The 144,179-nt window shown below is 38.4% G+C and overlaps 2 protein-coding genes across 4 annotated transcripts; both read right to left on the reverse strand.

Moving 5' to 3' along the window:
- Positions 1–6,933: 6,933 nt before the first annotated feature.
- LOC117293656 (cyclin-dependent kinase-like 5) lies at positions 6,934–44,768 on the reverse strand. 2 transcript variants are annotated; one of them, XM_033776045.1, is made up of 20 exons: positions 44,697–44,768; positions 41,318–41,469; positions 39,886–39,920; positions 37,105–37,150; positions 32,816–32,897; positions 31,371–31,425; positions 28,399–28,454; positions 26,129–26,193; positions 25,309–25,368; positions 24,332–24,422; positions 22,162–22,351; positions 19,274–19,354; positions 17,921–18,069; positions 16,016–17,357; positions 13,916–14,050; positions 12,941–13,121; positions 11,821–11,962; positions 10,416–10,497; positions 8,579–8,698; positions 6,934–8,001 (listed from the first exon to the last, which is right to left on the reverse strand). In XM_033776045.1, exons 2-20 carry the CDS (start codon positions 41,352–41,354, stop codon positions 7,618–7,620), a joined length of 3,333 nt encoding a protein of 1,110 aa, XP_033631936.1. In that variant the 5' UTR covers positions 41,355–41,469; positions 44,697–44,768; the 3' UTR covers positions 6,934–7,617. The 2 variants fall into 2 exon arrangements, with proteins under 2 accessions (XP_033631936.1, XP_033631935.1); XM_033776044.1 differs by lacking the exon at positions 44,697–44,768 and adding an exon at positions 43,612–43,718.
- A 4,365-nt stretch (positions 44,769–49,133) lies between these two features.
- Positions 49,134–106,805, reverse strand: LOC117293455 (rho GTPase-activating protein 7-like). 2 transcript variants are annotated; one of them, XM_033775794.1, is made up of 16 exons: positions 106,588–106,805; positions 101,539–101,610; positions 86,954–87,035; positions 83,623–83,683; positions 76,617–78,279; positions 72,650–72,944; positions 64,178–64,243; positions 61,658–61,777; positions 61,145–61,377; positions 58,885–59,010; positions 56,037–56,170; positions 55,221–55,427; positions 53,455–53,601; positions 52,851–53,014; positions 51,984–52,109; positions 49,134–50,533 (listed from the first exon to the last, which is right to left on the reverse strand). In XM_033775794.1, exons 1-16 carry the CDS (start codon positions 106,670–106,672, stop codon positions 50,242–50,244), a joined length of 3,873 nt encoding a protein of 1,290 aa, XP_033631685.1. In that variant the 5' UTR covers positions 106,673–106,805; the 3' UTR covers positions 49,134–50,241. The 2 variants fall into 2 exon arrangements, with proteins under 2 accessions (XP_033631685.1, XP_033631686.1); XM_033775795.1 differs by lacking the exons at positions 83,623–83,683; positions 101,539–101,610; positions 106,588–106,805 and having other exon boundaries at positions 86,954–87,005.
- Between the last annotated feature and the right edge of the window lie 37,374 nt (positions 106,806–144,179).

Below are 144,179 nucleotides of genomic sequence, written 5' to 3' on the forward strand. Positions count from 1 at the left end.
CAAAATACGTATCGCATTCGCAGGAAGTATGAACCAGGCTTTAACCACCAGAACTTGAATTCGATGCTCTAAACCACCATGAGACCGTAGTTTGTGTATCAGCTAAAGATGAAACACAAAGTAATGACCGAAACATCCTGTAGAGAAGGTAGGAGGTAAGAGACGGTAAACAACATTTAAGATTGATGACTGAATACGAGCAGAAAATAAGATTTCCGGAAAAGGGGGGGGGGGTGTTACAGGATGGTAGGGGTTTTATCTATCAACAAGCCACTAGGAGTGAGTCCATGATGGTACATCACAAGATTTGTTGAACATAACAATTACTTAAACTGCTTAAGTCAAGCTACTTAACGAGTGATGTTTGGGCAAGTCAACATGCTAGACAATTCTATCACTGTCGTGATCATGATCCAGCATGGATCATGATATTGTGAACATAGAAACTAGAAATGAGGCGTGGCCACTAAGGTATTTAACCCAATCAAAAACTCTTACTTATTACTGATGGGTGGCGGAACCAAAGGTTAGTATGGGCAGAGGCGAGAGACAGCATTGAAAGTAAAACCACAAATAATGATTCAATACATTAAATAGCCACACCCTCACTAAGTGATGTCTTTTCTTCCTCTTCCCCTAAATGAAAATGTCCGGTTATCCCATTGTTGTTTATACATCACAGTCAAATAAAATTGTAAGTACCTATGCCTGTGATAATAGATATTTAGTATTAATGGTGTTTTGAAATGGGTCTATTACTGAACTAATAGACGATTCTACGTCATTAAACAAATCAGGAAAACGCTACTGTGCTACTAATTTTGTTTTTGCGAAGATGAAAACAAAATTGCTTTCAGTTTACAATGTGTGCAATGATAACGCTTTGATAGAAGTAAATACAATAGTTTCCTCTCTAAACCTGTAACACATTCGTTACAGCTTCTTGGGAGGTAAGAACTTGTAACTTTTTAATCGGTTGATTCTTGGTAAACTAACTTTTAATAAATGTGGTCAACCCTTGTTATATAGAACACTGTTCTAAAGATGTGCTGCTTATAAAAAGTACATTTCATTTGTGCTTTGTGTTTCTTTGTCCTCTTACAACAGTGTTCTTGTTTGCCAGTCCCAGCGATCTCGTTAAGGAGAGCCAACTGCATATAGTTTATATAGTGACATTTTTTGCTCCTTGGTCATCATAGGGCCATGTGGCACGAGGCAATTTACAGGAAACCAGGGGTGGATTTCACAAAGAGTTAAGACTAGTCCTATCTTGAGTTAAGACGAGTACCTCGTCCTAACTTAGGACTGGCCATACATTTTTGATATCTCCTAAGACTAGTCCTAAGTTAGGACTTGTCCCAACTCTTTCTGAAATCGACCCCAGTTCCAAACAATCTCCAAGAAGAAAAGCATTCACATTGGAGTGTTAAATATTTTTTCGTTGGGATGTAAGACACTGTCTTATTAAAAAAATTACCTATGTGCTAACAGAGTGGCCCTGACTCATGCACTGCAGCAGTTGGTTAACATAACATAACAATCATTTAAAGGCACTATTCCATCAAGATCTTAATGCATATAAAAGCAATTAACGTGAATCTTTAAATTTGTACGAAAATGTAGATAAAGTAACAGATTCCCTAATGTCAGTTTCGTTTCCTCCAAGTTGCCTCGAGTGACCCTAACACAAAGGTTGCCCTTACACATTATACATCATCAAATTTTCCATGAACACTTGCTTGGAAATACAAAGTCGAACCATAAATAGCTCTTGTGATTTGCATTGCCCAAAAGTGCTAAACTTAGCAGCTAATAATCAGAAAAGGCACGACCAAGAGGCACATGACCATTACCTGAGGTTATATTCATTAGGGCTGTAACCATGTACTAGGTTTGGAAGGTATGTAACAGGTTTGCTAAGAAATGGCAAACTTTAAACTTTGCTTGGAGTTTAAACAAGCAAATGGATCTTTGATGAAACTTTATTGTTTGTAACTTTGTGCTCATTTTCCCAAGGGCACTCGCCATCATTTCTTTTAGTAGAGAGAATGCTCGTGGTAACTGTTTCGCAGTTCAGCGCAGAGAAACAGCTCTTAAATCTTTTTTTTATATTCCTTCTATGCGTTGGAATGTTTAAACCTAACCTTAGTGTCAATCTTCCAGGAAAGAAATAACACATTTTACTTTTTTCACTTCCAAAAAGTGAATAAGCTGTTTCCTAAATCTGTTTTTGCATAGTCTTTGAAAAGGAAACACCCAAACAGCTGGTGGAATCCCAGCTTATAAAATGTACGTAACTGCCAACTGTCACAAAGGGCACCATATGCAGTCAACATTTAGTGCCCCCCCCCTTCACCCCCACAAAAACAAAAAAGGTAAACAGTTATGTTCAAACATCTTACTTGCAATGAAATGAGGGCATGAACAGTTTAGTCCAATTACGATCGTTGTACTGAGAACACTTTGCAGGACACAACTGAAGTATTAATTAACTAGAAATTGACATTGTGGTTGAGATAGAACAAAATATAGTTTGCAAAAGAGGCACGTACCCCCTGCTTAAATAAGTAACATCGGTCCACTATTTCAACCCGCCCTTCCGGCCTCTAAAACCTTTCTATAAGCCATTGTTGAAAACCAGGAGTCAACATTGGCCCCAAGCCAAGTTAGACAGGGCCCAATCATAAAGCTGTTAAGCAAAAATATACTGCTTGGTAAATTTCTTTACTACAAAAGAAATTATTGGGGCACCAGTCAATGGTAACTGTATGGTATTCTATCTGGTTAGTTTGTTCTGCTAAGCAAAATTATCTTATGCATAGCAAGTTTTTGTGCTTTATTAAATTGGGCTCTGGACAGAAAGCTATAGTCAGTTACATTTGCACTCACTGTGGCTTATCAAAGTGAAAGAGGAAATAAATTATGCCTGAAAAGTTATACAATTTTAAACTTATTTCCACATACAATATCAACTTGTTCACAAATCAAAAATAGTGTAGTCCTTTGTACATAATAATTTGATTTCCAATTTGCTTCAAAGCAATTTGGGTTTCAAGTGAAGTTCTATTAAGGGTTCTTCTAATAATTTCAAACAAATATTTACAACATGGTGAAATAACATATCTACAATATACAAGAAATATTCCTGAGGTAGGATCATGTCAAGGTGAAAACTAATAAATTTAAAAATATCAAGAAAGTTTCAAGGGCAGATAAAAACATGGAATACACAATTGTTGTATTAGCGCATTGCTATTTAAAGGCACTGGACACATTGGTAGTTTGTCAAAGACCAGTATTCTCACTTGGTGTATCCCAACAAGATGCATAAAATAACAACCCTGTGAAAATTTGGGCTCAATTGGTTATCAAAGTTGCAAGAGAAAAATAACAGAAAAAACAACCTTGTAGCACAAATTTGTGTGCTTTCAGATGCTTGAAGTTTTAAATATTTGAGTGAGAAATTAACTCTTTTTATAAAAAACTACGTTACTTCAGAGGGAGCCATTTCTCACAATGTTTTAGACTTTCAACAGCTCTCCATTGCATGTTACTTGGTAAATGTTTAAGCTTACAATTATTTTGAATAATTACCAATAGTGTCTATGTCTTCAATTAACTGAAGTTTGGACAGCATAATGTAGATGTTCTTGCGTTATATACTGCAAATGGAGTGTAAAGTTGGAATGGTGATATAAATATGCTGGATTTCTGATAAATATAAATAAACTACAAGCATAACTTGGAAACCACAATCCAACAAACGTGAAAAAAGAAGAGCAACTAAAGAGAGAAATTGTCTTATATAAATATTGTATGCGTATGAGTGAAAGAAAAGCCATACTTCATTGAGTGATTACGTTCTGCTGACCCAAGGCACAAACAAAATGCATTCAATAGTTGTTTGATATAACCCACACACATAGATCTTTGTCATTGGTGAAAATGTTTTCAAAATAAGCACAACACAGACACGGAAACTCAGCTACCCTCCTCTACAACTTGGAAAAACCCCTTCTAAACAATGCTGAGGACGCCATGTAGACACAAACCTTGTTGGTTTGGGCAAACGGGCAGGGAATTATTAAGCTTGGTTTATACTTCCTGCAAATGCGATTGCGATACAAATTTTGACGTCACAAATTCGCAATGAATAATTCGCATCAGTTGCTTTTTGCTGAACTTCTGAGAAACAGTCGCTGCCAAAACAGCCCGGTGGGGTCATCAAAATTTGTATCACATTCTTGCAGAAAGAATGAACCGGGCTTTACTTTGAAGGTAAAAAAAAAATGCTGCAGAGCGCCCTAAAATTATCTCATACTGTTAAAATTGGGTGTGCCATGTTAGTATATGGCAAAATAAAGCATGCCATGTGATGCGTGTTCCACCAATCAAATGACAAGGATCTGTTTGTGCAGTATAAAAAACTACATCTATCCCTTATATCTGTACATATATATATAAACTATGAATGTGTTTGAGAATACGATGTACTTGTAAAAAATCCTGAGTTCTATATAAAAAGCACATTTAGTTGATATAAACGATCAACTTGAGGGAATGTTGAACGCCGCACTACATGAGGAAAACGACAGAAGTAGGTTAGTTAGTGACTGTCTTACTGTGTGACATCACATAATCCCTGATTAAGTAGGGATTTTCAGAGAAGACGACTGATTTTTATCTGATCAAAGCACATCTATATAAGTCACTAGAATAGATTACATGCTGTCATCATGAATCTTTCTCCAATCCAGGTTAAAAAGTTCACAAACACGCTTAACTTCTTCCAAAATGCTTAGCAACAATTTTCCACACATATAGCATTAATAAATATATTTATATGTGAAACTATGTTACATTGGACGGTTTGGGTTGATAATTCATGTCTTTTTGATAAACATGGCATAAAGCCCTGTTCATACTTCCTGCGAATGCAGAGAAAATGTTGACGTCACATGGCTGTTACCGCAGCGAATGTTTTGCACGAGTTGTACACAATTCAACTGTTGCAAATTATTCTTGCAAATTTTAGACTTAAACATTTGTATCGCAACCAAAGTTATGCAAAACAAATTAAGTGACAAAAGTAGCAGTTTCACTGCTTGCATTTGATTAAGGCACCATATGTTCAAGGCACCATATATTCACTGCAGCAAGATTGACATAAATGACAACATGAAACATGGCAGGAAGTGTCCTTACCAACATTCAACAAAACCAAAAGCTAAATTTCTTAAAGTCTTAACCTTCAAACAAAATTGCTTAAAGTGCTGGCAAGTATGCTAACATTTTGAAAGAGCCAGGGCACCAAGGCGTTTTCTCTTTGCTAAAAATTGTAAATTTCAACCATTTCATTTCAAGGGCACCAAGGCAATGGTCATGGGGCAAGGATGCAAACGCCTTTGTTCCCTTCGTGAAGTATCTGGCCTGAAAGTGTGTACCTTTAAACAAAAATTGATTGAAGTGTACACCTTCTAACAAAAGTTGCTTAAAGTCCGAACCTTCAAACACAGGGACGTATTTCATATAAAAAAAAAATCAAACCGCTGATGAATGTTTCCGTGTTTTCTAAAAACTCTTAATTCTTCTTGGTACCCCATGCAGACTGTCTAATTCATCACAGTGTCTGGCCTGTCGACAAAACCAATTATCGGGACATTATTGTAATCAAACATGCTCTCGGTAACTGTAGACAGTCACCGTAGTCACCACAGCCAAATATTCCGACTGTTTCATGTTGTCATTCATGTCAATCCTACTGCAGTAAATATAGAAAGTTGAGCATGGCAGGTACTTTTTGCAAAGTAGAAGGCACGCAAGCTTCTTCATAGACGACTTTGTAATCCCTTTGTACGGCAACACATGGATGTGTTGAATGTGTTTCAGCCAGGCAAAATGTCATTCAGATTAATGACAACCTCAACCTAATAATAGGAAGTATATAGGCCCACATTTAGATCTAACCATGTAACACTTATCAAAGGATAAACGTAGCTTTAAAGGAACATGTTGCCTTGGATCGGTCGAGTTGGTCTTTGAAAAGCGTTTGTAACCGTTTGTTATAAAATGCATATGGGTAGAAAGATGTTGTAAAAGTAGAATACAATGATCCACACAAACATGCCTCTAAATTGCACGGTTTTCCTTTTACCTCGTCGACTAACACAGTCGGCCATTTATGGGAGTCAAATTTTTGACTCCCATAAATGGCCGACCATGTTAGTTCGCACAGTAAAAGGAAAACATCGCAACTTAGCAATTTCGAGGCAAATTTGTGTGGTTAATTGTATCCTACTTTTAAAACATCTTTCCAACTATATGCATTTTATAAAAAACGGATACAAACGCTTTTTATAGACCAACTCGTTCGATCCAAGGCAACATGTTCCTTTAACTACGAGAGCAACAGCAGGGCCCAATCTCATAGAGCTGCTTCAGCAGAAAATATTGCTTGACAACTCTCTGCTCAGCAGAAATGAGCAGGATGCCGATCAGAAATGGTACATGTGACATGGTAGTTTGGCCGGTCACCCTATAATTTTGTTGTGCTTAAAGACACTGGACACTATTGGTAATTGTCGAAGACCAGTCTTCTCACTTGGTGTATCTGAACATATGCATAAAATAACAAACCTGTGAAAATTTGAGCTCAATTGGCCGTCGAAGTTGCGAGATATTAATGAAAGAAAAAAACACGCTTGTCAAACGAAGGTGTGTGCGTTTAGATGGTTGATTTCGAGACCTGAAATTCTAAATGTGAGGTCTCGAAATCAAATTCGTGGAAAATTACTTCTTTCTCGAAAACTATGTCACTTCAGAGGGAGCCGTTTTTCACAATGTTTTATATTATCAACCTCTCCCCATTACTCGTCACCAAGTAAGGTTTTATGCTAATAATTACTTTGAGTAATTACCAATAGTGTCCACTGCCTTTAAGCATCTTTTTGTGCTAAAGCAGCTCTATGAAATTTGGCCCAGTTTATAAGGACATTTGTTTAGAGTTCATAAAAATGACCTCATCTTAGAAATGCCCCCACTGGTAATTAAACAGCTCCAAATACAAAACAGATTCCTGTTTAACATCGCTGTCAGTACAAGAAAACAAATGTTTTCCTGAGCAATTTCCCTGCTTAGCAGGTCAATTGAATTGATCGAACAGCTAAAAAGATTTTACGTAGACTGGATGTCTGTTCTGAAATTGTTTTGAGTGATCCAAATGGTTGCTTAAGAGTTTTGTCAATGGCCAGTTACACTTCAACGACAACTCACAGAGTGACCAATTTTCCTGCTTAGCAGGTCAATGGAATTGAGTGAACAGCTTAAAGCTACTACATAGACTGTGTGTCTGTTCTGAAATTGTTTTCAGCAATCCAACTGGTTGCTTAGTAGTTTTGTCAATGGCCATGGGCAAATTTCATAACGCTGTTTAGCACGAAATACCGCCTAAAAAATTTCTTTGCTATACAAAAACTGAGTGTGGCACCAGTTACAATGTAAACTTATCTTAATTTTGGCTGGCTACCTGTTCTTATTGAGCAACACTTTCCAGTGCTTAGTGAGTTTTTGTACTTACAGGCTTTATGAAATTGGGCCCAGCTACACATCAATGGCAACTCACAGAGTTGCTTCCCTGAAATCAGGAAGGCTCGGAAGCCGACCACCCCTGGCACTTTTGACCGGCTGCAGGATGCTGTGTGCCATCCCGCTACTATTCCCATCCGAGGAATTACCCCCTTCTATTGCCGAGTGCATACCGTGAGACCAGCTAGAGTGATGAGTGGTGTCAACCAAGTTATCGGGATCGGACTTGGAATGCTTGTGGTGAGTGTGGTGATGGTGGAGGTGAGTCAGGCGTCGATCACCGAGGTCCGCCTCGTGGGAGGTTTTACGCATAAGGGAGGCGTTCGACGAGACGGATGTCTGGAGGGAGGGGAGTTGTTTCTGGAGAGGTTGAAGGCGCGGCTCTCTGGAGTGGTGTAAAGCTCCACTGAGAAGATTCTAGACAAGAAATATAAAAGTCATTAAAGGGAATGTTTACATACATTTGGTAATCCCTCTTAAAATTAATGGTTATACAAACTTTTGGTTAGAAGCCTACAGCATAATAGATAGTGTATTTTGGGAAAGATTTCACCTCAAAGTAATGTAGGTATATTAAAAGATATCAGTTTTTATTCCTGAAAATTTGAATATGTGACAGTAACACTTCTAAGATTGTGTTGTCCTACTAGGGATTATTTTTAGGCAATATCTCAAAAGCGATTGGTCATCGAAGTTGTGAGAAAATGATGAGAAAAAAAAACACCCTTGTTGGATGAATTTGTGTGCTTTCAGATAAGAATAAAAGATTTCTAGCTAGAAGCCTTTTATTATGGTAGTAAGAAATTACCTCTTTCTCAAAAACTTTGTTACTTCAGAGGGAGTCGTTTCACACAGTTTTTTATACTATCAACAGCTCTCCATTGCTCATTACAAAGTCAGCTTTTAAGTTAATATTTGTTTTGAGTAATTACCAAACTTGTACCTTCCCTTTAAGGTCATGCTTCGAGTGAAATGACAAATGATTCTGGCTAACCTTTTCAGCTGTTGGCGTTTGGTTGATCTTCCTGATTGGCTTAGACTGCTCTCGACTGCCATAGACATTCCGCTGCATTGCAAGACGCTCAGTATTGGAAACTTCCCCATGGATGAATAACTGTAAGGGGGGGACAAAAACAGATGTTTAAAGACAGTGTACACTATTGGTTATTACTCAAAATAACTATTAGCATAAAACCTTACTTGGTAACGAGTAATGGGGAGAGGTTGATAGTATAAAACATTGTGAGAAACGGCTCCCTCTGAAGTGGAGTAGTTTTTGAGAAAGAAGTGATTTTCCACGAATTTGATTTAGAGACCTCATTTTTAGAATTTGAGGTATCAAAATCAAGCATCTGAAAGCATACAACTTCGTGTGACCATGGTGCGAAAAGGGTGTTTTTTCTTCTTTCATTATTATCTTGCAACTTCGGCGACCGATTGAGCTCAAATTTTCAACGGTTTGTTATTTTATGCATATGTTGAGATAAACCAACTGTGAAGACTAGTCTTTGACAGTTACCAATAGTGTCCAGTGTCTTTAAAAAACACACGTATCCTTATAGTACGGGGGAGGGGGAAAGACATAATACCAATAACAGAGTAACAATAAATCACCCTTTAAAGTGATTGCAAACGCCATACTAAAAATCAACCACAGTGACACAACCAAGGGTGTCATCCATGCATCTTACTGCCATAATTTTCGCGACAAATTTCAACTCCAGAAAGGATTACCGATTTGCCTGTTTTTATTTACAACTACAGCAGCCCAGCAGGCAGTAATTACTTGTACACATCACTGTTGTACTGTTTCTGCTAGAGAGCACTCACATTTAAAGGAACGTTACAGAATTGGTAAGAAACAAAAATCGTGAAGGTCACAGATTTACATACACGGTCTAATGATGATAGTTGAAAACATCCCTTGAAATATTTCTGTCTGAAAAGTCATATTTGATGAGAAATAAATAATCTAACTTCGCGTATGGAGTTTATCGCTCAGTGAATGGTTTATTAATTTTTATTTTGGCATCGATGCAATGCCAATATTTTAATCGGTTTTTCACTATTCTCTCTTGACCCAGATGGCCGACCTATCTCAAACGTATAACCGTGTGGTGGATTACATAAAGTGCTTACACTGCCAGCAACTGTTTTGTTAGCAAAAACCAATTCTGTAATGTTCCTTTAAACTAGAATAAATTTATTCAACAAAAAAAGACAACAAAACAAGCACACACAGCTCTGGTAACCTTATTCTGTTCAGCATAATTTTGTTGTGATTAGTTACTTTTGTGTTTAAGCAGCTCTATTGAAATGGGTCCATGTGTGATACTGCTCATATTAATACCTACAGCTCAGCTATGGTCAGGATCAATAGCGCCCTCTTGTGTTTTTCTAAAAACTGAGGTAATCCCATTTTAAAGGCAGTGGACACTATTGGTAATTACTCAAAATAATTATATAGCATAAATCCTCACTTGGTAATGAGTAATGGGGAGAGGTTGACAGTATAAAACATCATGAGAAACAGCTCCCTCCGAAGTAACGTAATTTTCAAGAAAGAAGTAATTTTTGAGACCTCAGATTTAGAACTTGAGGTCTCGAAATCAAGCATCTGAAAGCACACAACTTTGTGTCACAAGGGTGTTTTTTATTTCATTATCTCGCAACTTCGACGATCGATTAAGCTCAAACTTTCACAGGTTTGTTATTTTATGCATATGCTGAGAACACACCAAGTGAGAAGACTGGTCCTTGACAATTACCAATAGTGTCCAGTGTCTTTAATAAGTTTCCTGATGTTTCTACAAACTACTGACTGCTCTTACCGATTGACTTTTCTTCTTCTTCTTTCTTTTGCTGGACTGTACCTCTCTCCATTGACTGTCGCTAATTTCTTTAGATGATTTCCTACAATGAGAATTGCATGTGTTTATGTACAGGAATCAAATGAATTCTGAAAGATTTTCAGATATTGACAATTGAGTAAAGACCAAATTTTGATAGATATTACATTTAGTCTATGAGAAAGACTCAAGTGGTGTTAAAACTGCATGCCACTAAATAAGGGAATAAAAGGGTAGCAACAAGTTCTTTAAAAGCCGTTTAAAACAGGCAGGGTCACTGCCGTGTGATGAGGGCCTTTATCGCACGGCAACGACCCTGCATGGTTTGTAACGGCCGTTTAACAAACGAGTCACTACTCTTTTATTCCCATTCATAAACACCCCAACGCACTTTCCACCAATAGGTATAGCGAAACTGTCTGAGGTATTTATGAATTTATTATTTTGCAGAGGTTACATTTTGAAGGAGATAAAGAACCGTGTTTTTGTTCACTGATGCATCTATGCATTTTGAGCACTGTATACTTTGGTAGGATTTGAATCCATAACCTTCACCAAGGACCAAATGTTGGTCAAATGATTACAACTCAACTTCAGTGGTTATTTTTAATGTCACCTTAAAAAACAAAGTCTTCTGTGTTTTATGGAGGTTTTAATTGGAGATATGGGAGAAGAATTACTTTCAGCTAATTTATATAAAAGAGCTCTGTCTTAAGCCGTATTCCTATAGACCAATATCACGGTGCAGCCATCTTGAATTCTCCCATTGATATCAATGTTACCAATTCGAGGCTGGAAGAACAAAAAAGTCTGGTTCCTAATTGCAAAATCATTATTAACATTCATTATTGTTATTGGATACGAGGAACATGACCAGAATGAAGGCAGCATGATAGAGGTCTATTGGACCCCTTTTCGCTGCCACACAGAAAGTTACTGTGATTGGCTTTAGAAATATTCTACTGTGCAGTCCCACCTGGACTTATATTCTGCGACATTTAAATAGCGTTTTACAGCATGGTTGCGGTAGGTTTACAGCAAGCTGTTCCCATTGGACTTGTTAGCTGCCCTGCTATTAGTTACTGTGGCTGCGCAGAAGTCTTCCACGACCTCCTTCAGCCCGTTAGTTGTACATCATGGTCACAGTAAGTTGACAGGGAGGTCAGTTTACCATACATCCCCATAAGCCTTTTTGAGGTATGGCGGGCGTGATAGGAGTGTACTGTTTGGTTTTGGTGTATACACACAAATTTACCCAAACCTTATAGTTTTGTAGCATTGTGTCCGCCATTTCTCAAAATGGCTTATTTGATTTTGTCATACTACAGAAAAGTCGCAGTACTCGAACAACAAATAAAGTCCATTGGGAACCTGGCTTGATTCTTACCATGAGTTATTGCTGTCCGCAGTGTTATTGTTGTGTTTATTCTCAATGTAGGAATCTCTGGATGGCTTGGTACTCTGCCTATCTGAGAGGCCACTGGAACTATTGGTTGACAGATATGATGTTTCAATGAAGGGATTTTGATCTGTAGATAGAGAAGAACACAGGCAATCAATGTCAGGAGACACTTTATGTAAAAGTACTTTTAGTAAGACACAAAACACAAATGTTCACAGATTTACATTAAAGGGAAGGTACACGTTTGGTAATTACTCAAAACAAATATTAACTTAAAAACTGACTTGAGCATTGGAGAGCTGTTGATAGTATAAAACATTGTGAGAAACTGCTCCCTCTGAATCACATAGTTTTTGAGAAAGAGGTAATTTCTCGTCCAACAAGGGTGTTTTTTCTTTCATCATTTTCTCGCACCTTCGACGACCAATTGAGCCGAAATTTTCAAAGGCTTGTTATTTCATGCTTATGTTGGGATACACCAAGTGAAAACACTGGTCTTTGACAATTACCAAACGTGTACAGTGTCTTTAAACTTACGGTTAGATAATGATTTTATAGATGGAAATTTGCAATGGGGATATGACGATTAATTTTGGTTTTACTCATAGGCTCGGTAGTCTAGTTGGTAAGACACAGCTCTAGAATTACAAAAGTTGGGCGTTCATATCCCATCCAGAGTAATGTCAGTGATTTTGTTTCACAGAGCTCAGAAAAGTACTGAGTATACAGTGCTTACACAGATCGGAGTATATAGACAAGGTTGGTAGAAAGCTTCTCTTGGAATATCACTTGCTGAGGTGCTGTAGTTTTTTAGAAATGAGTAAAACAATTTCCCAAAAATAAATTTGGTCTCAGTGAGAAGAAAATTATTTTAGCATTTACAACGAATATGCGCGACTCGCCTGAAAATATTGCTCAGTGATTTGCACTTTTTCTCGCAAAAACTTGACGACTAATGAAGCTGAAACTTCTACAGGTAAATTATATTACATACATCTTCATTCACAGTGAGTAGGGATTCATGTCATGGCCAAACAATTTATTAACAAAAGGTATCATGAAAACCCTTTAGGTCCCAATCAAGAAAACTAAAGCTTTGGCCTACCACCAAACTGATGGCTTCTGCTTTTACTACGTGGCCATGTGGAAACCCCTCCTTGATGCCCTATGCTGAGGCTTGCTTTCTCTGCGTATGTTGCCTGCTGTAGTTGTCTGTCTTGCTGCTGCTGCTGCTGTTCTTGTTTTTGTTGATGGTCTCTCAATTTGAATGACTGGTTTTCTCTGATCTGAAATAGGGAGACGTATAACGGCACATCAGTCATTGTACACCACCATAAAGTGCGAGTTGCGTTACATTGAAGTAAAAATGTATATTCCTTCCTCCATGATTGAAGTACATGAAATTGTTAATTAGGATGGTCTGCAGTTAAGTGGGCTTATTTTCTTTGTTAAGCAGGCACCCCTTGGACAATTGGATGGCGCATCACTCCCTGTATTTGTTTATTTGATCATGCATCACACAAGCATGTTTTGCAGATTTTTGTCTCCGCTTGAAAACAACAATGTTTTTATGTAGAATATTTTATAAATGATCTTTCTCAAAAAAATGTCGCTGGTTTTTGTTCTTCAATGTTTACAAGTCAGCGTATAGACCATGTGAACCTTGTTTACAATAAGTGTGACTTTGTACATTCTTTCAATATTCTGGCAAGCAATATACTACACTGGTCCTAAGGGAAAGTTGACATTTTGTGTCATAATTTACACATAAAACCAAGAGTTATGAAAGTAAAAGCTGGTCAAGTTTTGAGATGTGCGGCCTTTCATCATATCAAAAGTTGATAAGAATTAGAGCTGTGTACACATCATGCCTGCAGGAAGTCCAGGCTCTGTGGTTCTTTTGTAAACATGTGATGTCAGGGTCACATCGTCTATAAGCCGCCCAACGAATGAACCCCAGCAGTATTTTGACATTTTTTTGAAAGGCCAAAATCAATGTACATATAAGTTGTGGCCCATCTATGTCAAAGAATATAATTTAAAAAAACTAGTTCCCAATCACTTTTTTGAATGGTCTTACCTCCTGCTCGTCAGGTTTCGGTGTCTGTATAATGCGTCCCTTGTAAGCAACTGAGCCCTCATACTTCTTCTTGCCAGACTTTGGCTTCCGTTGGACGTCTGGCTCAGTTGAAGTATTCTGGCTGCTTGAAACACCCTGTGTCAATAGAAACGGAGGAGGTTAAAACCTGTGCACAATTTCATAGAACTGCTTACGCAGAAAATACTGCTGAAAGCCATTGACACTTTCGAAACAGAAAAAAGAAAGAAAAAAAGTTTACAGATTTACAAATAACTTACAGGGTTTACAGAAGGTAATAGTGAAATACTTCTCTTGAAATAATATTCCATGAAATGCTTTACTTATTGGAAAACATTAAAACAATTATAAGCTCTCGATATCGAGAATTACGGATTTATTTGAAACACATATCATGCAGCCCTGATACTTCACGACGGCAACGACGGCAATTGCCGTCGTTGCCCCTACCGATTGCCGCAATGCCCTTCAAAAACCCAATTTTTCACGGCAATGATTGCCGTGCCCTTTTCTCATCATTGCCGCCGTGCCCTTCCTCCCGAAAACAAATTATATTCAACGTTGTCAAAGTTCGAAAATAAGCCAAAAAGTCCCGATGTCTGTGTAAATTTCACGCAACGAAATAGACCCCAATTTCACGCACGTAAGGCACAACACCAGATTTCAGGCCTGTTCGTTTTTCTTGGCGTGCGACAAAAAAATACTAGAAACATCGAACGCTAGAGGGCGTTTCGAAACAAAGCGATATCGTGAGATTAAACGCCCTTTAGTGGTAAAATTACGCGAACCAACGCTAAACGCCTTGAGACAAAGACTCGACGTGTCTTTGCATGCTGGGATAGTGGTTTTCCCCATGCTTGGTACATGTGATGTACCATCATGTACAGCATAGGCGTCGCGCACCGCATGCATTATCTGTCAACATCGTGTCAAAATGGAGCAGTTACGTGGGAATTTTAACGTCTCTACGAAAAACTACACAACGTGCATGACCAATAGTAGGATTACGTATGAACAAAAATTATTTATTGTGTATTGTAAGTAGTTGTTTTTTATTTTGTTGAATTAGATGAATGCTTTCTTTTTTCATTGGGTAACAGTTAGAAAATGGAAAAATTGGAAGAACTATTTTTTACAGGCAACTCAGAGTTTTTTTTTCAAACTGCCGTCGTGCCCTTCGCAACTTTTTATGATTGCCGTGATGCCCTTCCAAATTTTTGAAAATTGCCTTGGTGCCCTAAATTTTTACAAAAAGTCAAGGCAAAACTGCCGTGCCCCTTAAAAGCCGAAGTATCAGGGCTGATCATGACACGGCAAAGTGTGCGGAAACAAGGGTGGGTTTTCCCGTTATTTTCTCCCAACTCCGATGACCGATTGAGCCTAAATTTTCACAGGTTTGTTATGTTATATACAAGTTATGATACACGAAGTGTGGGCCTTTGGATAACACTGTTAACCGAAAGTGTCCAATGGCTATAAACAGTTCCTGCTTAGAAAAATTAACCAGGATATAACATAGTACGTGTGAGATGATATTTTGGCTAGCAACCTTATTCTGAAGGTACAACTTTGTTGTGCTTACATGTAGCTACTTTTGGTGCTAAAGCAGCTCTATGAAATTGGGCCCTGGCTGGTGACCTTATACCAAGTTTAACATTAAAAAAAAAGTGTTTTTCAGCTGCAGTTCGAGAGACTGAAACACGACCAAGGCCTGTGATTTTAGCGCCGGGCCAGTAAACTGTCCAGGGTCCTGTTATTTTTTAATAATAACACCTCATTGCATTACAAAATTAAACTGACAAACTCAAACATCCTTCAATTCCCTTGAGTATTGAAGTCTGATCGGTACTCATAACAAAAATGTGATAAATCTTCTCTTATTGCTTGTGAAAAAAACATCTGAAAAGTGAACTTGTGTAGATAGTCTTTTTGTGAGATTCCGCTCTTGTAACAACTTCTCTGGTCCAGCAATCTTGTGGAATTTTCCCCCAAGTTTGAACCCTTCTGTACTTGTATCCATCACACCATCTCATCCATTCGGTTTAAGGATCAATTTCATTTTAAATTTCATAGCTGTCCTACCTTAAGAATGCTTTTCTTTTCAGTGGGCTGTGGGTTTGGTCTCGTCACAGACTCACTGGCTTCCTGACTGCCAGTGTCTTTATGATCCACAGACTTGTTGGTACCCAGACTCCCCTCAAGCTGTTCCCTTGGGGAAACCTTAGGGGAGATGTTGGGTGAGCCATTCAAGGATCCTTCCTTAGACCGGTTCCCTCCATGGATGCTGTCCTGGCAAGAATCCGTGTTTGGAGCAAGATACCTTGGAGTTTCTGACGTATTTGACAAAGGATGTCTATTCCCGTCAAAAGAAAGCTTCAGTTTACTTGCAACGGGAATAAGAGGAAGTTCTCGCTCGACGAGATTAGAGCTTTGATCCAGGTTGTTGGTCTGACTTGGATTCGAACCACTACCCTCAAGCCCCCTTATCTTGCCATCAAGGAAGTTTGTAGAGGATTGCTTAGGCTCAACAGCCGGTTGACGCGGGTCACTAAATAACACAAAGCTGTTGCTGTCCGATTGAGTGGGTTCACTTTCAAAATACCGCTGAATGTTTTCACTGACTGTGCCGGGTAGGGAGTCTTTGGATGCGGACTTTGCCGCTGCGGTGTTATTTTTCTTGTCGTGGTTTTTGAAGTACTTCGACGGAGGTATGTTGGATCCCATGGGGTTCGGTATGGCGTTTTCTTTATCGGTAGCATCTTCTCTCAGTCTGTTGTTTTTAAGATCCTCAGATGCTACCTTGCGGACTTCATCATCCCTCGGGGAGAGGGCGCCCTCGTGTGATCTGCTATCCACATTGTTTGTATCCGTATAACCATGGTACTTTGAGGTCACCTTCGTGTTTGCGTATTTCCCGAGGTGCTTTGCGAATGATTCCGATGGTCCCTTGCTGTGTGCAGATTTGGCGAGGCTGTAGGATGTCCGCTCATGGGGTTTCTCGTTCCGAGTCTCATGAGTTCTCTCTCCTCTGGCTATCCTCTCCATTTGAGTTTCAACGTGAGGCTCTGCGTGAGGCTCCTCCGTGGAGTACCTCGTGGGCTCCGTGGGGTGGCTGGCCTCCCCTGGTTTGTCCCAGTGGATGGGAGGGGACTTGGATTGCACAACCTTCTGTTGGCTTCTCCAAGTCTCCACGTTGCTGTTCGTCTCAGCCTGGAGTTGCTGTTGTTTTTTCTTGCTGGATTTGAGGAACTTCAGATGGGCGGCTGGGATCTGAATGCTGTTGCTTGCTGTTGCGTCTTCTTGGGATGGCTTCTGGTTGTAGGAATAATCATCCTGAGATGTTCCGACAGTATTTTTATTTGGATTTACTCCTGATAGAACTTCCTCTTTAGGCTCCTTGACAAATCCAAGCTTGGGACCATTTCTGTATTGCACAAATAAACATATGAATGAAAGGGTTCGGTTCATTTTGCACAACATAAAACACAAATAGATTTTCATTAAACTTACACGGTTTCAAGGTAACGATGGTAGAAAGCTTCTATTCCCTTTAAGTATTACGGCTGAGGTGCTGTAGTTTTTGAGTGTTTGAGCAGGTATAAGGGATTTCCACGACTTTCCTGAAAACATTGCTCTGTAATTTTCACTATTTAAAAAAAAAAACCACGACTTAGACTCACGTTATGGCCGAAAACTTGATCTACAAGAGGTACCAAAACGCCGAAAAAGGCAAAAAATACCTCACTCAAATAATAAAGACTTCAGGCCTGAAGCCTTTTTCAGGCATCCGAAAGCACATAAATTTATGCAACAAGAGTGTTTTTTTTTTCTTACATTATTCTCTTGCAAATTCGATTACCAATTGAATCCAAATTTTCACAGAGTGAGTAATTTGATGCAGATGTTGGGATACGCCTAATGAGAATACTGGTCTTTGACAATTACCAAGCATGTCCAGTGCCTTTAATCGCACTGCAAATAACTTACTTGGATGGAATCTTCTCAAATTGTCTGGATGAATAGGCAGACTTGGGTCTTGGGAGATCTCGATGGAGTAACCTTTCAGTATGGAATGCTCTATGCTCCAAACACTGCTCAATAGTGAATCGATCTGATGGCTCTAAGCGAAGCACATTCTAGTGGAAAGTTTAACAAGTTGGTTATAAAACATGTCAAAGATGGCTCAGAGCAAAACAACATGCTACTGGAGACTACCTTACTTCCAGAGGTGCGCCGAACCAGATAGATCAGGAGCGATTTTAGTCGTTCCGAATGATTGCAACAGTCGATCTTTCAACTCCTAGTGTGCCAGACACTCCTATCTGTTCAAGTACTAAATTCATAATTTAGTGCGTCTGTCTGAAATGGGTGTTAAACACCAAGGTCACACGTTATCAAAGCTATCGCAGTGTTCACATTTAAGCAAGATGACACAATGCAACCTTCTTACACCAGATATGAGCAGAACTCTGTGGCATACCAATATTCCATAAATTATGTATCAAAATGGTAGGCACAGAATGGTAAGCACAGAACCACACAAAGTGTTATAAAGCCATCGTTTATAAGTATCGTGTCACCTGATCTAGACCATCTGCTATGCAAAATGTTTAGGTTTGTATGCGTTTTGCTGACCGGCTGGCTTAAACCAACTGGCCACTCAAATACTGTCCATCTAATCTATGGACAAATGGAATTTGTTTTATAATGGACAAGCGGTTATTAATTTGTTATACAGATGGCAACATTTCACTTTGAGTTAGGTTAAGTATGTGAAGTAGTATAGGTGACGTATTATGGAGCATGTATAAAGCCTCTTTCACAAAAGAATCAAACTGTCTGTTCCATATATTGCACACCACATGACGCAAATTTGTGAATTTATTATACCGATGCCATTTTGGTGCAACAGATCTCGCGCGAAACAAGCTTTGGACCATTCTGCAAAATGCACATCCACTGTATTATATGTATATGACTACTGTACTAGTACAACCATTTCACAGAGCTGCTTAACGGCTGCTTTTGTGCTTACTACGTAAGTTTCCATTTTTTAGCGCTACTAACCTTCTGGTGCTTACTGTGTCAAAATAAATGACGTTACAATGCAAATCCGAGGTAAATGCCACCTAATTTTCTTGCTAACTTGTAATTCGCTTATGCTAAAGCAAACTTTTCTTGCCAGTATTAGCACAACAATTTTGACCTTAAAGCAGCGCTATGAAATTGGCCAATGTTGAAATTGGCTATGAAATTGGCCAATGTTGAAATTGGCTATGAAATTGGCCAAAGAATTAAATGAACACCATTGCAGATATTGAAGACTAGTACTATTCTTACCTTCATAAAATCTATGCTGACACTGTTAACAACTCCTGAATACTTTCTCTCCAATGTCTGAGGTTCAGAAACTGATGGAAACTAAGAATAAACACACAACAAACAAATCTTACGCATTACAATTTAGGAAAAACATCTAAATTGTTCAATTGTTGGGTTACAGCAGTTCAATATCAAAACAAAATTAAAGCAAATTGATACGTCATTGAAAAATGCGATTTTAAAGAGCTGATCATTCATTCATGATGTTGCTGATACCCTTTAATAGATGGAAAATTTGCATCGGATATAAAGAATATTAATTTTGGTTTCACCCATATACACTGATATCTGTACGCACTGTATGATCAGTAGTTTTCTGAGCTCTGTGGAAAAAAGATCACAGGCATAGTAGGGGTCTACTCTGGTGGGATTCAAACCCACAACCTTTGCAATTCTAGAGAAGTGTCTTACCAACTACACTACAACTACACATATTTTTTTGGTATAGTTTAATGCACTTTAGATTTGTTAAACTTCTATGTACTGTTTAATTCTCACAATTGTTTTTTTTTTTTCTACAAGAGTATGGAATAAACGTTTTATTAAATTGAATTGAATTGAATTGAATTGAATTGAATTGAATTGAATTGAATTGAATGGAATTGAATTGAATTGAATAGCTAGAGGCAGATTGAATCTTGAATTTTTGTAAAACCAAAACTATAGCAGATACCCATTCAATGTGTTCATGGCGTCCTCCAAGTGCAATAAGAGATTAACTAATAGTAACAGATGCTCGTCCACAATATCATGGTATGAAACGCCCACAATCCTTACTTCTAAGTACAGACTTTTCGAACAGTTCCCTCATGAAGCCCAACAGTGACACCAGCTTTGATTAATGAGGAATTAATGATTAATCCTAATTAAGGGAGCCGGCAATCCTAGGCACCAGACGGACCAGCCACTTTAGCACTAGACTAGTGCGTGCAATGAGCCTCTGTCACCATCAAGTACATCGTTAGAGTGGAGTGAGTCCACTCAAGTTTTTAAAGCACAGTGTTTATTGATTCCGTTTCAATTAAAGAGCTTTCCACACTCAAACGTTGACATAGCTGTGATTTATTTCTAGTTTATGCGGGCCTTTTACTTCACAGAGGCATGCCTCTGCTCATTGCCTTGGTGCCTTTGAAATGTTCCAGTAGAAATTTACCATTTCCTCATAGGGCTCCCTAAACCATGGAGAAAATGCCTTGGTGCTCTTACCCTTTAAAAAAAACCCAGGCTCAATAACTAAACATCAAGCAACTCATCCTTACTGAGCCCAGAGAACCCAGGCTCTATACCTAAACAACAAGCAACTTATCCTTACTTAGCCCAGAGTACCCCGGCTCAATACCTAAACATCAAGCAACTCATCCTTACTGAGCCCAGAGAACCCAGGCTCAATACCTAAACATCAAGCAACTCATCCTTACTGAGCCCAGAGAACCCAGGCTCAATAACTAAACATCAAGCAACTCATCCTTACTGAGCCCAGATAACCCAGGCTCAATACCTAAACATCAAGCAACTCATCCTTACTGAGCCCAGAGAACCCAGGCTCAATAACTAAACATCAAGCAACTCATCCTTACTGAGCCCAGAGAACCCAGGCTCAATAACTAAACATCAAGCAACTCATCCTTACTGAGCCCAGAGAACCCAGGCTCAATACCTAAACAACAAGCAACTCATCCTTACTGAGCCCAGATAACCCAGGCTCAATACCTAAACATCAAGCAACTCATCCTTACTGAGCCCAGAGAACCCAGGCTCAATAACTAAACATCAAGCAACTCATCCTTACTGAGCCCAGATAACCCAGGCTCTATACCTAAACAACAAGCAACTTATCCTTACTGAGCCCAGATAACCCAGGCTCAATACCTAAACATCAAGCAACTCATCCTTACTGAGCCCAGAGAACCCAGGCTCAATAACTAAACATCAAGCAACTCATCCTTACTGAGCCCAGAGAACCCAGGCTCAATAACTAAACATCAAGCAACTCATCCTTACTGAGCCCAGAGAACCCAGGCTCAATACCTAAACAACAAGCAACTCATCCTTACTGAGCCCAGATAACCCAGGCTCAATACCTAAACATCAAGCAACTCATCCTTACTGAGCCCAGAGAACCCAGGCTCAATACCTAAACAACGAGCAACTCATCCTTAATGAGCCCAGAGAACCCAGGCTCAATAACTAAACAACAAGAAACTCATCCTTACTGAGCCCAGAGAACCCAGGCTCTATACCTAAACAACAAGCAACTCATCCTTACTGAGCCCAGATAACCCAGGCTCAATACCTAAACATCAAGCAACTCATCCTTACTGAGCCCAGAGAACCCAGGCTCTATACCTAAACAACAAGCAACTCATCCTTACTGAGCCCAGAGAACCCAGGCTCAATACCTAAACAACAAGAAACTCATCCTTACTGAGCCCAGATAACCCAGGCTCTATACCTAAACATCAAGCAACTCATCCTTACTGAGCCCAGAGAACCCAGGCTCAATACCTAAACATCAAGCAACTCATCCTTACTGAGCCCAGAGAACCCAGGCTCAATACCTAAACAACAAGCAACTCATCCTTACTGAGCTCAGAGAACCCAGGCTCAATACCTAAACAACAAGCAACTCATCCTTACTGAGCCCAGAGAACCCAGGCTCAATACCTAAACAACAAGCAACTCATCCTTACTGAGCCCAGAGAACCCAGGCTCAATACCTAAACATCAAGCAACTCATCCTTACTGAGCCCAGAGAACCCAGGCTCTATACCTAAACAACAAGCAACTTATCCTTACTTAGCCCAGAGTACCCAAACTCGACTAAACATCAAGCAACTCATGCTTACTCTTAGGCCGGAGAATCTTGGGTTCTTTTCAAACAGTACCATCTGGTAGTTGGGTAGAGCTCCTATAACCTTCTGTATAATGTAGAGTTGATCTATTTCACTCTCACCGGGGAATAGTGGTTGTCCATCACTCAGCTCCCCTAAGATACATCCTATAGACCAGATGTCTACTGCCTTGCCATATGGAGCACTTCAGAAAACAAAAAATCAAATCAAAATATCAAACTTATTAATATGATACCAAGTAGGTAATTATGATTTTTAAGGCCACTTCAAGGTGTCCAGGGGACGTTGCCACCTACTCCGGGGGCTGAAACAGGGTTACCCCTCCATCAGAAGCCTGGCTGGTAGAGCGGAAAGCACTGCCTCCCCAATTTTTGATGATAATCAGGTATTTAGATAGTGCCTTTACAAAAAGATCAAAGCGCTGAACAGAATAATCTCAGTATCCGTTGAGTTAAAATGGGAATGTAATTGGGGCTCAAAATAAACACTGGACCGCAGGCCCGAGGCCGGTGTTTTTAGCATCTGGCCAGTAAACCAGGCATGATATTTGGCCCTTGAAAAAAAAGTAGGAATGTTTCTTTGAGTATAAGGACTACATGTACATATGGTTTAAGCTTCAAAATATGTTTAAGGCTATTTATTAATAACAATTTTTCAGATTTTCCAAGGTAAAAAACAATTAGGAAAACAGACTCAAGTAAGAAAAATATGATGCCTGGTAAACTTATGACCGACAAGTCTGGCAGTCTAGTGTCTATAAATAATAACACTGCCTCATCTTTAATAAGGGAACCAATGTGTGGTGAAAAGGTTTTCAACTAGTGGTTTAATCCCAACGAGGCCTGGTTCTTGATAATTTTACCGAGACGAAAATAATAATTGTTAAATGATTTCTTTCAACATAACACCCCTCCAGCTATGAAATGGTAAAGCCCTTGGCCGCCCTCGCGTAAACAACTCCTATAATAGATGTTAAATTTGCATCGGGGATAAAGAATATTAATTTTGGTTTTACCCATACACGGATGTGTGTTAGCACTGTATACTCCTTATAAGGGAATGCTGTGCGCGTCGCACGTATCGCGTGATGTGGCACAACTGTTTCAGCCGTTGCTCTCGACCAATAGGAATGAAGAAACTGTCTTATAAGAACAGGTGCAAGGTCGCGTGTCACGCCCATGAATTCACACTTTTTACCGGTCATAAACAAAGGTTTATACACACAAACGTGACGCTCTCTCCACCAATAGGAATAGCGAAACTGTCTGAGGTATTTATGAATTTTCAGTTATGTTTAAATATTAACTTTAAGTCAAATCTTTCAAAGCTTAAAGGCTGTGGACACTTTTGGTAATTCTCCAAGTCTAGCCTTCACAGTTGGTGTATCTCAACATATACATAAAATAACAAACCTGTAAAAATTTGAGTTCAATTGGTCGTCAAACTTGCGAGATAATAATGAAAGAAAAAAACACCATTGTCACACGAAATTGTGTGTGTTTAGATGGTTGATTTCAAGACCTCAAGTTCTAAACTTGAGGTCTCAAAATCAAATTCGTGGAAAATTACTTCTTTCTCGAAAACTATGGCACTTCAGAGGGAGCCGTTTCTCACAATGTTTTATACCATCAACCTCTCCCCATTACTCGTCACCAAGAAAGGTTTTATGCCAATAATTATTTTGAGTAATTACCAATAGTGTCCACTGCCTTTAATAATATTTAATCTTATAACACTCCTCTTGCATTTTCTGTATTCTGGTTTGCTGAAACACGGTCACGTGGGGTGAACTAACATAGTCTAGTAATCGCACGCGCATATTTTGAGGGAATATGAACAGTGCCCGCCGGGCACTAGTCTTTTAAAATAGTGCCTGGTTACAGTGCCCTCTCTTGACGTGAACCTTGAACTGCAACTAAAAAACTTCCTTTCTTTTCCAAGTTTCTTTTCATATTTCACATTTAAGACAGAGGTGTTTTAAAACACATATTGACTGGCATAACTCGGGCCTGTGAGTGACCAGAAAAAGGGGACCCGCCTTCGGCCTCCGGAAATAGGTCCCTCTTCTGGTCACTCAAAGTCCCTCGGGGGAATAGACGTACACTAGTTACCTCATTGCCAGTCAATATGTGTATGATATTCAAGGAAGTAATGAATAGCTTACCCAAGGAGTAGCTCTGGTGAGCGATACCAGCGTGTAGCTACATAGTCTGTGTAGTTCCCCGTACCATTACCACCCAAGTTACGAGCAAAACCTACAAGTGAGGAAACAATTTAAAGGTAAAGCTTGCTGTTAACATGTGCAGATACCAGCCAGCAGGGTCAGAGCCCAATTCCACAAAGCTGTTCTGTGCCTTTAAAGCAATCGCACAACATCGGTAAACAGTTTTGTCCAAAGGCCCACACTTCGTGTATCACAACTTATATATAAAATAACAAACCTGTGAAAATTTAGGCTCAATCAGTCATTGGAGTTGGGAGAAAATAACGGGGAAACCCACCCTTAGCTTCCGCACTTTTTGCCGTGTCAAGACAGGAGTTTTAAATAAATCCGTTATTCTCGATATCGAGAATTGATAATTGTTTGAACGTTTTCTCAAAAAGTAAAGCATTTCATGGAATAATATTTCAAGGGAAGTCTTTCACCATTACCTTCTGTAAACCCTGTAAGTTATTTGTAAATCTGTGAACTTTTATTTTTGTTCTGTTTAGAAAGTGTGAAATGGCTTTAAAAGGACACAGAACACAATGATTAATTACTCAGAATAGTTGTTAGCATAAAAACTTACTTGGTAACAAACAATGGAGAGCTGTTGATAGAATAAAATATTGTGTGAAAAATTGCTCCCTCTGAAGTAATGTAGTTTTTGAGAAAGAGGTAAATTCTCACTCAAGTATTAAAAGACTTCATGCCTGAAGCCTTTTATCAGGCATCTGAAGGCACACAAATTTGTGCAACAAGGATGTTTTATCTTTCATGATTCTCCTGCATCTTCGAAGACCATCGAGTCCAAATTTTCACAGGTTTGTTTTGGGGATATACAAAGTGAGAACACTTGTTTTTAGCAATTACCACAGGTTGAGAGAAACGATTCATCCAACATTTTAAATCTCTTATTAATACGATAAAAGACAACTAACCAAAATCACAGAGCTTCAAAATGTCATTTTCACTGATCAGCAAATTTTCCGGCTTGATATCTGAAATGAAAATAAATACCCAATCAAAATGTTAAATGAAGAAATTTGAGCTGTACTTCTTCTTACACAACAGCTGTTGATCATGGCTCAAAGTTGTCACTGCACCGCAGGCCTAGGGCCAGTTTTTGTTTTCTTTAGGCCAGTAAATTTATTAATAGACAAGTCCAGCAGTATTGTGGTTCTTTATTTAAACAAAATTATGTTCAAATGTTGACTTCAGTTGTCTTGCAATTTTGTTGAGTATTCATGAAAGGTGTTTGCATACAAAAATCAATTTTTTTTTTAAATTGTGGCACTGTGTACAAAGTGTTTTTTTTTCGCAATTTGATTTTTGGTCTTTTGAAAAAAAAATCTGGTCCAGCAACTTTTGAGCTTCAAGCCATGCAGTCTTGTGGATTCCCCCCCCCCCCAAAAAAAAACCCCAACAATTAATAACATAAAAAATCAAGCCCTTTTACATACTTAAAAAAACATAATACAAAATGTTCATAAAATAAGTTCCTAATATTTCATAACATTAGTTTTTACTGGACATTTTATTTCATTATTTTACTGCCAGTTTTCTTTCTTGATCGGTCGACCTGATTTGCCCCGACATCATCACAATATTCTTGGTTGCACTATTTTCGAAGTCAATGTCCTTCCCTATGTGTTATAAAGTGCAGTTGGGTAATTTTAGGCGACGCTCTGTTTACATGCTTACGACGATCATAACCGCTTGGCAACAACACACAAGATGACTGTTACCATAGTAACCTACCTCTATGGATGATGTCATTCTGATGACACCAATGGATTGCCTTCAGCAACTGATAAACATAACTCCTGGAACCAAGAAGAGAAAGAAGAATTTTCAGATTATAGAACATTTGTTGGTGGGATTTTATATTGCAGAAGAGCGAAATTCTTTCCCATTTTTATACTTCTGAAAATATAGTAAAACCCCTTTTCACCATGCGCTATGCGAGACTTTTGAACGCTAGATGGCAGCATCCTAATCAGGTAAATTTCCATTGTTTACGTAGTTCTGAGCACGCGCACATTACCGAGAACCATGGACTTTACCTGGTAAGTCTGCTGCCACCTTGGGACATGTACAATTTGTGACTGGTATGCTGCTTATTTCAGCCAAACAGAAGATTGTAAAGCAGTATTTTTTTGCTTAAGGGCCCTGGGATACATTTACTCTGATTTAGGAAACCCTCTGAGCTTATAAACGGTTCCCTGCTGGGACTCTCGCTGTGAGAAAGTGCACTTGGGTTACCAAGCTGCCTTTTGTGCCACTGCGCTCATGGTCACAGTCACGTAGTTGGCTTTGACAAACTTCACAATTGACGTTTACAAATGTTCCCGCCCTCACTGAAAAGACTGTTACTTGACATGACAAATTGCACCACACAGTCATAAGGAGATTGAATGAATGGACTGTAATATCAATCACTGTGCTGGAACTCTCATGAATTGATCACCGAGGCATGGCTACAATAATCACTCCCTCATTAAAGGCACTGGATACTACTGGTAATTACTCAAAATAATTGTAAAACTTACTTGTTAACAAGCAATGGACAGCTGTTGATAGTATTAGACTTTGTGAAAAATGGCTCTAGAGCTCTGAAGCAAGAGGTAATTTCTCACTCAAATAATAGTAACAGACTTCAGACCTGAAGCCTTCCATTAGGCATTTGAAGCCTTTTACTAAACATCTGAAAGCACACAAACTTGTGCAGCAAGGGCGTTTTTTCTTTCATTATTATCTCGCAACTTTGATGACCAATGGAGTCCAAACTTTCACAGGTTTTATATGTTATGCTATGTTTAGATACACCAAGTGAGAATACTGGTCTTTTAGCAATTACTAAAGGTGTCTTGTGCCTTTAACAACATTTAGTAGAATTTGAAAAGGTATATTCAATGGGTCAGTCCAAATGTACATGAAAAGCCTCGGCATTAAATCGACTCACATGAAAGGAATAGCGTAACAATACCTTCCAAAGTTGTCTGACAAAAGGGGAAGGGTTTCGAGGCATTCTTAAGTATTGGAATGCACTGGGGGGATTGCATTGTGGTGCATACTAGGAGTTGTTTATTTAGCGGAGAATTAACGGCTAACTCTTGTGAATTTGATACTTGATATGTTGATTTAAACCTGATGTATCAGTTAGCAGATATGAGGTTAGTAAAGTTCATCAAACTGTAGTTGCTAACACGACCGCCAAAACGTTGTACTCAAAGCATAATAATGAGGACATGTGAGATGGTATTCTGGGTGGTAAACTTACACTGGTAAACATAACTTTGTTGTGCTTAGCTACTTTTGTTCTTAAGCAGCTCATTGAGCCAAAAACATGCATATCTTTCTCAGCACCCTGGGGAGTTTACAGCCCTGAGCTGTCATGGCGCTCCAAAGGCCTTTTTTAATCAACCTCTAGCAAGGTACCCATTTATACCCCTGGATGAAGACAAGCAATTATAGTAAAGCATCTTTCTCAAAGACACAAGTGACATGACTGAGACTCAAACTCACTACCGGATGACTGAACCACCAGGCCTCAATTTCATAGAGCTGCTAAGGCAACAAAAATCATGCTTACTAGAGGAAGATTACCAGCCAAAATAAAATTTAATATACAATATGTCACTGGTATCCTGCTTTTTCCGTGTAAAGCCCAAGAAGTAAATTCTGTTTAAGCAGCTCTATGAAATTGGGGTCTGAACTTAAATTTGCCCCAGCAAAGGAAAGTTTTATGTCAAAACAACTTATTTCAGTACTTGCATTTTTTAAAATGTAATTTTTCAGTAAAGCCCGGTTTACAATTCCTGTGAATGCAATACAAATGTTGAGGTCACAAACAGTTGAAATGAGCTCAACTACTGCGAAACATACGCTGTGAAAACAGCCATGTGACATCAAAATTTGTATCACATTTGCAGGAAGTATGAACCGGGCTTTAAAGGCCGTTTTGCCATGGAAGGGAGGTGCAGTATATTTTGTTCAAGGAATAATGAATTTCTCTTGGGGCATCTTACCTGACTTTCTCTGGTGGTACTCCATTGGGTAGCTCCTCCAGCAGCTCAAGCATATTCTGAAATAACAATAAATGATACCAATAACTAAATAAAACAATTTAATAAAATAAAACTAGGGCACAAAGTTTGGGGGGGGGGAAATCTGCAACACTACAGGCTTTGTAGCTAAAAATATTTTCTGGACCAGAATTTTTTTACAAGACCAGTCATGAAGAAAATGCTTTTTAAACTGTTTAAAGGCACTTGGCACTAATGGTAATTGTACAAACAAATTGTAGGCATAAATTTTACTTGGGAAAAAGCAATGGAGAACTGTTGGTACTATATAACATTGTGAGAAACAGCTCCCTCTGAAGTAACGTTGTTTTTGAGAAAGAGGTAATTTCTCACTCAAATATTTAAAGACTTAAGACCTGAAGCCTTTTTAAGGCATCTAAAATGTACACCAATTTGTGCAACAAGGGTGGTTTTTTTCTTCATTATTCTCTTGCAACTTGGATAACCAAATGAGTCAAAATTGGTTATTTTATGCATATGTTGGGATATACCAAGTGAGAATACTTGTCTTTGACAATTAGCAAAAGCCAGAATCAATTTTTTTTCTATCACACTAAAAGTACAAAAAAACACAAGAAACAACAAAAAACAAGACGGCCATTTTTTGTCAGATAATGAGCTTACTGGCTCGATGCTGAAATCACTGGCTTCGGGTCTGTCATCCAGTGTAAATTTCTAGCCTTGAAAATGATATTTCAAATCAATAAAACCATTAACAAGTAAAATGAAGATGCCTGACTCCTCTCCACTCCTCGTTATTGTTGTCTGTAACCCCACGTCTACCATGACAATAATTACATTAACCTTCCGATGAAGCCCCAAAATAGTCGCATCTCACAAATCATTCTTCCTTGCACGTTGAAACTAGAGAGCAAAAATCAATAGACAAACTGTTCCTCAATGCCCACTTTACATTCAAAAGACTACATTCACACAAGCGTCATGTCTATGTGTAATTCTGAGGAGAAGGTCACACACATAAGTGTAGCATTGTGATTGCCTTGCAGGGCGAATGTACATAATGCAAGATGCACATCATGTTTTGATTGTGGTGTGCTGAAAAACAGAGCATTAAGATAACTGCGTCACTCAATTTAATTTGCCTACATTTAATTTCTTGACTGTAGTTTCTCACTGATTGTTTTCGTTAAAACGGTGCAGAAATTACCTAAACATTTCACAACATTATTCCCGTAAAAAAGTTTATCATGACTCATTAAAAGCGGCTAAGCAAAACAAAATTATGCTTACCAGCCAATTTGATTTGCTAACACATCTCGACTGCATTTCATGATTTCTCAGTGATTGTTCCATTAAACGTAGCAGAAATGACTAGAGTCACGGCACATTATTCCCTAAAAATTACTCAGGGCTTGGTTTTATAAAGCTGCTCAAGCATGAAAAGCAGCCAAGCACAAATAAAATAATGCTTCCAGTCAAAGTGTTCAAGCAATGTTATCAGCTTCAGCAGCTCTATGAAAAACTGGCCAGGGGCCAATTCTCTAACAATTGACAGGGGCTAATTCCATAGAGCTATTTAAGTTTGTAGTAATAATAGTGGTTGTTTACCCAAACACTGATGTGTGTTACCACTTTATACTCAGTACTTTCCTGAGTCATGTAAAAAAATATCACAGGCATGTTACTCGGGTGGGATTCGAACCCACGACCCTTGCCATTCTAGAGCAGTGTCTTACCAACTAGACTACCGAGGTTGCCCAGTAGCTAGAGGCAGTTCGAATCCTATGTTCTGGCAGCGGGTACTGCAACGATATAAGAGATGTTTAAGTTTGGAGGAAAAATTTGGAGGAAATCAGTTGTAAAATGGTGTGGCATTGCATTTTGGATGATAATCATACTCCATTAAGCAAAATTGGTTGTGCGTTTAGTAAACTTGTTGTGCTGATGCAGCTCAATGAGCACAAGTAGCTAACCACAGCAAAAAAAATGCTAACCAGAATAAGGTTACCGCCCAAAATACCATGTTACAAGTACCATTCATGACTGGTATCCTGCTCAGTTCTGCTCAGCAGAAAATGTAAAGCAATAGTTTTTCCTTAAACAGTTCTTTGAAGTAGGATTTGAAACTTTGCATGGTGGAAATAAGATAAAGAAGAGTTTGCGGTAACACCATGTAATAACAATCTCTAAATGAGTTGGGGTGGTTCTGAAAAGAACCGTTGGATTAACTCGACGTTTCGATCAGTATGCTCTGATCGTCTTCTGGAGAATGCTGGACTCTGATGATTGTTATTACAAACTCTTCTATATCAGTTCTTTGAAATTGGGCCGTGATTTAATAATAGAGAACTGTGTTTTCAGCGCTTTGAAATTTGGCGGAGATTTAAGGATAGAGAACTGTGCTGGGAAATTATCTGTTGTCTTTTGGAGAGAACATGCCAGAATTTAGGTTACAATTATTTTAGTATTTTTCAATAAAAAATAAGATTTTATTCTTCCTTATTGATTAAGAGTTAAAAAAAAAATGACAAAATCGACAGCGAAATGATAAATCTTTAAGGGTCCCAGTGGACACTATTGGTAGACTCAAAATAATTATTGGCATAAAACCTTACTTGGTAACGAGCAATGGGGAGCTGTTGATCGTATAAAACGTTGTGAGATACCTAGTTTAAGACAAAGAAGTATTTTTCCACGAATTTGATTGTGAGACCTCAGATTTAGAATTTGAGGTCTTGAAATCAGGCATCTGAAAGCACACAACTTTGTGAGACAAGTGTGTTTTTTCTTTCAGTATTATCTCGCAACTTCGATGACCAATTGAGCTCAAATTTATACAGGTTTGTCTTTTTATGCATATGTTGAGAACCAGTCAGTAAGGAGACGGGTCTTTGACAATTACCAAAAGTGTCCAGTGTCTTAAATGAAGTTAAGAGATTTTAAAATTATCTTACCCTCTCAACATATTCAAAGACGAGATACAACTTCCCTCTCCTTCTGAAGGCTTCCCTGGGAAACAAATAATAAAAACATCATGAATTATGTCTGAAAATCTCACTGAACTGAATAGAGAAACTTGCATGAAGAGAAAGTAACCAGATAAGTAACTTTGAATGAAACTGAACAGAGAAGTTATTCTTCATTTTGTCTGAATCTTATTTATATAGACCGTATTGAATAACCCTTTTTGCGCCATCTTGTAGGGCAAACCGTATGCGCGTTCAATCACGTACATCATCGAAGCACGCAGCACGCAACATTCCATGTGCGATTTCTACGGCACATGCACGCACATGCGCACAGACGCCATCTTGTAGGTCAGATATTTGAACGATGACGTCATATTCAATACGGTCTATACAAAGCAAACATAATTTTGAACATGTTTAAAAAACATAATTGTGGAATTTGAGTCCGAAATGAAATTTACGGATTATGAATACTAGTAAAAAAATCTGTGAAATATTTCCCTCTGGAATGAAGTCATATTCAAGGTTTATAACAGAAATACGACAACATGTCTACAGGTTAGTTATTTCATGTATTTACACCAATCCTGGTGCGCTATTGTTGGGTACGGCGCACCACAGCTGCGGTGTACGTGTGCCTAGTTTTGTGCACAAAGACACAAGAAAATCATGTAACTCTCACTCCCTATGGAAATTAGATGTTTTCCTCAACAGACAGGACATCATGATATACCAATGTAGACCACAGACCACAAATATTTGCAACTAAAAAGAAACCGAATCATCTTGAGAACATTGCTTGTCTTAGGTAAGTTGGGGGTCAAATACGCGGAAACTGCATAATAGTCGCTAGAATGTGTTACATCGGCAAGGTATTTTCATCAGAATTTCAGTATTTGACTTTTCGCTTAATTAAAAAAAAAAATTATCAAGAATGCAGTTTCTGGTTATATCATGCAGCCATATCAGGGAATTGCATAGATTGTCCTGAAAAACATTCAACTCCCATAAAAAGTGAAAAGGAAAATGATTTTCTTGTGTCTTTGTGCACAAAATTAGGCACAAGTACACCACAGCAGTGGCGCGCCGCGCCCAGCACTTGCGCGCCCAGATTGGTGTATATGGTTGGTTGATCTCACTCAACAATAAACAGTAATACAACTATTTTCTCAGCTCTACCAATCGTGTGATTCCTTAAGAAAATTATAGATAAATATGTTTTGGCAAAAAAATAGTAAGTGGCGTGACATTTCAACCCTTGCAGAGTCTTTCTCAAGGCCAAAAAAAAAAAAACTTTGAGAAAGACTCTGCTAGGGTCAAAACGTCAGGCCACCAACTAATAGTTTGAAACAAGATTAAATACATATTTATGATTCATTTCTGTGATTACTACACAGACAATTTAAAAATGACAATTATTATTTTCTTACTTGAGTTCTACAATGTTTTCCTGTTTGAGCTGCCGGAGAACTTTGAGTTCTCGCAATGTGGTTCTTCTCACATCTTCATTGTCTGTCATCAGATTTAAAGCAAAAAAACATCAAATCATTAATAATTGGTCTAGGCAGGTTTGATTAAAACTGGAATTGAAGTTTATGGATCGGTCGAATTGGTCTTTGAAAAGCGTTTGTAACCGTTTGTTATAAAATGCATATGGTTAGAAAGATGTTTTAAAAGTAGAATACAATGATCTACACACATTTGCCACGAAATTGCGTGGTTTTCTTTTTACACTGCGAACTAACATGGTCGGCCATTTATGGGAGTCAAAAATTTGACTCCCATAAATGGCCGACAGTGTTAGTCGACGAGGTAAAAGGAATACCATGCAATTTTGAGTTATGTGTGGATCATTATATTCTACTTTTAAAATATCTTTCTAATCATATGCATTTTATAACAGTTGCAAACGCCTTTCAAAGGCCAACTCGACCAATCCAAGGCAACATGTTCCTTTAAAGGAACATTACAGAATTTGTAAAAAAAAAGCTTGTCTAAGAACACAGATTTACCTAAAACTTACACTGTGTTATGAATCATCCCTTAAAAACTTTCTTTCTGAAATGTCATATTTAATGAGACAAAAAAAACTAACTGCCCGTGTTGAGTTTTTGGCTCAGTGAGCATTTAAAACAAAAAAACTGTCATCCTGCAAAATATGTAATCGGTTTTTTTACTATTTTCTTGTGACCCTGATGGCCGATCGATCTCAAACTTCTACAGGTTTGTCAGTTTAGGTATGGTGGATAACATAACGTATTTACACTGCCAGTAACTTTTTTGTTAGCATAAACCCATTCTCTAATGTTCCTTTTACCAATTTGATATGATTGCATACTTCCTTATTCAATGTGGCTACACCTACACATAAATGGACGTACAAGTAAGGTCAGTTGATTTATAAGAACATCATTTTAGTAGATGTTAAATTTGCATCAGGGATGAATAATTTTATTTGGTTTTAGCCATACACCAATGCATGTAAAGCACTGTATCAGTACTTTCCCGAGTACTGTGAAAAAAATCCCACAGGCTTTTAGTGTGGGTGGGATTCAAACCCACGATCTTTGCCATTATAGAGAAGATGTCTCACCAACCATATAGACCATCGAGGTTGTCGGGTTGCAAGAGAATGATGAAAGAAGAAAAACACCCTTGTTGCACAAATTTGTGAGTTTCAGAAGGATAATAAAATGCTTCAGATCTGAAGTCTTTCAATATTTGAGTGAGAAATTACCTCTTTCGCAAAAACTACATTTCATAGGGAGCCGTTTCTCACAATGTTTTGTACTATCAACAGCTCTCCATTGCTCGTCACCAAGTAAGTCTTTATCCTAACAATGATTTTTAGTAATTACAAATAGCGTCAAGTGCCTTTTAATAAATCAAGCTAACGCCTATGACCTTCTTCAAGATTGACTCAATCGATCCACACAAAACACATGAAGGTGTTTTTCCCCCATCACAACTGAAACTTTAAATTGGCCCAAGTATGTGTCAATATTTAATACTAGTGAAACTGTTGATTAGATTTATCTGAGACCTATGGCTTTGGTGACCATCTTAATCCTGTTTGAGTTCCACCAGGACTTACAGTCAGAAAGATGGTTGCGTCAATCAATCGATAAATCTCTTCTTTTGTTACATTGTCAGATCGCCGAATCCCTTTCAATTGTCTGGAACCTAGGATCCATGGGTGTTATTTAAGCATTGTTTGGGCGCCTAGTCTGTGCGCCTGCAACCACACTAAGTGCCCCAGGGTGTAATATAGGGCTTTGTGGACCAATAGCCTTAATCCCTGTTTTTGCTACCATGCCAGTAGTCAATGAACCATGGGGGAATGGAGCTAAAGAATGGGGCTGAAATGGGGTATGGGATTCACCATGGTACCCCCTCTATCCCACAGGTTTCATGTGTTCAGCCTGCTGCAAACTAAACACTAAGTATTGTTTAATCATTTCACACACGGGGGAACTTGAATGCAGCCTTTACTGATGATTCGCAGGAGTAGGCTTTACAAGTTGTTAGAACCATAGACACAATCACTAGGTGTCACAACCAAAACATCCCCCATAAATATTATTACACCAACATAAAGCTCCACATTACATTTTATCCACATCACATTTTATCTATGTCACGTTTGCTGGAAGATTAATACGTTATCACACGCGCACTCGTGGAAATACGGAAAATAAGCGCCTTCCGTATTCCACTCGCGCTTGTGTGATAACTTATAATGTATTATACTTCTGGTAATGAAATCAAGGATGACTTGTAAGGGAATTTAATCACTGTAGCTAGCAAACCTCAGGAAACCTGACCTTTGCCAACCAGCTGTGTGAACCAGAAACCAGGGATAACCTCATCTTTTATAACAATTGTTCTGAGTTATTTTATCTTGTGTGTACTAAAAATCCTGTAGGCTAGAAGTGGCACGACAGGGACTTGATCCAAAAACACAAGAGCTGGAGTCCAGTGCCCTCAATCCCTCGGCCATCAAGGGTGCCTCATATTAAAGACACTGGACACTATTGGTAATTACTCAAAATAATTGTTAGCATTAAAATTACTTGGCAACGAGCAATGGAAAGCCGTTGATAGAATTAAACATTGTGAGAAATTGCTCCCTTTGAAGTACCGTAGTTTTTGAGAAAGAGGTAATCTCTCACTCAAATAACAAAAGACTTAAGGCCTGAAGCCTTTTTAGCCTATATGAAACCTGTAAAGGGTGCTTGCTACATGTACGTGAACCCCAGAAACAGTGGTCAACTCCTACTCTTCAGCAGTAAATGTTATGGGAACTACAAGCAATACTAATCTTAGTACAAGTACCATGACTGGGACTCAAACCCACACTCTGCTAAACAGAAAAACCATAGCTTGAGTACGGTGCTCTTAATCACTTGACCACAACACGACACATGTACAATGTTGGAGAATATGGTTCCAATTGTACTTTGTGCACTGTCCTAAAAGTTTGTGTATGATGGTAAACAAGAGACTACTCTCAAATAAAAAAGGGAACATTGGGAAAATAATTTGAAAACATGCTTGCTATTATTTTCCACAGCATCTATCAATTGTATTGTTCTTATCAATTTTTGGTTAAACCCATATACACCGATTTGTGTTAGCACAAACTCAGTACTTTCCCCGAGCTCTGTAAACAAAATCACAGGCATACTACATGGTGGGATTTGAACCCATCACCTTTGCAATTCTAGATCAGTGTCTTACCAACTAGACCACCAAGATTTCCAGGTGGCTAGTTCAAATGCTATATTAAGCAGCGGATGACGCATTACCTTGCACAAAAAGCAAAGGCGGACCCTACCCTAAATGCATAATGTACAATCCTCAAACACCTCCGCCCCAAAGGAAAGGCCTGATACCTAATTTTGTTTGACAACATTGCAAAGTAAACAAATTCAACCGATAGATCATTTTTATGTCCATAATCATTGCAGGTGAATATTGATTTATTTTCACATAGAGAGAGACAGAGAGCAGACCTCATGCAGTAGGAACATACCAGTTGAGCTCTTACAACAACCAAAAGGGCAGCTTAAAGGCAGTGGACACTATTGGTAATTACTCAAAATATTTATTAGCATAAAACCTTGCTTGGTAACGAGTAATGGGGAGAGGTTGGTACGGTAGTATAAAACAGTGTGAGAAACGGCTCCCTCTAAAGTGGAGTAGTTTTCAAGAAAGAAGTAATTTTCCCACGAATTAATTTCAAGACCTCAGATTTAGGATTTGAAGCATCTGAACGCACACAACTTCGTGTGACAAGGGTATTTTTTTTTCATTATTATCTCGCAACTTCGACGACCAATTGAGCTCAAATTTTCACAGGTTTGTTATTTGATGCATATTTTGAGATACACCAAGTGAGAAGACTGGTCTTTGACAATTACCAATAGTGTCCAGTGTCTTTAAAAGACATTTTCAGGTTCGTAAAAAATTTGATTGCAAGCACCAGGACTGTCAAATTACGTGAACATTCTTTTATTTTCATAAGTTAAAAATAGCTGGATGTTGGTAATTACAAATGAATCATAGTTATCATAAAAAGGATAATAACAGTCAATCACACATACAAAAATGTTTCTATTGAGTAAAGATAAACATTTCTTTCAATAAATTGTTTTTCATTATGGAGTGCGTTTCTTTCTAATAGCAAGAACATGATCAATTAGAATTATTGTCTTACCTTCACTGTCTTTGAACTTCTTAATAGCAACAATTTCATTGTTTTCCTGTCAACAAATAAAAAACAATTGTTATGAAAGTCTGGTCAGAAACTATATAAGAGTATCTTGGTTTTTTCTCTTGTACTTTAACCAGTGTCATTTAACGATGGCCAGAGTACAATAGATCATAAGATATCGTTTGGAAATGTCAAAATATGGTTTTATACACTGTCAAATATCATGATCCTTAATATGTTATAGCAGTAGTTAAAATTTGTTTGATATTAACCAATGTTTATACATCATGTGATGTGATCAAGCAAAATGAGTCATTTGTCGACCCATGTAGTTTTTGTTATTTCTTTATACATTTGAAAAGAGCACAATAAATATCACCTTTGGTTCACAAGTTTTAATAGCAGAAACAGCAAGAAATGTGAGAGAAAAAGAAAGGGGTTTAAAGTTGAGTTGTTTATTGAAATATATCGGCACATTTTATTTCAATGCTAATTCATAAATACCCCAGACAGATTCTCTACTCCTATTGGTGGAGAGCGTGTCACGTGGGGGTGTTTAAATGGTTGATAATGACCAGTGTTTATAACCAGCTGGCTTCCGTGTGTCAGGCGCGCAAGATTATCATGCGGAACGCAATTCATACCTATTAGTAACAGCACGTAATCTACTTCTAAGCGCCCGCATGAATCTATTTCTAAAGGCGCGCGCATACACACAACGCAACAGACTCTTCACAAAGTTTTTGAAAGAAAATATTTCAAACCTCGAATTTTCAACTGTTAAAGTGTCTGTAATTGTATTTTTTTAACAAAAGGGCATTTATGAATGGGAATAAAAGAGTAGTGACTCGTTCTTAAACGTCCGTTTAAAACCATGCGCTAAAGGCACTAGCCATCGACCCTGCCGGCTTTAAACGTGTAAGAACTTGTCGCTACCCTTTTATTCCCTTATTTTAACCCCTTTTTGATGTTATTTATCAGTCAGAAAGTTGGCAATCAAAAATAAAAAGTTTGCAATAAAAAATAAAAATCTTTTGGACATTTTAATTCACAATTTTTGCTTATTTTTTATTTCACCCCTGTTGACCTGTTTTGGCTTGTTCCTCCATTCAGATACTTCCGATAAAACTCATTCAGCTCAATTGCATCACAAACATATATTATCACTTGCTCTATGATGTTATTGAGCAACCATCCCAACACTCATTGGCTTGTTGTCCGTTGAAATTCCATAAGAATGCAGCACTTTGAGTTGACCTCTCTGACCTTATTTCAGGTCAGTAGATATCTGGTACCATTTGACCTTTGATGGCATGAGGGGAAGTATGGGTACTTAACATGTAAAAATTGTTTGCCTCCAACCATACATGCAATAACAAACCAACCAATACATATTTTCGTCAGGTCAATTACCAAACAGAAAAAAGATCATTGCCCCCCAAAACACTTTGCAAACATACTATAATAACATAATTAACATTAGTCTCAAACTCTAATAATGTGGACACTTCCACTGGCCCAGGCCTTAAGTTTGTTCAAACTTGAAATTACCATTTAAGGAGACACAACGTTGTCACTGTGACATGACGATATGTTATCTTCATCAAAATGCTGCATTTAGTGATCTTCACAATGCTCATGACCTTAAAGGCACTGGACACTTTTGGTTATTGTTAAAGACTAGTCTTCTCACTTGTAGTATCCCAACATATAATGCATAAATTAACAAACCTATGAACATTTAAGCTCAATTGGTCATAAAAGTTGCAAGAAACTAATGAAAGGAAAAATACCCTTGAAGCACAAATTTGTGAGCTTTCAGATGCATATAATTATAAGGCTTCAGGCCTGAAATCTTTTAATATTTGAACGACAAAAGTTACCTTTCTCAAAAACTATGTTACCTTTTCTCATAATGTTTTAGGCCTATACTATCAACAGCTCTGCGTTGTTCGATACCAAGTTAGTTTTTATGCTTGCAACTATTTTGAGTAATTACCAATAGTGTCCAGTGCCTTTAACCAACATACCTGATGGGACCTGAAGGGTGTCACCCATAACAACTAGGTCACAACAGGCAAATACTCCATCTCAACTTGACTGTTTGCACAACCCTACACTGTTTCCCAGGTAACTATAGTGGTACAGTGATGAGCACTTCACTGTAAAAGTTCTTGTTTACTTAATTCCTGTAGTTTTTCTTTGAGGCCGGTTTACAACTTATACCAGGCATTTGGGAATGGGTTAATCATTGACATGGTGTATGCAGTGATATATGGGAAAATAGTGGGCCTCATAAATACCTATTCGGTCAAAAAACATCAACACTTTTGGTCAAAAAGTAAAATAAATGCAAAAATTATAATTGTTCAATGATTTCTTTCAACACAACACCCCTCCAGCTATGAAATGGTAAAGCCCTCCGCCGCCCTCGGGTAAACAACTCCTTTTAAGGGAATGCTGCGCGCGTCGCGCATATCGCGTGATGTGGCTTAACTGTCCAGCCGTTGCTCTCGACCAATAGGAATGAAGAAACTGTCTTATAAGCATAGGTGCAAGCTGGCGTGTCTTGCCCATGTTCCAACACTTTTTACTGGTCATAAACAAAGGTTTATACACACCCACGTTACGCGCTCTCCACCAATAGGAATAGCGAAACTGTCTGAGGTATTTATGAATAAATGGTTCACATAATAGATGTTAAACGGTTCACAGTTGATAAGGGCTATCATTAAAAAATGGGCCTCTAAGATTTATAGGCATATTGGAATAATTTAAGCTTACCTTGTGCCTGCATTTGAGCACGACTCCGTAGGCACCTGTGGCAAGAAGTACAAAATGATAACATTTAGTGAAATTCTTACACATTCAATAATTACTTCTAGGTTAGCATGTGAGCGAATACAAAAAGATGAATTAACCAAATGCATAAAAGTTGCTTTTCAAAGAAATTTAATTGCATGACTAAATTAGGTAGAAATAGATTGTAGAGAATCCATTGTAAAAATAAAACCAGAAATATGTCAAAGCTTTAAAGCAAATATGTTTTAACATGTATCGCAACCATGTGATTTGTTTATAGTATCTTGCTTTAGGATGTGTTTCGGGTTTTCAAAATTGAGAGGGCATTCTGAAGCCCAATTCTTTGCTAAAAAATGGCTGAAGCAAGCTGACGTGAAATGAGATCTTGAGACTATTCTCTACTTTGAGCTTTTCTTCTGGTGCATTAAAAATCATTTTCTCTTGGTGTTTTGTGTGAAATTAGTGATTCAAAAAAATAAAAAAATAAAAAAAATACATATAATGCATATTGCAGTAGCTTGTGCATGGGGACAATCCTGTGTTTGAATTATCAAGATTCACTAGGTTTAAATATAACTTTGGTTTACAACAAGGTAATATTATTACTATTTCCTACATAGGAGTCATATGAATCAAGTGTTTTTAGAGAAAAATTAAACCAACAAAAATAAAAAATATCAGTTATCAATGTTAAAGCCCCTTCATTGAAAATATTTGTAAAATTGTTTTTTATTGGTTAGCATTTACATTTTATCACAATTGCTTGTACAGTGTACCCACTATCAAAATCTTTAAATAAGGTATGTACAGTGACCATGGTAGTAAATTCCGCCTAAATATGCAACAAATCTGGAACTCTCTAGCACTCTTAGATCTTATCTTGCACCACAAAATTATAAAATCTCTTCGCAAAAATGATCTTTTGTCGCAGGTTTGTTTGTTTGTTTGGATGATCTTCCCATCCATGGGAACTCGGCAAACTCCCACAAGGGGAGATAAACACCAAGCTGGCAACAACCAATGTCTCTCAACCCACATTGATATAATGTCTATGATAATGAATTGCACAAATCAAGAAACTGTGATTCAGTGATTAGATCACAATATTTATTCTAGTCATTGTGAAATCAGAGGTTAGCGGGGGATTCAAACCCACAACCTTGTGATTGCAAGTCCTGCAGCCTGACCACTTGACCACTTGACACTTTGATGATGCATAGCAATGATATTGCCGCCATGTCTGCCAATGAACCAATGAATAAAATTGTAGGTTTTCAATTGACTAATTTAGTTGTCTCCGTTTTCTTTTGTTTGTTTTGGTTTGAATACTGCGCCTTGAACACCCAGCAGGGTGGATATGTGCGCATTGCAAGAAGTCTTTATTATAATTAGTAATTATAAAATAATCACATACCTTCGCCTACGATTCCAAGCACCTCGTATTTATTCATCAGTGCAAGGTTTCCCTTGGCAACTCTTCAGATGCATAAATCATCGTCTATGCATCTAAGCATAATCAGGTTTATCCACATTGATGATGCTGTAGTAACGATGCTGCTGCCATGTCTGCCAATGAATCAATAAATACAATTTTAGTACAATGAACTCTGACTTTAATACACCAGGGAAATTAAAACAACAAAATGAACCGTGCTTGAATAGTTCTTCTGTTTTGATCATTCAAAGTAATTGTTGTCGTCAACTTGAAATGAATTCATTGGTGAGTTCTTGATTGATTATGCGCATTTATCTCGTTGTATCGTCCACTCAATGGGAATGCATATAAATGCAACAGACAAAATAATTTATACCCAATTGCTGTTAGTAGAACGCATGAGTTCATTCTTTCTAAAAACAAAAATGAAAGCTCTCTACAATTTTAATGAGGAATTCAAATAATCGTATAGTTATACTCCAACCAACTCATACTCGACCAAACTTAGCAGGTAATTGGTCTTCTACATATAGATGACCATACTTGAGAATATATTTTTATAAATTGAAGTACAATGAGCGTAATTCCATCCAGGTTCTAAAATGATAATCCCTTTGGTTTGGATTGTCAAATCCCCCTGTTGTACAATGTAAGTATCGTGAAAAATGTGGTTCCACAAATTACATATTATTCCTGTTACTTGCAAGAACACTTGGTGAGATACTTAATTTCCATTTATTATTATGTTAGGCATATTATATATGTAGAATTCCAGTCTTGGTTGAAAATGAAACTCACACTTAATTGAAAAATTGTGTAATTTGTTTACATTCCCCTCCCTGCATGAGTTTACTTTTAATCATGAAGGCTACACTTGAAGAAGAAGAAATACCTTAAAGGCAGTGGACACTATTGGTAATTACTCAAAATAGTTATTATCATAAAACCTTACTTGGTGACGAGTAATGGGGAGAGGTTGATGACCAGTATACAACATTGTGAGAAACGGCTCCCTCTGAAGAGACATAGTTTTCGAGAAAGAAGTAATTTTCCATGAATTTGATTTTGAGACCTCAGATTTCTGTGAAGGCTAGTCTTTGACAATTACAAATAGTGTCCACGGCCTTTAAAGGATTTGGGTACTTTTTCAAAATGTCCACAGATTTACATTAAACTTACAGGGTTTGAAGATAATGATAGCGGAAAGCTTCCCTTCAAATATAACTGACTGAGATTGTGGAGTTTTTGAGAAATGAGTAAAACAAGTAACAAAATTGTTTTTGTCTCGGGAAGACGAGAATTTATTTAGCATGTTCCACTTCTTTGTTTCTAAGGTGAAAGAAACCTAAATTTAATGTTCACTTTGCTTGAAAATGAAATATAGGAAAAAGTTTGACTTCATCAACTATCAACTAGCGGTCGCACTAAATACCGACAACTCACGACCCCTCATGACAACTCACGACAACAATTTTTAAATGCACTTTAACAGGACATTTGATATGAGTCAACCAATATGTGCATTTAACGGTTGACATTTAGTGCGACCCTCAACTGGCTGTTCCTGTGTGGGCAAGCATTTGCTAACTAAGTAATATTGCCAAATCTGACCAACACTTTTTTTATATAATTTGCACAAAAATGAGATGTCCCTGTTGTGTTTTGGTTTTAACAAAAATGCGTTCACAAATTATGGCAGGGTACAAAAATCTTTCCTAGTTCCATATACATTAGGTTAGGAAGAATGTTTCAGAACTTGACTTTCTTAATTCTTAAATATTCAACATTACACAAACAAATTGGTCACAGTAAGATTTGGTCAGAGTTCATACTAGTCAGCAGTCAGAGGGCGAGTTGGTTGGATAACGAAGAGTTAGTAAAAAAACATACTCAAATGTTCAATTTAAAGAGTTGACAGGTTTCCAGTCAAAACAACCTGGCTGGTTATCGCAGCCAAACTTGGTTGTGAAGTCAGAATGGAAAGTTATATATTACAAATGATTTGGAATTCTTGAACAGAACCAAGCAATTGACCGAAAAACCTGACCGTACCACAACAAAACGAAGGGTATTTTGAGCGACGGGCACACGAACGATAGGACGAACGACATAATTCATGAATTCAATGTGCCGAGACTGTCGTGTTTCGCCTGCATGGTACGCGAGCAGACGAGAGGATGAACTCAACAAAAACGGAAAATGAAAATATTTTCAAAGACAGCGGTCAACTGACAACTTTTATTCAACAAAGTGCTTCCAAAATGTGTACTTACCTACATTTCCAACTTGGTGAAGAACTTGGGGGACATTACGAGGTAAAATTGTAAATAACAACAATTCAGTCGCAGTCGTCTGCCAGAGCCTGTCAACACTTGCGGAGTCCTTGCCAACATACCCATAAGCCATTGCGGCACAATTAATTACACACGGTGCCCTGTACTAATGAACGTAAAACGACTGATATTTATCAACCACCAAGCACCAGACTATTTTCCAACTTTACGGTCGACTAGTAGGGCGCCCTCTCTGGTCTAATAACGAAAACATTTATTTGCTTTTAGGGGGCGCGGTTAAGAGGATGGAATTGGGTGAATTTATGTCAATCTTGAGCAAAATAGAGAAGAGTTCAAGTAAAACCAAGGAAATTAATTTAAAAATTTTTTTTTTGTAAAGTAACTCGAGTATCTTCTGCCAGATAATGCTTAGGCTACGCTTGTTGTAGCCTGGCACATTTTAATCAAGCAAGAGGCCTACAGAATAACGATAGCCTGAAAATCTGACGGCATCAGGTCAATCCCCGTCCATAATCACCTTTCATTTTTGACATTCATATACAGACGACAGAATGAAAGTGCAGCTGCCAAATATCATCTCGGACCAATCAAAGCACAGATATAGAAAGCTTACCGTCCCCAGAATGGTTTATCCTAATTATTGTTCTTAGGATGAAGGGAACGCCTCAACCTCAGATGGGTAGACAACAGAGGGCGTCCTTTCAGTACCAGAAGGGGGGAACGCTCTATTACTCAGCCAACAGGCAACAGCATACCAGCACTGACTCAACAAGACCCCAGTGTGACCACCAAGCTTTACAGTTGGACTATAACAACTACTTTATTGGACCAGTACAGATATTGCCACGACTGGCAATGAACCTGCTGTGATCATCAAAGAGCGCCTCAAGGAACCCTTATCGCCGCACTACCCAATTAGACACTCAAAAGGAACCTATTTGAATCCAACATAGTCCCTTAACTACACTACAAAGTCCCCTCACCTAGCTCATGCAAGAATCATTACAGCCGACTAACAAGTTGACCGATCCCCACACACACAACAGCCCCTCAGTCCAACTTACATAAGAATGATGAGTCGCGGTACAACACTCTCAAACCGTGCAGTCAGAATTGACGAGAATAATACAGATCCAATCATTCCGCCCCCTCATCACTCTGCACATTGCTGCTTTAATAGCATTCACTATGTGCACACATGACAGGTCTGGAATTTCAAGGGCAAGGCCATTTTCATTTCGCATTGGAAAATCTTAAAGTCAATGGGAATCTTTTGAAGGGGCACCAGGGAATATTCCACTCCTCATGCAGGGGTGATCTACACACAATCTTTGAGAATTTGTATTAGCTAAGGGCCAGACATTCACTTTAATAATTTGGTTTTATTATCTGAAAATAAAGATGAGTGTCAAGACCAGGGCTACTTGAGCACAAAATTTTGCCTAGTAAAATCAGATTACTGGCCAAGACTCCACTCAAATGTTATGCTAAGTAAACAGCCAAATACCAGTCACAAGCAATGTATAAAATGGCATGAAATTTTGGCCAGTAACATGTGTAAAAGAAGTGAGCCATTTTCGTGCTTAAGCAATTTGTTTTTGCTTCAGCAGTAACATCAGAGCTTAAGTCTAGTGCTCTTATCCACTTCTCCCAAGTTGTTGGAAGATCTGGGCCCAATTTCATTGCTCTGCTTACCATAAACAAAGTAATGGCACTCAAGGATCAAGCGTATTTCACGGGTTAGGGCACAAATTTGCGCTTGCACATAAGCAGAGAATGGTGATCATAAGCGCAGAATTCGGCGGTAAGCAGAACCATGACATTGGGCCCAGACAGTGTCCTTGAAAGCCGGAAGGACGACGCGATAAAAATGGACTAGAAAGTTAAATCCGGGTCTACAAAACATCTACAGACTAAATCAATTAAAACAAACATGATTAATTTTCTTTTCCATTATAATAATAGCACATTTTATCTTTGTCTGTTAATACAATCTTGACAGTAGACACTGATGATTCCATTATATTGCATGTAATCAGAAGCGACAAGAAATAATTAACATAATTGTGATCGGCTACATATACATCCACCGTAAACACATCTGTCGAATAAATAAAAACATCACATAAAATACATATTATTAAACTATTGTACCTAAAACTATTTATAAACACTACACCAGTTTTTTTGTTTAGCCCAAGTCCAGACTACAACATATTATCTCATTGGCTTTTGAACTGAACTGGTCTGGAGTTGAGAAAATTAACACAGAGGTAGTAACTTTTTGTCATGTCTAGGGAATCAAAGAAAAGAAAGAAAGGAACAAAGAAAGAGGAGGAAAGACAAATTTGAAAGACAGAATTTCAATCGGCCCCCTTTTTTTCACAAGTATTGATAAATATTATGATCTAATTGTGAAATTAACATTTTTAAAGGCACTGTACATGTTTGGTAATTGTCAAAGACCAGTGTTCTCCCTTGGTGTATCCCATCATCAGCATAAAACAACAAGCCTGTGAAAATTTTGGCTCAATTGGTCATCGAAGTTGCGAGAAAAAGATGAAAGAAAAAACACCCTTGTTGGATGGATATGTGTGCTTTCAGAAAGGAATAAAAGACTTCTAGCTAGCTAGAAGTCTTTTAATATTAGAAATTACCTCTAACTCAAAAACTACGTTACTTCAGAGGGAGCTGTTTCTACCAATGTTTTATACTATCAACAGCTCTACAATGCTCGTTACCAAGTCAGTTTTTAAGTTAATACTTGTTTTGAGTAATTACCAAACGTGTACCTTCACTTTAAGGATCCACAAATTAATTTGAACTTGAAGTGATGGTAAACGGCAAAACAATCGAGTACCTTGATAAACAATAACCACATTGTTTACAAACAAGCACCAAAAATAAATATACTTCCAAACCTTTGTATAAAGTGAGATTATTTGCACTGTGAACAACTAGCAAAACTTCCTAGGGCAAATTCAGTGATCTGGGATAACGATTTCATATCCCCGATACAAATAATATTTAAAGAAAAAAAATCATAATTTAAGATAATTATTGTTTAAATATTACTTGACTGCACCAGTTACAGTAAAAGCACATATAATCCATTGATTTAACCTACATGTAAGTATAGACAATGAATACATACTTATTTAAAATACTGATTGATTTCAAACATCAAGCCATAATTCAACCACCTTTTATAACAAAAAATTATTTAAAAAATAGCTATTAAATGAAAACTAATGGGTTTTGTTTAGTTCTAGAAAGGTTTATAGTTTCTAGAAGTAGGTTTTGTTAACCAGGTGTGTGGTTCTTGCTCACTTCAGTTTCAGACACAGAAAGCTTTGAGGTTTTGGATACAAAAATCGAAATGTTACACATTCAAAAATATTATCAGCTGCGAATCCTTATTTGTTTTTCTCTAAACATTTCAAGCTTACTTTCAGGTATGTGGTCAGCATTTTTGTTTACTTGTTCATAATTTTTCTTTATGTTTTCCCCTTATTTCTTTAAAAATTATCCCATTATTTGCAACTATGTTATGAAGTGTTAACTCTTTCCTAGGAAGTGCTAACTCTGACATAAACAAATTGAAAAAGGTTTATAAAATAAAAATTGGGAAAAAAATGAAAAGAAAACAAATACATTTTCCATTTGTAAAATTTATAATAAAAAAATAAAAACTTTAAAAAGGAAAACAAGTACGCTATGAAAACTTTGAATACGTTAGTCACTGCCACACAAACCTTTCCATGACTACTTTTACATATCCAACTATTTAAAGACAAGGTGAAATAGTGATTAACATGTGTTCAAAATCCATCAAGGCTTGCACACTGAACAGTCAATATTCCAATAAATATTGTACGCCAAACATCTCAAGAATTTAACACCAACATTAACATTATATTAAGATTACTTATGAAATAATGTCAGCAATTGTACAGGCTTGTTTTTTTTACTTCTTCTCTTTCAATGTCACAAACTTGTAGCACACAGCTGAGATATCACAAGGCAGTGTTATGAAGACTAAAGGAACACGTTGTCTTGGATCGGACAGGTTGGTCTATAAAAAGCGTTTGTAACCGTTTGTTATAAAATGCATATGGGTAGAAAGATGTTGTAAAAGTAGAATACAATGATCCACACAAACATGCCTCAAAATTGCACGGTTTTCCTTTCATCTTATCGACTAACACGGTTGGCCATTTATGGGAGTCAATTTTATTAATCCCATAAATGGCCGACCGTGTTAGATCGCAGAGTAAAAGGAAAAACCACGCAATTTCAAGGCAAATTTGTGTGGATCATAGAATTCTACTTTTAAAACATCTTTCTACCCATATGCATTTGATAACAAACGGTTACAAACGCTTTTTATAGACCAACTCGTCTGATCCAAGGCAACGTGTTCCTTTACCCGTTATAGAAGAATAGACCTCGAGACTAGAAGCCTGTCTGAAAAAAATCTATGCTCCCATTTCCTAGAACAATAGGAATTAATTTGGAAACATCTGCGCTGAATGTCATTTTGTCTATTTAGTCTAAAACGGCCAAGCTGAAAAGGTTCAGCCACAATTCAAAAACGCAATTATAAATTGACATTAAACTTGATTGATGTTGAAATATACAGCATTTAGTTTATATTTACCAGTAAGATCCATGACTCATTGCCTCTGAAATTGTTCATCTATTTAAAGAAAGACATCTAACGAAAAAGAGCAACTGAAGTCAGATTCAGAAAAAGGCTAAAGGCCAACACAAGAGGGCGCTGTCAGGTTTCTCATTCAACACCAAGAGCAAATGTGTTTCAACACCGAATGTACACCATTGTCTGTAATGTTCATAAACCCAGTCATACGTCATGCAAATGTGAAGCAAACTTGATGTCAAAAATTTGCAAACAAAGAAGTTGCAAGATTTGAGCTGCTCCACTCTTGCAAAACATTCGCAGTGAAAAATAGAAATGTAAAGTCAAATGGGCATTCCAATTCGCAGGAAGTATGAACCAAGCTTTTAGTCGAGTGTTGAATGGGCGTCATTTAATTTCCATACCTAAAACGTCATCACAGCCCCCTCTTGTGTCCACAGTTAAAGTTTTTTGCAGAAGCTCAGTCAAAAATTGTTTTTGCAGAAACCTCCAAAACCCTGTTTCAAATTTAGTCCCAACAGGTCCTTGAAAGCTTTCCTATCGATCCCAAGGCCGAGTCTGAATTAGCAGCTACAGCTCTGGCTATCGCTAGATTTCTGCATCATCCTGCATTAAAGTAAAGAAAGTCCTTAGCAACACACTTAGCAATAGTCAAAGCCGTAGCCGCAATTCAGATACTACAGCCAGACAGTGACAAAACTTTGTGCACCAATCTACAAAGCTGGGGAAAATTTCATAGAGATGCTTAAGCCCAAAAAACTGCTTAAGCATGAAAATAGCTTGCATATTTCATACGTGTTACTGGCCAAAATGTCATGTCGTATACATTGCTTGTGACTGGTTTTTAGCTGTTTTTTACTTAGCATAACAATTGAGTGGAGTCTTGGCCAGTAATCTGATTTTACTAAGCAAGGATATGTTTGCGTAAGCAAAACTTAGTGCTTAAGCAGCTCTATGAAATTGGGCCTCGAAGGCTCTAAATAAGCCATTGCTATTGCTTTCTGGCAGACTCAACATATTAAAAAAAATGTTTCCATCTTAAGAAACTTTACCGATAAATTATTACATTGTGTCAAGCACCAAGTAAAGTTCGTAAGTCAGAACTTTTTTTTTAAATGCGTACAAGTAAAAAAAAACTCATACCAAAGTCCATGTTACGGACTGTTTTTCTTTCTGCTCAAAATTATGTTGTATTTCCCACCTTATCTGACATTTGAAAATTAGAGAAAAGAAAAAGAAATTTGAACTGAGTTGATAAGAGGATATTTATTTTCAAAATGAAAAAATAATTGAATTCTAATCGCATTACGTTAATGTTGTTAACTTCCTAAATGGGTTATAAGTAACTCTGTTTTTATGTACAATATTCTTAATAATTTGTACATGGTTATATAATATAAATACTATACATATATTTAAGGGTTCACTGTTGTTAAACAGTGCATACAATAAAATATACCTGAGTACATGTACATATAGATACATCAATGTTTGTTTATACATACATTTATACTGTTGTTGTTATGTACATAAACAGATTTCAATTTGAACACTGTCAGACGACGGTCCGACATTCTTTGTGTAGTACGCCTGTTCTTGAAAGCAGAATAGCTGTGAGATTTGAACCACACTAAAACATTTGATGTTGAATTCATCTAACAGTTAATTCTTTGATTAGCATACAGCTTTTTCCTAATCATTACTCATGAACATTTCCCCGTTTGTAGCTCAGACGAAAACCACTCCTCTCGAATCAGCGTTAATTGTCTTGATATCGTTTGATATCAAAATCAACGTCAGAAGAAATCACTTGGTGATTCAGCATTGTCCGTGTCAATTGTATAAAGCTCACTTATCCATGTAATCTTGACAGTATATAGTCCTCTCTCCAACTCTTGCCTTAGGCACTAAAGTAGCTTCGTCACACAATCCTGGTACTTTCCAAGTCTTCAGACTTTGGTCTCGGGTCCCTCTGCTTCGTGGATGTACAAATCCCGAATCTTCCCCACCAGTCTAGCCATGACGTGACCATAGGCCTTGTTGTACCAATCCACTGTCCGCCCCTTGGTGTCTACTCGGCAAATGTGTGTCAGACGAGATTTTCCAGACCCGCAAGGCTCGATGAGGAAGCGAGAAGCGAGGACTGTACCTCTTACCCCGCCCATCAGAGGGCCGTCTGGGTGCTCTATGGAGGTGGAGACCAGGGCGCAGGTTCCTCTTGGCAAATCATTTCTCCATGACCTGAAGGTGGGAGATAAAGTAATATTTTAATCACAATTTGGAAACAAAAGAAATTCCTTTCCATGAGCCATCCAGACAATAGAAATTTTCAAAAGACTCATCTTTTTCATAAACATTTCAGTAACATTCCATAGACATTGTTTTTATTTTTGATTTTCTTGATCTTTGCACCGCTGGAGGACAACCAAGAGGGAACTTCTTTTTTTTATTGTAGCAAGCGCCATTAGCACTTTTTGTGAATACTGGCACTACAGACGACGTCATTATTATTATGATAGTATTGTTTGACATTCTGTGTTTTTATTTTCCATCCTCCCATGGTTCATCTAAAAGTCAGCTTTTAGTCTTAAGCCAGGTGCTGGACAACCCTAACAGTTGCCAGGTAGCAGGCTATCCCCTTATCTCATCTAATGGGGGAGTCTGGTGCCAGACGGCTGTCTGTGACAATTTGATTAGCTACATTATCTACCAAGATGGTTTGCAGGTTCCATAGATTAGCATCGCACAATGATTAAAAATAAATCTATTGACGTCAAACATTCATGAAGGCTAACATTTTCCTTGACGAAAACAACATGGTGTTATCACAAACCTTTATTCTTTATAATAATCCTGTACCTATATTGCCAGTTTCTAAATTTTCATTTGGGTTTGTTTGCGGAAAGAATTATAAAAACCTTCACCTTGTGCTTGCACTGTGACGACAATGACAATCAACAACAGTACACAATGCAAAACAATCGTAGGTTACACCTAACAACAACCCACCACATAAGCTGTGAAACAATCAGCCGACCAACAACACCAGTGTGTTTATAATATAGATAAACACCAGTGTGTTTAGTAAACCAACTCTGGTGGCAACACTGCCGACCTAAATATGATTCTCAGTGAACAATTTTCCATGTATAACAGAGCAAAATGCTACACAGAATGTTTCTACCCCTAAAACGCCATTTGCTATTCAATATAAGCACTCATTGTGCACAAAAATTGTTCAGTCAAAATATGTTGCTACGTAAAATTTATGGGCAAAATTTTCCCCTGATTCTACTCAAAGAGCAGAATGCCATTACTCTTATCAATTCGTATTAGTACAGGTCCTTATGTCAGGTTTTTGGGTCCAGCAGGATTTATATATTGAATATCAAGCAATATTCTTCAATAGCTGGTCCCAATATTATTCTGAGAAAGTCAGAGTGTAATACTCATTCCAGACAAGGCACAATTTCACAAAGCCTGTAAGCAAAAAAATCTTGCTAAGCACAGAAAATATGCTTTACAGAATTAGATTACCAGCCAACATTCCACAAAGTTCGACTGTAGTTGCCTCCAGTGCCCTGCTTATTTCTTGCTTAGCAAAGAAAACTTGCTGAGCAGCTTAATGAATTGGGCCCAGATGACTTTGATGGCAGATGGCAAATGTCACCATGTCTGGTGTCCTACTCACCTAAGCACACAGTAGTCTCTTGAGGGATGGGGCGCCATGGAGTTGACTACATACTGGAATACCTCGGTAGTCTTCTCCAGAGTCTCCACTGATCGCCACTTAACAAGATCCTCATCCCAGAGATGTCTGCAAAACAAACAAAATCAAATCAGTAATGAACACTTAATGGACTGTAATTAAGTTCTATCGTTCAATGCAATTTAATAAAAAACCTGAGTGACGGTTATTATCATCAAAGTGGCGTCAATGCGCGTACAAGCGCACAGGCATTGCTAGTGGCTTCATTTTGTTTGTTTTGTTAATTGTTCGTTTTCATTGTTTGACATGTTGAGTGGCTCAGTGAAGCTGGTTTAATCCAATACCAACCATCCTCAGAGAGTTGCTGTTGGTAGGTTTGCATAAATGCTCCATCTTTACGATGGGGTTCTGTAGGTTGGGTCTTCTTGAGTCATGGAGTATAGACCATGGGATTTACAATACGTATGACCTTGTGCATTCTTTGGGTATTCTGGCAGGTAGTATACTGCACTGGTCCTATGGGACAGTTGACATTTTGTGTCATAACTTCCACATAAATCCAAGAGTTATAAAAGTAAAAGCTGGACAAGTTTTGAGATGTGCCCCCTTTCATCATATCAAAAGTTGATAGGAATTAGACAGTGCAATCTCCATAAAATATAAGATTTTATGTTTTCTTCCATTAGGCTGTGTACAAATCATGGCTGCACGGAAGTCCAGGCTTGGTGGCTCTTTTGTAAACATGCGATGTCACAGGTCACATCATCTATAGATAGGGGAATAATATTTAATTTTTTTGGGAAGAGAAACATGGGATATTTTTTTTTTTAGACTGAGAAAGATACACACCTTTCTTTGAGTACCCGCTGTAGAATATCAGCTGGTGGCGCACCGATGTCGATGGTACATTTCCATAACCTCAATGGGTGACCATCGCCGACCTTCTTGAAGGCGACTTCCACGCCGTCTACAGTTGGACATATCACCCATCCCTTGAACTTGTCTCTTGATTCCTGAAAAGTGTGCAATCATTTTTTGACAGTTAGTACAGGGAAAAGACATTTCTATGACATCTCTTTGTGTTCACCCAAACTTTTGAATAGAATATGAAATCACAAACTGTTTTTAAATTAGAATAAACTCCAAAATGATGTGCTCAACTTATGACAAATAAACACTTCTATGTGTTCATTTTTAGTATATGAAATCAGAACACTTCACAATACACTTAAGAGTTTTAACAGTTATAATTTTAAACAATTATACTCCAAAAGGATGTGCTCAACTCATATTGAATAGAGTCTGGTTTGAACATTTGAACGCTGTTTTATTGCAGAGGATAAGCTGGCAATCTTGTATAGTAGGCTCAGGCCTGGTGCTTCATTTTAAAAGGGAAATGGCACCAAGGCGTTTTCTCCCTAATAAAGGGAACCTGTATGGGGATATAGCTCACCTTAAGCAGTCCTTGTAGACAGCTTTCAAGATAGCTACCGTAGTTTCCTGATTCATCGCTTCTCTTTCTGCCTAGCTCCTCCAGCTCAACCGGCTCACCAAGATCCATGTAGGAGAAGTGACATTTAGTCATCAAGTCTTCAGGAACCTAAACATTAACAAAACCAAAAATGAAGACTCGTGAACATTGGTTTCCTCATCAAGTCTGAAAAAAACATAGTGAGCGATTCCCCCCCCCCCCCAAAAAAAAAACCAAATAAATAAATAAAATCCAAAAAGAACCCAAAACAAAACAAACTGAAAACAACAACCCCAAAACTATAGTAAAACAACAAAACACAACAAAGTATTTCCCCTTAAATAGCATAAGGTCTCATAGTTCAAACATAGTCTCACATACCTTGCAGGAAAATACTGTATGTTAAAGCGGCTGGAGCGTCACTGAGTGACGTATAAGCGCACTATTATTGTTATTATTCAATCTTTGCAAACTGTCTGAAGTCTTTATTTTAGTGTGCAGAAGATCTGTCATCTTTTTTGGTGGGAAAACTGTTATGGTTCCCTCCACAATGACAACAACAAAGTGAACTCTCTGTAAACTCAATCAGTTCTTTCAGACCTTAGATAAACATTGTGAACTTCTCAAGGATTTGAGCTTAAGTCCAAATATACTGTGATTTGTGGAAAAAAAAAACTGGTTAGAAAAGACGATCCGTGAAGCCGAGACTTATGGCGGCTGCTCCTACAACCCTCAAACAAGCCCCAAAATATCCCTTCAATGTTGACGCACATTTCCCAGACCAATCCACATTTCGAAACCAATTTGAAATGACAACATGGATTTGATTAGAGCGACAGAGCCACTTAAGCCGCTAGGATAAATAACACCGACAAAAATAGGGCGGCGCTTAATGAAAAATACAAACCCTCTAAGAGCCCTGGCCTAGTGCTGGTTTGATTTCCCGAGCAGCTAAATGTCAGCGAGGTTGGGCGATGCTAGAGACATTATAGATCATCCTTAGATGTTGACAGATCAGTAGATTGAGGGTCTAAAAATAAGCATCATTAGGGTGTTCTCCGCCAAACAAACTACCCACAGCCTTGTTATATTACAAAAGTGTGTCAGCAATCAAACCCTTTTAAGCTGAGCCACGCCGAAGATGAACATTGCGCGCCCACGATTGTCAATAACTAATTGATGTAAGTGCGGCCTGGCTAAACATTGCGATGTTTGGTACGGGGATGCATTTTGTTCAGGTCGCATACATTAAGCATGTTGTTTTTCCTTTTAGTGAGGGAGTCAAGATTAATGTTACACTGTCCTTTTTTTAACAAACATGTTGGTGGATTGTTTCTAGCAAAGAGAGATTCATAATGATATTCCTTAGTTTTCAAGGCACTGGAAACTCTTAGTAATTACAACAAAATAAATGCTAGCATAAAACTTACTTGGTAACGTGCAATGGAGAGCTGTTGATAGTATAAAACATTGTGAGAAACTGCTTCCTCTGAAGTAACGTAGTTTTTGAGAAAGAGGTGATTTTTCACTCAAACAAATTTGTGCAACAAGTGTTTCTTTTCTTTCATTATTCTATTGCAACTTCGATGACCAATTGAGTCTAAATTTTCACAGATTTGTATTGTAATGCAAATGTTGGGATATACCAAGTGAGATAACTGGTCTTTGAAAATTACCAAACAGGTCCAGTGCCTTTAAATGATTCTTTTTTATTTTCAAAAGGGGGAGGGCAGTTCTTTCTTGCTTACCATGAATAGTTTCTTGACCTCTCTGATCATCAGGGCAAGGCACTCATTCGCAGCCACATTCTCGATCAGTTCTTTTTGGTCGGGTCTCGATGTGGCCATCTTGCGTGCGCGTCGTGGACTGCTGATCTGGCGATTGTTTGGGATTGGACTCTTCCCTAGTTGAAATAAGGACGGTGCAAAGCAGACGGCCAAATTGTAGGCAGTCATCTGAAAAGAGAGAACACAATTTTATATAACCTCATGAAAAATGAAATGGTGTTCTGTTTAAGGTAATGGCAACTGAACGAACAATCATAAATGGATGAATAGGACAATCAGGGCCAAATTTCATACAGCTGTTTAACCACAAAAAGTAGCTAAGCACAACAAAACTATGCTCACAGATATCATCTGCAACTGGTATCCTGCTCATTTTTGCTTAGCAGAAAATTGTTAAGCACCAACTGATGCTATTATCAGCTGTATGAAATTGGGCCGTCTGTTCTATAGACATGCAACTTTCCAATTGCAAAAAAAAAGAGGAAATGGCCGATAACACTTAACTTTTGTACAATGTTTTTCAGTTTTCTATGGCACTGTTTTGAAAAGAGGAAATCAGCTGAAAAGTAGCATGCTTGGTTCCAACAGAGGACCCCAGATTGCTTTAATTAGGCATGTAAAAAAAAAAGAGGAAGCTACAAAATTTAAATGGTTTTGTATAGCATTTTTCAATTTTGAATGGTAAAACTGAGAAGAGGAAATCAGAAGAGTCGAGGCAAAGTTGCATGCCTGTTTAAATCCTTAAGTATCCTAACCATCATTTGAGCGTGCTTTTACCTGATTCTCATTGGAGTGTTCTGCAATGTCGCTGAGGAATAGCAGCAGCGACTGAAGGACCTCGCGGTTCTCATCAGGCATCAGCATGACGGCAGCCTGAATCGCAGACAGACGGAGATCCTTGGGCATGCCAGCTGTAACCACAGACAAAATACACAATTGATCAATCAGATTAACGAAGAAGAATTCATCATCAGGACAGATATAACGGAATTCGAGAGCGGTCATCAGCGAGCAAGCCCTGGGAATTTAAACAAACTGGCCACTTTAGCAAGGGTTTATAGAGTGTAGAGTTTTGCATGCTTTAGATGGTAGACAGTGAGGTTGGCCACATTATAGAGGTTTCTACATTTCATGTTTTGACAAAGCAAGACTCGCGTCATTGTATACAAATTGCGTCTATTAATAATCTGTTTTGTTTCACGCCAAACAAACTTGTTAAGAAAGGGACAAAAGAGTTTCTAAAAATGGATTCTTCACTTTTCCTTGCAACTGACTTGTTTTGAAGTTGAATCCCAATCACTCCGTAGGTTATTTTCTTAAGGATATAAACTAATATTTGCCTTCCTCGGTTACCATCCGATATTTCCATGGAAACGACAGGGTGTGATGCCATTTAGTCAAAAGGGAATTTGTTCTGACAGGCGATTTTTAGCTCAGCATAAACCAAGCAAACACTTTCCCAGTATAGAGATCAGTGTGTTTAGCGTTGTTGGGTAGATACGGGGGCGTTATAAACAACACATACAGTGGCATGGCTGATGTTGACTGTCTACGGTTCAATATTACTAGTGTCTCACGTAATATCCCTCGCTTTATAAGGAAGGATAAAACACTTTTAAAAAAACAAATGCTACCTACGCTTTTATTCAAAATTGCATTTAAATGATCTCCGTACTCAAATAGAGAATCATATCATTTTACCTTTTCTCTCTGAATTCGGTTTGCAAAACTTTCGATTTACATAACTGTGGAGATCAAGAGTGCGTGGGTTGTATTCCAGCATAATATTGATTGCTTTTGGCAAGTAAAGCTTAGCTCACATCAGAAATCGCTATATATATAATAAAAGAAGCTCGGCCTCACCCCTAGTTACCTGGCACAGTGCCAACGCTCATGGGGCCTTATGTATATTTATTTCCGATATGATAAAACCCTTTTGGGCTGGCTATTCACCGAATCTACTTCTATTTTCAACTGTCTCCCTCGTATGGTAATACCTAATACTTCACAAAGGTAATTTCGCAGGCAGAAGTACAGACCCGTCACTTTGCAAAGCAAGAAAAATCACACAAAAAAGCGGCGATGCACAATCCAAATCACTGGCACTCTAAATAGCATGGGATTATCAACTGCCCTTGTAGGAATAATAATCTTTCTAATTTGTTCCTATTTATAGCATTATATATAATTTGTACTAAGCAAGGCACAACTGTAATGCTTAAAGGCAATGGATACTATTGGTAATTACTCAAAGTAATTATTAGCATAAAACCTTTCGTGGTAACGAGTAATGGGGAGAGGTTGATAGTACAAAACATTGTGAGAAACAGCTCCCTCTGAAGAACTTGAGGTCTCGATATCAAGCATCTGAAAGCACACAAGTTCGTGTGACAAGGTTGTTTCCCTTTCATTATTATCTCACACTTTCGACGATCAATTGAGCTTGCAGATTGGAATAAAAGACTTCTGGCTAGAAGTCTTCTATTTTTCATTCATGAGAAATTACCTCTTTCTCTTTAAAAAAAACTACGCTACTTCAGAGGGAGCCATTTCTCACAATGTTTTATACTATCAACAGCTCTCAAATGCTCATTACCAAGTCAGTTTTAAAGTTAATATTGGTTTTGAGTAATTACCCAACGTGTACCTTCCCTTTAAACAAATGTTGAGTTGTTATTCTGACCAGAATCAAGTTAAGTGGGGAAAATGCTATCAGATTCGATACCAATGCCGGGATTCCATCATTACAGTACAGTTAGACAAACACTGCGGCTATGTAAGTGTGTTAGTATCGATCAAATTCTATGCACATGGTTTAGACTTCCAGGGGGTTACTTATTGAGGAAATGTTAAAGGTTACACTATGTTCTTCCCTTCCTCTCTCTCTCCCACGCCAACGGGTAATTAAACACTTTCCCTGTCCTAGTTATAAATATCTCGCATATTTTATACATAGTCGAATATTTTAAAGAGAATTGTCATTAAATAAACAAAATGTACAAAAAAATATCAGATTTACCCAGTTTCAGGCCCTAGTGACTTAATCTAAAGCAAATTTATATATCCTTAATTGAAAATACAATTGTTTCTCCTTAGAACTAATTAGGTCAATCCAAGGTGCCCGTTGAAACATGAGGAGGGACATTACGGTGAAATACATCTAGGCCCCATTTCACACAGCTGGCTTTGAGCAGAAAAATATTCCTGGATAGTTTACTGCTTAGCAGAAATTAGCAGGATACCAGTCACAAATGCTACATGGGACATGGTATTTTGGTTGGTAAACTTATTATGGTAAGCTCAACTCGGCTGTGCTATTTCTGTGCTTGAGCAGCTCTATGATATTGTGCCCACCTGTAAGCACAAAAACCTGCACAGGAAAATATTGCTTAGCAAAGACAAGGTACCAGCTATCATTTCAAAAAAATTACATTGCTGCGACTAGTGTCCTACTAATTTTTGCTTAGTAAATAAATTTGACAAGCAGTATTTTCTGCTTAACAGCTGGGTCCTGGTCATCCCTTTCACCCTTATCCAACGCTAGCCCCAATTTGATTGATGCAAGTTTGATAGCAATACATGCAGTTCTATTTCTGCATCTGTGTTTCGATGAAAATATACTCACATGTGAAAACACTGATGAAAGTATCTGAAAGCTTGGTGGTAACTACTGGTTCGGGGAGATCCCGGAAATACTGCTTCAGCATATCGGCAACATCGTAGGACATCATGCCTTCGTAGCTCATGTTATCTAATAATAATTAGAAGAATTTATTAGAACTTACATAGCGCTTTATATATATAAAACATACACCCCAAAGGGTTTGCACAAGAAGAGAATGTAGGCCAACAGAATTGGATCGACGCCAACGAATAAGATGACATAACGGAAAACCATGGGCCTCCACTAAGTCTGCAACCCTTTTTGTTGTCAAAGGCTACTACAAATTTGGGAATTTTAATGTGGAATAAGACTTCTTAAACCTCAATCTGACAAGATGATCTCAAGTTCGGAGGGACAAGGTCCGGGGCAACATTCTGCTTGGTATTTTGTCGGATTTTGTTCTTATATGTTTCTCTCTTGGAATCTTGCCATAAGAGAATTTCCCAGGGATATAAAACATAATCCAGACAGGGAAGATCGAGAGGAATGAAAACGAGAATACCATAAGTGAATCGCATTAGCGAGGCAAGACATGACTGGAAATTATAACGCAGATCTGGCAGTTATCGACACTGGTTAACATTTGACATTTGTGGGGGTGTGGAGGGAAAAAAAAAAAGAGTTTGCTGAAGAAAGTACATTATTTTTTCAGTGTCCCATCCTCGGGAAAGAGGTGTTGGGCTGTCGAAGGGGAGAACATGGGAATCTTGTGGACTAGATTACCTAAATCCCATCAAGTGATCTGCACTGGTTAACATTGTTGTGTGGGTGAGGGGAAAAAGAAAGTCTGAGAAAGGCAAACTTACTGAAGTATGTTATTTTTTTAATTGTCCCATCTTCGGGAAAGAGGTTGGGCTGCAGAGGGGGGAAAACCTGGGAATCTAGTGGACTGAATTTCCTAATCCCCGTCTAGCAATCTGGTTAAAATTTTATATTTTGTTGGGGCGGGGGAAAACAGTGTTAAGAAAGGCAAGTTTACTGAAGTTATTTTTCCTTTGTCCCATCCTCGGGAAAGAGGTTGGGCTGTCCAAAGGGGGAAACAAACTTGGGAATCTGGATTTTCTAAATCCCGTCTGACAAGAAAATCTCGTCAGCCAAAGCGACACTAGCAGCAATCCTTCTTTCTGACAACTCTGGCTACCCCAATCTATTCATCATCATCATGTCTTCATCAAGTTGAAAATCTGTCAGTACTCTGTATAGATGCGCCTTAATGTTCTATGGAACTGGGTCGGAGCAGGCCCTGAGGGGAGTTGCATTTCATTTGACATTTTGTCATGATCAGGTGTATCTTGCAGGCGACAGATCACCTGCCTTTTTTTGTTTAAGGGGGGAAACTGGGCCCGAAGGAACGTGTGAAATGAAATGAATAATGTACTGTGATATAATCCTTTCACAGTTGAGTTAAACATGACTGACTGTTAAGGACAAATACATGTAATTGACAGTTACGTTTCCCTTCATCAAGTGTATTAACCCTTTCGAGACCATTCATTTCTGTATAGTTATCACAAAACGGTTATCACAAAAGTTTTGTGTTTAGAAATTGTGAGCATACTGTACATTGATAATTTCATATCCGGACATGACCTTTAATTTGACCCAATTTAGGTCAAACCTTCAAGATATTTGTGGGCTGCTATGGTCATTTTGGTACAAGCTGTTTGTCGTTGCTATGGCCTTCCAAGGATAAATATAGTAACAGCTTCCTGCACTTTTCTAGTTAATTGCTCAATGGGGGTACAACCCTAGCCTTGACTCTAATATAACCAAAATTTAACTTATTAAATTTTGAAATTTTAAAGGCGCTTAACACTACTGGCAATTACTCAAAATAGTTGTTAGCATAAAAACTTACTTGGTAACGTGCAATGGAGAGCTGTTGATAGTATAATTTAGCAGACAGGGCTCCTCTTAGACAAAAAGTACCAAAGCCCTTTATTAAGAGAGCCAGGCACCACACGGACCAGCCACTTTAGCACCAGACCAATGGATGCGCTGAGCCTCTGTCACCATCAAGTACATCGTTAGAGTGGAGTGGGTCTACTTAGTTATTTAATGCATTTGTTGGGTTACACCAAGTGAGAATACTGGTCTTTGACAATTACCAATAGTGTTCAGTGCCTTTAAAGGAACTATCAGAAAGCAGGATTTCTACCATACATTGTGAAAGGATTGAGAACATGAGAAACAGAGAAAGAATATATCAATAAATTTGTACCTGGATTGCTCTCGTTCAGCCTCTTGAGTTGCTGGATGCGAGATCGTACCCCTGGCTTACGGAAGATGCCCACCGCATCGTTGGATGTACGACGGAGGTACCTCATAGCGTAAAGGATTGTCTGGGGGAGCGGTAGACCCGTCTGTTGTAACACCTGGAGGAGGGGCACGCCAAAGACGTTACGGTCCTTGTAGTCCGGGCTCTTAATGCGCTTCATGAAACGGGGCATCATCCTACATGGAAAGAAGGAAAATATAATGTTAAAACAAACAGAAAAGCGTGCAATTATCAAGAACTATTTTTAACAGTTTGTAATTCTCATTTTTACTTACAAAACTCGTGATAAGATTTGAAACATTGCATGGTGTAGGTATAACTAAGAGAGGTTTGCAATAACACCATGTGAATATCTCTTTTGAGTAGTGTTGGTTCTGAAAAGAACCGGTGGTTAACAACTCAATGCTTCGATCAATATGCTATGGCTTGGATTTTGTTTTTACAAATTATTCTTACCAGCTCCACCCACTGCGGTGTGTGATAGAATGCCTCTCCATCAGTGAGGTGAGCTTAAGCAGAGAGAGTTTCCGCAGGATCATCAACTGGCTGACGGACAGACTGGAGATCTGAAACGGCCTGAAATGACAAAGAGAAAAAAACTTGCTTGATCAATTGGCTGGAAATAGCTATATATCATTTTTTTTGAATAGCTATAAAAATGCACAGCTAAAACCTCATAGCAATAACCTCAGAGCTTAAACCTCAACGTCATAGTCCAAACCTCATATTCATAGTCAAAACCTCATATTCATAGTCAAAACCTCACAGCCGAAACCTCAAAGCTGAAACATCAAAGCTAAAACCCCATAGCCGCCACCTCATAAAACCTTGTTGCTAAAACTTCATTGCTAAAACCTCGTAGCTAATCAACCAGGGCCGTATTTCATAAAGCCTGTAAGCACAAAATTTTGCTTAGCATGAAATTTTTATCGTGAAAAAAAAAACAGGATTACCAACCAAGTTTCCATTTGTTGCATATTGCTTGTTTCTAGTATTCAGCTGTTGCTTGCTTATCTTGAAAATCACGTGAAAATTTGGTTGGTAATCCTGGTTTAATCAAGGAAGAAATTTCATGCTGAGCCAAATTTTGTGCTTACAGGCTTTATGAAATTGGGCTAAAACCTCATTGATAAAACAGCACCTGCATAGTTTGAAGAGCTGAACTGGTTTAGTTATAAATTTAGTAAGGTCCCACAAGTGCACAGAGTATCGTGTTCTGAATGTATGGCTTCAATACTACGGTTTAATAACCTTGTACTGATCCTGATCAGTACACTAGGCTCTGAAGTCAACAACAGTGTGCCAACAAAGGTCTGAATAGGACATATATGCATGGGAAATATTATGAACTTGTTCTGGTTATCATGGGACCAGCCCAAGAAAACACCAACCAATAGATGATTACACTAAACTCTATGTACACTACGGATTTGTGTCAGTCCCACGACATGAGTTCAATAGCCGAAAAAAGGTTATACATAATAAAAAAATACACGAAGGCCCTTGGAGTACCTAGGCTGGATATGTCAAAATGTGGGGTTTATTTGCTTGACATACAAACTGAAAGAAAAGATGTGGGTATGGGGAATAGCTGCTAAGTGGCAAACCATAACAAGAAACGACTGTCCGAAACATTCTCAGGTGTGCCTCTGTTATCTTTGAGAAGCTTAAGAAGAATTTTTATAGTTTAAAAGTTCATATTTTACAGCTCGGAGTGCAGTGCAGCGCTAGCTTTCAGCAGAAATAAAAGGCATTATTAACCGTTGAAATCTTGCTTGTATATTTGAGTCCCTGGAGCCGTGAGTCAGGCCAAAAATACTTGAAAGTTTTACAACCACACCATAAACAAATCCCTGCTGGACCCATCTTTAGAGGCAAAGTATATTGTTGGTTTTTGTAACGGTATATAAAAAAAAACGCTTGCAAAAAAAATTCATTTCAAAAGGAAGTCGTGCTTTTTGGCCATCGCAGAAAATCTGGAGGAGTTGTGTCCACGCAGGATATAAGAGGAAATGGAATACACAATCTGAGAATGTTTTAAGAAGATAGGTTTCTCAGATTATAGTGATTTTTATAAAACCCTCTCTCTAAGACATTGAAACCCTCTCTCTAAAACAACATTCCTTTGCAGGGAATTTTGTCTCATAACGCTATACATTTTCAACAGCTGCAGTGCTTCTTCCCAAGTTAAATTGTTATGGTCGTTAATTTTTGAGTAATTACCAAAAGGTTCACCCCTCCCTTTAAAGTCAGGATGCTTGATTACATGAACCTTTGAACTCATCCGGAACTGTTAATAGATCCAGAGGGAACTGTAAGTAGTAACCGGGAGCTAAACATAGCATATATCATCTATTTTCAATCTATCTCAAGGCATCCCTAGTACTGTTCTAATACTCATTTTGCTCTATATAGAAATGAACCTTTAGAATGTCAAAACACTAGAAATAAATCAATTTATATCTAAACAGAAAACAGTCCTCCTCTGTATTTTGAAAGGAAATGACCGTCACAAATATTTGTTCAGTGTCTTTAAAGACAGTGGACACTATTGGTAATTGTCAGAGACCAGTCTTCTCACTTGGTGTAATGTATCTAAAGATATGCTTAAAATAACAAAACTGTGAAAATTTGAGCTCAATTGTTCATCGAAGTTGCGAGATATGAATGAAATAAAAAACACTCTTGTCACACGAAGTTGTGTGCATTCAGATGCTTGATTTCAAATTCTTAACTTGAGATCTCGAAATCAAATTCGTGGAAAATTACTTCTTTCACGAAAACTACTTCACTTCAGAGGAAGCCATTTCCCACAATGTTTTATAATATCAACCTCTCCCCATTACTTGTTACCAAGTATAGTTTTATGCTGATAATTATTTTGAGTAATTACCAATAGTGTCCACTGCCTCTAAGTAGGAAGAATACCATTCCTGCTTAGGGAAACAATATTTGCTTAGCTTAAGTAAATCTCACCTTGAATTGAGGCTTGGCCTGTGGGACTTCTGAAAGCTGTGCCATCTGATCCTAGGTCTCTTTCCACTGTGATGGAAAAAAAATGAAATTAGAATTTGAGATGTGAGAAATATCAAAAACGAGAAGGCGAAGTGAGGGAGAATGGAACAATGAATTCTTTAAGAGCTGCAACACAAAAGAGATCACTTTGATTTTCAATCACTACAATTAATATTGCGCCTAAGAATAGAAAATTAATTTGTGTATCAATGTGGACAATGTTAGAATGGAAACAAGTCCTTATCCATAAAGTGAAAACTTGATTCTTTCGAAAGAAAAACCCAACATATAAATTAATTTTGTTTTAACCAGAAATGAGTTCAGGTATAGTTTAGATGGTTTTTGATTAAGTTCTTGACAATCTAAACATGGGTAAACTTAAGTAGGATTTGAAACTTTGCATGGTGGAAATACGATATGGAAAGGTTTGCTGTAACACCATGTCATGACTATCTCTAATGAGTTGGGGTGGTTCTGAAAAGAACCGTTGGTTTCAACTCGACGTTTCGATCAGTATGCTCTTATCGTCTTCCCGAGAAAGCTGTAAATGGGTAAATTTGTACGATGCATCCCTCAGAAGAATGTTCTCTGTATAAAAAACAACATCTGTACTTAATATCATCATGATTGGCCACATTCCCAGTAAACATTACACAAATGCCCATCAGTATGGATGAGTCATATATTTAATGTCACTAAACAAAACCTGAGCCATTTATTAGCTATCTGACATTATAGCTCAGTCCTAAATTGATGTCTCCAGCATGTGTCGGGTCCGACGGGTCCAAATGCCAGGGTGTGTTTTATAAATTACAATGACTGAAATAGAGAGTGATATTAAACGGAATAGCGTCAGAGCCATCATCGAGCCCTCTCTGCTCTCGGTGCATGGTGAACCGAGCCAGTACTGGATTAGATATGTTACCATCAAATGTGGGGAAAGAGAGCAAATCAATGAGTGATATTTAGCGTCTGCCCATGCAGGAATTTTGATGGCCCAAGCTGACAAATTTTTGGGCAAGTTCATGTAGGCTGGGTTCATTCAGATGAATGACCATTCACTTCAATTAGATGAATGACCATTCACTTCAATTAGATGAATGACCATTCACTTCAATTAGATGAATGACCATTCACTTCAATTAGATTAGACAACAATAAAAAAGTGGAGAGCTTGATATATTTGTATAATTTAATTATCAGAATTTTTTTAAGTAAGCGTTAATTTTGCGCGGGAGATAATATAAAGAATAAAGGATATAATCCCCCCCCCCCACAAAAAAAACCCAAAACAAAACAAAAAACCCAAAAACAAACAAACATATAAACAGGCAGATAACTGTTGTCCAGTAAGCTTTGGTTTCTTCATGATTTTTTTTTCAGAATGGGAGAACCAAAGGACGACTCCATGGTGCGAATGACAAACTAGGACAGTTTGATGACACAAAGAAAAAATAAAAGTTGTTGATCTAATATGTTATCACTCCATTTCAACGAAAACAAAGAATGACGCAAAGTTCTGGAACGACTGAAGCCCGCTGATTTTCATTTCTCCAGACAAAGAGAAACGTGCGTAGGGAAGAGAGCTATTGTCATATTATTTTATTTGTGGCCGAGTAATAAAGAGTCACTGTCACGATCAAGGCCAGTACATGATGAGTCAGTGAGCAGCTGATTGATTTTCCAGAAGTCAATTTACATGAATTTACATACAGGAGGGAGCTACTTTGACACACTTAAGAAATCAGTATGCAAATTCAATTAAAATGTGCATTTCAGGGAATATGTTAACACTTTGATCACAGTAAGTAAATTTACATACAGGAGAGAGCTATCTTGACACATTAAGAAATCGGTGTGCAAATTCAATTAAATGTGCATTTCATGGAATATGTTGAAGTTTTGAATACATCTACGAAGGCTTAAGAGACAACCATGATCAATTCTTCTTGAGGGGTTTAAATCCTAGATAAATTACAGTTTAATTTTATCAACTTTAGCTTAATCTATTTCCTGTCCAGGGCCACATACATAAAAAGTACAACTCAATCTTTCCTTTCATAACTACAAAAACCATGGACCTGCATACCGATTCAAAAAATTCTACACATACTAATTTTAACCCCATGGCCACAAAAAAAGCAACCCCTCTTTAGACAAATTCCATCAAAGGGTTTCAGTTCTTGCATGAGCAAATTGCATAAATAGAAGTGCACGAAAAGAAATCGACAATCCGCTCTAGCTGCCCATCTGAAAAGGACAAAAAAACTGACCCTAAACCGCACAAAAAAATCTCATTACAATCTCATTTCATGGTTGCATAAAGATAGGATTAATAGCCCGTGATGTATGTACCTGCTCCACCCCTCGGGCCATAGTTTCACCTGTCTACATGTAAACAGGATTTCAAAAACAAGATGAACTCAATAAAGTTGATCGACGATTCTCAGAAAAAAAAATTTCACAGAGACTTCATCCGCATTCGGGGAGGCCTAACATTTGCGTTTTAATTGAGGGGAAATGCTATTTCTGTGATTATTGTCATTTGGATGTAATTTCCACACTAGATCCAGTGGCTTTGTATACAGATGGTCAACATCCTGTACTGTACTGCGAAATTTCACAGCCGACTCTACTAAGAAGTTACCTGGACTATTGCCAGGTGCATAATTGAAGGATTAAGAAAGCTATGAGCTACCTCCATCCATAAGCTGATTATTCATGGTCTCTCATCAATAATTTACATTTTGACTCGGATAAACATCAAAGGAATACAATATTTTGCGAAAGGAATTATTGCTATTGGTGAGCCATGGAGGTAGAATAACAGTATTGTCAAGATACCACAAGATTATTTCCACTAAAAAAAAACGTTTGTTGTTGTACATTCACAGTGACTGGAGTAAACGTTTCGGAGAAAATCCAGACCCTAGGAAATCTGTTTGTTTACCTCTTCCTTCACAGTTCAAGAAAAACCTCACACATCCCAGTGATGCTATTGCAGTTCAAACGAGCCTTTCGGCATTAGATCTTTCACAGAACTGTACACATCCGACACTTTTCTGACTTTATTTGTGTAGATTTTCTTGTCCATTATCGGGGATTTTCCAGACCACTTTCGGAGCAGTCAATGACCAACGTTGTATTGTTGGAAGGAAAAGGGGATTCACTGACCCCTCATGATATGACTCACTATATGATAAGGGGACACCCACATTGATGTAACATTGTAGCCCTATGTGGTAATAATGACCACCACACTGACCAGTGACCACTAATTATGGACAGTCACTGGGCTACCCCCAACAATATCCTCAAGTATCAAGAGTGACACATCAAACTGACTAATACAACCATCATGAAGAGTACTCAGAAATGAACAAAGAAGAACAGTAACGATAACAATCAGACAGCATAGAGGAACACTGACTGGTATTCATGTAACAAAAGACAACAAGTTGCATTATTCTCCTGTGACTTCCGTTTGGGGTCTTTCTTAAAACAATATTATACCAAAGGTTATTGATAAAAGAAGTCACAAATGTCTGTCTGACTCAACCACCATACCCCTGGCAAGCGCCAAAGCTGTGTTTTAATATATATTTAAAAAGGAGTCACAAATGCTCTACTCTGTCCGAATCACACTCACTCACACTAACCCCTGGCAAGCACGAGCGCGTGTATGTGGAATAAACAAAAGGAATAATGCAATTAAGACGAAGCTTGAAGTGACAGGTCATCAAGGGATTTGATTGATGAGGCTCAGTATTCCAAGCTACAATCGAGTTAATAAATTAGTTCCATTCAACATCGCAATGTCTCTCTTTAAGTAATATAGACGTATGAGTCACTGATCATGCAATTTATATATATAAACAGATCATGTACAATTCTCAAATCGAATAGATTTAATTAAACTAGATTGGGTTTTTTTAATGTCAGATTCAGGAAAAACTTAAAGACAGTGGACACTGTTGGTAATTTTCAAAGACTACTCTTCACAGTTGGTGTTTCTCAACATATGCATAAAATAACAAAGCTGTGAATTTTGTTTAGCTCAATCGGTCGCCAAAGTTGCAAGATAATAATAAAAGAAAAAAACACCCTTGTCACACGAAGTTGTGTGCTTTCAGATGCTTGATTTCAAGACCGGAAATTCTAAATCTGAGGTCTCTATACCAAATTCATGGAAAATTACTTCTTTCTCAGAAACTAAATTGTACGTTACTTCAGAGGGAGCCGTTTCTCACAATGTTTTATTCTATCAACTTCTCCCCATTACTCGTAATCAAGAAAGGTTTTATGCTAATAATTATTTTGAGTAAATACCAATAGTGTCCACTGCCTTTAAGATATAATGAGGTTTTTCTGCTAATAAGTCAAATGAACAACACAAGACCACCGAACTTGGTCATCGTGATTTAATGACCCACCACTAACAAAAGTACAGGTCCAGTATTTATTTCAAGCCCTCATACACGAGTAAACTTTGTTGTAAATGCTACATTACAAATGAACCAGCAGGCCTGATACTTCACAAAGGCAATGAAGGCGATTGCCTCTGTGTCCCCTGGCCTCGGTGCCCTTGAAATGCTCCAGTACAAATTTGCAATTTCATCATAGGGTGCCCTTTACCAAGAAGAACATGCCTTGGTGCCCTTGCCCTTTCAAAAACGAAGCACACAGCCCTGGAACCAGCCTTGTTTTCAGCATAATTTTATAATGCTACCAGAGAAGAGGGTCTGTGTGTATACAACAGTCTAGTCCCTATACTTTTTTAAGAGAGAACAAAAACCCACTTGATTATCCACCCCCCCCCCCCCTTCCTGTTGATTGGTTTCCCTCCTTTGCTATTCACAGAAAAGTCACATAATACTAGCTGCATATAAACAACCACAAGGGTATTTCCTGTGGTTTGGTTCCTCTCTGCTTTGGAACACACAGAAATCAACTGAGAAAGCACAGCATGTAAAGCACATGGTCCAGCATGACTGTGCTGTGGAATTATGTAACTATGACTGGTGACTAATAAAGGCTGTTGGTAAACAAAGTGATTGTTCCACCTTCGCACAGGAGTGGTGGGGGTGGAGGCGTCTATTTCTGGAAGTCACTAACCCTGTCATGGCCTGTGATTTTTCTTTCTGTTTCACCCGCACAAATGCATCACAGGAAGCAGATACTGAATAGTCTATTTTCTGTACCGATTTTGCTTTTATCAACCATTTGGTTTTGGTCGCGAAATCGTCTAAATAGTCAAAGCTATTTTAACAGGTCAAAAGTGACCAAAAAGTGATGATGTTTTGACCGAAAAGGTATTTATGAATGGAAATCAAAGTGTGTTGAATCGGTTTAAAACTAGTGGTTTAAACCCGCCGAGGCCTGGTTCTTTATAATTTACCTCTACTTCGTCCCGGTAAAATTATCCAGAACCAGGCCTCGTTGGGATTAAACCACTAGTTGAAAACCTCTTCACCACACATTGATTCCCTTATTTAACCAACAAACCAACCAGTCTTTACAGACTGATGAAAATTCTTTCTTCTTGGAACTAAATAAAATATGAGAAGAAGATAACTCTTTCGAAGTTGAAAGTGCATTCTACAGTCAATATTATGAACAAGCGTGAACGTTAAGCTCTGAGATCACATTTCACACCACAAATACATAGCCAGTATTTATATTCTAGTATGACTGACTGATTACTTGGTTATCAATCCTTACAAACAGAAACAGTGCCGTCAATTTCAAGACCAATAATTCAATAATGAACTTAGGATGCCGGGCTAAGTGGTCAGTCATACAGGGAATGGTATTCAGACACCGGTGTTCAGCGCTAACGTCTTGCGGTTATTATCACATGCCAATGCGTGGTATCCTGGCTCCATGGTAACTATGATGGAACGCCCAGTCAGACAGAGAGAGAGAGGTGTCTTGAATAAGGTGCCTCTTTTTTTCATCCAATAACATGGCCGAGTGATTATAACATAAGAATTATTTGTCCAAATACATTTAAAGGCACCGTGGACGCCTTTGGTATTTGTCAAAGACCAGTATAATCACTTGGTGTATCTCAACATATGCATAAAATAACAAATCTCTGAAAATTTGAATTAAATTGGTCGTCGAAGTTGCAAGAGATGAAAAAAAAACACCCTTGTTGAACAAATTTGTGTGCCTTCAGGTACCTAAAAAAAGGCTTCAGGTAGGTCTTAAGTATTTTAATATTTGAGTGAGAAATTACCTCTTTCTCAAAACCTACATTACTTCAGAGGGAGCCGTTTCTCACAATGTTTTATACTATCAACAGCTCTCCATTGCTCGTTACAAAGTAAGTTTTTCTGCTTACAGTTATTTAAGATTACCAATGGTGTCAAGTGCCTTTAAACTAAATACCAATATGTTCTTTATTGTTTGAGTTTGCTCCCTACTTTCAGTTTTGTGTGTGGCCCAACATCAGACATTTAGGTAAATTCCGGCGAAGGCCAACGACCCTGTTTTATTTGTCACACAGTCAGTGATTTACTGCATCAGTACCTACAACCAACAGACTTTGTAGTAGGCACTTCCATTAGGCTGGCAAAGGGAGCATCATGATAGCATGGAGATTTAATGCGTGGGATGAGAGAAGAAGCCAAGGATGCTGACCAGGTTACGCTATGGTCACTGACCCTACGACCAGAACCCAATTTCATAGAGCCGCTTTAAAGCAGAAAATGTTGTCTAACAAATTTCTGCCAAGCACATATGAGCAGGACACCAGTCACAAATCTTACATGTGACATGGTAGTTTGGCTGGTAACCATATTCTTGTAAGCATAATGTTGTTGTGCTTAGCTTATTTTTGTGCTTAAAGGCACTGGACACCTTTGGTCGTCAAAGTTGCGAGAGAATAATAGAAGAAGCAAACACCCTTGCCGCACAAGTTGTGTGCTTTCAGACGCTTGAATTCGAGACCTCAGCGGAGGTCTCGAATTCAATTCAAATTATTTAGTGAGAAATTACTTGTACTTCAAAGGGAGCCGTTTCTCACAATGTTTTATACTTTCAACAGCTCTCCATTGCTCCTTTCCAAGTAAGTTTTTATGCTAACAATTATTTTGAGTAATTACCACGAGTGTCCAGTGCATTTGAGCAGTTCTATAAATTTGGCTCAGGTTACGTTATGGTCACTGACCCTACGACCAGACGAACCCCAATCCCAAGATCATAAATATCTTCATATCAGAATATATATACACCATGACTTAACAACGAGTATCAGCTTTCAGAGTGTACTCCTTGAATCCTTTCTGCACACAGGAGTCCATTCCCAAACCCATGGTAAGAAACCCCCAGTCGTTGCTGTTTGGGGAGTGGATTATGAAACCTGGATATACTATTGTGTGGCCAATGTGTACATAGCATCCCTGATACTAGCAACATTGCCAAAACAAACCAAAAGCCTGTTCTAAGAAAAGGTTGTGCACTCTCTCAGTCAGGGAGATAAGTGTACACAACTGCTCTTTTTTTAAGTCATTCACTGAGGCTCAAGAAACATGAGCAAGGGTCAAGTAGTCCCCATTGACGTCATTGGTTTCCTGCAGACGCTGAATTTTGTAATATCAGTCGCCCTGGGGAGGGAGGGCAAACCAAATACAGCAAGCAAGACAATTAAAACCGAGGCCTTATAAATATGAACCTGTACTAATTAATCTAAATTTAACGCAGATAACATTAAACTGGACTTTCAAACCATACTAAGAGCTAATAATAGAACGACACACAAACAGGAGGACACACACGCACTCCCTTTCCTCAGGGCCCATTTTCATGGTTAGGCACAAAAAGTGGCTTAGCACAATCAAATTATGCTCACCAGAATATGGTAACCAGCCAATTAGCCATTTCTCATGTACAATCTGAGACTAGTATCCTGCTAAGCTCTACCAGAAAAGTGTTAAGCAATATTTTCTACTGAAGCAGCTCTATGAAATAAGACCCTGTAATAATAATAGAACAAGGCGCAGACCAAGACAGGAGTCACATATACATCATCATCATCCGTCGTTCATGAAATCATAACCTTCTCTTTGAAACCCACAACATCACATCAAAACTGCATGTACTCAAACTGTATACACATTTAGTGTTAAATTTGCATCGGGGATAAAGTATATTAATTGTTGGTACTTTTGTATCTAAATTGCTACTAAAAAGTTGTTTCAATGCTAGTTCAATTAATTTATTGTCGTAAAGCGCATCAAGACTTTTGTGTGCTGTGCTGTAATCCCACCTGAGTAATATTCCTGGGGTTTTTTTCACAGAGTTTGGGAAAGTACACATTGCTGAAACACATTGGTGTTGCTGTATATAAAATACTACTTTGTTATTATTTATTAGTTTGATTATTATCTTCACAATGCACTCAACCGCCTCTCCACTGTTCATTCTTACCTGTTCGGTCTTGTCAGTGAGTTACCAACCCCAGAGTCTCGTCGCTCCCTCATTGTAGCAGCCGTGTTTGACGCATCTAGACTATCATTAGGGGATCCTGTCGCATCAGCTTCACTGGCCACGGTAGAGTCCTGACTGGCGGACAGGGTGCTAATCCCAAGATCCTTCTGGGGGTCGGAGTGGGGCAGCTGGGGGGAGGGAAGGGGCGAGGGTAGCGGGGAAGCAAATGTCGACGAGACGGGAGAACAGAGTGGTGATGACACTTGTGATGAAACTGACGACACACTACCTTCATCTGAGAAAAAAAGAAAACAATGAAGACATGAATTTCAAATGAGTGGATTAATTAATGGTGCAGTGTCCTGCTAAGCTTATTTGAAGGATTTGGATACTTTTTGTAACACAAAACACAACATCCACAGATTTACATTAAACTTATACCGTTTGAAGATAATGATAGTAGAAAGCGTACCTTAAAATATTAGTTGATGAGGTGCTGTACTTTTTGAAAAATGAGTAAAACAATGTCTTAAAAAGAATGTTTTTTACATGCTAAAATAATTTTCGTCTCATGATCACTGAGACAAACATTATTTTCATGCCATTGTTTTACTCATTTCTCAAAAATTACAGCACCTCAGCAAGTAAAATTTTCAGGGAAGCTTTCTACTATCATTATCTTCAAACGGTTATAAGTTTAGTGTAAATCTGTAGACATTGTGTTTTTTGTCCTAGAAAAAGTACATAGACCCTTTAAGAACCAATCACATTTGGAAAACAAATGTTTTCTTGGAACCTCACAGGTACCCTTCCTGTTGGCTTTGAAAAGTTCATCAGCGATGCAGTAATTGGGGATGGAATAAACATGTCAATGAACTTCTTGTATAAGAGAAGGCATTCCACAACTTAAACAAAAAAACATGTACGTCAGGAAATACCCGAAATGAGTGGTTTCAAAAGTTAATTCTACAGTACCTAATGACAATCGGAACTCACAACAGATAATACTAACCGCAGATCCTGTAGTAATCCCCCTGATTGTCACCGTGCTTTACGAAATATACTATTTAAAAAGTACATATGTGAAAGTGCTCTTTGTCGAGCCTTGCTCAATCTGCTCTACCAACGCCAATTGGCATTGAGACTGGGTGCCAAGAAACTGAAGGTCGAATGAATGCTGACAATGTCAATTTCATTAGCCTGACCAGAGCAATAGTAATATCTGTGATAACCATCAACAGGGCATTACTCTGAGCTGAGACAAATAACCTTGGGGGAACTCTGACATTTCACCTAGTCCCAATTTTATAAACTGCTATAATTCATGATTGAAAGTGGGCCTAAATCATTAGTTTCTAAACTTGTTTAGAAGTGCATGTCCTTTTTTCTAGTTCGTACTGCTATTTATTTCACATTACAACCCTACAAACATGTATCTCCAGTTCATTGAAAGACCAAGATTCAGATTCAATGTAGGCCTACATTATAAATGTCTAAACTTGTGTAGGAGTCTGTCCATTTTCTGGTTTTGAAAGACAATTTAATTCACAGTGTAACCCCACAACTGTACATACTGTACAAAACAGGAATATTGACTGGCTCTACAATCGCCTCTACATACACAAGCTTAGAAATTAATGACGTAGGCCTACATTAAATCTTCGAGGGTTCCTGGATGATACATTTGACAGGAAAACAAAAATAACCAAACAAGGAAAACTGTGGTAAGTCAAATGAATGATACCAACAAACAATTCCCCCACTCCCACCTACACTCCCCCCCCAAAAAATAATAACGACCTACAATGAACTTTTTAAGTATGAGTAAAGGCAGAAAGTGAGCTTTTATGAGCTTAATCCGACACAACTTCTTTTGTAAGCTTTGTATCCATGCGCAATCAGTCATTTTTCAGTGTCATAACCTCACAGGCGATGCCGATACAGTAATTCATAAGCATCAGACCTGATTGTTCCCAACAGCTTATTTCTCTTATCTTGTTTTAAAAACTTTTTTAGGGGATCTGAGCATTGCCATGAGCAAGGTTTTTCTTTTCCTTTTGATAAACTTTGGCATGGGAAATAAAATAAAATTTAAAAGCCGGCTGAATTTCATGACAGCCTTTCAAAACTGATGGCGAGGGTCGTTGTACAGCGTATCATTTATGCTGAGGGGCCGCTCACAGAAAATGAAATGTTGCATAAATAATCCAATGAAGAAAGAAATCATACAATAACCTCCCAGTAGAGTCAAGGTTGAACAGTGGATTCATTTACCAACCCAGAAGGGAGAATTAATTAGCCTGGATATTGTCTTACCAGAAGGGTATCTGTGAATAATCATTGTATCAGTCACCGATTCAATTGTCTGATAAGTTATTATGGGTTTGTTTGAGCGTATAAATTCTCTACAAGTTTAATCAGTCAGGGTTTGGATAAGTTTTCAAAAGTCAAGGCGAGGTGGGAATAACAAAACAAATCTTTAGTTTCCAAAAGTCAAGGCGAGGTGGGAATAACAAAAAAAATCTTTAAAAACATAATATATTTTTGTGTAATAGACCGGGTCAAGGTTGATGGAGCTAGCAGAGTTTAAACCCCGTAATTGTTTTCTGCCTTTTATCAAAATGTTTAAGGTTTGTTTCAAAACATAATTTGTCAACAATAGCCTTGCAAATACTGTATGTTTAAAAACCACTTCTTTTCGCAAGCGTCGATCTTAAAGGGGCTGTGTGTAATACCTTTTTGTAGATAAAATTTTGGCCATGACATGAATCCCCACTCACTGTAAATGAAGATTATGTATATAACCTGTACAATTTACCTGTAGAAGTTTCACCCTCATTAGTAGTGAAAATCGCAGAATAATGTTTTTAGCCGAGTCCATGTAACAGGTTACTTCTAAAATATTTTTTATGTGAAATTGTTTTACTCATTTCCCCAAATACTACAGCACCTCAGCAAGGAATATTTTAAGGGAAGTTTTCCACCATCATTTTTTTCAACTGAGTAAGTTTAAGTTTAACCTCAAGTTCTAAATCTGAGGTCTTGAAATCAAATTCGTGAAAACTACTTCTTTCTCGAAAACTATGTCACTTCAGAGAGAGCCGTTTCTCACAATGTCTTATACTATCAACCTCTCCCCATTACTCGTTACCAAGTAAGGTTTTATGCTAATAATTATTTTGAGTATTTACCATTAGTGTCCACTGCCTTTAATGATTGGAGTACTGGAATAATGAGTTTGATTTCTGGCCCTGCCAACTCTCATATCAACCCCTCGTAATTTCTGAGTATTGGGTGTTCAAGAGTTTTGGGTGTTCAATTTAATCCAAGGGTACAAGCTGCCTGTGTGTTTCATGTCACTGTTTCAAGACCTACAAGGAAGTACATGCTGTCTGACCTGATACAAGGACAACATAAGCAGGAAACCATCAATCTTTACATCTTGGAGAACAAAATCACTTTAGAGACCATTCTAATGAAGTTTGTGGTATTAACTATTCAGGCTAGGTATTTACAGATTCAACTTCACTTTTTAGATCGTGTCTAAAGGAAAAAAAAAAAAAACCTGCACAAGACAGTAACAAATGAATGAAAACAGGCCAGGGCCCTGAGTTTCATAAACACATCAAGCAGAGAATACTGCTTAGCAAATTTCTTTGCTGAGCAAAATTTAGTGGTGCACCAGTTGCAGCAATGTAAACCTTATGGCTTTTTAGCTGGTAACCAGTTTCTCTTAAGCAGGATGTTTATGTGCTTAGCATGTTTGTATGCTTACAGGCTTTATGAAATTGGGTCCTGGACATACACAGAAGCCAAGGCCTCTGTTGCTCCAAGTCTTGGCCTTGATGTACTTCAGGAGTTCCCCATAGAATTCAAGAGTTCCCAATGGAAGTGCCCCTTGTGAAATGAAATGACATTGCCCTCTCAAAGATGAAATTCCAAGCATGCGAAAGGTTTTGAAACGTACCTTTGCGGAGGTTCTCCTGCATCTCATGAAGACTCTGGTTGATCCCATTCAGCAGAGATTCCAACTCGGTGTTGATCCCATCCAATTCTGGGTCAGCCGCCTCAAACCTCGTAACGCTCTGGACCTGCATGCTGCAGGGCCGCGTGTCCGGCAGGCTGTTGCTGCGAGTCCTCTTGCGAAGCATGGGTACTGTCGAGTGATCCTCGTCCAAGGTTTTCTCGGCGACGAGAAGTTTTGTAATACTCGATAGAATATCCTGCTTCTCTGATTCAAACTGATTCTTTGAGATGGCCTGACTACTTCGCTGTGTTGGGGAAAGCGGATCGCATTGGGTCGAAGTCGACGGACGAGCCTGGCCTGCTGTGGTTTGATCCGATGGGGCGTCGCCAATGTTTTTCAGGTTGTAGATCTGTCGCAGGAACTCGCATTCCGCAACTGCTATCTGGGCATCGGAGACGCGCTCACAGCTGGAATGCAATGTTCTGGGGACATTTCCTAAGACGCTGCTGTTCCACGGAGATGTCATCTTGACACTCTGGGGTGACAGCAACTCTTCGCTGGAGCTCCACGGAGCCATTTTGTCTTGGCAAGATTGGCACTGGCAGTCAGAGGTACCGCTACAACTCAACTTCCTCTCCACTGTTCCCGGAGAGGATGCGGGTGAAATGTCCATCTCTAAAGATCTGTTGGGACTGAGTTTGAACACCCCTCTGCCCTCATCATTGTTATTCCTCACATCCGATAGAGTCAGTTTGCTGGTGAGAATGTTCATGTGAGCCTCCTCCAGTTGTCTGTAGAACTCCCTGTCGATTTTCCTGCTCACCATCGGAGAGCTCGGTTCCGAAAATACTCGCCCCTTTCGTTTCTCAGAGTTGTTCTTTTCGCCTGTTTGCGCCCTCCTCCGCATAGCGGGAGGAGTGAGCGGTGTAAACCGAGGGGCCCCAGGTGACGCGGATTTCGACCTCCTGGCCTGATCCAAGTCAATGCAGTTGAAGAGTTCAATTTTGTCTTTCAGAGTTCCTTGCTCGACGTTTGCTATCGGATCGCTAATCACAATTGGTTCCCTGTGGTCCTTTCCCTTTTTACTGCCGCGCAGGCTACCTCCGCGCTTCAGCTTCAAACTGTCCAACCTCTTCAGGAAGTTCTTGGCTCCTTTCATGCGATCTTTGGAGACCTGTTGTTGTTGTACTACCTCCTCAGATGCTTTCCCCTTGCCCATGATCGGCGAGGAGATCTCAATGATCGCATTGCGGGGGCTCTCCTCATCATCTCCAGGCATCAACATGATCGGGGAGGATGGCGGAGTTCTATGAGTTGGACTTAAGCTGCGGTTTCCTGTAAACGCCGAGCAAGTGATCTCAGCTGAGCCTTTGCGCTTAATGCTATATGTCTTATGGATTACAGCGGGGCTGTCAAAGCTGCTTGCGCTGGTGTATCCCTCGTTGTCGGTTGTCACCAGACTATCCCGACTGCTGCTATTCAGCCTTGTGGCTGGGGCATGCGTGAGGGTAGGGGAACCCTCGGCAGAGTTTGATCCTAAGGTATCAGGCGAATGAGGGGCTAGTTCTTCGTTGGTCATACGGCGAGACCACCTCCGACTGCTGCGAGTGTATTTCCACTTGTTACTGATTGCACATTGGTCCTCTTCATCTGATTCATCACCCTGGATTGAGCAAAAACACACACCAAAACCACAAATTAATAAGAAGAATAATTTAAGCCTAACCACCATCCAGTGGCTGTATCAGGAAACAGCGCCACCAACCTGTTGGTGCCTCGTTCTGAGGATGCCTAGTGATCAAAAAACGAAATTTACGCAAGTATTGGCTGTGTTTGTAGAAAATTTGTTGGATTAAATAATGTAAGCATTTATATAATAGCGTTCTTGCACAGATAACGTACCACAAGGCTTTACTACAATAACATTTTAAAGGCAATCAACCATTAACAATACAAACAAAGAATGAAATAAATAGCCCTAGTAAGCAAAATAATTCTGGAAAAATGAGTTTGAAGGGATTTTTTTAAATTAGAAAGTGAAATAGCATGACGTACTTGATAAGGAAGAATGTTCCAAAGGTTTGGAGCAGCTGCATAAAAACCTTTTGCAGATGAAGTTTGGTCTGGTTTTAGGTTTAGTGAGAATCCTTGTATCTGAGCTGGAGCGGAGTGTGCGATTTGGCTGATAAGGATTAATAAGGCTCAGTAAGGTAAGAGGGAGCAGTTTCATTCCAACATTTATAGGTGGTGGTTAACAGATTGAAGATGATACATTCATGAATAGGAAGCAAGTGAAGTTTAAAACACCTACAATCAAACCAAACTTGTTTTCTGTTTCAACACAATAGGCCTATGAGCAATTCTTTTGTTATCGGCAAATCTGGACTTTGAAAATTATCTAAAAACTAATGATGCATACATGAATCAGGCTTTGTCAGCATACGTGTCACATTAAAGTCAAATACAGTAACTCTAACAGCATGCTTACACACGTGTATTGAAGATTAAAAACAATGTTACTGACTTTGGAATATTAAGCCAACCACAGATAAAAACAACTTTTATCGGCTAAAACCCCGCTGACGAAAAGTTCACCGAGGATAAAACAGCCCTAGGTACAAGTTGTGCATGACAGAGTACCTTCCAACCACAAAGTTGACAAAAGAGATAGTTGGGGTATCAAAAGCATTGTATGCCCAGATACCGAAATGGTAAACATACAGACCTGGAGTACCACTATCAATTTATGAACTGTCCCGGGTCGTTTCATAATGGGCACAACACAAGTTCTTGTGTTAAGATTTTTTTATGGCCAATATAGTTTCATGTGCGTCTCACTGGTTTCATGAATATTCAACAGCGAACTGAAAAACAAAGTTGTGGGTTTCAACAGGCAAGCTTAACAACAAAGTTATTGACTGAAAGTTAGAGCTTCAGCTTGAAAGGGGATGCTTTAACAAAGTTTAAACCCATGCTTGAATTATGATAACACAGAATCAACTAGTCTAATTAATAATAGAGTGTATGCTTTTTTTTTGAAAGGGCAAGGGCACCACGGTATTTGTTTTCTCCTTGTACCCTATGAGAAAATTGACCAAGTACCCTATAGATGAGGCAATTGTTAATTTCTACTGGAACATTTCAAGGGCATGGAGGCATTGACCAGGGGGCATGGAGGCGGTCGCCTTTGTTGCCTCCATGAAGTATCAGGCCTGTTATTAAAATGTAAATGGAGATATAGACTAGAACAGGAGCTAGAAAATGCCCCTTCAATGCAATGAGTCCCGAATTGCATTACAAAAAAAATACTGAATAAACGAGCTGCAGATGCCATTTGAAGCCAGTTATTAGCTAACCTGCGGACTCTTTGTTTATACCAGAGACCATCAGAGACAGCTAAATATTTATACAAAAGGCTGATTACCCCCCCCCCCCACACACACACACACACCAAAAGTATGAGAAATGTCCTAAGATTACAAACCAATGTATCTTCGTGAAGATGCAGATGGAGAAGGTATTTCTAGTGATAACAAATAAATGGTCATCACATTCTTTCCCACTGCTCAGCAAAACCAAAACAATGAGCTGTTGAAGGTCAAATGATCTCACTACTAATAAGTCTTTTGGTAGTTTTGTTTCATATTACTAACTCGTATATCTTTCATTCAATTAGGGTCGAAGTTGTAGAGGGAGTAAAATGCATTCTATACAGTAGTACTTATTAATGACGCCCACGTTTGTCAGTTTTAATATATTCAAGGGGTAAAACATGCCTGAACAAAAAGAAAACTTGGTTCATCCTTATTCATTACTGCAGTAAACAGTATGAGGGATCCTCCTCCATGTAACGTTTCATAAACAATAATATAAAATACTCAACATCTTATCGTTTATTTATTGCTTATAGTATTTGCAGGAACGCCAATTTAGCACCCACCGATAAAACACTTCTCATAAAAACATTTATGACAGGCTAAAATTATCCACCTGAGGCCACGAGAAATATAGGACAGTAGGGCATGGGTTATGAATGGGGGTGGTATAGAAGCTAGATGGGGAAGCCCTTAGGAACTTCCTGTGTGATGTGTGGTTGATGCGAGTCATTCAGACCAGGGGGTATTGACAAAAGTGGTGTTTGGAGAACGGCCCACAAAGTTGCTGTTCTTTCAATCGACCACCGACCCTCTTGATTCACCTAATTCTACTTTATATACTTGTGGCTTGTGGGAAAGGCATTGATGAATTTAACATGTTTGCTGGAAAGCTGGAAGTCTTTTAACAGTGATAAAACCTGACAATAACATTTTGAGTCATCCTAATTTACATTTAAACCGAAAAAAAAAACACACACACAAACCCCCAAAACAATACAACATAACTTCATTAACAAAACTATAGGTAGGTCTACTTCGCTCTTGAAGCACAGCAATTTCCCTTTGGTAAGGGGCACTTCGATGAGGAAAATGTGAATTTGTATTGGAACTTTGAAAAGGGCACCACAGCCAAAGCACAGGGCACCATGGCAATTGCTGTGGGTGCTGTGGGTTATTTGGAGGCCTGAATACATACACACAAAATGTGTGGGATTAGAAAACGTGTGGGGCATTGCATTTGTACCAAGGGTCCTTGTAATAAAGTGCACAGCAGGTCTTTGCAAGGCAAACTCAAGTAGGAGGCCCAGCATTTGCTCACCTCGGCATTCCACTGCATGCAAATTGTACCCAACATACAAATAAATACACACAAGGGGAGACATCTGATAGACTTCTTATCGACAATGGTGAATTAATGAGAAGTCTTGAAGTGGTGTATGCATTATGCATGATATACAGTGGTTTGAGGCAGACACGTAGGCTGTTACAGTGCACTCCTTGTGTGGTATGCCCGTTAACGGCAAAACCCTAATATAATTTTGTATTTAACGCCGGGCGATATGATAAGTGGAAGCCTTCACTTTGGGTTCTCAACAAGTACTCTGGTGAGGCGAACCATAGGGGGTAGTGTTCCCTCTGGTTAGATCATATGGACACCATCATACAAATGATTACCATGGATAATAGGGAGTGTTTGAGTCCTGCCGATGGAACAGCATGGTGTGCAGTTCACCAGGGTCAAAAATCATATTTGTCTTCAGGGGGGAAATAAATCAGAACTGGGATGTGAATGGCTTTAACAGGGTTTCGATGTTCAAATACTGAGAAGTTATTCTCTACTGTACATGTACTCCAGGGAATTTTGTATAGCAAATTCATTGGACTGGACTTGTTTTGTGCTAATATTGAGTTAGCAAATGACGATTATTATATTTTTAGTAGCAACTGATACTTTTTGTGTAGCATTTTGATTTGCTCTGCAAGGGAATTTGTCCGCTGGAATATTGATGTTCAAATAATGAGAACTCCTTCATTAATCTATACCTGTACTGATTTAATGCTAGTGATGATTTAGTTTTTAATGTTATTTTCTGGAGACTACAGATTCAGCGAGTATTAGAGGCAGTTATGTCATTGTTTATTAAATAAGGACATGTCACTTTCTGCGGTGTACATTTTTGGATGGTTTTGCTGTGTGTGGAAACTGCTGTGGTTTTCATTCGTTATCATTTTTTAACATTTTTATGGAGGGTAATATTCAATTGAGTTGTTTTTGTATGGGCGGTGTATCTATATATATTTTTTAACCGCGACTGCGATCTGTTTTCTATTCAGTGTTAATGATCCGTCGACTTTTAACGCCCAATTAAATGTGTATTTCAAACAACCCGACAAACAATCCCTTCAAAGGTTCCACTTGTGTTCTATTCCGTTCAGGTACCCTCTTCAATAACAAAAGCCCCCGCGATTATTTCATACAGTAATGGGCCAGTAATGGATTGGACTTTCTATTATCAATCCGTGGAGTGTAGAGGATAAGGACAGAAGGGCGTGTGGTGCCAGACTTGATGTCTCTCTAGTCACGTGGACCGATACCGATGTCTGACACATAACACAATGTCTCCAAAGTCTGTGTTTGTACATGTTTGTTTTTGAATCTTTCTTTTGTAACGATGGCATTTTGCATATTTTTAATTTTTTTTAAATGTTTTGTGTTGTGCATGGAGGCTCCTGCATTATGCGCCGTAAAAATATCTCGTATTATCATTGTTATGTTTGTTCATTCCTGCAACAACAATTTTAAGAAGCTTTGTATTTTTTGCTTGGATTTACTATTGTTAGCCTGGGTGTCACAACTTCACAAGATTTCACTGTTTCTTTACTGTTATATTTTACCGGTAATATTGTATTTGGTACTTTTTGTTTAAACCTTGGCCGAATTAATAATAACAATAGTAGTAGGAGTAACTATGTAATAAGGCACCTTTCGTTTCAATTGCAAGAGCTTTTTAGAAAAGTGTAAACAAATTTGTATCAACAACTTGATGCTACAGAATAAATTATTATTGGAATAAACAAACAGAACAAACAAATTGCGATGCATTGACACTGATCTTTGCCACTCAGAAAATTTACCACTGCAGTAATCGAACAAGCGTATAATTTTTGTTTTGATCAAGCACATACAATGTACTGCAACCATACCAAAGGTAAACCATAGAGCAAGACCAAGACAAGCGAGTATAAAGAAAGATGCCAACAAAACAATAACAAGCTGATGTTTGTTGACTTGTAAACTTTAGAAACCTTGAAAACGATGTAAGACACTTCAAATATGTTGAATTCTAGTGACTACTACAGGAAAGAAGAAGGCGTGCAGTTTCACTTTCTGAAAGGAAGTTGTTCTGAAACTGATTGCATCCGGATGGTTTCAGTAATCCAAAACCAGCGTATAATATTCCACTCCATTGTTTTCATCAATGAAACATAAATAAATGGCAATACAAATCAATTTTTACACACAGCTGAATGATTTCAGCCACCAAACATTCAAGTGTGATAGCAATTAGTCAATACAACATAATAAAGTATTGATTAACAATATATATAATAAAAAAAATTGAACTTACAGATCTGTGGAGAGGAGCTTCAATCTTCATACTTGCACATTTGTTGAGAATATGAAGTCTCCTGTGTGGACAATGACATATAAATCCAAAGAATAGTTATATGGTTTCAGCATAGGTCCTTGGCAATATGGTTTCAAGAAGTGCCTTGCCTACATCAAGCAATGCTGACTACTACGTCAAATCAAAGTACATACTCACCGAAAGGGCTACTACAACACACTGTCCCTTGTGGTACACACATCCCACACAGTACCGTACTCAACCCTTCTTCCCAGTGGTTGTGATTATGCAAATGTGTCCTTGCATAAGCCCCGCCTTCCTGCTGACATCTTGGCAGCGGATTGGTCGGTTCTGCCAATCACCTACTGAGTTTATTTGCCTCTGGGATAAAATCACAATAAACTGGCCAGGGCTTGAAGATCATGCTGGTAAGATTACAGTGGGGATACTGTATTTAGTGGCAACATGCACATGAGACCCTTGTACATTAATGGTAGAGGGGAACCAACCAGCAAGAATGAGCAATATACAACAATGTACATAATACAGATTTCCTGTTTTTTCCTGCTCATTAGTCTGGGGCCAATTTCATAGAGCTGCCTAAGCAAAGAATTTGCTTAAGCATGAAAATAGCTCGCTTATTTTTCACATGTTACTGGCAAAAATTTCATGCCATATACATTGCTTGTAACTGGTATTTAGCTGTTGTTTACTTAGCATAAAAATTGAGTGGAGTGTTGGCCAGTAATCTGAATTTACTAAGCAAAGATTTTTTTGCTTAAGCAAAATTTTTGTGCTTAAGCAGCTCTATGAAATTGGGCCCAGGTCTAAGCATGGAGGGTCTAAGCATGATCCCTTTAAGGGTTTTGATACCTTTAGTAGATCAAGTTTTTGGCCATGACATGAATCCTACTCATTGTAATTGATGATGTACAGTATATTTAACTGTAGAAGTCTCAGCTTCATTGACATTAGTCGTCACGCTTTTGAGAAAAGAAGTGAACATCACAAAGCAATGTTTTCATGAGAGTCGTGTAAATGCTTAAGTAGAGGCTAAAATAATTTTCGTCAGACGTGGAATTGTTTTCCATGGTTTTACTTCCTTCTCAAAAACTACAGCCCCTCAGCAAGTATAGGGCCTACATTTTAAGGGAAGCTTTCTACCATGGAGGTAGAATCCATCAATATCTTTAAACTGTGTAGTTCATCTTTGGGTGTTTGTGTTTTGTGTGGTACCAAAAAAAAAACTAACCCTTTAAAGGATTTCCTATAATGATCAGATAATGGTTTAACCACCACTGGAAGGACGTCCTTCATCTAGGGGTATATATTGACCACCAATGGGGATGTACATGTTCATATTATTAAATGGTCTGTGTCAACTGCAAGCACAGGCTGGTTAAAATTAGTGCTGTCCTCCACCAAGAAATCGTTGATATGCTGACAAAGACTCAACTGGACCATGGAGGATTCCCTCTCCCATGACTGGATGCAACTTGTAAACATTTATGGGGTCCTGATCTACAATAAGTAGAAATTCATCTACTTTTGCATCCCTTTCATTTCATAGATTATTCCATAAGTTTTAATACATTGTTATAATAACAGATATTTAAAAATATTCCTGTAGATGGATTTGTTGATACTAACAGACACAAGGCCCAATCTAATATGGCTGCTAACCATAGCATGAAGCTAAGCACAACAAAATATTCTTAGCAGATTAAGGTTGCCTGTCTCAGGCATCTGAAAGCACACAATTCCACGCAACAAAGGTGTTTGTTTCTGTTCAATTATTTGAGGTTTTTTTTTGTTCAGTTTTTTTTCTTTTGAATTTTGTCATCCCTTTTCAGTATTGTTTATATTAAAATATTTTGTTGTTGTTGTTTTTAACTCCACTTAGTAATTTCCAAAGTGCTTATTCATGTTGAAATAAATGTTTCTGAAAAAAAAGGAGGAAAAAAAGAAAAAGAAAAAAAATTACGTTGGACCGGAAACCTTCACCCAAGATTTGTGTTTTGTGCGATAAGATCATTATTTTGATCATGAATGAGACTGAGCTCATCATTCCCTTCAAGGTTAACTCTTTCTTGGATGAAGTCTAGTTAAGGAACAAGATTATAAGATTAATTAGATGTTTGGGAGATGAACCGTGAGATTATATGGCATCAATTTGAAAGGTCCCGTCCATAAACTTTATCTGGTCATCAGGTCGATTTCACAGAACTCTTTCTAACTTTTGATTAATCTTAGGACTTCAAAGGATGAAATCAGTTCCATAGACATTAGGACGCAATGAACCCATGGACGAGTTACTGCTTCTAGCTCGAGATAGGATTAATCTTGGCAATTCGAGAAATCAGCTGCAGCTCAAATAAGTTTATCTTCATTGGCGGCAAAGTCACTTGTTTCTTGGTGATGAAGAAATTATAAAAATAATGGGGAAAAAAATATGCGATTGGTTTACTGAACACACACTTTCGAGTTACACTGTATTAAGTGCTCTCTACAAATGAGCTTTAGTAAACTGACAACTGGGAGAAAAAGTCTCAGCAATTTTTTTGGCGTTCTTGTTTCGAGGTGTGAGAAAATGGTTGCAGTGTTCGAGCGCGAGAAAGTCTCCCCTGAGGCGTGACTTCCACACCTAATGCTTGAGACTTGATAGGTCCGAGTCCATGACTCTTGTGACTTTCTAACAAAACAGAAACAATACAAATTGCACTCCTTAATTTAAAGCAAAATCACATAGTACGCAACAGGGCCCCATGGACTGAACTTATACAAGTTCTGTACGTCTTGATTTACGTACTGATCACAAAAATACATTTTTGACAAATAAAGGCATTGCATAGGCCTTATTATATCCTGTTTACATGGAGTTTTACTTATTAGAGCTATGTGTTCACGTGCTAATGACAGACAGCACCGTTTCCTTTGTTATCTTCAAAGCTTTGAAGATGTCACCATGGTGCGACCTCGATTTATAGTTTCAGCAGGATCACATCTTTTTTCCTGTAGATATGCATCTTTAAAAAGTGCTTTTTGCAATTATTTTTTGAAGATCTCTCTTTTAAATCAATTTATTCTGTCTTGAATTTTATTTATTGGTGTACAGTCACACGCGGCGACTGATGCCACCTCACCATGAACATTAGTGGTCAATAGGTTTACGTGTAAACGCCGTGTCGCCTGAAAAACAAATGCACTTCACCGAATAACACCCATTCTATTTCTATGGTCAATATGCACAAATTTACCCAAACCTCATAGGGTTGTAGCATTGTGTTTGCCATACCTCAAAAAGGCTCATGGAGTTGGAGGCAAAACTTACCGTATAACAGCATCGAGGAGATCTTGATCAAGAAAGTCGTGGTCTCGCTCCACTGAAGAGATGTCAATTGGAAATGTACACTCTAAATAGAAAGACAAAAAAACAAAGACATTTAGAAAGCATTCAGTCCTTGCATATTGGTAGATTTTATTAACATTGTCTGTGTGAAGCCTTCACCCAATTTCATAGCGCTGCTTAAAGTTAAGCAAATTTTGTAGCAGACAATTTTGCTAAGGTGCAAGTGTATTTCATAGGTAAGCAGAAAGATTTGGCAGCAAATTTTTGTGCTTATTGTAGCAGACAAATTTGCTAAGGTGCAAGTGTATTTCATAGGTTAGCAGAAAGATTTGGCATCCATATTGTTGTTCACTATCATTTATTTTTCGTGCAGTAAGCACCGGAAGGTTAGCACGCCTTTTCGTGTGCTAAGGGTTAGCAGCGCTATGAAATGGAAACCGTGCAGTAAGCACAAAATCGGCCGCTGAGCAGCTCCAGGAAATTGGGCCCTGGTGTTCATCAATGACTTTGTCACCCATAGCAGAGCTACACTAGTGGCGACCAATGTAACTTGGCTTTGTTTTTAAAAGGGCAAGGGCACCAAGGCATTTTCTCTGCAATAAAAGGGCACCCTATGAGGATATTTTAACTTACTACTGGAGCATTTCAAGGGTAACGAGGTAACAATCAGGGGGCATCGAGGCAGTCGCCCTCATCAGGACTGAACTTCAACAATAAACCAATCGGGCACACTCTAAAATGATGAATAGTTCTTGTTGAAATCCATCGTTGGGTCTAACCATCTTTAAGGTATGCATAACTTGAATTCTGCGTTCCTAAACTTTACCTCTGGTATTTGAAAACCATTTTTTTTTTTTACAAAACAGTTAAAGTTGAGGGGGAGTATAGGGTGAGTTTGAAAGCATCGTTAAACATCCATGAGGGGAATGTGAAGGTTATTATTTTCATTTGAAAAGAACAATAAGATTGTTACAGACTGTGACATACTGTTTGCGTCACTTAGTCCGTTGGGCGGGGAGCTGGAATTCTAGTTTCAAATATTCATCCATTCATTCAATGGTTTGTTAAAATTCTATTCAATTCGCTGCCAGCAGCAGAATTACATGAACAGTTACATAGTTAAAAAATTGGAGTAAAACATTACATTACTATTTAAAATTGCCTAAATCTCACACAGAAAAACTGAGAGGGAGAAGTACTGTACACTCCTATAGGGAGGAGAACAGTTACTTAAAATTAATTAATTAAACATATGAGTAAAACATTACAATCAAAATTAAAATGGCGAAATATCGCTCTGGATGTGAAACATTCCATAAAAATATTAACCGTATAGATAATGGATGAGCAGATTCTCGGAATGCGCAAGATAGCGTATATCCCGATGCGCACAATCTGCGTGCTGATACATGCACAATTCAGCTGATACACAACAAAAATTAACAACAACTATTTCAATTTTTCTATATTAAATTTTACACAAAAAACATCAAGAGAAAACCATTGTCTCAATTAAGCGTGCTTCAGCCAAACTTCATAAACTTTGGTCCAGAATGCCCCCCTGTTTTAATCAAAACGTTGGGAGAACACGGATGACCAGTTTCAGGAATAAAATGAATCCATTACAACCTGAGTGGGTACAGTGATTTTAAAGCACTATCATTTTATTTATGAAAAATAAACCCAGCTGATTCAGATTCTGATTTTCGGAAGTATCCCATAACAATTATCAATTTCAACCATGGAACTAATAAAAGAGACATTTCAGATGAACACTCATATGTTGTTAACCAATTACCAATTCAGCCTGTTTTTGTGATCTTGCGGTCAATGCATTTTAAGCTCATTTAGTTGACAAAATCATTGTTCATTTAATTGAATGAATCACCAAATCTGTGAGGATCAAATCTTTTTGTAAATGTTTCCTTGAATGTTTTTCAAAACAAATTTTGTCGTTGGAAACCTTTTCTCTAAGTAATCATTGAGGTTCACTTAATTGACAAACATTGCTCATTTAATTGAATCAGTCATAAAATCTCCAACAAATCCATAAGGATAAAGACTTTTTTATAAATGGTTCCTTGAATGTTTTCCAAAACAAATGTTATTGTTTGAACCTTTTTCTTCTTGTAAACAAAGTCTTCATTCTCTTTCTGACCAACTGACCCAAACAAGAACGACATGAACCGATAAGTCATCTGAGAAGTTCTTGTCAAAACTTTTAATCAAGCAGTAGTAGTCAATCTGCACTATTTAAGAGTAAATGCGACCGTCCAATCTAACTTAACCCTTACTCATTACTGACCTTCAAATACATCCAAAGAGTTCACTTTCAGAACAAAGATGACACAAACCCTTACCATTCTTCCCAATTTGATCCCAAATCCCTCAAATTTTACGACCCATTGTTGATACAATCAACACCCTACCACAACAATTCACAAAATAAGACCCAATTTCGTCCGCTCGTTGTTCAGACCCCAACCCGTCAATAATAGAAAGCTTCGCCGACCGCCATTCAGTATTTTAAGATCAGAATTGATCCCTGGTGTTAACATCAAAATTGGTTTATTATTCCACAGTAATGAAACTGAACCTCCATTGGCTTTTTTTAAACTCCGCCAATAAACTGGACACAACAGATTTTTTTGTAATTTAATCAGTGCGAGTTATGCACTTAGTGTTACGATACCCCGCCGGAAGGAAAAAAGGGTCGCCAGTCTACATTGTTGGCGGTATTACTTTGTAGTGTCAAACTCTAGTCACCTTCACCCCGGCAGGTTGACTTTACTAAAGAGGCGGACCATACACCACCCATGAATAAAATCATAGATAAAACCAACAAGGGGAAAACTACCCTCCCCCTACAGGTGCATGGTGTAAATGTAGCATTGCGGGGTAAGTAATTGATATACGCTGGCTACGAGGGAAAAAAACGTGGTGGCTATAAGGCCAAGTTAAAAATTGTAGCAGTTAATTGTCCGTTTTTTTTCCCAGAAAAGAGGATGAGGGCCCTTTTATTTTTATTTATTTCAAAGGTGGCCGGCAAGCGTTTTAATTCCAACTGGCCATCAATTCCAATTGACCACCAACACTTTTAAGTAGGTATTAGTTCTTAAAACTTTAACGAGAAAAACACAGAAAATTGTCTTTTTGAAGAAAAGAAAGAAAAAAAAGGGAAAAAAAAGAAAAAGGATGCGACCTCAAAAGGGAGGGGACGATTACCCTTTCGTTTTCATTGTTGCAACTTATTTTGTCTTATAAAAGTGAACTATTGTATCGAGACCTGACTGTCGGACAATGAGGTTACTATGAGTTTAATAACCTCTATCATGCAGATTTAGCATCTGTAACTAATTGCGACTGAATTTGGGGATATACTGAATGGTTCAATCTCAAGGACATTTATTATTCAGTATATCCCCAAATTCAGTCGCAATTAGTTACAGATGCTAAATCTGCATGATAGAGGTTATTAAACTCATAGTAACCTCATTGTCCGACAGTCAGGTCTCGATACAATAGTTCACTTTTATAAGACAAAATAAGTTGCAACAACAGTTTCCTTGGGGGGGCCAATTATAAAATCAGTACGCACATATAGGCCATGGGCCGAAGGGCAAAAAGTCCTCTAGAAATAGAACAATGCTGCAGCCCCAGGGGTGAAGGGGAGATCTATACATAAAATGTAGGGAATGGTGCCCTCTCCAAGAAAAAACAATGTTCTCATTAAAATATTGGTTCGCAAGCGAGAAATCCAAGATGGCGGCTATTTATTTGTAGACATTTTTAAGAAACACCCTAAAACAAACAGCTATTATACAAAAATGTTGTCCTGTTGCATAAAAACTATGATTTGGAAGGATTTCACAAACATGGAAAGTGCCTGTTTACAAAATGGCTGCAATTTTTTAGTTAAATAGCACATTTTTAGCAAAAAGTCAACAATGTACTATAAATACATGCACAACTTTTGCATGCAGTAATGAAATTTTGTTGAGCCAAGTATAAAGTTGTTAGTTTTCCCCAACTGGCATACATGAACTAGTTTTATATGCTTTGAAAAACCAGAAAACCAGAAACTGGGGGGGGGGGGACAATGTGCCCCCATTTAGCCCTGGTTAGCCACGCCCACAAAAAATCTCCAGAATTTCAAACATAACAATTACAAATGTACAAGTTTCCTGAAATATTATGAGGGGGGTTAAATATTTTTTGAATTGCATAATTTTTACAGTATGTACAGGTAAATGTAGATCATGGAATTGGCTCCAGTGTCTGTGTCCCCCCCCCCCTCCCTGACAGAGACTTTTTAGAAGGAACCGCTGGCATCAATATGGAATATTGGAATAAAGTGACGTTTCTCACTTTAATGATTTAGCTATTAAAGGGAAGGTCACATAGAAGTCATGGCTGACAAGAAAGCAAACCTGAACTAGCGCCCTGACTAGCCCAGCACAATTTTAAAGGGCAAGTTTATTCTCTAAGCCACCTACTGTGTTTGGAAAAGAAGAGTGAAATCATACTGTGAATTATAGGGAACACAGTGAAGCCACATAGACAGTTCTATTTGTAATTTTCACAAGACACAGGTGCGTCAAACAACTTTGTTAGTGTATGTAAAGGCCTTAAGACAAACAGAAAAAGTAAAACCGGTACATGCTCACAGTGTTTCAGATATCTGTAATAGTTAAGGCGCAATCATTGTAAAATGAAGAGCACTTTTATGGGACAGGCTATTCTGAAACTACTAGAGGCTTGTTTTTGTTATAAACGAACATTTGGACTGGAGAGAGGGAAGGGCGTTGGATAAGTGGTGGTGGGGGGGGGGGGGGGGGGGGAGAGAGAAAGGTGTGGTGAGGAACAGCATACATCTTCCATGAAGTTTCCCATATGTATGGTATGCCTAGAAACATTCCAAGTAAGATGTTGTAGTTTCTCATAACTTGTGAAATGTCATTTCTGTATTTAATAATAATTATTATTACGTAAAATTTAATGCCGGCATGTTATACATGTTTGAGTGCAAGGCATCAGTTCTTACTGCAGTTCTTACACAACGCTTCATTTATATGACTTGGGAGGTCAGATGGTTGAGTTTAATGGAGGGGGTGGGGGGTTGGGGGGGGGGGCAAGCCACAGGTTCGCTCAAACAGTCTCCAATCAATTAACGTTGTGTAGACTTGTGTGCAGGAAATTTGAAGGTTTTCCATTCTTCCTTATGTGTTGGACTCTAAGTGAAAGGTGATGAACATTCGTGTTTATATGTTGGGTTAATGTCTTAACCCTTTCACTTGAGTTTTGTTTCTCTTTGTGTTTATTCAGCCAAGTTTTGCTAACTTCTTGAGCCAGTCTTTTTCTGTAGGGTCTGGCAATCTAGATCGTATTATTTGTTTTATGTCAATTGTAGGCCAGCAGTGGTGGGGCTGGGAAGAGTTTTTTTGAGATTTATAAGCATTCCCTTCAAAGAGGTGCCAGTGTTTAAGGAGAGCCTGTTTAAGGGTGGAATGATGGATCTGTGCAAAGTATGGCAGGATGAACACGAGTGGGGGATTAGATTTAGTCGGTTGTTTTAAATTAGGTGAGGCAGCCAACATTGAGTTCCGGTGGTCTTCATTTACTTTACATGTAAGTGTGAAGCGGGTTAATTCTCCGTGTTGTAGCTAGTTCTGACAGTTTAGTCTTGAAGAAATTAACCTTCTCCTCATAGTCTTTTGAGTGTGTACATATAACATTTGTATCTTGTCGTTTCACCCTTAATAACGTTGCCAAATACTGATTTAGGGTGTGCTGAATCTCGAGCAAGATATTGGAATGTGTCTGCTTCATGTGTAGCTACTCGAGTATCCAGTTTCCCTTCTTTTTGAGAACGTTCTCCTTTGTAAAGGACAAGGTCTAAAAAGGCAACTTGTTGTTCAGATATCTCCGAGATGAATCAATGATGGATGCAAGTTGTTTAGCGTCCTAACGAAATCCTCTGCCCTGCTTCGGTTGCCATTGTAAATGATTAGAACATCATCTCTATATCTCATGTAGGACACTATTTCGGGGTTGTTCGGGAGAATTGTTTCTTTTTCGTATTTGAACAGAGTGATATCACATATTTCTGAAATGCATTCGCTACCCATTGCCACGCCCATCGTTTGTCTATAGTATACAAATATTGACTGCTTTGAGTGCTATGGTTAAAACTATGACTCCCGAGGTGATCCCGGAGCGTTCTTATATCCCGAGGCGAAGCCGAGGGAAAGTAGTACGCTACGGGGATCACCGAGGGAGTCATAGTTTTAACCGTTGCACGAGTAAAAGCAGTCAATATTTGTTTTATAACACCCCAAACATTTCTAAAATACTGTATTATTTAGTTACAGACCTGTATGCTACAGTTAATAGACTCTTAAAGGAGACCAATTAAGTATTAAAAAACCTAAGCCGGTGCTAATCTAAATTTATCTGGAAGACATCACCTCCAAATAATATTGAAAACAAGGTTCAAAAATAGACCAGAAACGTTTTAAAATAAATAACCCACAAGTAGATTTGCCTCAGGAACATTTTAATAACATTGCGGTGAACCAAATTAGAGGCACTTGACACCTTTTGGTAGTTGTCAAAGACCATTATTCTGACTTGGTGTATCCCACCCAACATACCCATAAAATAACAAACCTGTGAAAATTTGAGCTCAATTGGTCATCGAAGTTGCAAGGGAATAATGAAAGGAAAAACAAACATTGTTGCGCAAATTTTGTTTGTGTGCTTTCAGATGCATAATAAAAGGCTTCAGGCCTCAAGTCTTTTAATATTTATTTGAGTGAGAAATGACCTCTTTCTCAAAAACTACCTTACTTCAGAGCATTCAGAGGGAGCCGTGTTTCTCACATTGTTTAATACTACCAACAGCTCTCCATTGCTCATTACCATGACACTTTCATGCTAATAACTTTTGTTAGTGTCCAGTGCCTTGTAAGACACGTGACACTATTTGTAGTTGTACAAAATCAGTCTTCTCACTTGGTCAACATATGCATAAAATAACAAACCTGTGAAAATTTGAGCTCAATCAGTCGTCTAAGTTGCAAGATAATAATGAAAGAAAAAATACCCTTGTCACAACAATTTGGAAAATTTATTCTTTCTCGAAAACTACATACTACTTCAGAGGGAGCCATTTCTCACACTGTTTTATACAACCAACATCCCTCCATTGCTCATAACTATGTAACTTGTTATGCTAATAATTATTTTTGAGTAATTACCAAACGTGTCCGGTGCCTTTAAGGCTGTATAAAAAGCCATGGAAATCAGCATTGCACATGACCATGTATAACACCTTGAATAATTGGAAGAATGTTCCATCTCAAGGTTGGTTGGTTATGATCAGGGTCCTGCTGGGAACACTGTGCCATACAATCCTCACAGTGTGATAACTTAAAACAAACACAGGCAGCTCTCATTGTTACCAGCACTGGGTGTGTATGTTATTGTAGCATTGACAATGACATTGCTACAGTACAAAAGACGGAAACAACCTTGAACGGTGAAAGGGTTTCGATACCTTTTGTAGATCAAAGTTTTTTGGCCATTATATAAATCCCAACTCACTGTGAATGAAGAGTATGTAATAAAAGTTTCAGCTCTGCTTGTAGTCAGGTGAAAATTACAGAGCAGTATTTTCAACAGACTCCAATAGCGTTAATCCACTGTACATGCCGAGTTAATTTTTGTCTCACTTAGAATGAAATTATTTTAGTAAAACTGTTTAACTCATTTCTTAAAAAATACAGCACCTCAGCAAGTAATATTTTTAAGGAAGCTTTCTTCTATCATTATTTAGTTGAAGTTTAATGTCAGTTTGTGGCATTTGTGTGTGTTTTTTTGTCCCACAAAAAGAACCCAATGCGATACCAATGTTGACGTCACAAATTCGCAACAAATAATTTGCAACAGTTGAAATGTGCTCGACTCCTGCGAAACATTTGCCGCAAAAACAGCCAAGTGGCGTCAAAATATGCTTGGCACTCGCAGGATGTATGAACCAGGCTTAACTCCTTTTACAGTGACGTCTTCCAGAGTCAAGGGACTAGCATTGGTCTTATCACTTCAAGACCAAACAAGTGTGCATCTTCAAAGTCAACATATGTTGCTTGTGCTATTGTAATAACATTTAGTACTGGTGTTTAGGTTTTGAAGGGATATTTTTGAAACCTTTTTATGCAAGTTCAATCCAAAATAAGGTTAAAAGTCGCTCTTGGTACTGGGCTACAAGTAGAAAACATTGAAAGGGCAAGGAATTTTCTCTTTGGTAAAGGTCACCCTATGAGGAAATGGAGAGTTGTTGATAGTATAAAAAGACTTCTTGCAACTTTCACATATTACTTATGTTATGCATTCTTTAAAGCCATTGGACACTCTCGGAACAGACAAAAAATCAAAAGTTCACAAATTTACAAATAACTTGCAGGGTTTACAGAAGGTAATGGTACAGACTCTCTTGAAATATTACTCCATGAAATGCTTGACTTTTTGAGAAAACATTAAAACAATATCAATTCTTGATATTGAGAATTACGGATTTATTTTAAACACATGTCATGACACGGCGAAACATAGGGAAACAGGGGTGGGTTTTCCCGTTATTTTCTCCTCACTCCGATGACCAATTGAGCCTAAATTTTCACAGTTTTGTTATTTTATATATAAGTTGTGATACACAAAGTGTGGGCCTTGGACAATACTGTTTACCGATAGTGTCCAGTGGCTTTAACAGTGAATGTTTCTTGCCAAAGCTTAAAAAAAGGTAAGCTTAAAAAAACAGCGAAACTGTGATAAAAAACATTAGATTTTCTAGTGGATAACCTTGGCTTGTTTATAACTTAATAATTTCCCTTTAATAAAACCTCAAACTTTATATTTCTGTAAGAGCAAACAAAATGCTTGAACCTAAATTGAACAAAAACATCTTTCGTCGTTTTGTTTATTCAGTGGGGACAAAGTACAAACAAACTTCTTTTTTTTTTATCAGTTCAAGATCGTGATACAAGTTCAGAAAAATGCCATTAATTAAACATTAATAAAAACCAGTATGGTGATTAAGAATTGAGTATTTTTGTCTGTCTAAAATTTGCAATCCGTTAGAGACACAAAAATGAGGGAACTTGTCATGTCAGGCATGATATTTTGCCTTTGTATTTTTTCTAGACTTTTCAGGCTGTTTAATCACAATTTTCAATGGGGGAAAAAAAAATGATCGGAAATCAGACTAAAGTAGGAGAATATCATGCCTGCAAGGCAGCTCTTTGCATTTCTTGTAGACCTGCATTACTGGAGAACTATATTTTTCCTCCCTATATAATAATAACTGATTAACAGTAACCCAAAGGCTTATATGCAATGTTTGCACTTGACACACGTATACACGCACAGTGACTGTGTATAGAGTCATAGTATCTTTACTATGGTGCAAAGTTTTGCTGGTTGCCATTTCTATGCAGTTGAGACCCGAGGAACATGTCCAACCCATTTGGGAATTAATTGAGGCCAAAAAAGTATTTGATTTTCTCGTTACAATAATAACCTAAAGGTAAATGTGGATAAATATGTCAATATTTGCCCAGAACCCAAACAAAAACCAGCACTAAACTTTATTAAGACAGTTATTTAAATATTTTCTTTCTGTGGTGGACATGTACTCAGGTGAAAAAAAAAAGAGAAAAAAAAGGGCATAATTGCACCCACAAGACCGCAAAGGAAACTGTTCTCTCTATATTTCCTTATGTCCTCCAAAAACAAACCAGATAATAATACCAGTACTAATTAGTTAATGTTTCCTTACAAACAGTGAGTGGATTAGAGAATGCTGCAACCAGTACATGTGTTAAACACAGGAAGTGGGTACTGGAATATTTGACTTCTAATCAACCCTGAAGTCACAACAAAAGCATCCTCACATACTTTTCCTTTCACAATTTTTGTTCCTGTGGGTGTGTCCTTGTCCAGAGCACAAACTGCTTTCAATAAAGAGAACAGTGGCACTAATTGGAGGCGAAAAGGTCCCCCAAACAGGTGACAGGATTCTGAGGTCAGTCTGTAGGCGCTCTGGGATCAGGCTAATTGGGGTTGCTTGCTAAGAAACTGGCCAAGAATGAAGCTATCATCTTGCCACTGGATAATATACTTGTAACCTTTCAACCTCTCCGAAAGCAACAATATTTTAATAAAGAGACTACCGATAACTCTTAAAAGGAAATCTTAATTCTTAAGTGATTACGTGGAAAGTGAACACAGCACAAGATGACAACAGGATTTAGTGTGATAAAGAAAATTTCCTGTCGGAAACTTTCAAAAGAAGCCCCACTTAAAGGCACTGGGCACTTTTGGTGATTACTCAAAATAATTGTTAGCATAGAAACTTACTTGGTAACGAGCAATGGAGAGCTGTTGACAGTATAAAACATTGTGAGAAACGACTCCCTCTGAAGTAACATAGTTTTTGAGAAAGAGGTAATTTCTCACTCAAATTCGACTTCAGGCCTGAAGCCTTTTACAAGGCATCTGAAAGCACACACATTTGTGCAACTAGGGGGTTTATCATGTCATTATTCTCTTGCAATTCTGATGACCAATTGAGTCAAAGTTATGTTCACAGATTACAATACACCAGGTTGGAATACTGGTCTTTTTAAAGTGCCTTTAATTACGTGCGAAAAGTGGTAACAAGAAGGGCCAATAGTGAGAAAAAGAAAATTCACTGTCAGTTTATTTTCGAGGGAAGCACCACTTAAAAAAAACAAAACACATTTGGTGTTTTGAATTACCTGTCCCTGTAGGCCTGAACATGTAATAAGCCTAAATCAAATGAATGAATTAACAGGTAACATGCAAGGACACTATTCAGTAGTAAGTCTCATGTAATTTATTTTATTTTCAGTTGAAAGAGTTACCCTGAGATTGCTCATTGCTCATTGAGCAAGGGGTCAAACACTGTTCGTTTCACGGTATAATAGAAACTAATAAGGTCAGGCCCCCCCCCCAGGCTGGAGAACAAAAAGCACAAGCAGAATCTGTTTTCCATTTTGATCTGTTGGTACACACGCTGAATAAAAAATGCCAATTTCTCTTGAAAGCCTGCCCCAGTTTTTTGTTTATGGTGTGATAAAAAATGCAGCCAAACAATCTGTTCAAACTGTTTTATCTGTAGAAATTAGGGTGGTAGAGAAAACTCTTTGAAGATATGAAATAGGGCGTGTAATTATCTTTAGAATCAATTAAGTCTCTTGAAAATCTGTCCGAACTATGAAAGTTCCCTTTTAATCATCAAGTCAAATTGTGGAAGTTTATGGTATATTATTACGCCCACATCATTTATTTCAAGGAGAACTAAATATTCATTTCAAAAGGTTGTAGCGTTTTGAGATATTGCCGAAAGTCTGGAGCAAATATTTTCATGGAGGAAGATTAATCTCTAATAGGAATAACCAGCTCTATGGGAATACAAAACGCTTCTCAGATTCAAATTTCGGGGCATAGAAACTTATGTCTTTTTACATACATAACTACATTACTTCGCAAAGAAATGTTGATCAAATCCTTTATAATGTTGAAAGCTGCTCTACGCTTCATAACCACAAGAATTCATTCCCATTCATTTCAAAAGAGTGATTGTCAAACACATACAGTACCGTCCCTATAAGGAGGGCAGAGGGATCGATTTGCCCAGAATTGTACACAGATACAAATACTAATACCAATTTTTTTATAATTTTGTTACTTTCTGTCGGATTAATTTTCTTCCTGCTGTTTCCCGAGGTTTCGTCACTAATTTTCTCAAATCAGGAAAGGGAGTTTCGCCTTCCCAGGGACCTAAAGCCAAGACAGAGCAACCATTCCGAAATAACCAGATACAGATTACAAATACTAGTACCGATTTTTAATACAGAATCTTGCCGTTTTCTCTGTAGTGCGGAATTAATTTTCTTCCAGCTGTTCCCCGAATTTCCGCCACTATTTTGCCCCAATCCGGAAGAGCATTTTCCCGTGTTCTGCTTTCCCAGGGACGTACAAGTACAGCCAGAAAAAACCATTCCGAAGTAACCCGTTCATGTTAATGTGTTTGTTTAATCAGTCCCGAACATTACATCAGAGGTGGATGACTTTCTAGAAGTACCTGGATAGCAACCTGACAAGGATTTTCATTTAAACCAATGATAGTTCTCTGAAAACAAGGGATTTGTGGCTCAAGGACATTTCCCAATTACAAATATTATCTTGGAACAGTACACCTGATACATCTCGCTGTATACCTCTGGTTTTTTTTATTATTTATGTTTCATGGAAAGTTTAATTAAAACTGTGATTCCCATGGTGAATGGTGCCCACCAGCAACACTTAATGAAAATTTCTTTCTCGAAAACTACGTTACTTCAGAGGGAGGTGTTTCTCACAATGTTTTATACTATCAACCTCTCCCCATTACTTGTTACCGAGAAAGGTTTTATGCTAATAATTATTTTGAGAAATTACCAATAGTGTCCACTCCCTTTAAACCGCACATTGTAATAATAAGTATGTTTGGCGCACAGTAGCACATCATATCAGTCCGACCCCATTCATACAGGCCTGATACTTCACAAAGGCAACGGAGGCGATTGCCTCAATGCCCCCTCGTCATTGCCTAGGTGCTCACTATAATGCTACAAGAAAATAATTACAATTTCCTCATAGGATGCCCTTTACAAAGGAGAAAAAGCCTTGGTGCCCTTGCCCCCCCCCTTTTTTTAACGAAGCATACATACTTGTTCATGACACCACACACAAGGTTAAATTTTGCGTCAAATTTATAGCACATTGTTGACTTCATGCATGAAGAAGAAAAACAGTCTGTATCAACTCTTAAAAATAAAAAAAAGAACTATACATGAATGTGTTTGTATGAATTGACCACAACAAGATCTAGGTAGACAGGTTTTGTTTGCTTTTATGGCAATTAAGTAAGGAGAATTACTTTTGATAAGGGGAAATTATTCACATGCCATGGGAAAAACTTATAACCAGTATTATTATTTTTGTCTAGACCAGGACACAAAAGCATCCCGGTAGGGGCTGTTCATCCGGCGCCCCATGCAAAGAAAACATGACAAGATAAATAATAGTAAGCAACGAAAACATTGAGAAATGTACATCAACAAAACTATCATTTCATAACTCATGAAAATAGTGTCACGAAAATATACACAATGGTAGCATATTTTTGATATTGACAATGGAGATAGGATTTCAAACAGGTGTCAGGGTGATCATAAACTTGGAGTGGCTTGGACCTAACCTCACATATTTCAGTTGCTATGCCGGACAAGAGATCACTTATAACGCACGACTATCCATAACGAGTTAGACTTTGATCGACGTTCGTCCAAACTCTCAATAATAATAGTTCCAATCATATATTACAACTTATCACACAAAAATGTGAAGATTTGTGTAAAGAAATTTGACACAGATTGTCACAAGTGATTAATTGCGTGACAGTTTGAGAATTTGAAAGATTTATTGTTTGTTCAAAAGAAAATGTCCCCCTTGTAGATTAGCTAAAAGTGTGTCCCCACAAATAGCTTTGATGTAAAACCAAACATCTGTGTAGCCTTAGAAGGGGGAAGTGATTTGACATTCATGTGTAAAAAAAAATATGCTGTAATATTTGAGTGAGAAACGTCCTCTTTCTAAAAAAACAACTATGTTACTTCAGAGGGAGCCGTGTCTGACAATGTTTTAAACTATCAACAGCTGCCCATCAGCCCTTTTGATGTATGGCTGACACTATAGCAGTGCACCGTTTGGTTTGGGTGTCTACATACAAATTTACTTAACACAAATAGTGTCATATGAGTGTGTTCACCAAATCTCAAAATGGCTTATTGCTCATAACCAAGTTAGCTTTTATGCTAACAATTATTTTGAGTTTCAGTGCCTTTAAAGAAAGTGGAGAAGACCTCAACCTCGTTCCCAGGGGTGATCGATCTCACCGCGCCATTTTTTCCCAGCATGCCTTGCTCGATCATAACCCCTGGGGTGCGTTTAGGCAACCCCAACCAAAAACTGTTTCTGACGTCACAACCAAAACGGTAACCGAGCTCACAACTCGGTTGTCGTTCAGTCTGAACAGCAGAACCAACGACCAACAACCGAAACAGTTTTTGGTTGGGGTCACCAAAACGCACTCCAGGAGTTGGCAAATTTAAATGTGCTATATCCTAGAACGTTTAAATGAGCCATGAATGAGCGTACATATTCATTATTCATTATTTACTATGCGCACACGCATGTCTTTCGTCTTAAAGAATGTTTTTGTTTTGAAAAAACGTGTTCGTGTCATAAAAATGTCTTATATCTACGTGCGCACGCACTTGACATCTAATGCATAACCAATTTTCTGAGCCAATCAGCGTTGTTTCCCAGTACATCCCTCTCAGGGGTTAGTGACGAGAGGTATGGATACGGCGCGCTGCCCATGGTAGCGAGGCTGAGAAGACCTGGGATATATAAATATGCAAGGGTAATCAATAACTTACCTTCAAACATCTGAGCATATTGTGGGAAGCCGGCAGCTCTAAGCCATTGACATGTTTCTGCAGCTTCAATTTCTGTATACAAGAAGGAAAAAAATAACAATGCATTTAATTCTAATACACTTTAAAGAGAATCAATTTGAACTCCTGTACCAAAAAGTAAGAACAGCATGGTCTACATGTAATTTCTTCATCAATAGTAGTAAAACATAAAATATACTCGCAAGAGAATTCTCCTCAGCATTTTGTATACAATTCCACACGTTCATGATACATTTTTTTAATACAATCATTTACTTTCAAGATTTACAAATATCTACTCGAATCTTCACCTTCGGGAAAAAAAACATTAAAAAAAAACAAGTTGCCCTGTAGACACATTCCAGGCGAACAGAGACAAAGTTATCAACTCTTCATATCGGGAAACGCCTTAAAACTTTAAGGCAGATGAACTTATAAAAAAAATATTTAAAAAAATACTCCCAGGCCTGCAGAGAAGAAATTCAACCCCAAAGTAGAGAGCCAGGGAAGAAGGCTTTTAAAGACATCGGACACTAAATTGGAAACCGTCAAAGACCAGTCTTCTCACTTACTGTATCTGAACTTATAATAACAAACCTGTGAAAATTTGAGCTGAATCGGTCAACAAAGTTGCCAGACAATAATGAAAGAAAAAACACCCTTGTCACACAAAGTTGTGTGCTTTCAGATGCTTGATTTTGAGACCTCAAATTCTAAATCTGAGGTCTCAAAATCAAATTTGAGGAAAATTACTTCTTTTTCGAAAACTTCAGGGGGAGCCGTTTCTCACATTACTTTATACTATCAACAGCTCTCCATTACTCGTTAACAAGTAAGGTTTTATACTAATAACAATTTTGAGTAATTACCAATAGTGTCCACTGCCTTTAACATCCCCTACATGTACATTGTTCCTATCTCTCCGCTATCTTGCTGCGTCATTGCTTTGGTGCCCTTGAAATGCTCCAGTACAAAATTTAAATTTCCTCATATCTTAGTGATGCACTTTACAAAGGAGAAAATGCCTTACAACAGAGACAAAGTTATCACTTTTACAAATCAGGAAACGCTTTAAAACTTTAAGATTGATGAACTCATGTAAAGAAACAAGAAAAATCTTCCAAGGCCAGCAGAGAAGAAATTCAATCCCACTTGACGATCTGACACATCGCCAAAGCAGAGAGCTTGGGAAGAAAGCTTTTAACGTCTTAAATGTTTCTATCTCCGCTATCTCACTACGTCATGTGGAGGTGAGAGGATAAGGCCACAGCATCCCAGCCTCATATAACAGTATCTATGATGTTATGATTGCTGCTTACTTCTTCTTATTAGATATTTGAATAATGCCAGCTGTGTATCATCAGCACTTACTGATTACTGTTATTCAAAGGGCTTTGTGTTTATTCAGCAGCCCAGCAGGACCCATCCACTCAGTCAGAAACATCAACTAGTCAGAAACGACTGCAATAACAGTAACCTTTTTCGCTGTAATCATTTATCAAAATTGTCGGTCAAATTACTGTAAGCTCAAAGTCCATGTCATCCTTTAGGAAACTTTATACTTGATACTGTTAGTCTTTTTAAGGATATCACCATTTCCAGATGAGCACTAATCGAATTGAATTTTCGTCAAAAATACATTGTTTTGACTACGACCATACTGCGTTGATTACTATGGTTCTCGTCCGATCATTGAAGTTAAGCAACATCGGGCCCAGTCAGTACTTGGATGGGAGATCCGCTCGGTCAGTTGATGTTTTTTTTTCTTTCTTTTTTACTTACTTATTTCTTTATATAAATAGCTTCGTTTATAGTATGTTTTCAAGGCGTTTTCAACAAATATTTCCCTTCTGGTTAGTTAGTCTCTTCTCCAGTCGTCATTATTCACAAGTTCTTATGTCCTCAACCACAATAGCTATTTAGACAATCTATAGGCCTATATCAAATGAAAGGGCTTTTCGTACGTTGTCTGTTTTCAAGGCGTTTCAACATTCAACAAACATTTCTCGTCCGGTTAGTTAGTCTCTTCTCCAGTCGTCATTACTCATCAGCTCCTATTTCCTTAACCACAAAAGCTATTTTGACAATCTATACATCATATGAAAGGGCTTTACGTACTTCACAAAAATGGGTATGTTGGTGACCTTCTCTTGACCTTTTGACCTGTCTAAACCGGAAGTGCATGTAAAATGCTTTGAATATGCGTTACTTCTTGGAATTGTCGCTTTGTAATTTCCACTAGGCTTGTATTTTTGTACTCCCGGATGCCGAACACCTTGTTTTTGTTATGACAAAAACTTAAGTCTAGTTTTCTTTCCTTTTCTTCTTGTATAGTCTAAAGACAGTCTCAAAGTATTTCACACACTGGATAATTCTCCTAAAAAATTTGACTTTCTTTCCTTTTCTTCTTGTACAGTCTAAGTCTCAAAGCCTTTCACACACTGGATAACTCTCCTGAAAATTTGACTGACCATTCCACACCCATGAATGTTTGACCCTGGCAAACTCTCCAAGGAAAAACCTAACCAGGTCAACAACAAAAAAACTAACCAGGTTAAATATGTGCGAGTACGGGGCTAAGAAACATACATTATGGTGCTGGATTTTGGTTTTGGGAAGGATGGATCCTACAAGCATGCGAGTTACTACACATGAACAAAAGAGGAAAAGAGAATACCAGGCAAGAAAAAAGGAGGAAAATAGAACATTCCTATCCTTGTGTACACAGAAAGTGAAGAAAAAATGAGGAAAGTCAAAACCCCAACAGAGGAAATCAGCTGAAAAGAGGAAGTCTCACATGCCTGATCCTAGTAAACCACTCATGGCTTCCTTGTGGTATTTTTGTTGTAGTTGCAATTCATGTACTAATACCAACTAACAGCTAATCTATAAATTGAACAGTAGTACTAAGTGTACTGTTTTAAACAATATTGAGTCACGGAAAACAAATATGAATATTTGACATACATACATACTGTACACAGCAGCTGTTTTAGGGTCCATTGTTCAGTACATTAAAAATGAAAAACGGAGTCTGTAGAACTTGTGGGAAGTAATCTACCAACTTTGATTTTGACTGAAGTTCTGAGGAACTTATATGAACCAGGGAAGCAAGACTATAGAAGAACCTTGCCGATTCATTCAGCACAAAAGAAACTCATCATGAAACGCGTAGATGGTCAATTGGCCCCGAGCCAGACCCCTACATTATTAATGGCATTGGGTCGTTCACCGCATACCACCACAATTGATTGGCTCATTCAAACATGCATGGAACAGATATATCATTAGCGGAGCTTAGCGATTTATTTACTTTTTCGTATTGATTTCCATTTCAGTGCACTTCTGAGAGAGTGTACAAACACAAGAAAATTAGTTGAACAATGGAACTCGGGTGAAAAACCGCCATAGGGAACAGTGATGAACGGCCCTTTGATGAAGCACTTATTATTGAATTCTTTTATTTTCTCAATCCTTCAGAGTGCATTAAATACTCATGAAGATCTTCACATGGCCTTCGTCGAGAAAAAAAAACAGGAAAAGAAAAAAAAAAATGGAAAATATTTTTATAAAAGCGGGGGAGATTTTACTACCAGATGATTGTCGCATGAACTTCAATAAACTTTTATACATTCCAATACAAAAAAAATATACAAAACACGAGAAGGATAACAAAGAACAACTCACAATGAAAAGCCAATCTGTATTATTCACAAAGAAATGCATTCTGGTGGTAAACAACATCACATAGTGTAGATCGACTAGATCACATTTTCACAAAATATATACCGTTTAGAAGCCTTTATAGAAGTACAAGTGAACAAGACAGCAATGCAATCATAGTCTGATAAGTTTGATGACTAAAATGGTACAAAAGAAGTTTAGAAAAAGTACATGGGAAGACCGTGGTAGATCCCTAGTAACTCCCACATGACAATCATGTGTCAACTTCTACTCAAAAGATAAACTCGGATTTAAGTCTGCCTATCTGAACACTTCATCACAAAAAGCTACCATTAATCACTGTTCCTTTTCGATAATTCACAGGCATTTACAGTCTCCTGACAATGACTAGAGCAACCTAGTTGAAATGTTGAGACCATTTAAGAACTCACTCCCCAATGGTGAAGTTATACCAACCACTAGACTTAATATGTAGTAGTCCCGGCCGACTTTCTACCTTCCGCCCAGGTAGCAGTTAAAAAGCAGGACAGTTCTCTTCAGAACTGAGAAGCCTCCCGGATTCCGAAAATCTACTTCGCTTTAGTGGAATATAAAGCAAGACAAGTTCTTTATAAAGAACAAAACCAACCTAGCATTTGGCAGGTAGATACATGTACACACATGGTGTTACCGCCAACGAAATATAACATACCGATACTTCATCATGCAATGCCGCAAATCCCATATAACATTGATGACTAAAATGTTAAAACCAAAGTTTTGAAAAAGTACACAAGGAAAACATTGTAGTAGATCCTTGTTAATTCCCAAATGACATATGACAATCCCACTCAATCGATAAACTGTGAGTTAAGTCCGACTATCTGAAAAGCTTCCATTAATCACTGTGCCTTTAAAGAAACTGGACACTATTGGTAATTGTCAAAGACCAGTCTTCTTACTTGGTGTATCTCGACATTATTATGCATTAAATAACAAACTTGTGAAAATTTGAGCTTAATCGGTCGTCGAAGTTGCGAGATAATAAGAAAAAACACCCTTGTCACACAAAGTTGTGTGCTTTCAGATGCTTGATTTTAAAACCTCAAATTCTAAATCTGAGGTCTCGAAATCAAACTCATGGAAACTTACTTCTTTCTCAAAAACTACTCCACTTCAGAGTGAACTGTTTCTCACAATGTTTTATACTATCAACCTCTCCCCATTACTCAACCATTACCAAGTAAGGTTTTATGCTGATAATTATTTTGAGTAATTACCAATAGTGTCCACTGCCTTTAAGCTTATTCACATGTACGTAGGCCTACACCTATCAAGGAGAAAAAAAAAAAACAATGTATGAATTACCACATCGTATCTGGCGCAACAGCAGGCTCTCCCTTCTTTTCCATTCATAATCCTTCATGTCCTCACAGCTTTTCGATCCCAACATACGGAGCAGCGGTGATCCTTCCCCCAAATATTGACAACTACATGTATTTGTTCATCCAACACACCAGCAGTGCCACTGATGGGAGTACAACTACCATGCACCGAGGATGTGAAACCCGAACTACAGGTACCAATTTACTAATTGACCTGTTGGCTGCCGCTGCAGAGTGCGTGGTTTTAGGTCGTGACCGTGAATCCTGTACTGTTATTTCACCATTCACCACAGCATACACGTAGACACTACACCCCAAAATACACCTATCCTGTGTGGACTATCCGGAAGTTTACAACACACCAATAATGACAGGTAATAACTGTTACACCATATCTCCTCAGTGGGAGTTGTGCGTCCAGTGTGTAGTGAAGTTAAGTCCACTGTGTGTGGAGTAACCCTGGGCCAAGACATATCCAAGCATTTATCTGGTCTTTATCATGCTAATGACCAAGGGGACAATACCTGGTGGGCAGTGCCAAAGTAATGCCTAAAGAATGCAGGTGCGTAGAGCACATGGAACGGCTGAAAAATGAAAGGAGCCAGGCTAGCGTGAAGCCGGGTTCAAGTACAGAAAATGCGTGGAGGCCACCAGTTATCATAATCACCAACAAATACAAATACTTAATATCACTGGAAAACCACAACAGAAAATAAAAAAGGTGCAACAGCTAACCACCTCTGCGATTTGCATCAGTTACCTTTTCAAATTTACTTCAGACAACAACAAAATAGCGGCTGAGTTAAGTGTGTGGGGAAAAAACACAATCAGGTCCTTTTCTAACTCTGGTATGTCAGTACTTTATCCATTAACATTGTTTCGAAAATAACATGGTAAATAAAAAATATATAACAACCCAACTCAACCTATCCAAAACGTTTTAATGAAAAGTTGTTGTGTCGACCATTATGAAATATTTGTGGGTAACAGTGTATATAACACAAACTCACAGTAAAATAAGTTACGATTTTGTTTACCAAAAGGGGGGCGGAGGGGTCTTAAAATGTTGCACTACTGTTTCATTGAAAGTTTCAGAGAAACTGTGTACTGTTTGGAACTTTTCTCCTATAACATGTTTATTATCAATGACTTGACTCACAGAAATTAACCTTTGGTACAGCAAACACATCACAAAAAGACCACAAACTTCACAGGAAGTTGTTTACAAAATGACACACATACATTGTAGATGTAGGTACACAAACTGCTCAATTTGTTATCAATTCAACACAAACGTCCATAAAATGGTCATAAACACTGAAGTGGCTGCTATCTACAAGTAGTTATGCCCTTGTGTTCCAGTGACCCCCTACCACTTTACAAGGTCTTTTCGCACATTACGATTTAAATTTCTCTATAAAATTGAGCAATCGGAGATGATATAACGGTATAAATGACAACAACGCACAGATGCTGAGCACATTGTTTGTGCGAACTGCGAAGTGTGCATCAAGTTAATGTGGGACATTGAAGGCCGACTTTTAAAACAAAAACATAAATTGTTAATCATTCAAGGCACAAACCACAGCATCCGTGTTTCCAAGGCAAGTGAACACTAAAAAGTACGTTTAGTCCAGAATTCTGACAGGTTTTATAGGAAAAAAGAAAAACAGCCAAATGGAGAGACTCCCATGGTCACAGTGGTTGCAACCACAAGGTTGTAGGTTCATATCCTCAATAGAATAATTATTGTCATCTATACTGAATCTTGGTTTGTGTAATTCATATTAAAAAAAACGTGAAACCAATGTTTGTACGAGAGAGATTGGCTGTAACCATCTAGGTGCTTATTTAAATCCCCTTGTTTGAGTTTGCAGAGTTCCCTTGGCGGAAAGATCATCTAAACAAACAGACAAACAACCGTTTTTCCCCCACAGTTAGCTTTGGGCCAGAGTCACAAACAACATGACTCTTATATCTATGGTGTGTGGTTCCACACACCAGTTGGCCATTTGGAAAGTCACTGCGACTATAATGCTATGCTGTACTTAACACAAGACACAACAACAAACATAAAACACGAGAGCACCAAATAATGCCTTTGGACTTAACTTGACTTTGCTTGACGTAATTGATCAACTCAGGCTCAAAGCAATGTTTCATTATTTATTTTTTATTTGAACCCCTTCAAGGTGTCATTTAAAAGTTTAATCTGTCACGAAACTTTTCATTATACATCGCAATTTGACAAACAAATGGAATAACTCCATGTTGTTTAGTTCCGTCTTTCACACAGGGATTAGAAACCCAAACATATTAGATGGATTTTCAAGATCTTCCGGTAAAAACAAAATGTGGTAAACCTCAAAACATTGGTAGATCCCACTGAACCTCTGACAAATGGGAATGTGACAAAATAGGACATCCTGCCACCGATGTTCCAACCATCAAAAACAAAACTAGAATCCTCGATCACAAGAAGACAGATTTGACGCATTGCTTGAGAGAGACCACAAGCCATCATCACTGGGCTTGATGTAAAGCTTCTTGCTGAGTGATCATGGTTCAACCTTAAATATCCTCCTCAATCAAAGTCCAACCTTTACACTTCTGGGCAAATGCCAACTTTTAAAAGAGACACAACAAACACACCTTTTTCCTCGGTCACTGACCAGCCCTTACTAAAATAGCTCTGGGGGGAGCGTCCCTGCAAACTGGGCATATCTTTCAACTCTCTGAATTTTTTACCTAAAGAAATAAACCCCAAAACTGTGAATAATGTGATTAAATCTATTCCCATTTTGGGAGGGAAATTTTCAGGGTGAGGGGAAGGTCAGGCTTTTGAGCGAGTGTCGGTTCTAAACCCTAATCCCTTCCTCGCTGTTGGTCTTGCATGAAATGCACAACAAAAATAACAAACTAACCCTGCATTAACTTCATGCAACTAGTTGGGTTTTATATTTTTCACACAAAATGTAGCAACGATCTAATGCACAAATATTTCATGCTGTATGTAAAAACATGAGTGGAAAAATGTAGAAAATTTTGTTTTCACATTTTGAAACAGAGTAACCTTTTGTTAAAGGCACTGGACACTATTGGTAATTACTCAAATTAACTGTTGGCTAAAACCTTATTTGGTTAAAAGTAATGAGTAGAGGTTGGTACTTTAAAACATTGTGAGAAACGGCTCCCTCTGAAGTGACGTAGTTTTCAAGTAAGAAGTAATTTTCTACAAGTTTGATTTCGAGACCTCAAGTTTAGAATTTGAGGTCTCGAAATCAAGCATCTGAAAGCACACAACTTTGTGTGACAGGGGTGTTTTTCTGATGAAATTCCAGGCCCGTCTTATGCACTAATATTTCACACTGTGAGTAAAAAAAAATATCAGTGGTGAGCTGTACACAACTTTACACAAATCGACAGGTAAACTGAGTTGATGAATTTAGGATACTCAGGAAAAATCTCTCTCTCATTGACCCATCCCTTTAGGTTCACAACATTGAAACTTTGTTTCATGAAGGTAATACAAAAACCAGCATGGCTCAAAGGTTTATATCCCAGACCCTGAACTTGATCCCATCCTATAAAAGTCACTACAATGCATAATGAATTACACAATTGAACGCCATTGGTTAGCTTAAGGATCTGTTTTGGTTTAGTTACGTCAAATTCTGAGCCGATTCTGGAGACTGTTAAGTTAATACTCACGAACGTGAGAGTTAAACATGATACTATGGATAGATTACAGATGCCACCAAGGAATGCATAAAGTTTTAATGGCTTGTTGTTGTTTTTTACTCTAGCACTAGCCGAGTTTCAAAGGCTTAATGATAACTTTGACCGACATATTACATCAGTCTGCCAATCTTCTTACGCGCATCTACGACGCATAGCTGCAATCAGGGCATCACTTTCACTGCATACAGCTGAACAACTCATTCATGCATTCATCTCATCAAGACTGGACTTTTGCAACAATCTACTTACAGGACTACCTCAGCAATCACTAAACCGTCTTCAAAAAGTCCAAAACGCTTCTGCCCGCTTACTCACCAGAACCAAATCTTCCGATCACATAACACCCATTTTATATAATCTCCACTGGCTTCCTGTTAAACATAGAATACACTTCAAAATCTTGCTTCTCACATTCAAGGCCCTCCATGGGTTAGCACCTTGCTACATTACACATCTTTTACAACAACGTAACATCAGACCAGGCCTTAGATCATCATCATCATCACACATACTCTATGTTCCCAAAACTCGTCTGGCAAGTTACGGAGACCGTGCCTTTTCCAGCTGCACACCGCGTCTCTGGAATTCCTTGCCAGACGAGCTGAGGGGCACACCTGATCTTTCTACTTTCAAACACAACCTCAAGTCTCATCTGTTTAATTTGTCAGCTGACTAGCTTCCGGCGCCTTTGAATGGATCTATTCCAGATACTGCGCGCCTTATAAATTTTATGTTATTATTATTATTATTAACTTAACACACATACAAAAACAAGTATACTGTTTTAACAAAAGAAGATATAGAAGAACATGTGAAGAACCTCACCACGCAGTAAACGTCACTAATAGAGCGTGACGTAAATTTTAACCGTGAATTACCAAACCCGTCAAAACTCGCCAGGTATTTCCAAAACCGAAATTAACGCTCATAAAAACTCTTTACAACAACATTATTTCAAAAAACAGTTTCTTCCTGACGTAAATGACGTCAGGAAGAATTCCTGTTGAAGCCCCGCCTTGGAATGTGTGATGATAAACAGTTCTTGTGACTTCATCAGTGCCTCATTAGTGTGATACAAAAAGCCCTAAGAAAATCCACAAGCATAAAGTGAGACCTCCAACACTGCAGCCTGCTTAAAAATGTCAAACCCCTAATGATTTTAATAGCAATCATTTGTGTACTCTGTGAAGTGTGTTTTGCATCAGGAATTTTGTCAATAAAGCTCCCCCTTTTCTTCCTCTCGAAACGGTAAAAGATGAAGAATAGACCATGGATAATTGAAGAATTAATGCTCTAAAGAGACTGAACTGCATGGGGCTTGGGGTTTGACAAAAGGCAACCATCAAAGTTTTAGCTTTTCTCTGGAAGTGCGTCATGACAAGAGTCAGAGGTAGTATGACAATGTTTGGTTAAGGAATAGCTGCATCAGGACCTGATAACCTTTGCCCTGACATCACAGGGCCAGTACAACAAATGCATAAAATAACAACTGTGGGAAAATTTGGACTCAGTTGGTCATCAAAGTTGCAAGGGATTAATGAAAGAAGAAAAACCTTATTGCACAAATTTGTGTGCTTTTGATGCCTATAGTATAAATAAAAAGCTTCATTCCTGAAGTCTAAAATAGTTGACTGCGAAATTGCTAATACTATGCTTCTATGGGAGCCGTTTCTCACAAATGTTATATACTCTATTAACACCCCTTACAAGTATTCTGCCTGCTCACTGGTTTAGGGCGCGTCACATGACATGTCTTAGTTTTGCTAGACGACGGCCGTGTGATAGTGCGTCTGTTTGCCGTGCGCTAGTCCGAAGACTAGCACATGGCGTGCAGTACCCAGACGTCCGTTGCGTGTACAAGGATGATACATAACATGAAAACATAGTCTGTAACCGTTTCGGATTGAACGACACTCACTACATGCAGCACAGTAAAAGTTTTTGCAATCTGTATTCGCGTCAACCGTGGATTGTAGCATTCAGGTCTGTAACTTAATAATAATAGTACAGTATTAAGAAATGTTTGGGGTGTTATAAAACAAATATTGACTGCTTTTACTCGTGCAATGGTCAAAACTATGACTCCCTCGGTGATCCCCGTAGCTTCTATTTTCCCTCGGCTTCGCCTCGGGAAAATAGAACGCTCCGGGGATCACCTCGGGAGTCATAGTTTTAACCATAGCACTCGAAGCAGTCAATATTTGTATACTAGCAACAGCTATCCATTTCTCGTTACCAAGTAAGTTTTTTATGCCAACAATTATTTTGAGTTATTAATATTACCAATAGAGTTCAGTGACTTCAAAGGGTAAAATATGTGCATAAACTCCAACGGAAAACCACTGAACAGTGGTAACACAGAAGGTCAGAGTTTTAAAAAAGGTTTTTGAATTATCTATTTGTCCTTTTACATTTTTTTCTTTTCTTCATATAATGAAAAATCGTTTATCCACAAGAGGTCAACAGGGTAACACAAGTTCATAACCCATGGGTGCCCTTCGTTTATTTTACTTTGCAATAAATAACCGCTGAGCCAAATGACCCACATCTCGACGACTACTAGCCCACAGCAAACTCTCTTGAGTGAGTTGTCATTCTCCGTCTTGACTATGTGCTGGAGCAATAAGACAGGATGGAGGCCTGTGCCTTGAAAGCTAAACACACAAGATATTTTAAGCAAGGAGCTTAACTCAAAAAGTCGTTCGGAACTGCTGAAAGAGTCCTAACTCTGACGACAATAATGAGCCTTGGGTTTTTGAATAGATATATTATCTGTAAATACCTGTAGTTTTTGATACCACAGTAATGATACAGTGGCTACCTGGATTAAGATAATGATGAAAGAACTACTAACTAATTAGTATACCCTTCACAACTTCTTGAACCTTATATTGTAGGTATCATGACCCACAAGCAAGGACCAATATTTATGAGGGAATAAGGAAGACTGGATTAAATGGTGAGTGAAGCACAACTAGATATAGGAGAGATGGCCAAACTGTGGCAAGTTTAATATTTTGGAAAGAGGAAGGGAAATCCATTCTCTTTCTCAATATGTACCCATCTCTCAATATAACTCGGAAAATCAAGCCTATATAGGATTTGAGGCATGGCATGGTGAGGTATCAATGTATATTTGGTTTACGGTAACACCATGTGTGTATCTACTTGCCAGATAGAGTTGTTTTTAGAACTGTATACAGTATTGCTATATTCTACTGCCGCGGAGTAGATAATCAGGGGTACGGAATACTTCTCAGTTCTGAAAAGAACTGTCCTGCTTTTTACTATTTCCAGAGCGGATGGTATAGAAAATAGACTGAACTACTACTTTAGCTTAGAGGATCGTAATTAACTGTACTGCCACGGAGTCAGTTCTGAAATGGTCTCAATTTTTCGACTAGCTTGCTCTAGTCATCGTCAGGAGACCAGGCCTGTATGCTTTGTTTTAGAAAGAGTAAGGGCACCAAAGGCGTTTTCTCCTTGAAAGTGCACCCTATGAGGAAATTGTAAGTTTCTACTGGAGCATTTCCAGGGCATCAAGGCAGTGATCAGGGGGGCATGGAGGCAATCAACTGCATTGCCTCTGTGTGAAGTATCAGACCTGTAAGATACGGTAACAGAAATGCAAACGAAAGAAGAAACGATGCTGCTGCTTACAAAAATCAAAAGAAATTTAAACTTGGTGAATTAGATCTCCTGGGGGCAATTTAACCTACCAGCAAAACTGCAGAGGTTCTCTGGTCTGAGCTTGACCTCCAGGAGATTGAGTTTAAATTGCATATAGAAGGATGGTATCCACTTACTTAATTGACAGGAAAAAAAATGTATAGGCCTACTATTTATGTGGAAAAAATAGATAAGGATACCACAATGGTTTACCACACATGGTTACCCACATCAAGGTGCCCAAATGGTCTTACAGATATATGCAAGCTTGTGATGAATGGTGTTAATGGTTTTAACTGTCATTTTATGGTTGTGACGATATTTGTTAATGTGGGTCGCATTGCTGACAAATGATCTCATCTCATTTAGGATCTAGGGGTCACTGTAACCCAATGCAACTTGGCTACCGATGTCAAAGGAAGGTCAAAGTGGACATCAAACTAGGAGGGGTTTTTTTTTAAATGGGATCAAAGTGGTTTGTTTTTCTGCGTGTAAGGAGAACTTGAACTTAAAGACATCTAAAACCACTCCTTAAGTGCTCCTATTTATAGCAAGAACATTTCTCCTTTAACGAACTCCATTAGTTGCCTAATGGAAGAGCTGACAACATCTTGAAATCAGGGAGATCTTGTACAGCATGTCAGGGAGACATTTAGAAGACATTCAACATAATAGGAAAAACTTTCCCATAATCAGGGAGGTGTTGAAATTTCTTTACAAAACATTGAAAGATTGATTTATTTTAAGACAATTATCTGCAGAATCAGAGAGAGTAATGGGCCCAGCAAGTTTCTCACTTCCGCCAGCCACACTCAAACATTAGAAAGGTACTAAACAACATTATTAACGAGCGTGGTTAACATGAAGGGCTTCTCACAAACACAAAGATCAAGCCATACCAATCAATCAATCAATCAATCAACGTCGTACGCCACTGGCGCCTTGACGACTATGACTGCGCAACACCATTGAAGATTTTGCCGGCTGTTTCTTTGGAGGGATGGACGAGCGGGCCGCCGCCTCGTCAACCAGAGTGTCTGCTGTGGAGCCCGTCCAACGGCGTAGGCCATCTACCCAGCGAAACCGAGGCCTCCCTGGGGTGCATCGTGACCCGGTTGGCTGTCCGTTGACCAGAGTTGTGTGGTTCGTGTGGCGTTGGAAGTGACCAAGCCACGCCCATTGTTGATTCATCAGGGTGGCCTGTGTGAGTTGCCAACGGTCGCCAATTCTTTGCCATACCACATGCCCCTAAATGTAAATCCCCTAAGAATTTAAAGACAAACTATTAATTAGTTTGCCATAATATAAAGAGACATATAAACAACTGGAGGGTAGGTAGGACTCATGGACGATTTCACAAAGATCTAAGATTGAACGTTAACTGCAAATCAATCGTAGTTGCTAAGTAAAGTGTGATGTCACAAAACAAATCTCTATGGTGATACTAAAAAATTGTCTTGCGATGAATTTTATTGCTTTGTGAAATTGGGCCCCGGACCCAATAGAGCTGCTTAACCATAAAAGGTAGCAAAGCACAACCAAATTAGGCTTACCGGAATAAGGTTTATGTCAGCCAATTTGCCATTTCTCATGTACAATATGTGACTAGTATCCTCCTAATTTCTGCTAAGCAGAAAATTGTTAAGCAATATCTTCTGCTCAAGCAACTCAACAAAATTGGACCTTCATGTCAAGCTTGGTATCCTTTTTATAATCAGAAAGAGAATCATGAAAGAAACAGAGAAACATTCATACCCTAACAGAAAAAAAGAGCATCATTGACCAACAGAGGGCAGCATTGCATGAGTCCATAGCCTTACAATCCAGGAGCTTATGGAAATAAGACACAATACTCTTAAGTAGGCTGTCCTGGATGAGGTGTTGAGTAGATGATATTGAGTGGGTAGGCTTTCAAAATCAAATATTCATGCCACGTACGAGTAAAAATCAAACGCTTGATTTGTTCACACGCCTTCCCCTCCTCCATCTTCTCGGTGGACATTTCAACATTAATCATTCATGCCAAGGAACATGCATTCGAACAAGGAACAAGTATATGCATCTAGACTGTGTATTAATAATAAAAATTAACATGAAATTGGGTTATAAATTGCTCCGGGGTACATTAATGTATTGATATGACCCCTATAATGTGCATAAGTGAAGTCTGAAACTGCTGTGGCCTACATGTTGTGAGCATGTGGAAATTGTTGGGAGGTGAAAGCCCTGTTCACGCAGCACCGATTTAGCAGGGGTCCCTTGCTTAATTTGGGAAAGGCTGTAAAGTTTCACTTCATGTGAAAGGACAACAATGTTTGGACTGTCCAAAGTCCCTAGTGAGATGTTCTCAAAATATCCTTACTTTATGGACAACAATATAAACTCGAGGTGCATTTGGCAAAATTACGCAGCCATGCTAAAATTAAGGAAGGAACCCTTGTTAAATCGTACCGTGTGAAAGACCTTTAAAGAGAGAGTTGGCAGCAAAGTTAGCAGCGAAGTTAACTATTTTTAAACGGTCAAAACTTTACACCGTTAGCTAGCTGCAAAGTTAAAAGCGATGTTGGCTACTCGTGTGAACCCACCCTCAATTAAGCTTGGGCGATATCACGATATTATCGAATATCGCGATATTAATTTGGACACGATTTCGATATCGGATGGATTTGGTTTTAATCGAAATATCGATATATCGCGATATATCGATTAAATATGGCGATGTATTTGCTAGCTGAGACATCTTGCACCCCATAGGTTTGGAGTAAAACCAGAAGAATAGGTCATTAGAACACCTCTCTTACGCTAGGACTGTCTCTTCTACAACTTTCACTTGGAGTTTTAAGACTGATGGTGTCAAATTTCATTAATCCCGATTATATCGTATATAGCGATATATTGTCGGCGATTAATTGTGAATAAAATAAATCGATATCGCCCAAGCTTACCCTCAATCATACCGTTAATCAGAATTATTTCACAGAGTATGCCCAAAACCCACGGTTAAAAAAAGAAAACACTAATAATAATAATAATAATAATAAGACTTGTAATGCGCACATATCCACCCTGCTGGGTGTTCAAGGCGCTATTCAGTGTTATTCAAAACATATAAGGACCATCCTGCCTAATGGGGTACATTAACTGAACACAAACTACAGCACTGGAATTATTGAAAATGCACAGTTCCCCAAAATTTAAAGGAGAGTAATGGGTGTCCTACATACAAACTTTGCCTTTTGTCAAACCCTGCCCTGCGGACAGTTACAAGAGGTCAGCCTTCTCTGAGCTTGTGAAAGCTCCACTGGGTACTGGTGATTGCTGTGTGTCTGATGGCAAACAGGTGGGCAAGAAAAAAAAAGTCTTCAAACTGGGGCTTAACTGGGCATTGCCATGCAACAGAAATAATAGCCTCCCTGTAGAATTGAAAGCAATGCCTTCAGTGGTTGTTGTCAATATTGAACATACATGTAGAACTACACGTACACACAGAGAGAGAGAGGGGCAGGGTAAATGTACAAAGCTTTTCTGTGCTGAAAAATAAACTAGGTTTGTAAAAGACAATGTTTTTCCATAAAAATATTGATGTCCAGTAGAATAATAACAAAGTTCTTGTTTAAATACATGCCTTCCTTTTTTCACTCTAAACACTAACATTAAAAGTACAACTTTTAGTTTCAACCCATATACACTGGTGTGTTAGCACCGTATACTAAGTACTTTCCAAAGCTCTGTGGAAAAAAAATCACAGGCACGTTACTCAGGTGGGTTTCGAACTAAGTTTCAAACCCAGTTTCCAACCCACGACCTTTGCAACTCTGACCAGAGCAGGGTCTTACAGGGTCATACCAACTATAGACCACCGAGATAGCCTGGTAGCTTGAGCCTAGAGGCAGTTCCAATCCTATAAGAATACATTATTGAAAAGAGGGTGGCCACAACTAGGTCAACAGAAATCATTCATTATTTTTATATTGCTAGTGTCCCTCTATTATTACGAGAACCAAAACAACAGCTTTACCCGAATTGGTCACCTGAGGTTTGGCACGATGGTCGTTGCGTTTCACGTGACTATTCACTGCTCTACTATGACCCATATCCTTATAGTGGTTAACCTAGTTTTGTCCCCCTCTGAATTAAGGGTCAGCTTGAAGTCACACAATATTTCCCTCATTCCAGTGATTCATTGGATTCACTTGCTTGGAAATAATCATTTCAGATTCGTTGTTCGAGATAAGAGAACTCCGGAAATAACCTTTTAATCGACTATATAATACAAATGCCTACCTGTTTTTTTTTAATATATGCCTCATTACTCGGCCTATACCATTTTGATAATGGCAGTGGACACTATTGGTAATTACTCAACATAATTATTAGCATAAAACCTTACTTGGTAACGAGTAATAGGGAGAGGTTGATAGTATAAAACATTGTGAGAAACGGCTCCCTCTGAAGTGACGCAGTTTTCGAGAAAGAAGTAATTGTCCACGAATCTGATTTTGAGACCTCAAGTTTAGAATTTGAGGTCTCGAAATCAAGCATCTGAAAGCACAAAACTTTGTGTGACAATGGTGTTTCTTTCTTTCATAATTATCTCGCAACTCCGACGACCAATCAAGCTCAAATGTTCACAGGTTTGTTATTTTATGCATATGTTGAGATACACTAAGTGAGAAGACTGGTCTGTGACAATTACCAATAGTGTCCAGCGTCTTTAATCTGTGAAAAATTAATTTCAAAAGATAGCTTTGAGCAATCACCGCAAAACAGGAGCAGATGTCCAGGCAGGAATAAACAATCTGAGAACATTTCTGCCTGAAAAGTTTCTCAGATTGAATGTTTTTTAATCCCTTGAAAGCTCTTAAACCACATTTCTTAGAAGGGAATCTTTTCTAAAAAAAATCATGTTAGACATTATCAACAACCAAGTAAGATTGTATGGTCGCAGGAATACACATCTGAGAACGTTTTTTTTTCATGAAGAGTTTCTCAGATTAAACATTTTTTGAATCACTTTCTCTAAAACCACATTCCTTTAAAAAAGGGAATCATGTCTGAAATTGTTAAACATTATCAACAGCTGCAGTGCTACTAACCAAGTCAGATTTTATGGTCAGTCATTTTTGGATCAATTACCAAAGATATATGTACCCTCCCTTTAACCAAACTTTTTGGGAACATAATCACAGTACATGTATCTTCATCGTTCCTAGACTTGGTTCCAAGTCTGAGGTGATCAAGGTTTTGCCAATAGCCAGTACATGGAAAACCACGCAATTACGAGGCATATTTGTGTGGATGATTGTAATCTACTTTTAAAACTTCTTTCCAACCATATGCATTTTACAACAAATGGTTACAAATGCTTTTCAAAAACCAACTCGACCAATCCAAGACAACGTGTTCCTTTAACTCTCACACATTTATTGCCACTCCATATACCCACCTCCTCTTCCTCGAAAGCCAACAAATGAAGAAAAAAATATCCTGCACAAACAAGATTATTAATTTAATACCCATATAAACCCTCCTTCCACTATACAGATTACCTAGGGGCTATTTGAATTACCACACTGTGGTTCAAAATGCTCAACCGCCAGACTTCACCAAAAAAGCCTTCTGTAACTAATGGCCGAGGCAAAGTACTTTGCGCTTTCCTCCCTCCGCCATGATCTAAAACCCAAAAGCCAACTATTAATGGCATGCAGATCCCATTACCAGTAAAGATGGAGATATACCTTGGAGGGGTTTGGGTGACTCACACATGTTGTGGAGGACTAGACCATCAGCCTCCAGGGCTAGGCATTACCTGTAATTCCAACCACATCCCTGTTCACCTCCAGAATATGATTTTATATCACTACCTAATTTCCACCATAATGGGTTGCCTTGGTAACAAAGTATGAAGTTTCCAGGCCCGTGGCAAATGCACTTCTCATATTCGCATTTTGAGTTTCTTTCTTTCTCCGCGAGCTTTTCGTCCTTCTTTGCTCTGGTTAAACACACAGGGGCAAGGAGCAATCAATTACGGAACAAGAATCAATAGACATCGGGTCAAGGGTTGAGTGGCTGGAAACAATTTCATTTTTCCTGAGGAATTTTGCTATTATGATAAAACATCAACAAGGTGAGAGTAATTGGAACTAGAGATTTAAGGGATAAGCCCTTTTTTCAGAAATTGATACAGAGGTGGTCAGATCAAAACATGTTGACTCCAAAAGGGGAATGACCATGACAAGAAGAGAAACTTACACCTTGTGCAATATAACACTGAACCATTGTTGCAATAATCTTGTAATGTATAACTACCAAGACCCACTTCCATCCCAATACAGTGAAATACTGGTGTGGTTTTTTGTGGTGTTTTTCTTCATAACAAGCTACAGCCATAGAGCAAGGTTGCCTCACCTATGCTACCACCATATGCAAATTATCACTGAACTTTTTGTGTGTTTTTTCTTCATAACAAGCTACAACCATAGAGCAAGGTTGCCTCACCTATGCTACCACCATATGCAAATTATCACTGAACTTTTTGTGTGTTTTTTCTTCATAACAAGCTACAACCATAGAGCAAGGTTCCTTGCTCTATGCTACCACCATATGCAAATTATCACTGAACCATAGTTGTTGCAATAATCTTGTACGAATAACCACACAACTTCCATCCCGATGGAGTTAAATACTTTTCCTAACCAAAAAAATATTGTGTCAACTCTGAACATGAAGCTTGCTGTCCTTTCTCTATGCTCTGAACAATCAAGCTACCATCATATGCAGATAAACACTAAACCATCATTGCAATAATCTTGTAGGGTACAACCATACGAAAACTTCCTTCCCTGTTCGTACAAACAAATTACTTGCATCAACTCTAAAGTCATTAGATTCTAAACAACGTGATGTACAACTGAACAACTGTAAAAGTTATGAATCTGCAGGTTTCACTTAGTAATTGTCAAAGACCAGTCTTCTCACTTGGTGTATCTTAACATATGCATAAAATAACAAACCTGTGAAAATTATAGCTCAATCGGTCGTTGAAGTTGCGAGATAATAATGAAAGAAAAAACACCCTTGTCACACGAAGTTGTGTGCTTGCTGATGCTTGATTTCGAGACCTCAAATTCTAAACTTGAGGTCTCGAAATCAAACTCGTGGAAAATTACTTCTTTATTGAAAACTACGTTACTTCATAGGGAGCCGTTTCTCACAATGTTTTATACCGTCACCCTCTCCCCGTTACCAAGTAAGGTTTTATGCTAATAATTATTTTGAGTAATTACCAATAGTGTCCACTGCCTTTAAGCTTAACCCATGTGTACATGTAGGTCAGCCTTCTTACAGTACTCCATAAAACATTCCTACCTTTTTTCCAAGGACCAAAAGTCATGCCTGGGGCTGATTTCACAGAGAGATAAAACTAGTCTTATCTGAATTTGATTTCGAGACCTCAAGTTTAAAATTTGAGGTCTCGAAATCAAGCATCTGAAAGCACACAACTTCGTGTGACAAGGGTGTTTTTTCTTTCATTATTATCTGGCAACTTCGACGAGCGATTGAGCTCAAATTTTCACAGGTTTGTTATTTTATGCATATGTTGAGATACACCAACTGTGAAGACTAGTCTTTGACACCTACCAATAGTGCCCACTGTCTTTAAGAAGACTATTCAGGCTATTTAATCACAATTTTCCGATTTTTCCACAAGCAAAAAATAATAAGAAGAAATCAGACTAGAGTAGGAAGAGTATCACGCCTGAAAAACTTTGAACCAAATATAGGCCTACACACAGGCTGCACGACATATATGAGTAAAGAAATTTGCTTTTTGTCAAAACAGAGTTCACCACAAACCATCTCCATGTCAACAAAAGAAATATGCCATACAAATACAAATTCAATGACCTGGAAATTGTATTCAAAATCAAAGTGGGAATCAAAGTGGGAATATGAGGGGAAAGAAGAGAACAAATGGTGCGATCTATTTTTGTTCTTTTGCTCTGAAGGTTGCAGAATCCAAACCCAAAAGATTGGGCACCGAATCCTTGGGACTTGAGACTTTTTGCACGTCACTTTTTACCTGTCATTTTTTGTTCAGTCAACTTCAAGGTTTGACAATTCATTTCATGTTTGGGTTACAGTGAATGGACTGTATAGTAGCTTCACGTCACGTTTGCAGGATTTTTCGAGGTGACATTCTTAGAAAATTTGTGCAGGTTGAGGGGTGGGAAGAGAGATATGAGTTTGAAATGTCAACGGGGTTCTATTATTTTGTGGTGTTTCTTTACTCTTTGGCCTCAGGGGGAACGTGGGTTTTTCTTCAGTAGGTGTGAAACTCATTGAGTCATCATTCAAATTTATTATAACCAGGGGATCCTCTGCAACCAAGGCCCAATTTCATAGAGTTGCTTAAGCACACAAAGATGCTTAGCACGATCAAATTTTGCCTACCAGAATAAGGTTAACAGACAAACTACTATGTTACATGAATGCCTACCATTTTTGACTGCTGGCACCCTGCTCATTTTGCTTAGCAGAATGGTGTTATGGAATAATTTCTGCTTAAAGCAGCTCCAAAAAAAATGAATACATAAAATAATTCTGTTTTGACATGTATCTCAATGGACTTGAATTGAACATTGCCCAAGCTCAAAATTCCTCAAAATGTAGACTTGTATGATTTGTTTCTAAAGAAAGGGCAAGGGCACCAAGGCATTTTCTCCTTTGAAAAGGGCACCCTATGAGAAAATTGTAAATTTTTACCGGAGTATTTCAAGGCCCACGCAATCGCAAAATGTTTTCTCTGTGAAGTATTTGGCCTAGTACAATAGAACAACATTTATTTATCTGTGAAACTTGGAACAGTTCCCAAATAGTTACTTGTCTATAAATCTGACCTGATCTTTTGCCGCTTCTCCCTTGCGGGAGGGGCTTGTGGCAGTGATCCATGAACTTGCACTTGACCCTCCTTTGAAGTATGCATTTCTGCGTTAAATTACCATGAAATCTCTTGGTGATTCGAAATACTTCATATGCTATTTCCACGCCTTCACTCTGGGGAATGTAACTAGTTTAAACGTTTGACTTGTTTGGTGTTTTATTTTAAGAGGTAGGAAAATAATAAACACAGACTGTTACAATACAGTCAAGCAGCATATTGGCTGCATATTGCGCCACAGCATCTTGTAAACTATGACATGGTGCTTTGAAAAGGAGTAGGTCTCATAATTCAAAAGTACTCCCACATATTCTGCAGGATAAAAATGTATGTTAAAGTGCTTGAGCATCACTGAGTCACGCACTTGCGCATTATTATAAGAAGCCACTATTATTATTAGTTATTACTATTGTTCCAATGTGACTGTCTTGCAGCTTATAGTGTTTCCGCTTGGGAAGTGAACAAAAAAAGAAATTTCAGTAATATTATTACTTCTGCTAACGGCTAAAATTTTAATGAAAGATCCTACTGAAATATTCACATAGTATTTCATACTGAACTTTTTAACAAAGGCTTCAAAGTGTACACTCAGTATTACTCATTCCTTCCAATTTGCATAGCGCTAAAAAAAAATACAATTTTCTTTGTGACGTGTAGTGAAGCATTAATCACTTTAATTGCTGAGCCAATTACGAAGACACAAAGACGCCCGTCCGGCAACCGGCAACCGTAGCCATTGAACCCCAACAAACTGAGCGAAATCAGCCGAATAAATCAGAAATTGAATTTCGGCTGAGCATGGCTTTACAAGCGAACGTTAATTTGGGAGATGACTCACTGGGGGGGGGGGGGGTGAACACGACGACAGAGAAAAGACCGAGGATGGGGGAAGACAAGACTTTTAATGTTTGGAATCAATATCATCTTAAACTAAACAAAGGATGTTTGGGTGGGCTGATTAGTAAACACAGACTTCCATAATTTGTGGTAATGGGGAATTTTGGACAGTAATTCAATCAAGAAATGTGACCTGTATGGTTTATATTACATGCAAGCTCATAATTCAAATAACCATACAGCACAGACCAGATGTGGTATTTGCTCTATGTTAAGCAAACCAACATAAACATATTTTCTTGATCATTTTAAAGCTTTGATGTTTGAAGCTTTGCATGGTGTGTAGGATAAGAATAAACTATAAATAATAGTAAACTTGCGGGTGGGTACAACCATGAAATAGATCTCTCTTGAGGGAGGGGTTGGCTCTGAAAAGAGCTGGCTTGGTCTTGATGTTTCGAACAGTATGCTCTGCTCATCTTCAGAAGAGAAATGGGGGGGGGGATTTTTTTTAATAATAAGACACAACAGAAACTGACGGGGTAAATTTCTAATAACTAGGGGCAAACAAAGAAAAATTTACTAGATCAAGACTTGAACCTGCAACCAACATGCTGTTACTCTACCAACTGAGCTAACTAGCCATACAAAAAATTATTGCCAGTCTTCCTGTACAGTCAATATCTTTGTTGTGAAGGGGGGGGGGGGTGTCAGTCAGAAGCCAGACAACCAGGGATCTCATCCAACCTGGGATTCTGGGAATCAGCAGAGTTAACACCTTTTTATCAGTGAAATATATTTTTTAGATTGTTTGTTTCATATGATCAGGTGTTTGCAATCAGTGTGAAAGGATTACTGATCAGGGTGGCAGGCATGTATGCTGTTTTTGAAAGGGCAAGGGCACCAAGGCATTTTCTTCTGGGTAAAGGGCATCCTGTTAGGAAATGTCTACTGTAGCATTCCAAGGGCACCAATGCAAGGGCACCAATGCAATGACCAGGAGGCATGGAAGCAATTGCCTAGTGCTGGAACAATCATTACAAGTTATGTATGGCATGTTGAAAAGCACGAGCAATTAGACCATCTTTTACATCATATTCATGAAGCATTGAAATAAACAACCTAACAAAATAAAAATCTGAATCTGTGTGCAAGAAGCATTGGTAATAATACATAAAAAAAAGTCATACACCATTACCTGTTCCTGTGTGTTGTGTTGTCATTTAGCCTTCGAGAAAGACTCTGCTATGGTCCAAACGTCAGGCCATTAACAATTTGTTTTGCATTTATACCATAGGTCCTTTTGGTTGATGGTAAGCAGTTTGCAATAGCTAATTCGATTTTCACCATTAATATGTCACAAAAGAAGATGGGGCAGTGGTTCCATACTGTGGTCAGCTTGGCGTGAATAAGGGAAGCTAGTTTATAGCTTTTGTTATAGATCTTGGGAGGTCAGTTTTTGGAATAAAACACCTACCCCAACTTCCTTCCTCACTCATGCATATAGCTGGGTGTCAATAAGAACACAACAGGTTGCTAATAAGTACTTTGTTGTTCAGGGCAGCAGGCGTGACCAACAGTGTGATGGGTGGATGGTCAAGGGGGTGGGGGAGACATAACATGATTAGAGGCTTTACAGGAAACACAATCTTTTCATCAAGAATTTGATTGGCATGACTTTGGTGAGTGAAGAAAGGAAAAGAAGTTGGCCCCATGATGTTTTCAAGCATGCTTATGAGAGGTGTTGAATAGAATTAGCACAGATGTCTTCCGCATGGGCTGAATGAAGGAAAAGAAACTTCACAACTGTACACTTGAATGACAGAAGGTGGCCAGGGTTAATATTAACCACATGCCAATCAGCAAATAAATTGCAGTCATTATTTAGCTGTGGAGTTTCCCATGTATTCAATGACACCACATGACTATAGTTTAAGCACAACTTGCTCTTTGGTTCGAACATGGAGAAAGGACCATGGATGTTAGGTTCAAGCAATACAGGAAGGTGACCCATTCTCAAATAATACCAAACTTTACACCTGTCAAACAGTTAAGTACGTAAACAAATAATACCTCACTTAACTACATGAACAAGTCCCTCCTGTAACCAACACAGGACGAAATAAAACATGTTGTCACCTTAAAAAATCCAAACAAATAGTTTGTGGCATGATGTTGCAAACAGCTCTGCTAGGGTGGAAACGTTGCATGGTTCAAGCAATCCTATGGAAGGATGAACCTATTCTCAAATAATACAGAACAAACTTTACACATCCTGCAAACAGTAACAGGATTAGCACTTAAACAAATAGTACCTCCTACACGAACCTGTCCCTACTCAAACCAACTCAAGAATAAATAAAAGATGTTACACCTTCAAAATGACAAACAAACAGTAAGTTACTGACATTTCAAAAGCCTATGCTAGGGCCGCTTACCATTTCTTCGCATTTATATTATAGGTATTTTTGGTTCGTACACAGTTTGCGACAGCCAATTCTATTTTCTCACCTTAACAAGACATTCCAACAACGATAAGAAAAGAAGATTCCATTCCTAGATATTTTCCCTTCTTCGCGCTTTATCTTTAAAATTATAGTTTTTTAAAAGACATGCATACAGCAAGAGTTATTTTAATAACTCAAAATATGTAGGGAACATAACGCATTGTTGTTCGAGATTAACAAATACAAGGAACAATGTTGGGTCTCTTGTTTACTGTCAGAGAAAGTGTGGAAAAGAAAATTATCAAACTAGTTCGTTATCGTTTTTATCAATATAAAGGATTGCTTAGAGTTTGAGAAAGTCAAAATGTTGGGCCATTAACTATTTTCTTGTGCATTTATTTACCATAGATACCTTTGGTTGGTAGGCAGCTAATTTTACATGGGATTTGAGACATTGCATGGTGAGGTATCAATATATATATTTGGTTTGAGGTAACACCATATGCGTTTCTACTTGCCAGGTAGATTAGGTTCTTTTGAAAAATTGTCTACCGCAGAGTAGATTTTCGGAATTCGGGACACATCTCAGTTGTGAAAAGAAATATCATGCTTTTTAACTGCTACCTAGCGGAAGGTAAAAAAGGGGGAGGACTACAAGCCTTTAGTGGATCGCTATTAAACTACCTCGGAGTGAGTTCTTAACTGGTCTCAATTGCTCTAGTCATTGTCAGGAGACTGTACATGCCAGTGATTGTGAATAATCTAAAAAGAACAGTGACTAATGGTAGTAGCTTTTGGTGATGAAGTATTCAGATAGTCTGACTTGAGTCAGAATACATCTTTTTAGTGGATCCTTATTAACTTCAATACAACTACTAGCTAAGTTTATATTCTTATAATAACTTACCAGCGGAAATCCTTTGTAATCTCATCTTCTGAATCAACCATCCTCTATTGTTATTACTGTTGCTCCTCAAGGAGCTTGGCACAGAACTGATCTTAATCTCCGGAGTTGTCTTTCTCCTCCTCAGAAATACCTCATTCGGTAAAGTTGGCGACGAGACAGAGCTGGAAGAAGCTGAAGACAGAATTATTTCAACATCCTCCTCTTCATCAGAGCATCTAGTGGCCTCAGGGATGTATAAGGTAGCTGAGGAGGTGGCCATCCCGGTCAGCAGAAAACACACGCCAGATATAATATATCATACGAAGAGACCATTTAACAGAGGAGCCAGGCTTTTTTATGTTTGGCTGAGGCACTCCTGCCTGAATGATCTTCTTATTGTTACTGGAATTTCATTGTTAATGAGCCATAGAGGTAGCCATTAGTATGGATGGGGGGCCCCTGAAGGTTGGCTGGGCTTTTGTCAGGAGGCTGTGAAGTCATAGGTTGGTGGAGATCTCTAACAATTCTGTTCAGCATTTGCATATGCTACAGGATGGTATATGACATCAGCACGGTGTTGTGATAACGGTTGACACCGATGTCCAGTTGGTGGCTCTGCTGGTACGCAAGCTGTGTTTGAACTGATTAAACTGAAGGTTGTCTCTTGCAGTCTAGTAATAAGACAAAAGCTCACCATGTGTTTCGTGTTGGTTGGAAAATAAGTTAATAAAGACCAGTATGAGCAGAATGTTGTTATTACATAACCACGTTCATATGCACCTCTTTTTACAAGGTATGAAAGGGACGTGCTCAGAAGATTTTGGTTGATTTCTACTGCAGGCTGTACACAAAAATCACAGAGTGTCACTCATTACTGTCTGCGTTGTTTAGTAAAAGAGAACGCACTACCAAATGTCAATCTTATTACATTGATGTATTCATGCTCTTTGCTTAAAACCAGTGATAGGGTAACATCATATCATTATCAGCCACACAGTTGATGCTGTCGCTCGCACCATAGAGAAAGGACCAGACTCCCAGCTGATGTTTCTTCTTCTAAAAGCCCTGAAGATACTAGATACCCCACTCAAGTCAGCAATGCAGTCTTTGGAGTGACATGAGTACCAGATGATAAGGCTCAACTGCACTGTGCTTACATTACATACCAGTTTTATCTACTACAGTCCACCACAATGAGTACAGAAACCTTAGTCTTCACTAAGCAAAATAGTCATAGCATTTCACTAACCCATGGATGCCGTCAGGGTGTATTCTTAATGCAGCTTAATCCAACCCTGTATCCTAAGTCCCCGCTGTGTGTCCACTCCTGTATTCACCATCATTGTGTTCCATTAAGCCAGTTTCGGAGTTAACAAATCCATTTCTGTCATTGGGTTTGGCAAGATGGCAGTGGAGAAAACCTTGCACTAAAAACCCTATTCACAAACAAGGAGGTGATTTTGTAAATAATCACATGAAGACCGAGGCTGCAGTGTGGCGGCTGAGTTGGCACAACCTCCAAGTCGAGTTGAGCATTTGACATGCAAATGTAGAGTGCCAGAGGGCCTAGAAGTAGCCAAGGGGATAGAATGGAAGTATGAGCATTGTGGAATCCCTGCTTCATCTGCAGCTCACAATGGTCTCAAGAGATTGGCCGAGCCCAAATCCCTGTTGAGGGTATTTTCACACAAGGATGAACAAATTGTAAACGTACAGCACACACTGAGTTGGCGCAGAGACGCATTTTGAAAGGAACTTTTTTTAGAACGGGGAGAAGAGATCAAGCAATGTGACAAAGATGATGTTTTTTGTTGCTGGGGTTATAACTTCTGACATAATCCATGGTTGGTATTTCCTCCAGAGTATAACAAAAAAAAAAGAGGAAGAAAAAAACTGCCCTTCCTGGTCTTTTGTTAATGTGAAATTCTTTGCAGTGTTGGGCCTTACAGCATTGGGGTATCAGTAACCCTATGCACTTTCACTTACTGAAGTATTCATGTGATTTTTTGTTTCTTATTTTCCGTGCAATAAAAACCGCCTCCTGTCAGATGCCTTTATCATACTTTAGATTGGTGAACATTCCATAGCAGTCATGAGATATGCCAAAAATGACAAGAAACGTATAACGTTACAGGTTAACATTTCACTCGCTGGATTGTTTGTCTAAGTTTCAAAGATGCTCATTAATCATGTAAAAGTTCTGTTATTTTAGGCAAAGGGTCTCTGTTAAGTGTTAGAGCCTCTGTTTTAAAGAAATTACACCTAGTCAAATAATCATAACGATTATTTATAACAATTACAAAAAAAATGCTTAATCCATGTTGTGATAAAGGGAAGTTTTTTCATTTGGTATTCACTCTTAAAATTAATGGCAATAAACCTTACTTGGGTTAGAAGAACAGCAGTATCAAGCATTTTGAGAGTCAATTCACTTCAAAGTAATGTGGTTATGGAAAAAGATACCAGTTTTTATCCCCTCAAGTTGAAATCTGACAAATGTCATAGGCCTATACGTTTTCTCAGATTGTGTAGTTCAATTACGGATTAAGACATAATCGCTTCGGGTTTTTTCCTGCTACCACCTTTCGAGATGAAACTTTCACAAGTCAGTTTTATTGAGAAGGCTAAATAACTACATGTGTAGACCTATAGGATTAAATCCAAGGTAAATAACAGTTATGTACATCGTGATTAACTCTTTGGGAATCCAAACTAAAAAAAATTTACAAGTTGGCAAAAAAAGTGCGAAAGAAATGCCAGCAAGTACAGAAAACTTTTGACACACAAAAAAATGGCCGGGTCAAATATTCTCACTCACGTCGACTCTTTGACTTCAGGTTACACACACAACACACACACAAAGTGGGCGGTAAATTTAGAAAGTGGACTCATGCCATGCAATGTCAGCTTTAATCTGCGTGTATAATTCGCCTCCATTCACTGTACTCAATGAAGCAATCTACCACTCATAAAATCCATTAATAATAAACGACTTATGGATCCATTGGAAGGTTGAATGGATGCCGGAAAGGAAGTGTATAACATGCTTTATGATGAGGCCGCTGTGTGAGGGTTCCTGACCGAAAAGAATGCCCTGGCCAACTCTAAAGTTCTAGGTCAGGTATAGAATATAAAAGAAGATGAGCCTTTACCCTTGGATCACATCAAGAACTTACAAAGGAAACTAAGCTTGAATATCTCATCAATCATTTTGTGATTGTGAAAAGAGAAACACAGCTTTGAAGGTAAAGTGCTACTACCTCAGCAACAAATTGGAATACTTTTGTTCAACAATGTGGGAGGTGAAAAAGAGAGACAAGCTTTGTACATGTCAAGAATAAAGTCTCCTGACGACTAGAGCAAGCTAGCCCAAACGTTGTGACCAATTAAGCTCCGGGGAAGTAAAGTTTATGACGATCCTAAGCTAAAGCAGTTGTCCCAGCCTATTTTCTACCTTCCGCCAAGAAGTTAAAAAGCAGGACAGTTCTTTTTAGAACTGAGCAGTCTCCTGAAATCCCCAAATCTACTCTGCGGTAGTAGAAAATTTAACATCTAAAGAAAATCTACCTGGCAAGTAGACACACATGTTGTATTACAGCAAACCATATATAAATAGAAATAAATAGCAACACAGCAAATCTAACAGAAAAACCGACCATTGGGAGTTTGGCTATTCATGGCTATTCATCCATTTGGTGTTGTTGTGTATTGTTACTCCTCTGCAGGCATTTTTTTAAGAGGGTTTAAAGATGACAGGCACCATTCTCCTCTCTCCAAAATAATGCCATCCAAATCCAAACGATACAAGTAAACCGTTATTCAAATAACCATCGGACAAAAGCTCACTGTTGTTGAGCAGTATGTCACCCTGGGCAAGTTTCATTTTGTGCACATATCTCTTTCCCAAGAGGTCATGAGATACATGTATGTGAACTGAAAATCCCTATAGCTCTCTTCAAGGTAAAAACCCCAACAAGGTCGCTCTGGGTAAAGGCTTTAGCAGTAAATCCTTATACCCTACTTCCATGCAACAAATAATCTAAACATACACAAGCCCAGAGCAAAGGGTTGGACAATAATCTATAGCTTCTGCTATGTCCATAAGAGTCCTAGCTGCATCTTTTTAAAGTTTAAAATAGTTTCAAGGACAATCTGCCGAGTATTAACAATGACTAAAGCAGGCCTGTGAGTGGACTAAAACATATACATCAGGAATCTACCAACAGTGGTCGGAGCCGGGTACAGCGAAAGCCAACAGTACAAGTGATTTCTAAATCCTTTCTCTAAATTTACTGATGACACCCAGGTGTAATGTTGGTAATAGATGTCAGCTGTTAATTAATATAACAAAAGACCATCTACAATAATCAATTAGATCACTACGGTCACCTTAATCAATCAATAAGGGCACAAACCAAACCGAGAGTCCAAACAGAGCCCAATCCTCTGGTCCAAATAAAGGTGAGACCGTTCACATGAGTAGCTTACTTCGCTGCTAACCTCACCGTTAGCTGTTACAGAGAAATTTGTTACCATGTGAATGCAAAATTAACAATTTCCCTGCTAACTTCACTGTTAACTCCAAAAGTTGGCAGAGTCCAATCCTCTGGTCCGTATAAAGGTATGTTCACACATTAGCTTTCTTCGCTGTATCACCTCCCTGCAAGCTAACAGAGACACTTCTGTGACCATGTGTGAATGCAAAAGTTACCTTACTTCCCTTTTAACTTCACTGTTGACTCCATAACTTAGCAGTGAACATTTCCGCTGCTAACTCAACCTCAGTGAACCTCACTTGATACTTCTGCCACAGAGAAAGGAATTTATCTTTTTTTTTTTTTTCCTCGTGTGAACATAACTGACCTGAGATAGCTCATGAATTCAGCCATGTCAGCGCCACGTGTGGAGTTGCACGTACGTAGGCCTATAAATTTTTCTCCTCACTTGTGGCAGAAGTTTTTTAAGTTTTACAATTAAGTTGAATGGAGATCATCTCTATTCCTTATGACAGCTATAAATCAAATTCACATAGAAAGAGAATAAAAACTTAAAAATATTTTAGGATTTATGACTGTAACCTATCGAATTGATCCCCACATGATTCCTATTGCCGACCATTCATCCGAAACACTGCAGAAACTTGAGCTATTCATCAAGCCAACATGTGAACTTCCTCAACAAAACTACTACAGTGCCAAAGAAAACTACTGGAAGTCAAAACACTCTTTGCTGGCTAACTGCTACCATGTACGCGCAAGGTAAATTTTAGCCAAGTCGTTTTGTCTGTGAACATTTAGCAGTGAAGTGTGAACATATCCTATAACTCTCAAACTTGCTACAAGAAATCAACTGCAGCATGAGTGAGTAACCAGCACTACAATGATGAAGGTTTAAACCAAAGGTTTGATTTAAAGGCAGTGGACACTATTGGTAATTACTCAAAATATTTATTAGCATAAAACTTTTCTTGATTATGAGTAATGGGGAGAGGTTGATGGTATAAAACATTGTGAGAAACGGCTCCTTCTGAAGTGCCATTGTTTTCGAGAAAGAAGTAATTTTCCACGAATTTGATTTAGAGACCTCAGGTTTAGAACTTGAGGTCTCGAAATCAAACATCTAAACGCACACAACTTCGTGTGACAAGGGTGTTTTTTCTTACATTATTATCTCGCAAGTTCGATGACCGATTGAGCTCAAATTTTCACAGGTTTGTTATTTTATGCATATGTTGAGATACACCAACTGTGAAGGCTAGTCTTTGACAATTACCAATAGTGTCCACTGCCTTTAAAATACAAAACTGTCAGGTTTCCTAAAAACATAAACAAGTCATATTCAAGAGTCCAACTAAGATTTTCCACCGATTTCAGCCTACAGTACAAGCTGTGTTTAAAAAGATATAAAAACAATCCCAACTCCTAAAATGTCTGTCAGATAAATTTCAAAATATTGCACTTGTGGCATTCCCATACTTCACAAATGAAATGAAGAGTACATTGGCAAATTTCATAGAGCTGCTTTAGAAGCAGGCAATTTATGCTTAATTATTTGCTGCTAAGCAACAAAAAGCAGGACACCAGTCACAGATTGTGTGTGGGACCTGATATTTTGGCTGGTAACCTTATTCGAATAAGCATAAGTTTGACTGTTCGATGACCAATTAAGTGAAAGTTTTCACAGATTTGTTTATGTTATTCTATATTTTGGAATACACCAAGTGAGAATACTGGTCTTTGACAATGACCAAAAAGGTTACCAGTGCCTTTAAGCAGCTCAATGAAATCCATAAGAAATCGTTCACTTCTCTTTTCCCAGGTCTCCCTTTGGTAATCCCTTCTTGCGGATGACTGCCTGTACCACCCAAAGAACTCTTCATACGCAGGTCTAATCTTTTCTAAATATGGAATCCAAATATAGCGTCTTGCCGAGACTCCAATGAAACACGACAGCATTTGGGATTAGGGCACAGAGAAAGCATTTACTCGATAAGTTTGTTTTAGGGCAAGCCCTGTCATTTTAAACTATAACCTGAATCATACTTTCCCTCGCGTCACACAGTGGGTTCCTTTCTCTGGTCGGTCATTCAACAAACATAGGGATTGATTGATGGCAGATAAAGGCAAAGTAATCCAATGATCAAACCCATTTGTATAACAATTTGCCAAGAAAAAGGGAGTCATTTATTCAATTTTGTAAATTGCCTACATCCCTTCCCCCAAGGCACAAATATCCTACAAAAATCACAATCAAAGTTAAATGTCGGCCTCAATTCGGAGTAAACATACTGTATTAAAGGCAAGGACACTAATGGTAATTACTCAAAATAATTGTTAGCATAAAAAACTTACTTGGTAAAGAACACCGAGAGCTGTTGATTGTATTAAACATTATGAAGATTTTGAGAAAGAGTTTATCTCTCACTTAAATAATAAAAGACTTCGGGCCTGAAGCCTTTTTATTAGGCATCTGAAAGCACACAAAGCTGTGCAACTAGGGTGTTTTTTTTTGCATCATTCTCTTGCAACTTTGATGACCAATTGAGTCCAAATTTTCACTGATTTGTTATGACATTAATGCTTGTATTGAGGTTCACCTAGTACTTTTTAGTAGTAAGAATACTGGTCTTTGGCAACTACCAAAGGCATCCAGTGCCTAGCCTCAATTTTGAGTTTAAAAAAACCTATTATTAAAGCATAGAGCAAGGCTTGCTCTGTGAGTGTGATTTAAGTAGCCACACCACCATGATCCATTGCTGAAGCGCTTCGTTTCCTTGAAGGAATTAACATTAAAATGTAAACATTTAGTTTGAAACTTACTTAGAGGGAGTGGCTGGCGAGGCCGCTGTTGAAGCACTGGAGTCTGGTAGCGCCAGTAAGGTGAATATCTCTGCTGATGAGGAGAAGGATATGATGAAGACGACGATGGCGATCGATCCTTCTTCAGGTTTATATATTTCTTAATAAGATCCTTCATGATGATGAGTAGAAGTAGAGAACAACTTTGTATTGACTCCTGGATACTGGCACTCCTTGTTTTTAAATGGGCTGAGGTTTATGCAGGGTTTGGTGGCTCGACTGTAGATTACTCTCAGCAGGTGTTATTTCTTCCTTTTGCCAACATATGGAAATCCTGATCAGAGACTTGGCAGGGGCCTACTGCTAAGGCATAACGAGTAATGCAGACATGGTTCCAATGAAGAGCTAGCTAGTACTCCAGCATGGTTTTGATTAGCATAAAATAGTGTGCTAAACAAGAAAACCCACCACAGAAAGTCTTTGAAATGTCAATATTTATCTTACTGGATGATCACTCTTGAAGACCTGAAGGGTACTGTAACATCTAACACTGTCATCTTTCCCAAGCTTATATTCTACTCAGCATAGCCCAACAACTTTACACAATCCTAACATGAGGCTCCACCCTGTTGTTAACTGTAACACCACTGAGCAACACCATTTCAAAAACCCATCATAAATTCCACCAAATTCTCCAAATTGCAGGGTCTCTCCCATCCATGCATACACTGGCCGCCCTGAATGACAAAGCATTCCAACTGTGAATTCATGGCCACAGATTTACCAAAGGGCCCATGGCTCAAGCCTGAATTGCTAATGAGGGGAGGGGAACATTGGGGGAAAAAACTACTGAGTGCTAAACCATTGACACAGAACACATCCCAGTCTCTCTTACGCAGGGAAGTTGAGCCCCACACAGTAGCCTAATCCAGGCTGTACCCTTTTTGGGGGTATAAGGCCGAGTGGTGAAGGACAATTGGTGCTCTGTAGCATGGTAAAATAAAATTAACTGAAGCTTAATCATTAGGGACCAGTGTACCAGACCTTAAACCACATACCAGGTCCTTTCTCTATGCATAGACCAATATAGTTCAGTGGGGGTGGGAACAGGCCATCTGAAGTGTAGAATTGCATAACTTGTGCATTATTCATACATTTTGGGCCAGCCTCTGAGATCAGTGTCTTTGCAGCAACAATAGTTCAACCCTCCATGGTTCAACCAAGCACTGAGTTGCTGAGAGTGATATTTCAAGTTTGCATTTACTATTAAGTCCTAGGGTTTTCCCAAATGCAAAAACCACAAAGTAGAGCAAGGCTGTGTGACAATAAATAATCAAATAGAATTAAACTTTGCTCTAGTTAAAAAAAAAAGAAGATGTTTGGTATCATGGTTGATTTTGAGCTTAAAATCTTTGCATGGTTTGAACCTCCTATGGAAAAGAGAAATGTAAAGCTGTGTTCCGTCTTATGCTGCCAGTTGGAAAGCTACTGTGATTGGCTTTCGTGTAATTCTACCGTACGTTCACACCTGGACTTAAATTTCAGGATGTTTGTATGGCATTTTATAACTGGTTGCGGTAGGTTTACAGCGCAGAGCTTGCACTTTTTAGCAGTCATGTTCAGTTACCGTGGCTGCGCGGAAGTCTTCTGAGACCTATTTCGTCCAGTTAGTTTTACATCACGGTCGCGGTAAGTTGACAAGGAGGTTAGTTTACCATGTCCCCATTGGATTTAATTTGTGTAGTTCTACAGAAAATTTGCGGCACTTACATGTAGGTCACCGTGGTCAAGTGGTTAGACTGCAGGACTTGCAATCACAAGGTTGTGGGTCCGAATCCCCAAGCTAACTGCTTATTTCATAATGACTAGAATAAATATTGTCGTCTAGTTAATGAATCACAATTTCTTGATTTGTGTAATTCATAATCATAGACGTTAAATAAATGTTTGTGACAGAGATTGGCTGTTGCCAGCTTGGTGTTTATATCCCTTGTGGGAGTTTGCCGTGTTCCCTTGATGGGAAGATCATTCAAACAAACAACAAACAACCCCAAAAAGTCCAAAGGGAACTTGGCTTTAGACAAACACTCTCAAACCTGTGTTTTCAAAAGTCTACATAATTGTTTCTGCACGGACTGCTTTCAGGAGATGGTTTAACAGCTTGATCACCTCTCACGTTCACATTCTGTGGTTTAAGTTGTGTTGTTTCAGACCTAGGGGGCCTTTCCACAAAACAAACTCAAGAATTGGTGGTTTCCGCTAAGGAATCCAATAGGACCACTTTCACTTTAAATGTGTGGCCAACTCATCTCAGGCCTTATACTCCCACAGAGGTGATTGCCTCTATGCCCCCCTGGTCATTGCATTGGTGCCCTAAAAATGCTCTAGTAGAAATTTGCAATTTCCTCATAGGGTGCCTTTTACTAAGGAGAACATGCCTTGGTGCCCTATTACTTTCAAAAACGAAGCATACAGGTCTACCATTTTGCTTGAAATTTGTATAGGAAAGGACACAAAGTGCTATTGAAAGCCAACATCTTCTGAAAGTGGAATGCCTAAATTAGATTTAGATTTTCCAACGATGTGCCCTTTGCAAAGTGAAAATAACCTTGCCCTTTCAACATGTTCAAAGGTGAAATTCCATGACTGGAGAACCTCTCCTGATAAGGTTTAATAAAGTCCATGAACTATTTTACTAAACACAAATCTTTTTCTGCCTCAAATTGAGGATGTTGTAAAGGATTTTATATGTGTATTCAAACAGCCCCTGAAACAAGTGACCAGTCAAGTTCCTTGCAAAAGATTGTCTGAAAAATTCTTTCACAAGAGGGCTCACTTCAACCTGCTCTAAGTGCTTTACTGATACTACTTTACATCCAAATCAAATGACTACTATCCTCATTCATCACCAGAGAGCAAGGATTATTAGCTTAAATGAACTTCCTTTGCACGCCGAGCACTGCTCTAGAAATTCCCTAAATCACATGAACCAGTATTTTATACAAAAATGAAAACCAGACGTTTATTCTTTCTTTATAAATTGTTAAGTTATAAACCCACAAATCTTTTTCAAATGATATCGACAATAATGTTGTTGATCAGCCATTCCAAACACGGCGTTATAAGTATAACTAATGAAGCGTACAGTCCTTTGGTAACAACGGCATGAAAAGTGCAAGTACAAGAGTCAAATCTTGAATTGAATTGTAAAAATTTGGCGTTCCAAACCATTAACTTCATACAATCAAGGTTCATAAAGCAAAGAATTCTAACAGAATGAATTCTCATGTGGAAGAGTATGTTTCAAATCATGCATTCCTTTAACTGTGTGTTAAAGGGAGGGTAATACCTTTGGTAATTACTCAAAATTACTCAATAAACAAATTTTGTTTGTAAGAAACACTGTTTGGTAATGTACCATTTTAGTGAACAATTCCCTTCAAAAGGAATATGGTTTCAGAGAGAGGGATTCAAAAGTATTTCAATCTGAGAAATGTATCTGCATGAAATGTTTCTCAGATTTATACAATTCGGGAGACAAAGGTTATTTTAGCATGTGTTAGTATTTATGCGACTCTCCTGAAAACATTGCTCTGTGATTTTCTATTAATAAACTTGACGACTAATGAAGCTGAAACTTCTACAGGTAAATTATATACATCATTATTCACAGAGAATAGAGAAACAGGTCATGGCAAAAAAACTTGACCTACAAAAGGTATCAACAAAAACCCTTTGGAAAACCTAAAATCTATAAGCAGAAATCTAATGACAACTCTCCCGCGATGACTGTTTTTTTGCCAAGATACAACACTCAACCTATTTGCAAAAGAGCTATTCATTTTCCGGTTTTCCATCAGCACTGCAAAGACTTCCTTTCTCCAAGAGGTTACTGACCATCATCAAAATACCTCTGGCAAGCTATGACATGTGGCGACCACAGAGTCCGACTGTAACTGAAAGATAAAAACTTCATGGAATTCTGAATTCTCCTGGGAATCCAATCATTACCAGAGACTGATGGATGATGTATTGAGCCAAGAACGATTGCAAATTTCAATGACTACCCAATGAAGAAACAAGATTAAAGTCAATGAAGCAATTGAATCGTTTGAAGATATCTTTTGCTGCCTGAATATTTCATCAACAGCCAACAAACTTGGTTGATCCATCACACTGATAAGATTCATCATCCCATTTGCAGCACATACAACTGAGCGTTGTGTCTTTGCGACAAGATCAAAGCGCTCTAAAGTGAGCAAACCATAGGAACTATACTACAACATATTTTATTTGATACAGATGAGTTCAGGTCTGATACTTTACGGATTGCCTCCGTGACCCCTGGTTATTGCCTCCGTGACCCCTGGTTATTGCCTCCGTGACCCCTGGTTATTGCCTCCGTGACCCCTGGTTATTGCCTCCGTGACCCCTGGTTATTGCCTCCGTGACCCCTGGTTATTGCCTCCGTGACCCCTGGTTATTGCCTCCGTGACCCCTGGTTATTGCCTCCGTGACCCCTGGTTATTGCCTCCGTGACCCCTGGTTATTGCCTCCGTGACCCCTGGTTATTGCCTACGTGACCCCTGGTTATTGCCTCGGTGCCCTTGAAATGCTCTGGGTAGAAATTTACAATTTCCTCATAGGGTGCCCTTTACTAAGGAGAAAGTACCTTGGTGCCCCTGCCCTTTCAAAAACAAAGCATACAGGCCTGTAAGTTATAGGAGATTTCTTGAGAGTTAACTTTTTTTTGTGGGAGGTTGTTCCGCATTTTTGGAGCAACATAGGTCAAAGTCCGATTGTGAGCCGATGAGATTGTTCCGGTCGTTGAGTGTTCAGTTAAAGGCAGTGGACACTAGTGGTAATTACTCAAAATAATTATCAGCATAAAACCTCACTTGGTAACGAGTAATGGGGAGAGGTTGATAGTATAAAACGTGAGAAACGGCTCCCTTGAAGTAATGTAGTTTATCGAGAAAGAAGTAATTTTCTACGAATTTGATTTTGAGACCTTAAGTTTAGAACTTGAGGTCTCGAAATCAAGCATCTGAAAGCACACAACTTCATGTGACAAGGGTGTTTTTTTTCTTCTTTCATAGTTATCTTGCAACTCCGACGACCAATCGAGCTCAAGTTTTCACAGGTTTATTATTTTATGCATATGTTGAGATACACCAAATGAGAAGACTGGTCTTTGACAATTACCATTAGTGTCCACTGTGTTTAAGGCGTGCGGTGTCAGAAGCTGATCGCAAGAAGCAATCATTTACAAAAAAGAAAAGTCTCTCAATGGTGTGAATCTCATTGGATCATGGGCGTATGTTCTGTTTTATGTGAGGATGGAGACACCATTACAGGATTTGACTTTTACAAGACAGGACTAGTCCAGCTGTCCTGGGTTTTTCTTTTCAATTCAATATCTTTGTCTCAAAAGAATGATGTTCAAATGTTAGTGTGGGTCTCACTCTCACAAATATCTTTCAATCGTGTTGAGTATCACCGATAAAACATAAGAGATAATTGAGTCAACTCTAAGTTTTAGTTTTTAAATAAATTAAATAGTTTAGATGATAAACATAAATACGTTCCTCATTTTGAGCTATGGCTCTTCTCATTGTGATTCTGGTCTTGTTAATCAAATCCTGCAGCCGATTTCACGAAACGCTAGGATTAATCATATCTCGAGTAAGGACGAGTAACAGGTCCAAAATAGCAATTATCTTAAGGTTTACATTTGTAAGGCTGGGACTCGTCCTAAGTCCTAAGATTAATCATATGTTAAGAAGAGTTGGGTGAAATCGACGGCTGGTCCAGTAAATATTCTAATCTACTAGTCCTGTGGTCTAGTGGTCCCCCCCCCCCTCGCCCACCCCCTAAATTTGAACCCTGTCTGTGTGCCACTTGAAAACACTGTTTTCTAGTTCCTTACTCAATGTTCATAAGTTTTAACAATAACACTAAAAATCTACCACATGAAAAATCATACACGTTTCGCAAAGCGGCATTTTCTTTTGATCAAGTCAATGCAACACCTATTCTCCCCAGACACTCGTCCCAAGGTAAAAATAACCCCAAACAGAAATCCTCCTTCAAAACTGTCCATGAAAAGGACTCACATCTCCAGGTGAGGGGATCAGCTTGCATTGTACGGCCGTGACAAAACAAAACAACTGTCAATGCTGGCCTACCATTCAGATTCAAATGGCAGAGGCAGTGCATACATGATGTTCAGATGTAGTTTAAGCACCTCTTCAGTAAATGCACAGCCGACTGTAGAAACCTACAAAGAATGGTGTTTTCAATGGAGCGCCACTCTTTCCCATGCCGATTCTTGTAATTTGTGTACAATTTAAACTTGCAACATTTGCGGAAGAACACCAACTTTATCAAAAGTCTCTCAGATAAAATTACTTCTGGGAGTTTGCATTTAACACCACTTGGTGTCACCTCATACAATGCATAGTTCATTGGAATGTCGACAAGGGGAATAAAAACCAATAGGTTGAGCACTGCCTTATGCCATCTCTTTTTGTCCTGAATTCATACTTGTTATCATTATGCAAAGTGCATACATACATCCACATGACAAAACCAAAAGCCAAAGGGTCCCGTGCCCCCTTTTACACAAACCTCATTCCCTAAACAATCAGTTACTGTACACATTATATTACTCCTGCTACCATCACGAATAAATAAACTTTATGGAGGTGACCCATTTCTGACAAAATCTTTTACGATAAATTGACAACTGAAAGCCTCCAGGAAAAAAATGCTTTTAAGTGAACAAATAAATGTTTTGAAATACTGGTCAAGAAAGGATCTACTGGTCTAGTATTTGTTCAATTCTTTTTCCTTCTACCTGTATCTCCACTAGCATTTAATTTCCAGCCAGGGCTCGAAATTCGTGGGAAAAAATCCATAAGACTGAAGGGCTTGTAGCTCAAAACTTTGACTGGACCAGAGAATTTGTTACAAAATCAGTGAGGTTTGTTTATTATTAAAAAACACAAGACTGCCGGACTTGTACGGTCATAAGTTTACTGGCCCGGTGCTAAAGTCGCTGGCCTAGAGCCTGTGGTCCAATTTAATTTTGAGTCCTGCAGACATTGCACTACCAGCACAAGTTTGTTCACAAGTTCTCCAGTTACTCATAACCGCTTTGTGTGTATATTCATTTCTTTTTAGATACAGTATGCTCTATCATGTTTAATATCTCCTCCATGAGCTGGTCAACAACCTAAACCAGGCCTGCTGCTCTAGATTCCAATCTCACTCATGACTAAACCTACAAGGACTCGATGAATCGGGTTTACTTTTTTTAATCCTGCTGCTACAACTACGCAATCTGCGCTACAACATGTAAAAGCGGGCAAGTGCATTTGTCAAGGGTCAGCCTATAGGTCTCAATACACCATCAAATTTCCATTGCATTGAGATCTATCATCGTTACTTTAATGGCACACTTGCTCCAAATGCCCGCAATGGTTGATTCTCCTTCATTATTTTTCCCCTGCAATAACCTGTCCTGCTGTTGAAAGATCAGCACAGTTATAGTTAACCAACGCTACATCATCTGCACCATTATTCCCCTTTTTTATCACCATTATAGTATTGAAGGAAACTTGATCGAACCAATGTGCTCCAAGTTTAAAGGCACTGAACACATTTAGTAATTGTCAAAAAAACAGTATTCTCACTTGGTGAAACCCAACATGCATAAAATAACAAACCTGTGAACTTTGGACTCAACTGGTCATCAAAGTTGCAATAGAATAATGAAAGAAAAACACCCTTGGTGCACAACTTTGTGTGCTTTCAGATGCCTAAAAGGACTTCAGGCCTGAAGTCTTTTAAAACTTCAGGCCTGAAGTCTTTTAAAACTTCAGGCCTGAAGTCTTTTAAAACTTAGCTCAAGAGCTAAGTTTTAAAAGACGTCAGGCCTGAAGTCCTTTTAGGCATCTGCTCAAAAGCTGTGTAACTTCAGAGGGAGTCGTCTCTCGCAATGTTTTATATTATCAAAAGCTCTCTGTTGCTCGTTACCAAGTAAATTTTTAAGGATATGAGTATTAACCAAATGTGTCCGGTGCCTTTAAACACAAACATTGATAGTCTTACCCTACTGAATAAGATTCTAAGAAAGAAGAGAGAACTGCAGCTGTCAGGCTCATTCTCTGTGTGTTAAAGGCAGTGGACACTATTGGTATGTATACTCAAAATAATTATTAGCATTAAACCTTTCTTGGTGACGAGTAATGGGGAGAGGTTGATAGTATAAAACATTGTGAGAAACGGCTCCCTCTGAAGTGACGCAGTTTACACGAAAGAAGTATTTTTCCATGAATCTTATTTGAAGACCTCAAATTTAGAATTTAGAATTTGAGGTCTCGAAACCAAGCATTTGAAAGCACACAACTTCGTGTGACCAGGGTGTTTTTGTCTTTCATTATTATCTCGCAACTTCGATGACCGATTGAGCTCAAATTTTCACAGGTTTGTTATTTTATGCATATGTGGAGATACACCAACTGTGAAGGCTAGTCCTTGACAATTACCAATAGTGTCCAGTGTCTTTAATTCAGAACACACTTTAGTACTAGCATAGAGCAATGAGTCCTTGCTCTAAGGTACTAGTAGTATGGTACTAGATGACATATAGGAAATGCCCCAACCTTCAGTATGACAATGATTAAGATTACATTATCTTATCAATAGTGAACTGTTTGTGTTGCTGAATCTTTGGTCAACAAACATCACAGGTAATAACTTTATCGTTTTATTTGTTTCGCTTTTATCTCCCCTTGCATTGTTGACTTGCAAGGGCTCCATTCATAAATTAACAAGAGTAAGGGCGGAGTTTTCAGACATCATTTCTCAATTTTCAGGGATGGACTGGTAGTGATCTGTAGTTATCTGGTTTAGATTATAGGCCTATTATTAGTTCATACTTTTTATCAGCGTGTTTGGACTTTTAAGTGGGTTCGTTCAATAATCAGTAACTAAGTACCGGTTATTACGGAAGGCCTTTGAGCAATCGAAAAAACAAAAGGACTGGGTACTTTCTTTTCAAACACACCAAGTGTTTTTGTCTTCAATGCAACAGCAGGTATGATATGAAGCTCAGGAATGATACTTCATGCGGAGGCACTGAAGGCGATTGCCTCCATGCTCTCTGGTCATTACCTTGGTCATTACCTTGCTCATGCCCTTGAAATGCTCCAGTAGAAATTGACAATTTCCTCATAAGGATGCCCTTTACCAAGGAGTTGAAATTGAAATGTGAGTGTGCATTTTGGTTGCTCAATGGCAAAACAGCCTAACTAAACAAATTAACAAGATCAATTCTGTGTAAAGTTGAGGGTAATCTTTCCACTTCAAAGTTTCAGAGGCATGCTATGTTGTATGAATGTGAATATAGCATGTCATTTCGTTTTTACTTGCTTTTCTCAAAATATCATTTTCTACATTTGGCTGTTTTGCCATGGAGAGGGCCGAGGTACACTAAACGAAATTCTTATTCCCTTATTTAGTAGTGTTTCCCCATTCCATTGCTCTCCAAACTACTCAAGTGGATCACTTCAAAGCACAACGAACATAAATTGTACATGTCCAAGTTAACTGCATGTCAAGTGCAAGTGTTCCTTATACGCTAAATGAAAAAAAGAACACATGGGCTATGAAGTTTGAGTACCCATTGCCATGGCAACTGTGACATATGTGACAAAGGTTAACCCTCTGTTTGTGTTTTTGGCTGGTGTG

The sequence above is a fragment of the Asterias rubens genome, chromosome 8 (assembly GCF_902459465.1).
Source record: "Asterias rubens chromosome 8, eAstRub1.3, whole genome shotgun sequence".
Lineage (NCBI taxonomy): Eukaryota > Metazoa > Echinodermata > Asteroidea > Forcipulatida > Asteriidae > Asterias > Asterias rubens.

Coding starts and splice junctions, on each gene's coding strand:
- LOC117293656 (XM_033776045.1), bottom strand. CDS start 41,354: ATGAATAAATACGAGGTGCTTGGAATCGTAGGCGAAG. Junction 25,369..26,128: donor GAATGACATCATCCATAGAG/GTAGGTTACTAT, acceptor TTTTCATTTCAG/ATATCAAGCCGGAAAATTTG. Junction 13,122..13,915: donor CGAAACCTGACGAGCAGGAG/GTAAGACCATTC, acceptor TCCCTATTTCAG/ATCAGAGAAAACCAGTCATT.
- LOC117293455 (XM_033775794.1), bottom strand. CDS start 106,672: ATGTTGGGATCGAAAAGCTGTGAGGACATGAAGGATTATGAATGGAAA. Junction 61,778..64,177: donor AGGCCAAGCCTCAATTCAAG/GTGAGATTTACT, acceptor TTGTCATTTCAG/GCCGTTTCAGATCTCCAGTC. Junction 59,011..61,144: donor GCTGAACGAGAGCAATCCAG/GTACAAATTTAT, acceptor AATTATTATTAG/ATAACATGAGCTACGAAGGC.